This window comes from Alosa alosa, chromosome 1 (assembly GCF_017589495.1).
Source record: "Alosa alosa isolate M-15738 ecotype Scorff River chromosome 1, AALO_Geno_1.1, whole genome shotgun sequence".
Lineage (NCBI taxonomy): Eukaryota > Metazoa > Chordata > Actinopteri > Clupeiformes > Clupeidae > Alosa > Alosa alosa.
In genome coordinates, this window is record NC_063189.1 from 29135889 (window position 1) to 29268388 (window position 132500).

At 43.9% G+C, this 132500-nt stretch overlaps 7 protein-coding genes and 1 non-coding gene across 13 annotated transcripts in view; 6 read left to right on the forward strand and 2 right to left on the reverse strand.

The window, feature by feature from the left end:
• Positions 1-6492, forward strand: part of mau2 (MAU2 sister chromatid cohesion factor) — a 12902-nt gene extending 6410 nt beyond the window's left edge. For both annotated transcript variants that reach the window (XM_048258569.1, XM_048258579.1), the window contains exons 16-19: positions 6-117; positions 554-644; positions 2405-2532; positions 3815-6492. In XM_048258569.1, coding sequence (XP_048114526.1) covers positions 6-117; positions 554-644; positions 2405-2532; positions 3815-3889 — 406 coding nt within the window. In that variant the 3' untranslated portion in view covers positions 3890-6492. The remainder of the gene's footprint in view (positions 1-5; positions 118-553; positions 645-2404; positions 2533-3814) is intronic.
• A 5240-nt stretch (positions 6493-11732) lies between these two features.
• Positions 11733-51458, forward strand: LOC125291278 (transcriptional repressor p66 alpha-like). 2 transcript variants are annotated; one of them, XM_048237961.1, is made up of 13 exons: positions 11733-11983; positions 32751-33102; positions 37797-37935; positions 38240-38368; positions 38691-38768; positions 39622-39746; positions 41261-41300; positions 41836-42045; positions 43681-43972; positions 44283-44617; positions 44996-45103; positions 45369-45609; positions 48531-51458. In XM_048237961.1, exons 2-13 carry the CDS (start codon positions 32756-32758, stop codon positions 48665-48667), a joined length of 2181 nt encoding a protein of 726 aa, XP_048093918.1. In that variant the 5' UTR covers positions 11733-11983; positions 32751-32755; the 3' UTR covers positions 48668-51458. The 2 variants fall into 2 exon arrangements, with proteins under 2 accessions (XP_048093918.1, XP_048093924.1); XM_048237967.1 differs by having other exon boundaries at positions 11736-11983; positions 41261-41321; positions 41857-42045; positions 43696-43972.
• On the forward strand, positions 38012-38093 carry LOC125308798. The gene has a single exon (XR_007195977.1). It is a non-coding gene; the product is annotated as a small nucleolar RNA SNORD60 (small nucleolar RNA).
• A 2128-nt stretch (positions 51459-53586) lies between the features above and the next one.
• On the forward strand, positions 53587-59947 carry ndufa13 (NADH:ubiquinone oxidoreductase subunit A13). The gene is made up of 5 exons (XM_048245670.1): positions 53587-53717; positions 54171-54249; positions 56806-56877; positions 57130-57199; positions 59643-59947. Exons 1-5 carry the CDS (start codon positions 53624-53626, stop codon positions 59760-59762), a joined length of 435 nt encoding a protein of 144 aa, XP_048101627.1. The 5' UTR covers positions 53587-53623; the 3' UTR covers positions 59763-59947.
• A 681-nt stretch (positions 59948-60628) lies between these two features.
• On the forward strand, positions 60629-61142 carry LOC125296085 (histone H2B 1/2-like). Its single transcript, XM_048245795.1, has one exon. The coding sequence runs from the start codon at positions 60674-60676 to the stop codon at positions 61049-61051; it is 378 nt and encodes a 125-aa protein (XP_048101752.1). The 5' UTR covers positions 60629-60673; the 3' UTR covers positions 61052-61142.
• A 1476-nt stretch (positions 61143-62618) lies between these two features.
• On the forward strand, positions 62619-77576 carry LOC125296159 (yjeF N-terminal domain-containing 3-like). The gene is made up of 7 exons (XM_048245918.1): positions 62619-63295; positions 63400-63663; positions 68651-68759; positions 70121-70231; positions 70394-70507; positions 72337-72487; positions 77082-77576. The coding sequence occupies exons 2-7, from the start codon at positions 63602-63604 to the stop codon at positions 77291-77293; spliced, it is 759 nt and encodes a 252-aa protein (XP_048101875.1). The 5' UTR covers positions 62619-63295; positions 63400-63601; the 3' UTR covers positions 77294-77576.
• On the reverse strand, positions 77403-90922 carry cirbpa (cold inducible RNA binding protein a). Of its 4 annotated transcripts, XR_007193731.1 has the most exons (8): positions 90817-90922; positions 90108-90222; positions 89893-89999; positions 89429-89570; positions 88621-88798; positions 88072-88136; positions 81679-81775; positions 77403-78037 (listed from the first exon to the last, which is right to left on the reverse strand). XR_007193731.1 is itself a non-coding variant. In XM_048246246.1 (7 exons), exons 2-7 carry the CDS (start codon positions 90205-90207, stop codon positions 87007-87009), a joined length of 582 nt encoding a protein of 193 aa, XP_048102203.1. In that variant the 5' UTR covers positions 90208-90222; positions 90817-90922; the 3' UTR covers positions 85628-87006. The 4 variants fall into 4 exon arrangements, 3 of the variants coding, with proteins under 3 accessions (XP_048102203.1, XP_048102126.1, XP_048102001.1); XM_048246246.1 differs by lacking the exons at positions 77403-78037; positions 81679-81775 and adding an exon at positions 85628-87020 and having other exon boundaries at positions 89453-89570; XM_048246169.1 differs by lacking the exons at positions 77403-78037; positions 81679-81775 and adding an exon at positions 85628-87020 and having other exon boundaries at positions 89441-89570.
• A 7134-nt stretch (positions 90923-98056) lies between these two features.
• On the reverse strand, positions 98057-128937 carry LOC125303144 (von Willebrand factor A domain-containing protein 7-like). The gene is made up of 17 exons (XM_048256688.1): positions 128847-128937; positions 126133-126324; positions 124286-124564; positions 121497-121590; positions 120053-120181; positions 119453-119639; positions 112289-112458; positions 108981-109093; positions 108554-108670; positions 108259-108447; positions 107721-107853; positions 105777-105929; positions 105512-105604; positions 105092-105360; positions 100018-100151; positions 99359-99518; positions 98057-99152 (listed from the first exon to the last, which is right to left on the reverse strand). The coding sequence occupies exons 2-17, from the start codon at positions 126322-126324 to the stop codon at positions 98547-98549; spliced, it is 3018 nt and encodes a 1005-aa protein (XP_048112645.1). The 5' UTR covers positions 128847-128937; the 3' UTR covers positions 98057-98546.
• Between the last annotated feature and the right edge of the window lie 3563 nt (positions 128938-132500).

Genomic DNA, 132500 nt, shown 5'->3' on the forward strand with positions numbered 1-132500 from the left:
GTTAGGCGGTTCCTGAGGGAGACACTGAAGATGTCCAACGCTGAGGATCTGAACCGTCTGACGGCCTGCTCCCTGGTGCTGCTTGGACACATCTTCTACGTGCTGGGGAACCACAGGGTAATACACACACACACACACACACACACACACACACAAAATGTGCTGGGAAACCACAGGGTAAGACCGAGACAAACACACACACACACTAATTGAAACACTATGAACACACTTACACACATCATAAACGAACGGTACACATAAGGATAGAGTTATGTTAAGAGGCACTGCATATCAAATAATATTGTAACAGATTTTTAAATAAGCATATGACAATAAATTGCATATGCTATGAAATCTGTGTTTTGAAGTTTGTTAGATTATTGTGTGTGTGTGTATCCTTCTGCTGTAATGCTGCTTTGTTATTGTCAACATTGAATCACATGACTGAACCTTGTCTGAGCAATTATTTGTTTAATTGTCTGAGCACCTGTCAAATTTGTGTCCTTGTGTGTGTGTGTGTGTGTGTGTGTGTGTGTGTGTGTGTGTGTCCCAGGAGAGCAATAACATGGTGGTGCCGGCCATGCAACTGGCCAGCAAGATCCCTGACATGTCTGTCCAGCTGTGGTCCTCTGCATTGCTGAAGGGTAAGAAGTGTGTTTGCGTGTGTGGACGGGGGGACTTCTGCCAGATATGGTTCATCTAATTGTTGTGCGTCTTTATGCGTGTTTGTATGTATGTTTGTATTGCTGTGTCTGTGTACCTGCATGCTGGTCTTGTTTGCTTGTCTTTGTTCCACATATATGTGTGTGTGTGTGAGTGAGAGGGAGAGAGATGGAGATAAATGCTCTATTCCATTTCAAGGGGATTAACTGTTTGGTGAATAATCACTGTGGATTTGCAAATGAGATAAGCTTAGCAATGGCTTTTTATAAGTCCATCCCCACACATCTCACTCTGTCTCCAACTAACACATCTCTATCGCATACTAACCGCCTCACACTAACCCGTCTCTATCTCCTACTAACCGCCTCACACTAACCCGTCTCTATCTCATACTAACCGCCTCACACTAACCCATCTCTATCTATCGCATACTAACCGCCTCACACTAACCCATCTCTATCTATCGCATACTAACCGCCTCATACAAACCCGTCTCTATCTTACATTACATTACATTACATTACATTTGGCTGACGCTTTTTTAGCCAAAGCGACTAACAACATGGTAAACAGTTTAAGTTTTAGAGCAATTCTCGACAATTTAAAAACATTAGAGTACAGTAAGGATAAGTGCATCAGTGAGTGCTGTTTTTAACAGTTACTTGTCAGTTTAAGACGGCTGGTGAGTGCTAGGATCAGTAAGACTTGTTGTAGGTGTTGCTATGAGAGGAGATGTTCTCTAAAGAGCTGGGTCTTCAGGAGTTTTTTGAAAATGGAGAAGGATGTCCCTGCCCTTGTAGGAACTGGCAGTGTGTTCCACCAACGAGGAACAACAGATGAGAAAAGTTTGGATTGGCTTGAGCGTGCGGTGGTAGAGCTAGGCGTCGTTAGATCTGAGGGCGCCAGCGGTCTGGAGGTAAGCGTATGTCTGTATGAGGGCATTCAAAGTAGGTGGGAGCAGAACCGGAGACTACTTTGTAGGCAAGCGTTAGAGCCTTGAATTTGATGCGGGCCGCCATAGGTAGCCAGTGTAGCTGGATGAGCAGCGGGGTAACATGTGCCCTTTTGGGTTGGTTGTAGACCAGGCGCGCTAGACCACTCTATCTCATACTAACCGCCTCACACTAACCCGTCTCTATCTCATACTAACCGCCTCACACTAACCCATCTCTATCTATCTCATACTAACCGCCTCACACTAACCCGTTTCTATCTCATATTACCGCCTCACACTAACCCGTTTCTATCGCATACTAACCGCCTCACACTAACCCGTCTCTATCGCATACTAACACTAACCCGTCTCTATCTCATACTAACCGCCTCACACTAACCCGTCTCTATCTCATACTAACCGCCTCACACTAACCCGTCTCTTTCGCATACTAACCGCCTCACACGTCTCTATCTCCTACTAACCCATCTATCTCTTTCTCATACAAACCCATACTACCCCATCTCTCTCTAAATTACCACTGGACTCAATCTTTACAAGTTCATTGCATTCGAATGACACACACAGACACACACACACACACACACACACACGTACACGACTATGTTGCTCCCTCATTCATGTATTCAAGTATTCTCCTACTCCTTTATATGTTCTGTGCATTCATTTCAAGATTTCACTGCTGGCCCATACACCAGGTCTCTTGGGAAATACAATGTACGGATAAGATAATTGGTAAGATGTGCTAAACGATGATTGACGTGTGTGTGTGTGTGTGTTTTACAGACCTAAACAAGGCGTGTGGGAACACCATTGATGCCCATGAAGCAGCACAAATGCATCAGAACTTCTCTCAGCAGCTGCTGCAGGACCACATAGCTGCCTGCAGCCTGCCTGAACACAATTTAATAAGTGTGAGTACACCATAGACAGTAAAAGAGAGTACACCCACACACTAGGGGTGGGCGATATTGTCTGTGATGATATCGTGATTGTTGTTTTAACATGTGCAAATTGACATTATGGAGTATTTAAATTACTTATGAGGGAAAAACACTCATATCACGCATTGAAACCCCATGCATTCACTAAATCCAGGAGGTGTATGCGGGAGAAGCCCCTGGCTGCAGCAGAGCAAGTGTCACATGATCTCTAGTGGGTCCACGTTGTCACACGCACGCCTAATGTTTATTTTGTGCAGCGAGATGTAGCCTACTTGGGATTTTGTGCAGCTACAATGCTACTTGTCTCAAGTAGCATTGATGAGAGTCACGTTATTTCCTATATGGAGAGAAAACATTCGCCTTTGAGTATTTTAATAAATAAATGGACTGAAGTACGTTTATCGATTATGCTAACCGTTAGCATCTCTATGGAATTTCTCATAAACATTAGCCATAAGCTAACGCATTAGTTTCTATTCTGTAACTTGGAATGCTAGCCTACACGATTGCTCTTAAACAAAACAGCGAAGGAAATAACTGAAGTACTCTGTTGGTCTGCTTAGTTTTACAGTAAATCCTAAGTAAAGGTTTGAAAGGAACTTCAGCTTCAGACTCTCACACACACACACACAGACACGATCTGCAGGACCATATAGCTGCCTAATAAGTGGGTACACCCACACACTCTCTCACACATCATATCTTTGTACAGTCTGCTCAGGCACAACTTAATACGTATACTTAATAAATAAGTAAAGACAATAGACATAGTGCGTGTGTGTGTTTTCTTGCTGTAGGACCCCATAGCTGCACTCAGTCTGCCCAAACATGGACACACACACACACACACACAATCCTGCAAGAATATTAGACTCAAATGTTTTGTACCTCTTACAGTTACAAATCCTGATACACACACACACACACACACACAATACAAATGAGACGCTTCTTATCCCTAAGGTGGTGCAAAAGTCTGTGCACCTGCAGAAAAGATTTGTAACTGTAGGACAACTTTTTGTACGTAGAATATTGATTTGTAATTTGTAGCTGTAAAACCGATCCGTACCTGTAGAATCGATTTGTAAGTGTAGGGCATATCAGATCACAGATCATTTTTACAGTTACAAATAATTTCTATATTTTCAAAATGTGATACACAGGTACAAAACATTTAAGTCTAATATTCTTCCATACAGGACCACATAAACCTGAGGGGTTAACCTGGTTTGTTTGTTTGTTTGTTTGTCAGTGGACAGATGGGCCTCCTCCAGTGCAGATCCAAGCTCAGAATGGACCAACAACCAGCCTGGCCAGTCTTCTCTGAGACTTTAATGCACACGTGCACACACTTGCATACACTCACATGAACTACTCTTGCCCAGATGCACACTCACACTCACACGCACACGCACGCACACACGCATGCACACGTGCACACACACAGACACACACATAATCATGTTGGCCTCTGCTGAATTTTTCTTTTAAGAATTTCAGATTTTTTGTCATTTTAAATTTTGCTCCTTCACTACGTTGCACCATGTGCCAATTCCTACGGTAGCCATTGATCTGGGCTATTGCACACGCTCAGGCTGACTCTGATGGGCTGCTGGGTAGATTTGGTGCCTCAGCTGATAGGATTAGAGACCACAGGCTTTCCATCTGCCCTCTGATTGGCTGCCTGGCCTGATTGAGCTCCGAATGTGCCCTTTTGCCATTTCTGTGAGGTTTTGTTCTGTCCCTGTTGACTCCTACCCGTGAGCACCCCCTGCAGGTGAAGGCTGCTGTGTAAAGCACGGCCTCCTCACGTCTCCGTCGCAGCCTGGAAGGAAAAAACGCTCGTTTTCATTTTATAGACGCCTATTTTTTTAAATTTTGTACATTATATTCCTCTCTGGGGACACTTATTTACCTGTTTTGTGTTGCATTCATCATGCATATGAAATATTAGAGGTTATATGTAGTGATTCACTATTTTTGTGAGAGATGTTATAAAAGTTTTTTTCAAAGTTTTTTTTTTTTAAAAGGAGCATTCCGGCATAATATTGTCTGATATGTTATTTGTTTATTTTTTACAGTGTACTGCTACTGCTGCTGAAATGGCTTGTTTTCATTACATATACACACCAACTATTACAGTAAACTGAAAAGTGATCAAAAAAAGGCACAGGAAATACATCACAGGGAATAGTTTCTCTGTTCTGATCTCATTTCCTGCTCGTACAGATTTTGAAGGCTCTTTTACCAAAGATCCTTGAATACTAATTGCTCTGCTTCAACCCTCTCTGCATTTACTGAGTAGCGTAACAGCACAGAATCCCAGTGCAGGTCTAGTATACGGAACATGCAAAGTATGTGTTTGTGTGTATGTATGCAGTGTCTGTCTTTCTTTAACACGTGTTGACAGTCCTCACACACACACACACACACACCAACATAACTGTATTTGTAGACAGCTCAGTGGTCGCTGCCCTTTGCCATATGTGCTGCTGTCCGTTTGGTTCCTTCCTGTCTGCCTCTTCACCTCTCTGGGTCTCACGGTGTCTCCTCAGTGCGGCTCCACTGTGTAATACGGGCGGTTGCCATGCAACCTCAAAACAAAATGGAGGTCATTTTACATTTTACAAATCAGTTGCTGTTGTTGTTTTAGCCAGAAGACCAGCTAGTCTGTGATGTTTCTCTCTGATGTTGGCAGACTCTCTAATGTGGCTACCAAGATCCAAGTGACTCTCCTCTGAACTGTTAAACATTACCAATCACCTTGAGACAAGGCCATGTGAAGAGAGCTTCCCCACTTACACAATGACCCAGTCCCAGTATTAGGTTTGTGATTTAGGGAGCCGTTTATCGTCCACTACTAGTCATGTTTAACTCCGATGATGTGGTGTTTGGGCCGGAATGCTCCTTTGAAAAGCTTGTTATAAGGAAGAGAACAAACAAACCAACAAACAACAATCGCATTGAGTTACATATATGTGCTGCTTCGTCAGAGCTGACAGACATGAAATCTCAAGACGAGGGTTTCCAACCGACCATGGTGTTGATTTAAAACCATTTCATCCCTATGACCTCCTCTTGATGATTGTGGAGAGCTTTCACATCCCGTGTTAGTTATTAAAAGCGCTGTTGGAAATGTGCTGTTAGACGCTGCTGCTGGGCTGGGCTTGCATGTTTGAACACTTGAGGGTGTCAGCCAGTAGAGGGCACCAGTGGGCCAAGTTTGGCTTGCAGATAGCGACAGGCCTGTCTGCTCCTAATGCCTTTTGTAGTAGCCTACTCGTCAGACAATATTTGCAGTACTTTTTAAAGTGTACACATTGTCACATTTGTTGGAAAGGGTGAAAAATCTTTTCAGACTGCCACAATTTTATTGTATTTTTGTCTGTATTTTCTTCATTGTCAGAAGATGTTATTTTTTTTGTTACCGCATTTTTTTTGTGCTGATCATGGTAGAGCAGTAGCCTACTAGTTCCTTTTAAAGATATTTATCTCTAGTTCTCTGTTGTTTAACACAGACCCATTTGTTAAATTTTCTACAATTTGAATATTTATACACTACTCTCAACAATATCTTCAATTGCCATTATTTTCTTGTGTGACCGCTGTATTTCTCCAGAATATTTAGTATGTATAAATATTGCGAGAAAATAATTGCATCAGGTTCTTTCCAGACTTGTATGTGTTAACGTTTATGACGGTGAAGCCACAGTGAGATACAGGAAGAGCCACACCAGGCCTATGGGCTCCGACCGTGCCAGGCCTCAGTTCGGATCTGACCCGATTCAACTGGGAAGCAGAATTTTCTGCTCTCCATGTTTCTCTGTTTCTTCCTCGCTCTCTCTTTCTCCCTTTCATGAAGCTGTTCTCTCTCTTTCTTCCTTTCTCTTGTAAAGCCTTTATCTTTCTCTCTCATGAAGCTGTAATCTTTTTCTTTCTCCCTCATGAGGTTCTTCATCTTTCTCTCACTCTGTCTCTCTCTCTCTCTCATGCACTCTCTCTCCCTCTCTTTAGATCTCTCTTTCCATCTCTCCCTCTTTCCATCTCTGTGTAATGACTTGCACAGTGTAGCATTAGGGTTATTGAATAGAATAGAATTGAAAAAACATTTGTTTTTTTACACCACCAGAGAGTCACTGTCTTTTCAACGTTAACATTGTAGGTTTTTGTTTTTTTGTTTTACTTTTCCTAAATCATCAGCGAAAATAAAATTTCAGGAGGACAAAGCTTGTTGAATGAGAGTCATTGAAAGTATGACACTCTGTGTCACTGTGATACACAAAAACAATCAAAAACAATTCCCAGTTTATAAACAAATCCACCTGCCCGCTGATCCAGCTCTATGCTGTGTACCCCATTCACACCACAGGCATGTGTAGATCATCATGAATGAATCAGTGTGTGTCTGTCCACCAGCCTCTTTGTTTGTTGTGTGTCTGTGCAAGAGGTACGTTTTGTGGGAGAGAGGTGGGGAGAATAGGTGTAGAAAATAGTTTATATGACACGTTGAATGGTTGGAAATCTGGTCCAGCCTTAACACACCTGAATATGCTAAACACACTGGAAACAGTCGTCCTGCTTGAGCAGCGCATGGTGCTTAAGGTGTGTGTATAGGGTGTGTTTACATGTCTGGGTCTGCCCAAGGCCAGCCTTATGTGTATGTGTGTGTGAATATATGAATGAGTGTGTCCACATATCGGTCAGGTGTACATTTATTTTGTGTGTGTTGGTTTGTGTGTGGGCTGCTTGATTATGGCAAAAATCATATTCACAATTATTTTGGTCAAAATTGTAATTTCGATTAACGATTATTCATGAGGGTCTCCCCTGGGTCTTTAAAAAATATGTTTCATAATCCATTGGGACTGAAGGAGCAAACAATCAGTGTTAATGATCTAACGGCAGCGTTCACATTTCCCTAATGTTATCCCTGCACTAGTAGAAGCTAATAGACAAGCTGTACCATGCTGATTTAAAAAAACAGACGTGTTCTAACGTTAGATTAGCCAACTTGCCATAAGTTTTTTGTTTGAGTAATTTGGTCACCTCGATTGACAGTGATAACAAACTTAGCAGAGAATGCGCTAGTTACAATTTTGGCGTGGTTCATGATGCTACCGACTGCAGGAGCACACACACACGCAACCCAAAACTGCTTGAGTGGCCTGTGCACAGAGGAGAGGGGTGTATGGAGTGCAGGGCTTAAAGAAGCAGCGTGAATCAGTGTGCTTATGAGTTGAAATTGTTTCTATTTCCAAAAACCCTATTTCTAAACGGAATGTGCCAAAATAATAGTTTTTTTCCCGATTATACTATTTTTGTGATTGTTTGGAGCCAAAATTGAGATTGAAATTTGATTAATTTCACAGCCCTGTGTGTGTGTGTCTTCACACATTATGTAAGTGTTGTGTGTGTGTGTTGTGTGTAAAGTGTCCTGTGTGCTTCCACTTCTGTGTGAGTCAGTGTATGTGTATGTGTGTGTGCTGAGCTGCTTGAGGGAGTCCTGCCAACAGCAGAGTGAGCCACGGGCCCTCCAGCGAAGCTGCAGCTTGGTCACATGATCGATCTTTAGTTTTAATCTCCTGCGCAGCGACGCTGGCATTCCTGTGATAAGACATTAACTCAATGAGCCCTGCGTGCACACACACACACACAATGCTCAGAACTGAAACACTTCCCTAAACATGGTCAAACAGTGCCTTGAGCTTTTCTGTGCATGTAGAGTCAAAATGTGAGCTTTACCAAAGCCAAATGGGCCAGCCCTACTCAACATTTAAATGTTTTTGCAGGTACTGAGAACAAGGGGGTGATGCTAACTAGTGGATGCTTATTAGGTGTCAGTCAGAGCTCAGCCGAGTGCTCACTTCCTGCCAAATAGTGAGCCAGGCCGATCGTGACAGAAAGGCCCACTTCCTGTGCAGTTACTGTACTTTAACAGGGATTAAGTTGAGGCCGTCATGTTGGCACTGGTTAGCGGCTGGGCGGCCAGCCGCCATTGCCTCGTCCTACTGGAAGGAGTAGGGAGAGGGGGTGGTGTGTGTGTGACTGCGTCTCTGCGCAGGAACTTAGCAGCAGTCCTCCTGACACAGAGTAAACACACACACACACATGTACTTTGGCAGTACCTTGAGTGGGATATACATTTAGAGTCATAGCAACAGACCCATGATGACTCCACCAAGTCTAACTTAAGGCTGTTTCCTTTCCAGCCTAACCGTGGTTCAGATCAGGGTGGTTGAAACCCGGCACATTCTGTCAGATTGAGGGGGAAACACTTAGCCTCTATTGGACTGATGACTGGTAACATGACATGGAGTAAAACTGCTGGACTCATAGAACTTCCTGAGATTACCATTACATTACATTTGTTCATTTAGCTGATGCTTTTATCCAAAGCAGCTTAGAAATGGACTGACTGACAGTGCGAAAGGAGTGCAGGAAAACCAGAGAATGACAGTGCAGATGTTTAAGTAACAACCGGGGAGGTAATGGAGATATATCGTATGGGTGAGAGGAAGTGCACGGGAAATGCGAGTTAGGCATGTCAGGTTCGTTAGAGAGTTCGTAGAGGAGGATTAACTGCTATGATCACTGCTGAACATGTCGACAGGGGTCGGCCTGAACAGCTGACCTGACACCTGTTGGGACGACTCAGTCACAGCATACAATGAGAACAATCTGTGATGACCTGATGTCAGGACAGCGGTAACCGTCTCTGGCGGTAGTAACAGAGAGCAACGTCAGAACTGGCCCTTTAAGGGCTCTACAAGTGCACCTCAACAAGCTTGATAAAATATTTTGGACATTTTAATTGTCAAAATGAGACATTATGATGATTATGATCAGTCAAAAATGAAATATTATGATTAATGATTCATTACAATTATGCTGATTCCATTCTTTACAAACTGAATCACTGATGTGAAACAGGAGTGCGTGCTGACATTGGAAAAGGGTTATTGTTGAGGCTGATGGCTGAGAAGTTTCTTTCTTTCTTCTAGCTATTACGGTGCTATTTCTCTTTCCTTTTCATCCTCAGAAGGTAAACTACTGGAGGTTTCATTATGAGTCACAGCCGACTATACCCTTTAACACGAGAAAGGAGGAGACCACAGAAATAGACAAAGAATCTGTCATCAAACAGTTCTGCCTGATTATTATGCACTTTCATACATTCTTATCCAAACACCCATTCTACCAATATTTGATGTGATGTTTTTGGTTAAACAACCAGCTCAATCACAGACTTACACGCACACGCAAATAAACATCTGATTTCCCAGCAGCACGCGAAGAGCGCAAGTGGCACTTCCTGTAAACGCTGTGGCTGTAAGTCAGGATGTGTGTCATTTCCCCCTCCCGACTCCCTGCTCCCTAAAGTGTGTGTGTGTGTGTGTGTGTGTGTGTGTGTGTGTGTGTGTGTGTGTGTGTGTGTGGAGGACTCTACAAGTGCACCTCCAAGAGATACGTAGATAAAATCATTTTTACTTTTGGATTGTGTTTTGGACAGACTTCCCTTCCCATCATAAACATGAGACAGAAGCAGGCATGGTGCTTTATTGGGCATCGTTTATACACGTGACTCTGACAGTCATGGATTAAGACTGTCCGCAGGTTCTGAAATTACTTTGCCTACATATGCCAGCATGTTTTGGAAGTAATCCCAATTGACTTTCACAGGTAGAGATTCCTACAAGACGATAGCCCCAGCAAGGTTACTGTTTGAGTGCATCATCTAGCTTAGTGCTCTTCACAGATTGATGTGGTTGGACCATGAGTCTGTGCTGGAACAAGCACACAGTTATAGTCTGTGGAGTTCAGCACCCCCTGAGACCCTCATGGTTGGAGTTCCAAAAACACCCCTCAAGCCCCTCAACTGTTGTGACGTCTTGGGGCCAGCCAATCACAGGGCTTCCTTCAGTGACCCTCAGCCTGACGTCGGGGGGCCAGCCAATCACAGTGCTTCCTTCCGTGACCCCTCAGCCTGACATCTGGGGGCCAGCCAACCAGCTTCCTTCCGTGACCCCTCAGCCTGACATCTGAGGGCCAACCAATCAGCTTCCTTCACTGACCCCCTCACAAGGCCACAACCTGGCACATATGCCAAGAACAAGTTCTGTGCTTGAAGTTATATCAGAGACTTTATATAGTTCATAAGTATGTGTGTAATCTATTTTCAAACCTTAAAGGGTCTGAACCACGCCTGAATTCAGACACTGTGCCTGAGAACTGTGAGCCCTGAGGTGGGGTGTGGTAGGCCCAGAGGCACGGTGAAGGACACAGCTGAGGAGATGAGCTTGCTGGGTCAAGGCAGGCCATCGGGGGCTCTAGGTGGTGGAAATGAGATGTCGCAGGTGATGCTGAAAAGTCAGGAAGAGTATCGGTTGAGACCGTTACATCAACACATTTCACAGGAACTTTCTTGGGCTGGTTCAGTCTAAGGATGCGTGTCACCACCTTTCACTGCACTACAAATGGCACTTAGCAGGGAGGGGGGGGGTAGGGTGTAGATGCGTGTGTGTGAGTGTTAGTGTGTTGCGGTGCAACCATTCTAGTCTTCCATTATTGCTGATGAAAAGAAGTTCTGCGCGTTTGTGTGTGTGAGGTATGGCACTTGGGCGTGTGTGTGTGGTTATGACTCCTAAAGGTACTTGAGTGTGCCGGGGTTTTGAGGGGTGGACTGGTATAGACTGGTGCGCCTGATTTCTATTGTCTCTTGTTTTCATCATCATATCGGATGAAAAGGTGTACAAAGCAAACCATACATGATCCTTTTGGAGCCTCTTTTTTCTTCACAACCTCAATAACAGGCCTGACAGACACCATAAGTGTCTACAGCTGAGGTAAAGTCTATGCACCCATGACCTACAAACTGGTTGAAATATCAATGCTGAAGACAGGTGCATCCTGCTGTCAGTCTTGCTGACTTACAGTGATGGTTCCTCTGTGTCACTAGGCTATCACACAGCTCATGAGCTCAGTGACATGGTGGCCTATGTAAACACAGAAAGTGAAAGTGGATATGCCATTCATGTTCTCCTTTGGATGCTGTCCCTGTCCAGTGAACCAGTGTCCTGAACGAAGAAGAGGATTGGCAAAGTAGCCTAGTGTCCCGGCAGTGCGTGGGTGGTGGGGGCCACGGTAGGCTACCCCATACCCCTCCGATTTGGTGGTGGTCAGTGGTTGTATGGAGTGTACTTGATCCCCCTGGTGCGCTCAACCGCGCATGCCCAGTGCGACGACGCCGCGGCTCCATGTGTATGTGAGGCGCATTATTTGGCAACCGAGGCGGCAGCAGGGGAGGGCTGTGGAGAGACAGGGTATCCCCGGGATTTTTTCTAAATCGAATTATCGGACTTAATTGTCATCCAGAATTGCACGTAAGGTCTTCGGAGGAGAGGATCGGTGTCACATCGACTCAGTAAGTCAACAAAGATGCCGCCGAAGTTTGGTGGGAGGGCGATTGAAAGAATCCATTTTTATTCGGGACTTATCGAAAGCCAGCGCTTCCTCCACCTATCTGCGTCTGCGACGGCGGAGTAATGGGTTGTTTGAAAGTAGCCAATGCACTTTTCCGCAGAGCAAAAAACAATCTTCGAGGAAGAGGACAGGGTAGTTGAGAGTCAGCACGATTCATTGGATGCTCGATTAAATGGAAGTTGCTCCATCAATTATGTGTGGTGGGGAGGATTTAGGAAGTCTCTCAAAGGAATACTTTGATGTTTTGTGTCACGCTACCTACATAATCAGAACTAGCTCCGATGACTGAACCCTAGTGTCTGGGTGGATAACATGACGATACGAGTGTCCGTGGGAGTTGGAATTCTTTAGAGACAGCACACACTTACCCCTTTGTCAATTTTGGAATTCAATAACCACGCATCCCCACGAACACCACCATTCAACTGGAATTTAATAAGTAATTGTGTATATGTGGTCGATGTATTTTTTTTTTCTTCGGTCGATGTTCAAAGTTTAAATTTTCCGCTGATTCCCCCCCTCTTCGAACGCGAGGTAACGCTAGCAAGTTAGCTTGCTAACGTTTCAGCCTATGATTGGCTTGACCCGAGGTGCGGGAGCCAGGTCGCTGTTGTTATTTCAAAACGGAGGAAAGTTCATAACTTAGACGGAATGTTTTATTATTTGAGGCCGCGGTAGTTTAACCGTTTCACATGTAAATGTATGCGTTGTGTCAAGGATCATAGGTGATCACCGTTACCCATTTCGCAGCTAACGTTAGTTTGTCAGGTAGCGTTGCTAGCTAATGATAAATGGTCATTATGATGGCTTGCTGAAATGTCTTACGAGCTAGTGGTAATATGTTTTATTATTGTTGTTAATAGACCTGTCTTTCAACTTATTGGAGATGGCGGGATGTGTTGTAGGTGGATCGTTAAAAGCCGGTTTTTATCATGTATACTTTGAAGACATGGTCGCATGTTTGGATTTTTTTTATGTTTTAGTGGGGGTCAATCGGTGTGTAATAATGGTGGACGTTGTGCCTTGGTTTGAGCCCCCAGTCGTGGCATTTAACCCGACAGGCTGCCAATTTCCTACTATATCACAGTAAAAGTCCTAGTAATCTTCCTTATTTGCGAGGCTACCATCCTCTTCCTCATCTTAAAGCCGTACACACTGAATACACGACATGCTTCACAGCTGCATTTCCAGTGGATGCTTGTTGGTTCTGAGGGCGAGTTTGAAGTATGCAGGGGCATCATCAGATATCAGCAGCAGAAAATGCGTAGCCTACTGAATAGTTTTACATACTGAGTGATGTTTGCAGATTAAGTTATGTCTTGGTTCAGTGTAATCTACCAGCAAGTTTGCACTGTGAAGCAGTCAAAAAGGCCTTTTAATAGCATATATTCTACAACAAGTAGTTTTTAGATACAAGTTTATTTTACAAAAGGTTGTCATTTTCTTTTCGAAGAAAAGGTTTCATTTTCTTGTCGAATTTTGAATTAGAATGACCACTTGTATGTACCAAAGCATAGCACTGCAAAGCAACCATACTGTCTGGACCTAAAGAAATGCATTCTTGCATGAACTAGCAGTCTTCAGCATTATCACTTTGAGATTAGCTATGTGGGTACCTGTGACATTCGCTGACTCAGGAAAACTATTAGAAGTGATCTTTTACAGGTAATTCAGACTGGCTTCAACGTCACATGTCCTGTGGTTATTACGAGACTTCTCTCTGTTGGCCCTCTGAGTGGAGGATGCCCGAGTACTGCAAATAAGTGTACTGGCTTGACCTCGGGGCTACTAAGTCCATTAGTAGATCTAAAGTCCACTGTTCCTGGGATGGTCCGGAGAAAGAACAGGTCACCAGGTACTAGGCTAAATATGGCTGAGCAGGCTCTTGCTAAACTGGGTTGAATGGCCGTTAAGAACTCAGTTGGCTAAGAGAGCTTTAAGTATAAGTATATATACTCTTTTGATCCCGTGAGGGAAATTTGGTCTCTGCATTTATCCCAATCTGTGAATTAGTGAAACACGGTGAACACCCAGTGAGGTGAAGCACACACTAATCCCGGCGCAGTGAGCTGTCTGCAACAACAGCGGCGCTCGGGGAGCAGTGAAGGGTTAGGTGCCTTGCTCAAGGGCACTTCAGCCGTGCCTACTGGTCGGGGTTCGAACTGGCATCCCTCCGGTTACAAGTCCGAAGCGCTAACCAGTAGGCCATGGCTGCCCCAATAATGTTTGTTTTAGTTTCTTGTTTGGTTATTTTGTGTAGCCGTACTCACCCTGGTGCAAGTGTGATGCATTCTTATTCTTAATTCTTAAATCTTAATTCTTAAATCCATAGCAGTTTTTTGGGAGGAAGATGTAATCAATGTTTGTGCTATCTTGGAGTAGTACCCATTGTTTTAGAGGATTGAGTCTCTTGTTGCACAAGCTGAAGTACTGGATCAGTTTGGATGAGGGCGGACATTAACTGAAATGAGAACCAAATACCATCTGCATTGAAACTCCCCATTCTGGAGCTGACTTGCGGGCATTCTAGAATGGATGACCGATTGTTGCCCTGAACAATGGGCCAGGGGCTTCTTTGTAGGGTCTTGTCATGGTGGCTTTGATGAAGCCATCATAGAGAGCTGAGTAATGCTGTTAGGAACCCACTGGCCTCTACAAAATGCCTGACTGGGAGAGGGAGTGGGAAGGGCCAAATCCTTACCTCGGAACTGGTTCAACAGCTGTGAGTGACGGGGCCCCTGTAGCTCTATGCTAATTTAGCCAGTACCTCCCCTCACGTGTGTGTGTGTGTGTGTGTGAGGGCCAGCTATATCTGCTGTAACCTGCGTGGGCTGGGGCCACAACTTAACACTATTATAGAGGTGCAGTGTGTCACTGTCGAATTGGGAGAGCTTTGACCTTATTGTGTCTAAACCTGCCGTGTGTGTATTGGGTGTGACCATTTGTGCTGTGTCATCAGGCTCCATGTTCCTCCCAAGTGGCTGATGGGAAAATTAATCAGGGTGGTGCAGTGTTTCCCCTTGCAGGGCTTCCTGTCGGACACACATCTTCTCAGCCGTGTGTGTGTGTGTGTGTTTTTCAGGGTTTTGCTCTTTATACAGGTCTCGAGTGTGAGTGAAATCCCTTGTCATAATGGACTCTTGGCTGTGATATGGCCCTGATTTGGCCCAGATCTGACTCTAATATGGCCCTGTTCTTCTGTGGCTTGGGAAGATTACTGTAAGGATTGGAGCTTTCTAGGAGTGTGGTTGAGGTGGGTGTTTTGGGAGGGGGTTGGTGTTTGTGTGTTCGTGGGGGTTACATTGTATTATTGGTGTGTGCTTCGAGGGGTGGACAGACTGGTCTATTTGTTAATAGATGGACCCATGGAACACTTGGCCTAATTACACTGTAAAGCGGCGCACACAGGCCCTCCTCCTCTGGCTCTGCTATCTGAATGGGACTCCTCTTGGTCTCGACGGTCAGGTGACAGACAGTTATGTTTTTCTCAAGCTTCACATATGCTAACCTACTGTAACACGTAATGAAACCCATGCCCTCAGTTTCTCAGTTTGCCTCTCATACCCCTGATTGGAGGCAGTGTTAAGGAGGAGGACATGGCCTATGCTTGCTGGACTCCGTGGTGGTGGAGGAGGAGGAGGAGTGGTCTTTCTCTCAAAACCCTGTTAATTGAATAATGTTAGCTAGCACACAGAAAATGTAGGCCTAAGTGATAAGGTATATGCTACAACAACAGTCCATCATAATCATCGTCATTTGTTTGTTTGATTGTTTTGTGTGGGCTAGGTGTAGCTGAGGGTGTAGCTGTAGTTGGGGGCTGTGGTTGACCTTCCTCAGGCCAGTGTAGTCATCAGGGTTTGATTGGCTTTTCTGTAGAACCTTTTCTCTCCTAGCTCGCTCCCCATAGGTCCAAGTTGCCCACGACCTTTGACCTGGCCTAGGCACAGTAAGCTCCTTCGAGAGCCTCTCCAGATGGGTGCTTAGTGCTTACTAACAAAGGCTGTCAGCAGATTAGCCTCACTGGCAGGTAGGCACACACCTGATAATGTTAGGTGCCCCTTAGGGCTGGGCGATATGGACCAAAACTGATATCCCAATATTTTGGGGCTGATTGGCAGTATGTGAAGTGTTTTTCGTATTCACTCAACATGACACTTATGACAACACAACCAGCTTTAATTAGACTGATTTCAGAATGCTCTAACACAGCTGTGCAAAAAAGTGTAAACAATAACATATAGGCCTACCAATACCAACAGGCATAGGCTACAGCTGCTCTGATAAAGCTGTGCAAATAACAAAAGACCAATAGGTCGACCCTGACTGACAACACATACCTACGTTGGTTGTACTGCACAAAGTAGCCTACTGCAAAAAAGTTTTCCTGTCACACAATGCAGTTTTTTTCCCCGTAAGGGTTTGATGGGGCCTAGATGACAAGCAAATTTATGATGGCCTAGACATGTGTGACTTGCTATCGATAACAATTAAATAGTTTTAAACAATTAGGCTACTTAAACACTGTAACTGAGTCACTCACCAAGATTGTGGTAGACACTACCATCATTTTGTATACGTTCATTAGCATTTTTGCATGTTCCGGTTCGTAAGAAAAAATCCCTATGCACGAATGAATAGGCTTTCGGGAATCATAAAAAATGATGCCTAACTGCTCACGAGTCCCTGTGTGCATAACCTTTTAATAAAATCAGCGTGTAGGTTGTCTCCCTGACTGAGGACTTAAGATCTGCTATATCGCTAAAGAAACGCAAGCACCAACCCGGAAGTGTATTTAAATTAGCTATGTACCAAAAATTATATTTTACTGTGACTCGAAGAGCTGTAAACATTGTTGTAACTTAAGGCTGCGTGTACAAAACCACTTGGAGCTTCAGTGGATTTTTGATTTCAACGGTCTAACCGTTGATGTGCCGACGGAAATAGGGCCAGCCCAGCACCAACCTCCGATCACGGTAAACAATATCTAACTCCATGTCCGTCATGTTTGAAAGTTTGTAGTCCTGTGAGGGAGAACCTGCACACGCAAGGGGCGCAGTTGAGCAGAGCTGCGGTTGTCTGAATGGTGAATCTCAGCTTCATGTCTTGTGTGAGGTGTTCCACCTTGGGTGCGCTCTGGACAAGCAGATAGTGACCCCTTCTCAGCCCCTTTAATGGCCTCTGCTTGGTAATGATTTGCAGACTTGCGTCAGTCTTTCATCTTCGAGACGTGTTGGTGTGTCGGTATGGTGGGCCGGGCCCTCTCCTCTTCCAGCCACTGACGGGCAGATTCTTCAGCCACTCCGTCGTAAATGATTATGATTTGTCTGAGGTTTATGAGCCACTTATATTTTACCAGCATGTGGCTGGTGCTAATTTTGGTCCCTGACGGTGGGACGATTGGCCTTCTCCACTGTGTCTTGAAGTGGGAGTTGTGGTGGTTAGGAAGTGCCTTCTCAGTTGTTCAGGTTCTGTGATCAGGGCTGGGTGAGTGTGCTGCGTGGATCAAAGGCCTGACCAGAGAGGCCTGACTAGAAAGGCCTGACTGTTTGCCATGGTTTCTGCTTAACCGTAACATGGAGACAGCAGATAAATGTCGACCACGTCCACAACACTTACTGACCAATGAAAGGCACTCCTCAGAGGTTCTCCTGGAAGGGCATGGCGTCCCATTGGCTGTGGCTCGCCAGCTGGGAGGAGTTTGGCGTGAACTGTGCTTGAGTGGTGGTGGTGTTTCACTGTGTGGGTGAGAGAGTTCATCCTCATCTAGCCAGTCTTGCTCTCCTTTGCTGACACACACACACACACACACACACACACGTTATGCACATGCATGTAGGCCATACGCCGCTATTCTGTAGTTAGAGAATGGGTGCTGTCGTGCTGAACACAGCCTCCGTTGTGTTGCCTTTGTGTAACACTTCAATTCTGAGAACCTTGGTTCATAATCTGTGTGTGTGTGTGCGCGTTTGTGTGCGCGCACATGTTGGTGTTTGTGAGTGGATGTGGGGGAGGGGTAAAGGCAGTGTTCCCTATATCCGTGCATGCAAAGACACACTCAGGCATGCACTTATACATACATACACACACACACACACACACACAGAGAGAGAGAGTGCCAAGTTAAACCCCTGTAGGGTAGGTCATTACATCAGCTTCTATAAATAATCTGTGTGGAAACGCTTCCGCTGGCCACATACATGCACGTTGCACGCACACGGGCACATACATACATACATACATGCATCACCACTAGGCATCTTTATTTATCTTTATTCTCATGGTCGTACATAAGAACACATGCGTACAAATAGACACCACTACATCTTGTTGCATCTTTATCCTCATCATCGTACACAAGAACACGTATGGAACACACTTGGAACACTGAGTGCACACAGCCACACATATGCAACACCAAACTGTAACTTCAGAACTTAACAGCTAGACACACACCACCTCATCGTGTTTCAAGACGCACCTCAGGGCAGTGAATCATCCTTCCCATCTTCCTCTCCTCTCCTTCCTCCCATCTCCTCCTGTTATCCTCTCCCTCTCCTCTCCTCTCCTCTCCTCTCGATTGCCCTAGGTAGACTGGCAGGGCAGGGAAGCCTGAGAGCTTTGCCATGTGTGCTGACTCCTGTCCTGTTGCTGCTTCTCTATGGCTCCCAGGTCGTAACACACACACACACACACACACACACACACACACACACACACACACACACATGCGTGCCCTCTGAGGGTGGCAGGGGGATGGCAGCGGGTGTGTCCACTGCTGCGGGAGCTGGATTGAGTATAGTGGACTGAGCAGGAGATCTCGGTGGGAATGAGGTTGCTTCACTGTTGGACACCCTGAGACTGTCCTTGGAGCTGCTGGTCCTAGTGCTGCTCAAATAAAATCACTGGAGCCTACAGCCTCTTGGGGCTCAGTGCTTAGTGCCTACTGATTTCTAAATATCTGTCCTCTGTGATGAAGTGTCAGACCCAGGGATGGCCAGAAGTGGAGGTGACCGGCTTGCTTGCTTCTGTGTGTGAGGGAGAGAGAGATTCTCCTGACATTGAATTCATGTCCACAATCACATTTTCGACCTACCAGTTTGGCCCAGAGGAGAACCTGGTTCATTAATAAGTGTGAATTTAAAATGCCAGCATGTTGTCACTTTTCAGGCAGAGATCGGCCAAGTTTGAAGCTACTAGATCAGTAGAGTTTGAGATGGTTCTAAAGAATCTTTGGTAGGGTCAGAGTCGTAGATCTCTATTAGGTGTTGCCACCTGACGTCGTAAAGTGGGTGGCAGCCATGTTGGAAGTATGCAAAAGAGAACGTAATGTAAACCCTATTAGAAAATCAGTTTCTGGATTAGTATAACTTCTATTACTATTAAATACTTTCTTTGATCAAAAATGGTATGTTACTGTTATATAGCCCTCCACAGTTGCCATAATAGTCCAGACAAAATAAAGATATGCAGTTTAACAGATTATTCATTATCAAGGAGAGCAAACTTTTAAACTGACTGAGGAGCGGAGCAGTCAGTTAGACAGACATTGATGTCCGTGGCAAAATCGAGCCTAGAATGAACCAGTTAGTTTTAGCTTTTCCTTGAATAGGCTAATTAGGCTATTATTCTATCCAATTTGAGTCATATATTCCCTCGCACTAGTTAAAATAGTACACGGTTACCCTAATCGTCCAGACAGGGATAGGCTACGCATGTTAAATTGCCAGTCAAGGAGAGCAAACAAACAGAGTGTGCCTATCCAAAACATTTGTGGCTTGATCAATAGAGTTCTGTTGCCATAGTGGCAGTCTGAAACATACCTCAGGTCAGTCTGTCTCTCTTTTCTTTCTTTTGTTTGGGTTCTGTCTTTTCTTTCTTTTGTTTGTTTGGGTTCTGTTGGTATGGGATCATCATATGCAGTTAGGCATATGCATGTAGCATGTTACCTGTCCATACAGAATCCGTTAAATATGCCCTTGTGTCATGTGTCTTATTCAATTTAGTAGAACAACATGAGTGACGGAGAGAACATAGAAACAGGGCATCCAGCAGAAGTCCTGCTCAATACACTGCGCCGCACCACAGTGTACAGCACTGCTTGGCTTGGGTCCAGTTAGGGCATTCTGATTGAAGACAAAGTCATCAAACTGATTTTGTCGCTGATGCTCTCATGTCGCATGCAGTTAACACGTCTGAGATCAGTGGAGAGCTGAGCTGGTGTCATTAGGTTCTTAGGCTAAAACTGATCTGAGGTCAGAAGAGAGGAGAGAGTGAGTGCTGCGTTGGGTAAAAAAAACAGCAGCAGATTGATAGATGAACCAGTGTTTCCAACAGAATTGGATTCAATTTGTGGCGGTAGCTGACTTGGACAACGGGGGATCGTCTTGGTAGTGTATAGGTCTAATTGAGTGCCTGTCACTTGAGGGAACCCTTGCAAATTGCCATTGTAACACAGTTTGTTGTGTGGATGCAATTCATAACGTTTTCTACATAGGTAAAATAAAGGTTCGTACTTCTCCTTGGGACAAGCACTTTTGAGTTTTGGAAAACACTTTTCCATTTACATCGGGATTTTGCAAACATTCAGTGTCGGAGTCAATAAAATGAGACCTTCAACGAAATTGACAAGCAGCTGTAAGTAGGCTAAGCATGCTAAATTCGGCATCCAAACAGTATTCTAACGTTAGCTTTGAGATACTGCTTGATTGCATAACTTCGTTTAGTCTCTTCAATGTAGCCTACTATGTTGTGATAAGATCTTAGCAGAGTTAACTTCAATGCAGCAGTTTTGAACAAATTTGTGCAGCATGGTCACGATGCTAAGCGGATTTAATAGCAATTTAGCCAGACGTCTTCTATGCAATGCTTCTATGTGGCAACAACAATCCTTCAACAATCGTGAATATTTTGTTAAATGCACATGCAGAGGAGGGGCAGCAGGCTACGAGAGAGAGCGGGGCGGGGCAAGGAAAGGCTGCGTGCATAAAAAGCGCAGCTAAATGGCAATGCAAGGATTTTATCTTATTTTATCTTAAACATAGAATATTTATGTGTGGCGGCCGATTTTGATTTTGTGGCGCCCCGCCACAGATTAGTCAATGTATGGGAAACACTGTGAACTGATCTGAGGTCAGTTTGGGATCAAGTAATGTCTCACTGCCAGTGCTTTTGGTTGGGATCAAAGACTGTATATATACAGTCTATGGTTGGGATCCTCTTCTGGCTGTGTATAGTGTGTGGGTGATTGACAAGTTCAGAGTGGCTGAACTTTGTCATCTCTCTTGTGTGGTGACCCTCTGTGTTGAAGCACCTCTCGAAGATGGGGTCAAGCACTAGGTACCGCCAGGTTTTCACACACTCTGCCCAGAAGGCTGCTAAGGACCAGGGCTGGGTTTGAGCTCTCTGCACTCCACAGCTGAGCACAAAAGAAGTCATTACGGAATCAAATTGTACAATTAGGGGCACTGATGGCATTAGTCTCGGCTTATCAGTGCGGTCAAGCCAAGACCTCAACCGACCCAGTATGTGAAGTAGGGTTGCAAAGGGGTGGAAAATTTCCGGTAAATTTCCGGAAACTTACCATGGGAAGTTAGGCTGTGGAATTTTGGAAATATTCCAAACTGGAAACTTTAATGGAATTAAAGGAAATTATGGGAATTAATGGGAATTTATGGGAATTAACTGGGAATTTTGGGTAATTCATACAAACTGTTTCATATACAAACATTAACATTTTGTTTCGTAATAAGCAATATGATTTGTATGTTCCTATTTTAAACAGCTTAGCATACAAAGCTAGCTAGCATCCTTCTTGGGAATCCCATTCTCTGTCTATTGTTAACTAGCGTGCTAAACTAGCAACACTGAACTGCCCAAGATACACCACACCACTCAACAACAAAATCCTATTGGTTGGAACATTTTTTTCCCATGCACATGAACGCATGTGAGACATAAGATTCCTTTATGTCTAGCCTATGCTAAATTGCTGTGTGCATGTGACTGACTGATGTGCAGGGTAGAAATTCGACTGAAATTGCATTAAATCAGGTTGTTTTAACTAATATGCTGCAAGATGGGGTTTTGTCCACTACATTTAAGTTCCCTGTTATAGACTAACTTGCCATATTAAAAATTCCCAGTTTATTCCCATTAATTCCCGTTTATTCCTGTTAATTCCCATATTTTACCGTTAATTCCCATGGAAAGTTTCCAACTTTGAAAATTTCTGGAATTTTGCAACCCTAATGTGAAGTAGCCTTTTACGTTATGGAGTATGGAGTTTAAGTATGTGTGAGAGGCCTACAGTATTGCAGTGGATTTTATGGCCAGTGCAGTATGGAGTTTAACGACTCCTACACACAGTTGCGTGTGTTGCAGTGCTGGAGACTCATCTCGTTCACTTTACATGGGCTTACTTCATCCGTTGCGTCGCGTTGCTCCCGTCGCTCGCGTTGAGAAGTTCATCTTTGGCTGCACCGACGGACGGCACCAGCCAATCAAATTATGAACAAGCGACATTAGACTGCACCAGCCAATCAAATTACGGTTATACCTTAAGTCATTTGCATAGCTACAGTCGGGAACACCCACTGGCATGCGTTGATGGAACGCAACTGTGTGTGGAAGCCGTAACAGTGCGTACACACAGTTGCGTTGTCACCGCATACCAGTGGGTGATCCTGACAGACGGGGGGTGTGTAGCCTTGAAGTATAACCGTAATTTGATTGGCTGGTGCCTTCCGTTGCTGTCCATCTGTTAAGTGAAAGTTTAACTTTTTTCAACTTTTCGATGGAGGTGACACAACGGACCCACAATTCAGTTCGGTAATGGATCACATAAGCCCATGTAAAATGAACAAGATGCGTCTCCAGCACTGCACGCAACGCAACTGTGTGTAGGCACCGTCAGTATGTGAAATAGGCCTGCAGTATTGCAGTGGATTATGTGGCCAGTGCAGTAAGGTATGGGTTAGAAGTGAGGTATGTGTAGTATTCCATGCGACTCCAGTGTGTGTACTGAGACAGCCCTCCTCTGTGGTACTAGTGTGTGCCTCTGGGTCTGATCCTGGGCCTGTGAGCAGATGAGGGCTGCTGCAGTGTGGCTACTGGCTTCTCTGTCCATCTTCCAGCAGAGGGCTCAGCCAGTCCAGCCTTGTGCTCAGTCCAGCTGTGTGCTCAGTCCGAGCACTCGGGACACGTCCCTGACCTGAGAGCTTCACTCATACCTGGCTGGCTTCTACCTTGGGTTTCCCTTCTTTTTGTTGACGTGACTGCACTCTTCACTTCACTTTACTCTCTCTCTTTTTTTTTTCTCTCTCTCTCTCTCTCCATCTTTCTCTTTCTCTCACCCTTTCTCTCTCTCTCTCCATCTCTCTCTCTCTCTCTCTCTCCATCTTTCTCTTTCTCTCACCCTTTCTCTCTTTCTCTATCTCTCTCTCTCTCTCTGTCTCTCTCCCCCTCTTCATAGCTCTCTCTCACCCTTCTCTCTTTCTCTGTCTATCTGTCTTTTTTTCTCTCTTTCTCTCTGTCTTGTTTCTCCCCCTCTCTATCTCTCACCATTCTCTTTTTCTCTCTCTCTATGTGCCCCTTTTTCTCCTTCCCTCTCTTTTTCCCTTGGGGATCTCTATCTATCTATCTATCTATCTATCTATCTATCTATCTATCTATCTATTTTCTCTAGTGTGTAGGCTGAGGTCTGTTAAGAGGTTGCCATATCATCAGGGTTATTACACAGAAGGGGATCCAAAATCCTACTGCTAGACAAACTCACTTGCATGAGCCAACACATAAAACATTACAGTTTATCTTTACTGTAGGATAAATCTTTTTTCTGCACACACACACACACACACACACACACACACACACACACACACACACACACACTCAAACAAAAGGGAAAACCTAAAACGGCATAAATAAATTCAATAACCAAGCCAATTATCAGGATAATGAATCCATTTATTTATGTGTAGTCTATTTGACAAAGCAAAGACTAAGATTTGAGCCACTTCTCCTATATATACCCTAGGGTCAAACTAGTAACACACACACACACACACCTGAGGCATCTGTTGGGGATTGCACACACACACACACCCCTGAGGTATCTGTTGGGCATGAGGGGTGGATCAGGTACAGTAACACATATAATGCTGCCATAGAGGGCCTCAGCCTCCACAAGTCTCAACACAGAGTTCACGGTTCAACACACACGCGCACAGACACACACACACACTCATGCACATTTACGCAGACAAAAAACATACACAAAGCCTCATTCCTTCACAGTGCAGAGTAGGGTGTGTGAGTGTGTGCAGCACGTGGCATTTAAGAGTGACACAGCTGAAACAGATGGCCCCTTCATATTTTGCCCTGGTGACGGACAGCACAGGCCGCCCTTGTTGGAGGGTCGCTCTCTTAGAGTGACGTGTGTGTGTGTGTGTGTGCCCATTTAACACGGCTGGCCTCTGCCCTGTATCGCCCTTTGAAGGCTGAGCTGGTGGTAGCGAAGGTGAGATTCAGGGAGCATGTGTGTCAGTGTCTTTCTGTGAATTTGTGTACATGCCTGTGTGTAAGCGTGTATGAGTCCTGGTATGTGTGTGTGTGTGGGCGTGCGCGTATGTGTTGGGGTGTGTGTGCGTGCGTCTTTGTGTGTGTGGGAGGGGGGTCATCGGCCTCCATATTAGCTGCTCCTCCTCCTGCTGCTGCTCTCTGCCCTGGCACAACCAGGCTCCTAAGATGGCCGCCTCACACACTGTCTCTCTCTCTCTCTCTCTCTCTCTCTCCGTACCCACTCCGCACTCGCCACCCCTCCCCCACCCTCTGTGTGTGTGCGCTTGAGTGTGTGTGTGTGTGTGTGTGTGTGTCAGCACACTCATTTCTCTGGGTGTGTGTGTTTCAGTGTTTGAGTGAGGGTGACCTCACTTTATCCGCTGTGTGTGTGTGTGTGTTTTAGTGTATTAAAGAAGACTTGTCACTTTGTGTGTGTGTGTGTGTGTGTGTGTGTGTGTTTTCGTGTATTAAAGAAGACTTGTCACCTTGTGTGTGTGTGTTCTTGTGTATTGAAGTTGAGTTTGTGTGTGTACATGTGCGTGTGTGTTTATTTGTGTTATTTATGTGTGTGTGCGTGTGTGTTTATTTGTGTTATTTATGTGTGTGTGGTGTGCTTTGGTGTATTAAATACGTTTTGTGTGTGTGTGTGCGTGAGTATCTGTGTTCTTGTGTATTAAAGAAGTGGCTGTGGGTGGGGGAGTGTGTACTCGGGCGTCTCACCAAACAGTAGATTGATCTCACCAGATCACAGCAGGTTATTATGCAAATGAGCGTCTCCATAGACACCCAAAGTCCCGCCCCACAGCAGACCTGCCTGGGCTCCAGGCCTCTGGGGTTTCCCATCGGGCCCTACAGGGGCTCCAGGCACGACGACTCTAACCCCTACACACTTACGCTCACACTCAGACAGTCAGTCACACAGTCACTCACCATGGGCTCATGGTTTTTGTTGTCCAACATACTGGCCTGCACAGTTGAGGCATGCACAGTTAGTGCCATTGTAGAGTATCAGCCGGCAGTGTGGTTACAAAAGATTGGAGGCCACACCATTTCAACACGAGGAGACGTTGAACAGAACCCAACTGGTTGGTGGGCAGCCCAGTAGTGGAAGCTTCTTTCATTTTTCAGAAACCCTTTTTTAATTCTCCCTTCCTGTAACGGGTGAAGGTCGTAGTTAACCTGCCTCGGCCCCTCTCTGAGGAACGCCGCGTGATGAGAAGGGTGGATGTTGGAAGGTACTAGGGTTAGGCGAGGGTTTTTGATGGCCCAAAAAGGCCATCAAGCGTATGAGCCCCTCATGGCGGGTCCACATGGTGGGCTGTGATGGTGGAGGATATCTGGTCTGGACCAGGGCTCTGCGTCTCCAACCTTTTTTTGCCTTCTCGGAGCTACTTTAGCTAAAGGACAGTGCCTGATGGCCACTCCTGTATTAGTGGTCATGTCTGGTGCTGAGACGTGTCCTTTTTTGGGGGAGGCTGGAGATGGACGCTCTCCCCTCTAGGCACGTGAAATCTGATCACAGGGAGCCATTCTGTGGACATACACACATGGTTGTGTATGGACAACATGCCAATCTGTGTACACAAGGAAACACACACACACACAATCTCCCCGTCTGTCTCTCTATTTTATGCTCTCTCTGTCTGTCTCAAATTGAATTTATTAGGTACGCTAATACATTAGTGTTGTAAAAAGCAACAAGTTTGACGTATGAGTAGCCTATAGTTCCAGTCTTACACTGTGTCTCTGAGGGCACATTGAGTCCGTACAGGCGTTGAGTCCGTGGGGGTTTGTGAGCGCGCATTGAGAATGTGTGTATAGTATACTCTTTTGATCCCGTGAGGGAAATTTGGTCTCTGCATTTATCCCAATCTGTGAATTAGTGAAAAACGCACAGTGAACACACAGTGAGGTAATTTCCCGACGCAGTGAGCTGCCTGCTACAGCAGCGCTTGGAGACCAGTGAGGGGTTAGGTGCCTTGCTTAAGGGCACTTCACCCGTTCCTACTGGTCAGGGTTCGAACCAGCAACCCTCCGGTTACAAGTCCGAAGCCCTAACCAGTAGGCCACTGCTGCCGGCTCGTGTCTGTGAGCGTGTTGACTATGTGTCTAGTATGTTGTGTGTGAGGGTGTTGAGTGTGTGTTTGTTTCCGTGAGGAAGTGGTGTGTGTGTGTGCGCGTGTGTGCCTGTGTGAGTAAGTGTTGACTATATGTGTCTGAGTATGTTGTGTGTGTCTGTGAGGGCGTGTTGAGTATGTGTGCCCATGAGCTGGTTGAGTATGTCTGTGAGTGAGTGTGTTTGTGTGTCCATAAGGGCGTAGTAGGGTGTGTGTGTGTGTGTGTCTGTCTGTCTGTCTGTCTCTGTCTCCATGAGGCCATTAGGGTTGGGTGGGACTCAGGTGATAAGACACACACTCTGGCTCACTCTCTGATCTGAATCTAGCCAAGTCGACTCGGACACATGACACAGCTGTCACCTCTTCAAATGCCAAATAGTGCACATGCTTCAGAACAAAACAGATATTTAGGAAAAAGTTGGCAGCAGTAGAGAGCAGTAAGAAAAAGAAAGAAAAGTCTCGAAGTCTCCAGCTGACGAGTCCGAATTAGGGATGTAACGATTACCGGTATAATGGTAAACCGCGATAAAAATGTTGACGATAACAATTACCGTTTTCATTTCAAATATCATAATTATCACAGTTGATTACCATGGTGTGGAAACCGTGTGTTTAATCCTTCCCAGCTTCATCCGAGCCTGCTTTTGACATACAGTAGGCCTGGTACAATGAAACAAAAATGGTACACTACTGATTCTGATGTCTAATTGATGGATTTAACTGAGATTCCGTTAGGCTATACCTGCTTTTAAAAGGCGGAACATTTTCACCGCAAAACGTACACTGCATCATGTAGCCACAAAGTTTGTTTCGGCAGTCAGGATGTATACTATGAATGTGAATGAAAATATGTCCTCCTCCAGTAACTAGAGATGCACCGATAGATCGGCTGGTGACCGGAATTGGCCGATTTTCACGTGATTGGCCATGACCGGCGATGCCCGTCAAATGCACTTGTGCGCCGCAATTGTAACAACACCCAGCTGAGTTTGCAAAGTTTGAAGAAGCTAGCAACCAGGCCAACACTCAGGGGTGGATGTAGTGCTACAAAGAAAGCGCTAAAAGGCTACTGAGTTTTCCTATGCAGCAAACGCTGTGCTTTGCCATAGGCCTACTGCGTGGAATTTACTAAGCCGTCACTTGATTAGGCTACGTAAACATCGCTCATCACCGCCCGTCACTGCCGCTAATTGCGTGCCCACAGCTGAACCACAAGTGCTGCTGAACGGAGATAACCGATTGCAACATTAAAAAAGAATCCAAGTTCAGCGATCATAGGCTACATGATAATAAGATGTCAACAAGCAGCGACATACAGTAGCCCTAGTAGTAGTAACTCCACTTTAAAAAAAATACTCTACTGCACGTAGACTAGGGCTATGCCTTAAAATACCCTAGCAGATTGAGAAGTGGATGTCGTGAAAATGAACAAACGATAGCCTATTAGAAAGGCAAACAAACGTTAAAGTTGCTTTTGACATAGTAGTAGGGTTGGGCACCGAAACAGGGTGTTCTAATATGGCACCGGTGCTGACGCAAGCGGTAGTAACTGCATCAAATAACAACGCAGATTTCGGTGCTTAAATTGCGTTTTTTTTATTTTATTTTTTATACGAGGCATCACTGCATGTCATGCGCCATCTCTAATGTCTTGCTCTGATAGCAACACATCCAGACACAGTTATCGATAGCTAACATAAACACTGGATGTATAAACCAGAGGGGTGCACCATATAGGCCAGTGGACAGTGTTTGACAGCTTGCGTGAGCCCAGGTAGCTTACTTTAAAGCGATATCGCGAGCTCCTGTCAAAATCTAGCAGTGGGCCTAACTACACACAAGCAAAAGGCTAAGCAACAACATCAACAGTAGCCTATATGTTACACAATATCCTTGCTAATGCGCTAACTGGCATTTATTTTAAATGTTGTCAGCAAAGTTGTAAGGTGAAAACTTTATTTCATGGTGTGTTCTAAACAACATAATGGCATTATATTAATCTTTCATGTGCATGAGGCCCATATAGCATCAAAATTAATATGAAGATCATGTTAAAAGTTAGCTAGCAAAAACATAAATATGTAGGTTACATACCTGATGTCACTGAGCTGTCAAAGAGGCTACGAAACCATCTCCGTACGTTATCGCTAATTAAACTCAGCTGACTGGTGTTAGCGCATAGCCATAGTTGCTGTTAAAATGCCTAGCCTACTAGGCTAGCGCTGGGAATCTAAACACTTCAACAGCCTAACATGTTCAAAACTATTGCGTGTTATGGATTAAGACATGAAATTTCTTGAAGTATTTGGGAACACACTGAATTAACTGTTAGTCCCTGTTCCCTGTTAGATTAGCTTGCTTGCAAATTGCGTTGTCCATAACCTGGCAGTTCTATGGCAAGCGGTTTTAACATACCTTATGGCAAACCGCCTACACTGGGTAAACGTGAAAGCAGAGCTTCGTAGGAGCAATGAGATATTGATAGTAAATTGAATATAACAGTTCAATTTCATGTTCAAATTTGTCTTATCAATTAAAAAAAAGCAATTCATGCTTCAGACCATTTTAATTTAAAACATTTTAATAACAAAGTACCGGTTCAGGCACCGTTTGGCACCGGCACCGTTTTAAAAGTATCGATTTAGCACCGGTATCGGATAAAACCCAAACGATACCCAACCCTACATCGTAGCCTACAATGAAGAAAACCGATGCTCTGAATACTGAATCAGCTGTCTCTGAAAGTTTCAATAGCCTAATTGATGCATTTAACCGGAATTTAGATTTAACTTTTTCACCGCAAAACAGACGTGCGCTGTTTTCATATATGGTGGAGCACTTAATCGCTATTAGCACTTCTCTTCCCCTGTGTTTGCGTAATGGCCTACTCCCACTTTTCCCTCGCCCTCCCATAAATTCATCAATGCAAATGAAAATATGTTCCATGGTAGCATGTTTAAATGTATCATGAAAATTGTTCTTATATCTTTAGTTAGATATTGGATGTGAGAAGAAAAAAAATGGGTCAATTTAACTTAATCCATAATTTGATACTGCAGCTGAAGTTAGACTTGAAGAAGAATCTGTCTGCTCACCGGTTCCATTTTTTTAACAACCATTTCATTATTGATAAGTTGATTACATTTTTATATGTAAAAATCGGCTAAAATCGGTATCGACAGGTCAAACTCTATGAAAAATCGGAAATCAGTATCGGCCCAGAAAATTGCAATCGGTGCATCTCTACCAGTAACAATAGGCCACCTTAAAATGCACCAGAATAAAGGGATCACATCTACTCAGTAACAACTATTAGCACCCCCAGGTGAAAATCAGTTCCAGCATTCCCGGTTAACTTTTGATAAGGTTTTGCCCATATTTTTTGTAACATAGTAAACACTGTCAAACTTTTTTAAACTATTTTAGCTTGTGTAGGCCTATCAGTGCTTTCTGAACATATTGAACACACTTTTAAAAATACTGTGACAATACCGAAAACTGTGATTTTGGTCACTATAACCGTGAAGTTAAAATTTCATACCGTTACATCCCTAGTCCGAATGCAGTCAGTGTAAGAGTCCATGCCTGGGTCATCAGGTCTCATGTCTGAGGTCTCGTCCTGCCCCCGGGTCTGACAAGCCTGGATGAAGGCAGGAGTTGATGACCTCTCGGTGGTGGTAGTGTGTTGCAGGGTGTGTGTGTGTGTGTGAAGATGGATGTACAGCTTTGTGTTCATGCAAAATTTGTGTGTGTGTGCGTGCGTGCAGCTGTACTCTGTGTGACCTGAGTGTAAGCCTACTGTAATCTGCCATCCAGATGCAATGCTCCAAAAATCTGACCCATCATCGCCATGGCGAATTGGTTGGTCCACATTTTCATCTCTGCTCTGTCTGTCTGTCTCTATCTCTGTCTCTGTCTCTCTCTCTTTGTCTGTCTGTCTGTCTGTCTCTTTCTTTCTTTCTCTCTCTCTCTCTCTCTCTCTCTCTCTCTCTCTCTCTCTCTCTCTCTCTCTCTCATATATCCATTCTGTCATTCTCATCCTCTCTTTCACCACCGTGGAGCTACAGTGTTTACACAACCCGTAAATATAGAAATAGGTGAAACAAAGACAGGTCTATGCAGCAGGAGAATATGAGGCCTGTGTGTGTGTGTATGCGCACACACTCACAAGACAGAAGTCTGACTGGACTGGGTTGTTGCTGATATGCCCCTTTCAATAGGTGAGATGACATGCCCTATGGACAAACACTCATGTATTTGTGAATGTGACTGTGTGTGTTTAGGCCTCGGTTCCCTCTCCCTCCAGTGTTCACTGGGTTTCAAGCATACTTCTGGCTCCTCTCTCTTGCATCTACGTGATCCACAGTTGTGGCACATGAAGGGTTAAAGCATGTTCTTAGTCTCTCTGTTCCCCTCTCTCTCGCACGCACGCTCTCACTCTCCCTCTCCCTCCCTCTCTCACTCCCTTTCTCACACTCTCACACACACACACACACACTCCCTCTCTCCCTCACTCTCTCGCTCGCGCACACACACACTCTCTCGCTCGCTCGCTCGTGTGCACCCTCTCTCTCTCTCTCTCTCTCTGCCCCTCTCTTTCCTCTCTTTCCTCTCTTTCCCTCACGCACACACTCTCTGTTTTACACACACACACACACACACACACACACACACACACACACACACACACACACATACTGTCTCTCTTTGGCAGACTGGCTCAAACCGGTTCTGGGGAAAGTGCTTTGTGTTTCCCAGTGCATCCTGGGTAGGGTCATGTGTGTGTGTGTGTGGCTCTGTGATGTCACTCTTATGGGAGAAGGGAGGGAGAAAGGAGAGAGAGGGAGAGAGAGAAAGTCCTTGAGTCAGCTATCTTTATCAGATGAGATGGCGGTGTGTGTGTGTGTGAGGAGAGAGAGAAAGAGAGTGAGTTTGTGTGTGTGTGCGTGTGTACAAGTGAGAGTAAGTTTGGGAGGCTTTGTAACACCAGGTACTGCGACAGTACAGTCTGTGTGGTAGGTACACACACACACACACACACACACACACACACACACACACACACACACACACACACACACACACACACACCACATTGACTGTCATACTCTAATGCTGCTTATCTCGTGAAGACATAGTGTGTACACACTCATAGGAAAGTATCAGTAATTACTTTCTCCTTCAACCCACCTGCATGGTAGTGGTGTCTGTATCAAGTGTGTGTGTGTGTGTGTGTGTGTGGTGTCCAGCACTGAAGAGGTTAAGGTAGTGTGTTTGTCTTTTGAATGACTCTTCCTGTCTGGCCATGCAGTTCTAAGCCCAGTCTGGGAGGCCGCAGGCCTCGGCTATTTCTGGGTGGCCTGGTCTGGGTGTGTATATGAACACACACACATGTGTGTGTGTGTGTGTGTGTGTGTGTGTTTGTATGGCCACACTTTGAATCTATCTACTCGTCATTTGTTTTGGTTCATGCTGAGCCATCTCTAACCATACTGAGTCTTACTGTGTTGTGTCTGTCTCTCTCTCTCTTTGTCTGTGTTGTGTCTGTCTGTTTGTCTTTGTGTTACTGTGTCTCTCCATGTGATGGTGTGTGTCACCCCGTCTCTCTCTTTACCAGTAGTAGTAAATGTGTTAGACACATAGAGCTGTAAGGCCATGAACACACATGTATGTTAGGTAGCCATGTGGAAGTGTGACTGATGGACTAAGGTGGGCTAGATAAAACTGGACAGTTGTTTTTGGACATTATTTCTGTGTGATGAAGAGTAGGCCATGCATTGAAGAGGTAGTCCAGGGTATTGTGATGTTTGGTATTTTGGTGTTTGTTTATCTCTTGTTTGTTTACCCTTCCTTATTGTCTTCTTTCTGTCTACGTCTGACTCTCCACTTTCACTCCTCACCTTTACTCTCTTTCTCTACAAGACTACCTTCTAATACTCAGGACAACATTTGCCGAATAACAATAACATTAGACTGGAGTCTGGACACAAATAAATCTCTCAAATAACTCTCTCTCTCTCTCAACTGGGGCAGCCGTCATGTCGGAGGACGCCGTGCGACAGACGCGCAGCCAGAAGAGGGCGCTAGAGAGGGACTCGCTCCCCCCCACCACCGTCACCCCCACCGTCAGTGATCTCCCTGAGGCCGAGGCCAAGCGGGCACGCCTGGAGGACGCGGGTGAGTCGACGGGCCGTGATGAGAGGTCAGAGAAGGTTTCCCGACCTAAGGTGGAACCCACCACTACCACTGGGAGGACCACCATCTCCTCTTCTTCTTCCTCCTCCTCCTCCTCCACCCTGCTGAGCGGAGCAGAGGTGAAGGCCACCATTAAAGTGGAGGTGCAGACAGGAGAGCAGCCCGTGGACATGAGCACCAGCACCAAGAGGTGAGGGGAACGGGTGTGTGGGTGGGTGGGCTGGTGTGTGGATGTGTGTGGGGGCGGGGTTGGGTGTGTGTGTGTGTTTGGGGGGGGAGGGGGGTTGTATGTGTGTGTGGGTGGGTGTCAGAGCTAGTGAGCGGAGCTGAGCGGTGCGAATATCCCGCTCCTCGCTCAGGTGGCTGTTCACTCGGCCGCTCCTCCGCTCAAATTCATGTCAGGCCACTCCGCTCAATTTCGCTCCCCGCTCCACTTCAAAATCCTCCTGCTTCAGTGAAATCGCTCCACCATGCTCGCTCCAATTTAAAAGAGGGAGAAATAATCTACAAGCCGAATTGTCACCTTAGAAAACTTAAATCCCAAAGAACTAAAAGAAACCGCAATGTCACTTACAGTATAGAACATGTATTGTAAGAGAGCCTAATGCAACACCGACAGTGCAACGACGAACAAGCTTGGCAACGTACACAAGCCTAAAACTAAAGGGATCAGTGGGATTAATTGCCTAAATAATACAGGTTTAGCAAGTTTTACTTCAGCCTTACTTAAAGCATAGGTGATTCAAATTGCTCACGTTTTCCTTTGCTCTCTGTAGCACACTCATGTTTCCTCAAAATGTGTCTTAAATTCCAAAATAAATCTCACTGGAACAGTGTCACCACATAGTTGTTCTTGCTCTACATTGTTTGTATCTAGTTGTAGGAATAGTACGCTTGTAAGCCCTATGACTTTCAGTTTCCTTTCTAAAATATTTAGCGACTTCATCCCCAACGAACTCACTGTAACGTCGGCACACTGGACTATGTGCTACGGACTCTGGCACAATGCATTCTGGGATATGGGGGAGAACTGGGGGTTGTCTGTGTGTGTTAATGCCTTTATTTACTGTTTTAATGTCCGTGTTTTAGTGTAGCGTGTTACCCTTTTAGGTCTTCCTCGTGTGTGATCCTTTTTGTGTGGGGGGCTGCGTCCACCCCTGTATGTGTATGTGTAGTGTGTGTGTGTGTGCGTTTGACCTGCCTAGTGTGTGCTATTTTTGTGGCCTGTGTCCCTGCCCCTGTTTCTGATTGCTAGCCACTGATAGCAGCTTCCTCACCTAGCTGCGGCTAAGCCTAATCGTTACATTACTATGGCAAGTGTCTTTGTTTTGAAATATAACGGTCTTTTGAAGACATGAGATCTGGGTGGATTTGGGCATGCCTCAGACTCGTGGTGTGAGCGGTGCCGGAGCGGAACAGAGCGGCCGCGCCGGTCTCTAAATTAAAAAGCGCTCCGCGTTGTCAATTTTACTCGGGCAGCCGTTGATATACCGGGGAGGCCGCCCACGTAAGGTCTGTATGTGGGAGACCCTCGGTCGGAGAGCACCTGAGAGTGGGGCAGTGGTTTGTTTTATTCATTAAAGGAGTCTCTGCTTTCCTGCTGTAGGCTGGTCCATGGTCATAAGTAACGTTACTTGTCAGTGGGAAAGGGAAGACTGACATACTGGTCAATGCTGGTTAGTACTCGTCAGTGGGAGAGCGAGTACTGGTCTTTGGCTGGTCTCTGGTTATAAGAAAGCTGCTCAGTGGTCACATTTGTGAACTGGTCAGTTCTCTGGTCTGTGGTCACTTGTATGCGCTGTTCTGTTGTGAAATGTAGCAATGTTTGCTGGTCTGTGGTCATGTGTGTAAACTGGTGCTGTGTCAGCCTTTTGGGGGATCCTTCACTTTTTTACACACACACACACACACACTATGATGACACAGGGAAAGTAGTTGTGGCACCATTTTCTGCATCACCTGAACCCTACTTCACTCCACAAAATGAAGGCCATGTGTCACAAACCGGTTCTAGCCGGCTGTTACCATGGTTTCCACTTTGGAAGGAACCGTGAGGGATGGGGGGGTGGGGGGTGTCACATGATGACTGTGTGGGGAAAAACACTTGGTCATGTGACCAGCTTCTGTAGACTGATTAATACACAGGAAGTCTCTGTCTCCAACACTCGCACGTACACACACACACACACACACACACACACACATACAAACGCATGCCCACAGTCAGACACACATGAGATGAGAATATATAAGCATACACAATGGAGCATTCACTCATGTGCGCTACGTAATCACCTGTCCAAATGAACTCACTGAAGCTCCACTAGGCCTTTACACATTCGGCCCAGAGAAAACAAGGAGAGCTACACCCACCCACACCCTTTCACTCACAGTCCCTATTGACATCCCAACTTTCATAGAAGAGGATGAGCTCCACCCTACTCTGCACATATGCACACTTGTTCAGTGAGACGCATTGAAGTGGGAGTATTTGGCAGTATGTGAGGCAGGTGTGTTGCCATGACTCCCTTCCTTTATGACTTACAGTTTATTGCAACTTTTTGTCCAATCAAGCGTATTCACGGGAGAAGACAATTGAAGTACCGAGTGCGGTATCTCTCCACCGTACAAAACACACACACACACACACACCTCTTCGAAACTAACAAATCCCTGGGAACTTTATAGGAGGCCAGAGTGCTGTAGTTTTCGTCTCTGTGGTGGACCACACTCCAACCCCCACCCCCACCCCGGTCAGCATTGGGTTCGAGCAGCAGGCTGCGTGAGTGAACGCAGCCACAGCGATCTCCTGAAGCACAGCTTCAGCCAGCTTCCTCCCTTCACCTCGCCTCGCTTCACTGTCACTTCCTGTCTTGCCGCTGAGGGTAGCAGGGCTTGCGCTCCCATGCTCCGTGTGTCTGCTGTGCCATGGCGGAAGTGGTGAGAGTGTGAGAACGGTGTGTGTGTGTTAGTGTGTGTCACATACAGTAAATGGTTGTGAAGCATGCCCCTGTAAGAGGTAGTGCAGTGTTGTTAATGGTCTTTTCTGAGGTCATTAATGTGGCTGGCTTCATTCAGCTCTATTTTGGCAGTAGAAGAAATGAACCTGTGTACACACACACACACACACACGCACACACACACGCATACACATGGAGATGTGGGTTGATGGCACACAAACACAATTAACAGTTTATTTACAGATCTACACTGGATTCTGATTTCGCTCGGTGCAGCTACCAGAAGAGTTACACATTTCAGACAGGTTGCTCACATCCCCGTTACGTTGTGGCCATGTGTAATGTCCGCCAAAAAATCAATTCATACTCCACATTCCATAAAAGATGGGGGCAGTACACCTCCAGAAAGTGAGTTGGTCTACCCTAGAGTAACAACCGAGACACGTGTATTGCAGTTTGGCTGGCGGTTATGTTGTCCGCATACCGCCTCCCATGGCCGAAACTGGTATTATGACACCTGTCGGGCTGTGGCTAGTAATTTAGCATGCTAATTCAGGTTGATGTCTCTGCAGCACTTATTTCTTCTCATTCTTTTGATGTGTGTAGCTCATTTTTTTGGATATTTTTACCTCAATTCTTACACATGGCACCTTTAACATCAAGAACATGAACCAGAAAGGAGGTTCTGTGTTCTGAGGTTCGGTGGTGGATAAGGCCTATCATAGCCCTTTTCCTCCGACAGAGACCTGCTGGTTCTGTTCCCGTTCGAGAAGTAACATTTGAACTGTTTGGAGCATTTCAACCAAACAAAAACTGGTTCAGAATGTGACACCTTGGTTCGGAGCTGGAACCAAAAAATGGTTTTGTTAATGTTTCTCCTGCAAACCTGAGTGGCTGTGTCCTTTTTACCAGATCGCTGTCATATTATCCTTCTGTGTATGCATTTCATTTACCGGTACTTCTGTTTATGCAGGCTCGTTCGCCACATAGCACCAAGGTTTCAAAACATTCTGAACCGAACTGGTTCAAGAATTCGTTATCTGTTGGTCGGAAAACGCCCTCAGTTAACCGTTCTGCGGTTCTAAGCACACAGTCATATCATGTCACTTGAAGTACAGTCTATTTGTGCCCTGCCCTGGGATCACGTCTCATCCTGTGTATATGACCCAAGTCCAGGAGGAACTCGAGTCAGACTTAACACTGGTGGCAAAAAGTCGAACTTAACATAAGAATCTTAATTTATGCACGCACGTGCGCACACACACACACACACACACACACACACACACACACACACACACACACACACACACACACACACACTCACACACACAATAACTATAAAGAAGTCGCCCAATAAACACACACACACACACACACACACACACACACACACAGCCACAGCTGTAAAGAAGCCTAATCTATCCAGTTTATGTTTTTTCCACAATCTAAGCACTGCTTTCACCACCATCTTTACTTAGTCCACGATTAGTCTAGAACCCTAAAAGTGCATCTACACGATTTCCTCAGCATGGCAGTTGTTTTGTATGACTGACGGGCCCGTGGGCCAATGGGAGTGTGGTTGTGTGTAGGGGCGGGTGCCCGACTAGTCATGTGACTCCATGGTGGCCGAGCTGGGACTGTGTGATGGCGGGACAGATGGGGTTTATCGGTGCGCGGTGTTACACACTGCTTTTGTGCAGTCAAGCACACAGTGAATGATCATGCTGCTTAGGGTGACCTCTGGTGGACACGTGGTGTACTGCATGAGGTGGGATCAACTGAGGTGAAGGGACCTGAATCATTGCTCATGATTTTAAAGCTCCTCTAGCAGTTCATTGTGTATTATATAGTGTGTAACATCTGTTTATGAGGGTTTGTTTGTGCTTTTGTGTTTGTTGATGTGTGTTTTTTCTTCCTCCAGTGAGATCAAAAAAGAGAATAGCCCACCCACACCTGAAGATGATGATGATGATGATGATGTCATTGTCCTGTCAGACAACGACTCCCCCAGCCCACAAATGAATGGCCACTTCAAAGAGTTGGACACAGACCTGCTGATGGTACACACACACACCAGCTGAGGACACACACACACACACACACACAGCCTGCTCTAAAACCGCTCCCATTCCCTTGTGCCATTGATGACTCTCTTTCTTTCTGACACCTCGTATGAGCTGCTGAGCAGCATTTGATTACGACTGTACGTCTGAGGCGCACTCACACATACACATTTTCATACCTGTTCAAATAGACACAATGTATTATTGGGTGTAGGCCTTACTCTGACTGACTGTGTGTGTGGTGTGTGCGTGGTTGCGCGTGTGCGTGCGCGTGTGCGTGTGTGTGCGTGTGTGTGTGCAGAAGAGCAGCCCAGAGGAGAGGGAGCGCATTATTAAGCAGCTGAAGCAGGAGCTGCGACTGGAGGAGGCCAAACTAGTGCTGCTCAAGAGACTCCGGCAGAGTCAGATGCAGAAGGACAGCCAGCCCAAGGTACACACACACACACACACACACACACACACACACACACACACCGCAAGAAGAAAAGCTTGCCCAAGGTACACACACACACACACACACACACACACACACACACACACACGAGAAGAACAGCTTGCCCAAGGTACACACACACACACACACACAACATGAGAAGAAGAACAGCTTGCCCGAAGTACACACCTGGCAAGAGACTGAAAGTGTGTAGTCCTACACATTAAGACAGACAGAAGTAAAGGGTGAATGTAACCGTTCAAGAGGTGGAGAGTGCAAATATACAATCTCTCTCTCTCTCTCTCTCGCTCTCGCGCAGGCGGTGGGCTCTGGTGCTGTGGCTAACCCTCCACCGCTGGTGAGGGGCTCCTTCACTGCAGCCAAGGGCTCCCAGCAGGTGAGGCACATACTGATCCTGCCCACACACACTGATCCTGCCCACACATACTGATCCTGCCCACACACACTGATCCTGCCCACACACACACACACACTGATCCTGCCCACACACACACACTGGTCCTGCCCACACACACACACTGGGCCTGTCCACACACACACACTAGGGCCTGCCCACACACACACACTGGTCCTGCCCACACACACACACTGTAGTAGAAGTAGTCACGTAAGTGTGCATACTTGAAACTGACCTACAGTATTTGTATGTGTGCTACAAATAAACACATTTATCTGTTTTCAACGTTATGTAGCAGAATTACTTGGCTATGGAACACCACACACACACACACACCGCAAGAAGAAAAGCTTGCCCAAGGTACACACACACACACACACACACACACACACATATGCAGGCACACACACACACACACACACACACACACACACACACACACACACACGAGAAGAACAGCTTGCCCAAGGTACACACAAACATGCAGGCTCGCAACATGAGAAGAACAGCTTGCCCAAGGTACACACACACACACATACAACATGAGAAGAAGAACAGCTTGCCCGAAGTACACACCTGGCAAGAGACTGAAAGTGTGTAGTCCTACACATTAAGACAGACAGAAGTAAAGGGTGAATGTAACCTTTCAAGAGGTGGAGAGTGCAAATATACAATTTCTTTCTTTCTTTCTTTCTTTCTTTCTTTCTTTCTCTCTCTCTCCTAACCCTATTCACCACCTCATCATCATCATCACCACCTGACCCTATTCACCTCCACACCACATGTTTTCACTGCTGTTACTGTTGTTGTTTAGTAATGTTGTTGTTTACAGGTGTTGTCAGGGCGCAGCTCTGGCACAGTGATTCCGCCGCCCCTGGTCAGAGGAGGCCAGCAGGTGTCCAAACATGGCTCCCAGAACTCCCAGATCATCATGCCCCCTTTAGTGAGAGGAGCACCACACACACACACACACACACACACACACACACAAACTGTACACAAATGATCCAGATCCATAATGGTGAAGTGAAGTTTTGTGTTCTGTTCATTTCAACTGTGGCACGATTGAGTATGTTGGGCAAAGTAAAACCACACAACACACACTGTACAAAGTAAACCACACAACACACACTGTACAGAGTAAACCACACAACACACATTGTACAGAGTAAACCACACAACACACATTGAAAGATGAAAACACTCAAAGGGCCTTAACCTGCGGACCTTATACGGACCTATGTGTGAACGACATACACGCACATTACAGAATCTCTGTGTGGTTGTCGAGTGAGGGGTGGGTGCTTGTAGAGTTCACAAGAGGCGAGATATGATGCACAATATTTGCGGCCACTGTCACAGCTGCTGTTTGTTTACAAAGTGTATGCATTATGTAGGCTAAAGAAGAAAAATCTATTGTGCGTAGGCTAATACTTGAAGTAGTCACGTAAGTGTGCATACTTGAAACTGACCTACAGTATTTGTATGTGTGCTACAAATAAACACATTTATCTGTTTTCAACGTTATGTAGCAGAATTACTTGGCTATGGAACCCCAAATCAGGTTTGTGTTGGAGAGGGCATGCACAAACTTTATGGTAGGCTACCAGCCAATTCAGTAGGCTAACTCAAGACTTCAAGGCCATCACATACAACGTTTTTAAACAACAAACAAAATAATAACATAACAGTGAAGTGGTTCGTTTTTTCATGGTTTATTTTTCCAAAAGCATCCTCTCCCCATGTGTCTATTGCATTGCATTTGGAACAAAATTGGGTTTTCTTTGTTTTCATTTTCTCTAGGCATATTTATGCTCAACAAATATCAGGCTCAGCAGTGAGGTCATGAGAAGGCTATCAATGAACAGAAAACCGACCGTGTTGGCTAACAATTTAATAAATACTCCTGTTATTGTCATCAACAATGTCACTGTAGGCTACTGCCATTTCAGCGCCTTCTGCTTATGATGATTTGGTCTTGAATTCCTTTGGCCTTGCGATGCAGTTGTAGGCTACATCAACGTGTCTCTTGCCGTTCCCTTCATGTGTTCTATCACAATGCTGTCTGCCCTCATGGACAGTAGCTCCGTGATGTCTGCATCTTTCCAGGTCGGAGATTTTCTGGACAGCACTATGCCACTCCATTATGACACTGGCATTTAAGTCAGATTTAACAACATGGACGCACGAAAGAAATGTCACCGACACGCTCTCACTAGGTGTGAATTTTAACCGCATGTTCCACGCTTCGTTCAGACACAGCACATTTACATAATGTCTGGAGGAAATACTAGGGGGGGGAGCAGTAGAACAACCGGCTAAGTTCAGACTTCCATATGACCGTTTATGTCGTTCAGATATACGGCCCCACCGTTTAACATCTGCAGAACCTCTGGTCTTACACGTACAGTATGTCTGAAAGCCCTATCAGCCACTTGTTGTGATTTCTGTTTTAAATCTTAACCCCTCCAGCCCATCTCGGTGTCGCCCCAGCAGCTGCAGTCTCTGCGTCAGCACCATCAGCACCACCACCATGGGCGCCGCCCCTCATGCTGGCCCCGCGGCCTCCGGTGCCCTCAGGGGCCCCAGAGCCACAAGCTGCTGCAGTCCGGCCCGGCCTCATCCGGCGTGCGTAAGCGTGCCCACCACCCAGCCTGCTCGTCCAGCATCTCACAGTTACGGCACACACACAAAACGCGGGCACTCACACACACAGGCACACTCACAGAAGCACACACTGAGGGTGGGTGTTATGGACAAAAATATCAACATTTTTGGTGATTTTTTGATCAGCACCACCACCATCAGCACCAGCACCATCAGCACCACCACCATCAGCACCAGCACCATCAGCACCACCACCATCAGCACCAGCACCATCAGCACCAGCACCATCAGCACCAGCACCATCAGCACCAGCACCATCAGCACCAGCACCATCAGCACCAGCACCATCAGCACCAGCACCATCAGCACCAGCACCATCAGCACCAGCACCATCAGCACCAGCACCATCAGCACCAGCACCATCAGCACCACCACCATCCAGCACCATCAGCACCACCACCATCAGCACCAGCACCATCAGCACCAGCAGCACTCGGGCTCCGTGTCGAGCTCTGGGCCGCCGCCCCTCATGCTGGCGCCACGCGCCTCCGTGCCCTCAGGGGCCCAGAGCCACAAGCTGCTGCAGTCCGGCGGCCTCATCCGCGTCGCCAACGTGCCCACCACCAGCCTGCTCGTCAACATCTCACAGGTCGGCACACACACAAACACGGGCACTCACACACACACAGGCACACTCACAAACACACACTAGGGGTGGGTGTTATGGACAAAAATATCAACATTTTTGGTGATTTTTGATGATTTCAACCAAATCAACCAATGCATTGTCACTCATTTCCAATTCTGCCCCCCCCACTTGTGTGTGTATTGTAATTATATGGTCTACTCTAGTAGTCTAAAGCCAGCTACATTAGCTAAGAAGATAAGTTTCCCAATGGAAAGTCTGAAGCTGAAGTTCCTTTCAAACCTTTACTTAATATTCACTGTAAAACTAAGCAGACCAACAGAGTACATCTCAGTTAGTTCCTTCAGTGTTTCAGAGCAATCATGTAGGCTAATGTTACAGGTTACAGAATAGAGATGCATTAGCTTATGGCGAATGTATATAATGTAAAGTATAAAGGATATATACTCTTTTGATCCTGTGAGGGGAAATTTGGTCTCTGCATTTATCCCAATCCGTGAATTAGTGAAAGACACTCAGCACACAGTGAACACACAGTGAGGTGAAGCACACACTAATCCGGCCGCAGTGAGCTGCCTGCAACAGCGGGCGCCGGGGAGCAGTGAGGGGTTAGGTGCCTTGCTCAAGGGCACTTCAGCCGCTTTCTACTGGTCGGGGTTCGAACCGGCAACCCTCCGGTCACAAGTCCGAAGCGCTAACCAGTAGGCCACGGCTGCCCCAGAAATCCTATAAAGATGCTAATGGTTAGCATATTCAATTAAAGTAGATATTTAGAGCGAACTTCAGTCCATTATCAAAGGTTCACATAAGAAAAGTTCTTTGTTTACAACTGATGACTAAAATACTGAAAGACAAATGTTTTCTCTCCATAAAATACCGTGTAGGAAAAAATGTAACTATTTAGCTAATCAATGCCACTTGAACTAAGTAGTTGCATGAAATAAACATTAGGCTACTATTGCCTACGTGTGTCTGATCATGTGACTTGCTCTGCTGCAGCCAGCGGCTTCTCCCGCGTCTGCTGCATGCACCTCCTGATTTAGTGATTGGCGGTTTAAACATGTGCAGATTGGCATTATTGAGTATTTAAATTACTTTGGTAAAAAAAACCTCAATCACGCATTGAAGCCTCATACAACCACAATATTATCGTAGACGTTATATATCGCCCACCCCTAACACACACGCACAAACATGCACGCTGACACACATTTACACTCTCACACACACGTATACACACACACACAGACACACGCTCGTACCCACACACACAAGCATGCTCACACATATTCACACACACACATATTCACACACTCGCACACACACGTACACATGGGCACTCACACACGGGGACTTACACAGGCACACTCACACATATTCACACACACACGTACACACATGGACAGTACATACACACACACATGAGTACCGCACACGGCAAACAAACACGGCACTCACACGCGCATGCTCACACATATTCAAACATGCTCACACACGGGTACTCACCCACACACATACACACATGTATACACACGCAAGTTTATATTCAGTAGCTCCCTTTAAATGGTGATGTGTGTCTTTCCATGAAAATAACAAAGAGTAACAAAAAGTAACAAAACATTGTCTCTTCGTGTGTTGTTATGGAAACCCCAGTCCAGCCCAACCAACATGAAATCGTCGATGACCTCGCAATCGGCGGGGGTCGGCGTGGGTGGCATCGCCGGGGGCAACCAGGCAGACTCTCCGGCGAGTCGGCAGGCGGCGGCTAAGCTAGCGCTGCGTAAGCAGCTGGAGAAGACACTGCTGGAGATCCCGCCTCCCAAACCGCCTGCTCCTGAGCTCAACTTCCTGCCCTCGGCCGCCAACAACGAGTTCATCTACCTGGTGGGCCTGGAGGAGGTGGTGCAGAACCTGCTGGACTTGGGAAGAGGTACAGGCACGCACGCAAACACATACAAACACACCTGGGAAGAGGTGTGTGTATATACACACACCACACCGGGACCTGGGGCAACACACACACACACACACACACACACACACACACACACACACAGGCAGACAGTTAAGTGGGGTTAGCAAAGACAAAAAAAAATCATGAAGTGTAAAAAGGGATTAAAATTATTATATTTAGATGTCTCAATCTGTTTAAAGTGAATGCATGAAGATATGTGTGCAAGAGAGTGAATGAATGAATAAATGAATAATTGTTTTGTGCCTTCTTATTGGTCTCCTCACAGCCAAGCAGGGGCTGCCGGTCGCCTCGGCAACCCAGTCGACGCACGAGCCATTCACCTGCGTCCAGTGCCAAACCGACTTCACCTGCCGCTGGCGCCGAGACAAGGGAGTGGTCCTGTGCGAGCAGTGTATGTCGTCAAATCAGAAGAAGGTGCTGAAGGCGGAGCACACCAGCCGTCTGAAGGCGGCGTTCGTCAAGGCCCTGCAGCAGGAGCAGGAGATGGAGCAGCGCATCCTGCAGCAGACGGCCGCCGCCGCCTCTTCATCACCACAGACCTCCTCCTCATCCTCCTCATCCACCTCCAGCGCCATGCACGTGGTCAAGGCAGAGCATCTGGTAAGACTGAAACATGCTGTAAGAGCAATCTGTGCACATGTTGCATTTATATTCAAAAAAAGATTGAAAGGAGATCAGTAGATAACACACATTTTATTCATATAGATTTATTTGATTGCATGCACAGACCTGGTTCAGTCCAGGTGTCTAACGGCCCACGCTCACAATGCTCCGTTGTATGTTAAGACTTTTCTCATTCACTTTCTATGGGATAACGTCATGTGTGTGAGTGTGTTAAAGGCCTGGTCGAGTGTGTGTGTGTGCTGGAGGTCTGGTGGAGTGTGAGTGTGTGCTAGAGGACCAGTTGTGTTGTGAGTGTGTTGGAGGTCTGTCTCACTGGTGTCCTGTCTCTCTGGTGTCCTGTCCCTCTGCCCTCAGGTGGCCCAGCAGCTGAAGCAGCGCTCGTCTCTTCAGCAACACCACCACATCAGCAGGGCCAGCCCCAACATCGCCCGTCACCATGGCAACATCAAACAGGTGAGACAGGTGAGAGAGAGAGTGTGTGTGTGTGTGTGTGTGTTTGTGAGAAACTAGGTAAGTCTTTTATTTATATAACACATTTTTATGCTCAGAGTGCAACCCAAAGCACTCACTGACAAGCATTTAGAGCAGGAAGCCGTGTGCGTGTGTGTGTGTTGTTGTGCCAGACAGGAAATGAATCAAAGAGCTAACTGGAAGTGTTATTAATCTCTCTCCCTCCATCTCTCTCTTTTCTCTCTCTATCTCTCGCTCTCCCCTTCCCCTCTTATAGTCTCCAGGCTCTGGCCAGCTGTCCCGTGGCAGTGTGCAGTCGTCGGGCGTGGGGGTGCGCGGCCTGAGCCACTCCTTCTCGTCCTCATCTCAGCTGCAGAGCGCGGTGGCCGCCGCCGCCCTGGTGGCCCGGCCAGGTAAGAGCGCCGCCTCCGCCGGGGGGCGCAGGCACAGTAGCCACGGCAACAACGCCGCTGCCGCCGCCGCCGCTGTGTGGAGGAAGCCCAGCAGCGTCAGCTCAGGTAGACCATGGCCCTGCCCACTCGCCCACCACCACTACCCAGAAGCCCCTCTTACCCACCCCCCAAAAATGACCACTGAATGATTGACGGGCAGTGAGGGCCCCTCCCTCTGAATGTGTGTCCTGCTGTACGCTCCTCTCCAGCTGTCCTGGCCTCCCCTCTCCTCACCTTCTCTATGCAGTCTCTGCTAGCGCCCCCTTCAGTTCTGCCCTTCCTCTGCCTCAGTCATTTTCTACACATTCAGTTTTGTCACTGTAATCTTCATCGCTGGTCCTCTTTTGTGTTTTCCTTTTTTTGTTTTTCCTGCTTGTTCTTCATGTCTTTTAAATTCACATTTTTCATGCCCCGATCCTCTGCCTTTTAATCTTTCATATTTCAGTTTTGTTTGTTTGTTTGTTTGTTTGTTTGTTTGTTTGTTTGTTTTGGTCAGTGAAGTATGTTTCTCTCTTGCCCTCTACTGACGGACTGGAGAGGGTTGTTTTGTGGTCCGTGTAGCAGAAGAGCATGTGGCTCTGATCACGGTCCCCTGAGGACCCTCCACCTCCTCATCTCTAGCGCCCTCTAGTGGCAATTCACCTCTACAGCCAGTGCTTTTAATCTCCAGGTTTGCCCTTCACTGAACAGAGGGGCCTTGGGGCTGTTATAATCTCAGCTGTCTGGCTTTGGGCTCTCTCTCTCTCTTTCTTTGATGCCCCGGCCTGGTGGTTATGGAGGTGGGTTCGCCTCTCTGATTGGCCCCTGTGTGGAGGCCGGTGGGCCTCTCTGATTGGCCCCTGTGTGGAGGCGGCCCTATAGGCTCCGCTCTGTCTGTTTCAGTCTCTGAAGTGGTGGTGGGCTTCCGGTGTACTACAGGCCACAAGAGCTGTATGTCCCCTATCAACTCCCCGCAAATGATCCAGGCAGAGATCTAACACACTCACACAGACTCACACTCACACAGACACACACACACACACACACTCACAGACCCAAATATGCTCACCCTGCCCTCACCTTCAGCCAATGCGCAAGATTGAGAATGGTATAAAACCTGATTTGTCAAAATGGCGTGAATCAAAGTCAGAAGAATCCAAATCGAGGGCTGGAAAAATCAAAGCCTGGGAGTCACAATCATTCACGTGACTGGGTCAATGCTTTCCCTTCCTCCGACTAGTGCTGGGCTCGTTCATGCTGCTGCCCCTTCCTCCCTCCTGGGGAGCGGCCCGCTCGAATGGACAGGTCCGATTCCACCACAGTCCAGATCCGGTTCCACCATGGGCCAGATCCGGTTCCATTGCGGGCCAGATCCGACCCTGAGCTGGCTGCTCCTCATCCTCCTCTTGCATGAGAAACGGTGTCTCTCTGGAATGCTGCTGAAACATGCGGCTGAAATTGGTGCAGTCTCTGCTGTGTGTGTGTGTGTGTGTGTGTGTGTGTATGTGTGTCGGTCTATCTGTGTGTTTGTCTGTCTGTCTCTGTGTCAGGGTTTCCGTTGTCCGGGAAAAAAAGATAATTGTCCGACAAAATTAAATCTCTCCGGTCAAATTGTCCGATTGAAATTGGCTAATAATCCCGTCCCCCTAACGCAATCTGAATTTGAGAATAAGCCTTAAAATGTAAGCCTATATTAAAGCAATACGTCCTCTGGCTATGTTTTAAATGTACCGTTTGAAAGCTATTAAACAACACACATAGCCTATGCTGCATTTCAAATAGGAAGCGCACGCTTAAAACGTCCATGTTAAACAACGAACAAATGAATGAGGCGGTTCAAACATGGCCAGGCCCAGGCAGACTAGCCTTAAAAGTTTTTTCAGAGGCCAGACGCGATGGACTATGATAAATTGGTAACGTCTGAAGCCTCAGATGTCCGGTCAACTCCACCACCACCAGATAAAAAGCAGAAGTGTCGGGCGTGTCTGTCGGAATCATGACGTGTACGTTGGAAGTGGAGTTGCGGGGTTGCGGCCGCTCCAAAACAGTCATTCTCCGTGTACACTGGACATGCAACTGTGTTCTGTACCCAAAGCATACAGTAGGCCTATGCTTTCTCTGTCTATGATATGCAGGGTTAGGGCCTCGACGAGGAGATTGCTGGTCCGCGGATAATTTTCGGCACAATTAAACGGCATCATTGAACCGCGGACCAAAAGAAACTAAACATTTCCCAGAATAGGAAACATTTCTTAATTTATCGTTATCAAATAAAGAGGCATAGCCTTAGGGGGTAGTGGTGTGAGCGCTCATTCTTGTGTGTGCGCGCATCTGTGCAAGTTAAACAGTGGAACCACTGGAGATAATGTGGGTAGCAGCAACGTAGCCTTTTTAAAACAATGAACGAAGCGGACTCTTGCTGTCCATGAAAACATATATACTGGCTAGATCTTGTTAGGCATGTTTACGTAAGTTAGGCTAATGAACATGTTGCATTCTATTCAGCCTGATTATGTCATTCTTTAAGCTACATAGCCTGTCTCCAGTTTTCCTCAACTTGACTAATTAAGAAGCAATAATAGGATATTTGACCGGCACATCATCAAAATGTCCGGAAAACGAAACCATTTTTTTCTAGCGGAAACTCTGCTCTGTGTGTGTGAGTATCTCTGTATGTCTCTGTGTGTTGGAGCATGCATGCATGGTTTTGATTGATTTAGGCCATAGATGTTTCTAAAATGCATTGTGTGCACTGCTTTAATCCTCAGGATTAGACTGTTGTAACTGAATGTAACTGTGCCTGAATGACTGGATGTGATCATTCAGACAAATTTACTGACTGACCTCACAGGGTCAGAGGTCGTGTTAGGAATATACCTGTGTGCTGTGTTGAGTGGCATCCCATAATGAAACAGCTGGATTAAATCGCTCCTTCCAAATATCAATGACCTTGTTTTGTGTGTGTGTGCTTGTGTGTTTTTTGCATGCGTGTGTGTGTGTGTGTTCAGGTGTTACCATGGCCTACGTGAACCCCAGCCTGTCGGTCCACAAGACCTCGTCGTCGTCCGTGGAGCGGCAGAGAGAGTACCTGCTGGACATGCTCCCGTCCAGATCGCTGTCTCAGACCGCCAACACCTGGAAATAATCATCATCATCTTCATCCCCCCCCCCCCCCCCCCGCGCTGCACACACCCCCTCCAGCTCCACTTGCCACACCGCACCTGAAAATGATGTCATGGTTTGGTCTCCTCAAGCAGAGTATTTTTACTGAGCAGTCCTCCACCGCTATCCCACAAGCCCTAGCCCTTGCCCTTGCAGATGTTGGAGGCAGCTCTGAGCCAGAGTTGGTGATTGGATGCGGAGGCTCCAGCTTTATTTGTTGGCCCCGGCTTTTTGCACTTGCTTTCAGACTCCGCTTGTGTAACCCAGTAGTGGGAGGAGCTACATGGTGAAGGGGCAGGGCATTGCTGCAGTTCCACCCACATTGTCTGTTGTCTTGTTTTTACTATTTTAGAGCCGCAGTTTTCATTGGTTATTATGGTCCTTCCCTCACCTTGGGGTGGTATTAATATTATTATTGTTATGTTTTTTTTTTCTACTGGAATAAAATGAAATAATGGTAAAAAAAAATACAATTACAAAAAGATCAAGGAAAAGTATGAAAAAAGGAGTTAAAATGGGGAAAAAATATTAAATAAAAACATACAAATAAGTGATTAAATAAAAGACTGTGTAAAGGGCTTCCACAACACCTGGTCACATATGACCTTCAGTGAGAGAGCGTGTGTGTGTGGGTCGATCCTGCTATGATCCTTGTTTTTGTTGCCCATACATAACAAACTGAATTATGACAATAGCCCGTTGTGGACTTTTTGGAATTTTATAAAACCCCACCCCCGCCCCTACTTACTGGCTTGGACACCTATCAGTCATGATGACGGGACTGCCCTCTCCAATCTCTCTGTCGGATTGTGGCTTCCCACCTAAAACAAATGGAACATGAGGACAACAGAAAAAGGGATATGGAGATGGGCGTACGTCTTCCACCGGCCGCGTAGCAACTGGTGGGCGTGACCAGAGCACTGCTGGTGGGAGGGGCTTCAGCACTGCTGGTGATTGCATCTGTGACCGTAACTTGCTTTGCTTTGTGGTCAACATTTTTTTTCCGATCACTGGACTGTTCATAAAGAAAAAAAAAGTCTTAAGAGTTTTTAAGATGCTGATATAAGACGCTTGAGCAACTGTTAGACCCTTGTCACGTCATGAGACCCCTACAAGCCTGTTGTGCTTCTTGGTTTTTTATTTTTCATGTGTGTTTCTGTTTGTCCCCCAACCCTTTTTAGACTCTGGTGGGCAACACTGTCTCCGTTGAGAGGTTCTGTGCTCACCGGAGTCCACTGGACTCAGACTGGTCCCGCTCTCCACACATTAGACGGACAGCAGCTGGTCAGTCGTACCACGTGGATCTGTACGTCACGCAAGGATCAACAAGGTGTCAAAGTGCACCAGAACTGACTCTCAGTCCACCCTGTAGATACCCCATACCCCATACCCCAGCTTAAAGAGTGGGGGGGGGGGAGCTATGTTTATATTGTTATACTTATTTGAGTTATTGCTTAGGATTATTTTGTTTTTGTTTGTTTGAGTTAAGGGCCATCTCTGCCATATTTATTTTGGAGTTCTAATTTGTGATGTGAAGATATTGGGCAAATATATATATTTTTTTTTTTCTGTCATTGCTTTCCTTTTGTCAGCTGCCAGGACAAGAAGTGGAGGGGAGGGGTTCTGATCTCCTCTGAAGTCTGAGAATATCTCCATAACACGCCACCCCACCTCACCTCGCCCCACACCACACAACCCCAACTCACCTTTCCCCGCACCACCCAACCCCGCCCCACACCACCCAACCCCACCCAACCCCACCCCACCTTACCCCGCACCACCCAACCCCACCTCGACTGGCTGCAGGCCAGGCTGTGTTCTGGTCTGTCTCTGGCCCCTAGCAGTGGTGGTGGTCCTCGGATCTTTTCTGCGGTTTTGGAGCTGTTCTCTGTGGAGGTGTTTGTGACTGGAGAAGGGGTCTCTGTTCCACCTCGACTAACTGTTGGTGTTGGTGATAAACTGTTGATCATGTTCTCTGTAGTCGCAGAGATTAAGTGTTGAGATTGAGGATATCTCGCTTGTGATCACCGGGTTGTCTGATTGGCTGTACTGGGAGCACATGTCCACTGTGAGCTTTCTGATTGGCTGGACAGGGACCACATGTCCACGTTTACCACCCAGTCAGTCAGAAACATTGGCTCCTCAGCTGACACAACTCTCTAACTTTGCCCTTACCCTTAATACACACACACACACACCAATCCCTACTGCACAAAACAGTGTTGCAAGGTTATTCATGTTTAAATCTGTTGTTCTGTCTAATCATGTCTCGTTGTACATTTGGCTATCTATCTAAATCCCTTTTGTGGCTTTCCTACAGCCATGTTGTGTCTGACATAGACCTCTTAAGTTTGCCTATAAAAAGGACCCAAAGCTACCATCTTTGCCCAGATACCTGGTACCCGGATCCCCTTATATTGGCAAAGATGGCAGATTTTGGGTCCTTTTGTGGGTGAACTTCAGAGGTCTATTGAGGAATTCAAGTCTCCACAACGAATCATAGCGCCTTTATGACAGGCTTCAGCCAATCAGAGAGCGAGGAATACACTGTCCTGGCTGCTGCTGTCCAAAGATGTCACACCATTCCGTCGCCCTGGGTTACAGGCGCTGTTTTCTAAGTAGCATAACCGAAAGGCACCCTGGCCTTCTTTTCTGCTGATGTAATAAATCAATGTTTCAATTTGTTTCTCTTTTTTTTGGTTTGTTGGTTTTTTTTTTCTTTCTCTCTGGTTCTATTAAAAAAGTGATAATAAAAAATAATTTTAACCCTTTCATTTTGTGTCTCTGGTCTGTCTTGCTTCAGACTATATGCCACTTGTTTTCTGAATACAATTGTTTCCCCTCAATACTCCTGTCCCTCATGAAAATATGAAGTATGAATCTTGACCAAGATTTTGTTCACTAACGAATGGGTCAGTCATGCTTGATAGGAGTCTGGTAGAAGCAGAGACTTTCTAATGAGACACAGCACTCAAAAAATCCTGCATAGAAATGCATGGGGTTAGTTTGTCAATACATCAATCAACCTAAACATGGCAGTTGTCTACATATCCCGACCCTTCCGCGGCAAAAATGTTGACATGTGAATACATTGTGCCAATCATGTGGTTTGTTGTGAATACATCGTGCCACTCATGTGTTGTGATCTCACTGCTGGAGCAAGGTGGGTGTCGCGAAGCCTTGCGCACGCGCATTTTTGCCTTAATAGATGCCCGATAAGTGCCCAAAAACAATATGGCCACTGAGTAGAGGAACTTGCCTAAAAAGACTGGTAGAAATGACTGGTTGCCTCATATTAATGTTTCAAGATCTACATCTAGTCATTTAGTCATAATATCAGTTATTAAAGTCCCTAGACATATCCAGCTACTTACTGCTGCCCAGTAAGTATTCTGATCTGTTTAGAGCCTCCATGAAATGTCTGTGTACCTTGGAGTAGTTTGTTTATGGTATTTGGCACTAGTATAGCTTCAGATAAAGTTGAAAAGCCTACATTGAGTATAATAATAATAGTAAAGTATATGGGGTGTGGGTGTGTGTGTGATTTGAATCCTGCCCTGCCCCTGGCTCTCCAGACTCCACTACTCAACTGGCTTTGTTCCCCTCTCCCTGCTCCCAACCCTGGGGTTCTGGCTTCTGGCCCTTGGTCCTTGGCTGTTCATCTTTATGTTATGCTCCAGCCACCCCCAGATTAAGCTGAGTGGAACTGCTTGTACAACAGCGACGGGGCGCCCTTTGGGGACCCAGGCCTTGGGGTGTATGTGTGTGTTGTCTTCAGGATCTCCTCCAAACACACATCCTCTACATACTTACAGCACACTGCCCCCACCTACCCACACACACACTACACACACACACACACACACAGCCACTGCTCCACTTCCCTCCCGCCCACACACACATCTTCACTGTCATCACTCACATACATCATACATACAGTACTCTGCTTGCAATAGTAAGTCCCTTCACCATACTTGCAGTACACTGCCCCCCCCCTCTCCCCTACATACACAGCACATTATTTCATCAGGAAGCTTCTCCAACACACATCCCCAACATACTTACAGCACACTACCCCAAAATACACAGCAGCACATTGTCTCATGAGGAAGCTTCTCCAACACACATATTGCACACGGCCCTCTCCCCACATACACAGCACACTATCCCATCTACCTTGTCATCCCCCCAACACACACACCAAGACCCCTGGCATTTCTTACTTCCAGTAACTATATGCATGTGACAATAAACTTCCTTGTCTCCTTGTATATGGGTGTGTGTTTTGTGACTGGTACCTCAACGGCTCTCGGCTCCTCACTTGTGAAGTCCTCTCTGAGCGCGTGAGAGTGAGCGAGAGCGCCTGATTAGAGGCATGTTTGAGGCCCTCTCGTCATTAGCACACACTGGCCACATACTGCTCACTGGAGGGGTGAACACGGGGGCTGGGGGCTGACCATGGGCAGGGGAGGCCACTACACACTGCGTTATGCTCATCATGGATATTCATGATGGTAGGCTAACCTAAAGCTGGGTCGTTGTTCTGGGCTTTTCGTTTGAAACATGTCTGGAGATTGTTTTTCCCCAGGCTCCCACAGCAGACTATTTTGATCAGGGAACTGGGGACAATGCATAAGCGACCTCAGCAGCCTTGCATTTATCCACATTCCATATCATGAGCAAATTAGAAATGTAGAACAATATAGACCAAACTTTCCAAAGCTGTTGGATGCTTTGATTCTTTACCTCGAAATACACATTCGTGTATTTATATTTTAATATTATTTTAATTTCCTTCATTTTCTCCTCGGCAAACCTCACTGAGAAGCCTCTTGACCTGTCTTGTTTCTCCGACTCAGCAGGGGGCGCTAAAGTCTTCGAATTGTTTAAATGAATGCCAATGTAAACGCCGACTGTTGACTCTTTAGCAGGGAGGAAGATGGCGTCGTCCAAGGTGAAGCAGGACATGCCTCCTCCGGGAGGTTATGGACCTATTCAATATAAGAGAAATCTGCCCAGTCGGGGTCTCTCTGGTTAGTAATATAATGATATTATCGTTGAGGCATCAAGAGAATTGTAATCTGACGATGAAAGCATGAAAGACGCCTGACAGTGAAGGGTCAACAAAGCTTGATGAACGTTAGCTCCTGTTAGCTAGCTATCGATAACTTCAGAAGCATTTTTGTTAACATATTATGCTATTGATAGCTTCTATTCAATTAAACATTTGTATCTTCAGTCCATTCGTGATGTGTACAAATATGTAAGTTGAACAGGCCAGTAGTGTCGGCGTTAGTCATCTAACGTTAGCAGCTACGCTAATGTTGCTGTCAAGGCAATGTTAGCTGAAAGATATGGTAAGCCTATCATCTAGGTCCAGCATGACATTATTCAGTGCAGTTACCTCTAACACTGCATATTGAGTGTTCTATATCACATAATCTCTTCAATGTGTAAAAGTAACCGACTGTGCTGGGGACTTGTAGGTTATTCCATGTTTGGCATCGGCATTGGGATTATGCTGTTTGGATACTGGCGGATCATAAAGTGGAACCGAGAGAGGAGGTGAGTTTGTGAACAAACAAACAGCCAAGAGCTGACCAGAGGATGCCAAATTCAGGGAGAGTAATCTGAGTCTTTGATAGCGTTTGACATATAATCACTGGCAACAGGTGTCTTCAGTATAGAGGGAGAGCAGATAGCTAACAAACGTTCAGAAAAAGTTCTGTTGGCAAATTTGAGGAAAAGTCGGTAAAGGGGCTATTTCACACAATTTGAGAGTGCTGAATTCAAATATTTTGTTTACCAAGTTCAATTTTGAGTTTTAAGCTGGCTAATTAGCATAATTCACATACTTTTTGGTTTTGCCATCAGATATCATAGGAATTGCAAAAAATAAGGCATTAATAAACTCTATGTATCAGATATGTTGTAGGACAGGACAGGAATTACCCCAATGACCCTCAAGTAGCAAATGAAAATAAGCTAAAATATAAATTGAAATAGCGAAAATTCAGTATGACGTTTAGAAACAAAATAGATTCCTTGATAATAAATTGATAGAATTGTATGTGACTGCTCATTTTTCTGTAGAAAGCACTTTGTCACTAACTATTATGAATAGTTGTCACTCTTTACAGAGGATTTACACTGTATTTTTTTTTTACTGTAAAGGCGACAGTGCTTGCCTAGTTAAAACTTCTCACTGGTGCTCTTTCCTATCATTCAAATTCCAGCCATGCAAAACAATGGAAAAGTGTGCATGTTTGAGGAGTGCTGAAGAGTGCTATGGAGATTGCATTATTTGCAAAAAATGTAGACAAGATTTCCTTTATAGTGCAACAAAAATAAATACTCTCCAGTGCATCATTACTGCATATGATGCTGAAAGGGAAGTGGACTTGGGACAAATCCTCAGCTATGAACTGATTAATGTCCCTGTACTGTAGCTATTGCAGATAGCAATGGTTATTTGTGAAGTGGAAATAAGTCTATCCTCACTCAAGTGCTGTCTAGCAATGTGGAATGTCCAGTAGTGATCACTGCAAAAACGGCTCATTCAACACTGGTAATAGATGCCCAAGATCTAGTTATGTCTTTAGGACACCCATCTGACTGCAGCACATTTAAGAAGTATGCAGGAAAGTTTGTAAGAAACGTTTGTATTGTTATTTGGTATTTGTTATGTGGTAGCAAATAATGTTAACTATCAAAGAAATAGACCTAATGTATGTAGGAATGCACACAGATATTGCAACAGATAATGGTGTAGGCCTATCTGATTAAGACCCGAGTGGTTGAAACATACATGTTCTTATTAAATTACACTGGGAGCAAAGAAGACTATCTTCACTTTTTTCCCTTTGCAACTGTCAAAGAAATCCCATAAACACGGGAAGGCCTAGGGTAGCCTACATCAGATGGCCTAAAGATTAGGCTCTTCTGCATAGCAATAAGTGATTTGCATGCAGTAATTTGAACACTGACCTTGATCTAGCCTACTTAGGCTATTTAATGGTAATTTATTGCCAAAACACCACACAATATAAATGAGCTATAACAAACAATAAAGGACTTAATCACACACAAACTACTATTTTACTGACTACAAAAATAATAATTATGTAGGAAGTATAGAAGTTCAAAACCCAGAATTGACCAAAAGTGCACCAAATTCAACACAAATGACTCAATACACTTGGAGGAGGCCTGCGTTCTTTCTTTTCCAGATATTTTAGGATTTGGATATCGTTTCAGTATCGAGTACCAGGATATTTATGGCAGGTATTGTATCAAAGTCATAATTTTGGTATCGTGACAACACTAAGCCAGAGCCACTCTGTTTTCTAGATGTCGAGGATCAGAGGCTCTACCACCAACAAGTGATGCTGCTCAATGGCATATTAGAAAAGCACATTATCAAGCTCTAGTATAGAGGCAAGCACACATACCAAATCCAGTGTTACTAGAAGTTAAATGTTTTTACTTGTCGGTTGTGGCTGGCGGTAGATGCAGTTCTGCATTAGGCTTATTCCCGCTATCTAAGTTCATATGTACTGTAGGATATATTCTGAGTTGAAGGTTATCTGTGCAACTTGTTATTGTGATGAAATGCATTAAACACAACATGAGTGACTCACTATGTTAGCAATAAAAATATGGTTGTGCTTTGATTAGAATTTCCGAGTTTATTACATGTTAACTGTAATCATGTTCCCATTAAATACATTAATAAACTATAGTATGGCTTCTTTAATGCTCAAACATGTATTTAGAGAACACTTTTATTTGGTTTTAGTGATTACATTTAAAATCAACCCAATTTAGGGAAAAATAAGCCAAAAAAATCGCTATTTTATGTTAAAATGCTGATTATGCGGCTTAGAACTCAGAATTGAGCTTCGTAAACAAAATATTCAGAATCAGCACCCTCAAATTAGGTAAGAAGGGTGGTATACCAACTTTTCCTCAAATTTGCCGTCAGAAGTTCTCTTCTGTGAAGCTGCTCCCCCTCTAGTACCAGTGTCTGAACTCCTGCCGGTGCTTCAAAGCTGTGACCTCACATGCCTCTCACAGTGTTTGTTCTTGTTCTTTCTCTTTGTGCGTGTGTGTGTTTGGCAGGAGAATGCACATTGAGGACCTGGAGGCTCGTATTGCCCTCTTGCCACTCTTGCAGGCGGAATCCGATCGCAGGTGAATTCAATCTCTACAAGCTTTAGTGTACTTGTTTTTCTTCAATTTTGCTAAACATTGCTGTTCACACCAAAGTGAAAATTATTATTAGTCACTTAGTCTGTGTTACTGTGTCACTATGTCTATATTACTGTCTTTTTCTGACTGGTCAAAATATGATGTACTACATCACTACATTTTTTTATTCTACCCCTTGCTCTGTCTCTCTCCCTTCCTGTTTGTGCTCACTCTCTCTGTCTCTCTCTCAATCAGGACACTGCGAATGATGCGGGAGAATCTGGAGGAGGAGGCGGCCATCATGAAGGAGGTTCCTGGCTGGAAGGTTAGAGATGATACCATGTTCCCAAATCACGCCTCACCTTAACTATTCACTGGCTCTCCTCTCCTATTAGAGGAATAAGAGCTTTGAGAAATGGCTCATGTCTAAGTTTCTGTTTGTGTGCGGATGTATGGTAGAGGTGTGCTGCATTGAGCTCTGTTGTACCGCATCCCACTTCTAAGTCCTTTTTGAAAAGGTTCAGAAACATCACTGGCACTCTGAAGTTGCAGACCCTGTCTCACACTCTACCACCACTAAGGAGTGATTGTGACTCAGGTCCTTGGTCTCTGCTGTCGCACAGTATGGGGTTGGTTCTGGTCAGTCTTGTAATGGAACATTTACTGTGAGAAATGTAGGACTTCTCCAGGCTCTGTGTCAGTTTTGTAGCTATTGGGTGGTGTTGCCCAGAAGATGACTTGTAAATGCCCTTGAATGGTGGATGAGAACAATCAGTGTTGTGTGTTCAAAACTTTCTATACCAATCTGAAATATTGTGAAAGCAGAGCTCAAGGATACAGTGATTCTCCTAACTGCAGGAAAGCTGAAGTGTGTGTTGTTTTTGCCAAGTTGATGGTGTCAGGCTTTTCCCAAGATACAACACTAAAGCCAAAAGAGTTTGAATGGGTAATCTGTTTACCAGGTATGGGAACCCTGGTATATATCATAAATGGCTTATTGTCAGTGCAACAAGATCATACATTTAAGGAAGTCACAGAACCACTTGTGTATTCTACCTCTATCTCTATTATGAGTTCAGTGTACCTCTCTGATGGTCAGCTATGGCACTGACATCACTTTTTGTAGGATACTGGCCAGGCTGTCGCAAGGGGCAGAGGTGTGTGGGGGGGGGTCATCGCCCAGGGCCTTGTGTCTGATGGGACCTCGCACCTGGCCAAAGATGACATTAAGCGTTTATTCTTTATTAATTGTATTATGTATTATGGCGGAATCCGATCGCAGGTGAATTCAACCTCTACAACCTCAGTGATGAGCCTTTAGTGTACTTGTTTTTCTTAAATTTTCTTCAATTTGCATTATTGTGTTACATGCTCCAAATGTAAAGCACTTTGAGCTGCATTCCATGTATGAAAGGTGCTATACAAATAAAGTTTATTATTATTATTATTATTATTATTATTGCCTATTGTAAACAAAAAGCTGAATGTGGCTTAATGTCCTAAAACAACGATCAGTGATGACACCAAATGTCTTTCATATTGTTCCTCCTAATCACTAAGAACCTTCAACTCCCTCACTCACTGACGCCTTGGAAAAGGCTTAACGGGCTCCCAAAACAACGATCAGTGATCAGCAAATTTCTCTCATATTGCTCCTCATAACCCCTGAAAACTATCAAAAAATCTAGCCCAACTTTTTTTTTTTTCATTTTTGAGCACGTCCGAATCCCAGACAGACCAGTTTCCGTGTAGGCCTAGTGCATCTTATCAATAGTCTGAATGTCTTGTGTGTTTCTGTTCATTGACAAATAGCGTTCAGTGCAATGATTCATGCCCAATTAATGTCCCGTTAAAGTGTTTGCCTTTGTCTACACAAGTTTGGTTTCCATTTGTATGCGATTCTGTGAAGTAGCCTATGAAATGGCTTATGGGCCCCCCCTTGCGACGGCCCTGGATACTGGTGCTTGTGAACATCAGATCTGGATAGTCAGCTGATTATCACTACAATAAAAGTGACCCTGTGCAAATAAAATGTGTTGTCATAGCATTGGCTGTAGATATCCTTGACAATGGGCATCGTGGCAATATATATGCTTTACCAACAGTTGTGTGTGTAAAGTGTATTACATGTGAGAACTTACTGCGTTTATCAAGTTTCCTGTGAACACTTGTTTTCTTTCTTCTACAAACCAGTGGTCAATGTGCATGATGCTAAATGAAGATGTTGTGTCGTTGGTGTCTGTAGGCCCTACCTGTGGTCTATGCGTTGTTGGTACCGAGATGGAGCCTGTTTGCGTGACTGTAGGCCCTAACGGTCCTTTGACTGTGACCAGCTGGTTCTATTTCTCATGTTCTGCCTTTTCTCTTCCACACTCTTCTCTTTTTTTTTTTTTTTTTTGTGTATTTGTTATTAATCAGGATGGGTCATTGTTTTGTATAGATCAGTCTTTTATTTGTGCATTTGAATCATCATTAATCATTCTATGTCTGTCCATAACCAAACAATTTGTTTCCGCCTCTATTAATGGATCCTTTCGTTTTTCTCTTCTACTGTATGTAAGGAGTTTTAAGGTCCTTTTCTGTTATGTTGCATTATAGCTTGCATGTTCCTCACTTTACTGTTCTTTGTATTAAAGCATCAGCTGTGAATAAATGAAGTGCAATTGTTATGGTTAAAGTATTTGGCAGATGTATGAATCACAGACATGGGACAGAAGAATGCAAATCTATGGCTGTTTGGGCTGAAGTCTCTGTGTTTGTGTCTGTAGGTTGGAGAGAGCATGTTCCACACTGAGCGTTGGGTAAGTCCCACCACAGAGGAGCTGTACAACCTGCGGCCGCGCGAGGAGCTCATACAGAAGAAGTTTGGCTTCCTCAAGTACATGTAGTCCCACCAACCCCCACTGCCATCTCCGTAACCTCTGCTGCCCCATGTGGGCTGAGAGCAGCACCCCACCACCATCTTAGAGATCGATCAATCGGCCGCCAGCTGTCTGATCCAGGATGGCAGACGAGCTGTCTGTACTAACTGTAAATGTTCAAAATCAAATATTAAATAACTTTTTTTTCTGTATCTCCCTTATATGATGGTGATTATTGTGAGTGTTGTTACCGGATTGGATTTAGCAGTTCATTTGTACAGTAATAATTAGGAAGGTATCCAAATGCCGTTAGCTGCCCGTGGGACTGAATGAATAGGATCTCTGCACTCTTATAATGTCAAAAGGGAATGCTACCAGAGGCGTTAAATATTGTAGACTATTGTGAAGCAAATGTGTGTCAAATGAAAATTAAATGTGTCGTAGAGGCCATTCCAGGGGGGTTACTGAACAGTAAATGGTCATAATTGAGGTGGTATGTTGTGTTATTTATAGCTGAGAGAAAAGACAAGGAACGGTTTACTGCATGATTTGCAGGGAGTTTCCGAGCAGGCTACAGTCTTTACTGGTGCATTTTTAAATACTCAAATTAATGTAGAAAATAAAATTAAAGTCATTTGTTCCTTTACTTTTCTGATTATATAATATTGTAGACCAATAATTCAAACGATAACTGCCATGATGTCAATTGCGGTTTAACAGAAAAGATTGGCGCCTTTTACTTAGCGCGCAATTTTGGCGCCTAGTACAGAAATTTGCTTTCAACCAGGTCCGCACCAGGTGGCGCCAATAATTCTGATGTTTTCACCGACGTCCGTGGTAGTTCTATATTAAATGGGTCGTTCCGCGCATTATGCCTCTCTAGTGTCAAGCATTTGAATCTCTCTGGTAAAGATAATTAATCAACTCAACTCTTTAATATGCCTGAAGTAGCCCCGAAGTCAGCGCCCAAGAAAGGCGCCAAGAAAGCCGTCCTGAAACCGGCCAACAAGAGTGGGAAGAAGCGCAGGAGGACCAGGAAGGAGAGTTATGGCATCTACATCTACAAGGTCCTGAAGCAGGTTCATCCTGACACCGGCATCTCCTCCAAGGGGATGGGCATCATGAATTCTTTCGTGAAAGACATCTTTGACCGCATCGCCGGAGAAGCTTCTCGTTTGGCTCACATCAGCAAGCGCCGTACCATCTCTTCCAGGGAGATTCAGACCGCTGTCCGCCTGTTGCTTCCCGGGGAGTTGGCAAAGCATGCCGTATCTGAGGGAACAAAGGCTGTCACCAAGTACACTAGTGCTAAGTAGACGGTCATCGTCTCCAAAACCAACGGCTCTTTTAAGAGCCACCCATTTGTTCTTTATAAAGCTATTCCAGGTGGCATTAGTGTCCTATGAATGAAGTTCCCATATATTTTTTCCATTACCTCAGTAAGTCATGACCAAGGGTATATCTAATAATTACGAATATCTTTCAATAGTGGGTGGGTGGTAATGTTAGAGTTGTCAGTTTATAGTCAGAGTTGAAGTAGAGGAACACTAGCAACTACCACAACTTTAATTTCAGGCGAATACTGATGCTCGCCAACGCCACCAGTTTTTAAAAGAAACCTAGATTTTCGGAGAAATATTCTCAAACCCAAACGACCATTGTGGCTTCATCTGTCTCGTTTAGCGTCAAATGTTTTTGCTGGGGGGAAAAACTGCGCCCTGTTTTTCTGAATTAACGGGTTAATTATTATTTCTGAAGACGTATTGGGCGAGTGTGGATTGCCTGACTCCATAGACTGTATATATATACAGTCTATGCCTGACTCCTTTAGCATCTTGCTTAGACCAAAGATTGTTAAGCATAGCTAGCTTCTAAGTGTGGCAGCTAGTAATTATTTCATGTTCTGATATGACATTCTTAACGTTTTGACTATGTTACAACTGATAAAAGCAAGACATATAAAGTAACCAAATCGCTTTGCAATATTTTAGTCCAGAAATACTTATGGGTGTTCATTTACCATAATGTTAATTACAGTAGCCTAACTTTACGACCTAACATTATCTCCCCTTGCTGTTACCACCAGTTTTAATAACTTTACATTTGCGATCATGACCCATTTCATCTAACAACACCACTGGCATCTGTCTTTGACTATCAGACCCCAAACAGCAATACATTGAACTACAAAGGTGTTACAGTAATGGTGTTCAGTTCATCATGACATAATGTAATTTGCCGTCCATCTCCTATCTTTTTGCCGTCCAGCATGGAGCCGTCACGTGACTTAAATCACGTGTCTGCAAGGGGTGAAAAGCCTATACACAGGTTTCCCGTTTACCCATCAAAACTAGATGCGCGCGCAGCCGTGAGGCAGAAGACGCTTGGTGGCCGTCCACAACGTTATAAACTTAACCTAAATAGTCGGCTGCTGTAAGCTACAATCGGATTTTTTTGTATACCCCTGTTGTCTCAATGATAATAACATCTCATTTCAGACTATATTTCAAAGTTTGATGTTCATTTGGATTATTAATATAACATCGTATTTTGTCATTTTTGGCAAAGACATGCATTTCGTTAGGGATATTGAACATATTTAACATTCTCTAACCATCGTGATTTCGAATTGGTGCCGTTTTCAGCACAAAAACTCATTTTATTCTTTTGCTCTTTTGCATTGCTCTATGCTGTTCTATGGTGCTTTCTGCCTCTTGTTTGCGCACGCATGTTTTCGTGACGTTCCATAGAAATCCATGTATACCTTAGATCAAAATAGCCTATTATATTTTGGGCTTGTTACCTTCAAATGGTAGCCTAGTCTGGTAAAAGCCAATGGTCTCAGGACTGCTCAAAAGTACTTACCCCTGAGCAGGGACTTATTTCACCCCTGTAAAAGTTCCTGAAAGTTATCGGGCAGGGGTGGTTCCTGAGGAGACACACAAAGGTGTGAAGCCCCTGTAACAGCCTACCCAAGTTCCTGCAGTGGAAATGGCCCAAAAGACTAATATGGATCAAAATCACGCTTTCCTTTTGGTCCTGTTCTCTTCTGTTTAATAGTATGTCACTCTCTCACAGACATAAAGAACGGCGCTGTCGGGTTTCTGAACCTGTTTAACTGAGCCTGGGTGTACGCTCCATTTAGTTCACCAAAACATGCCACCAGACACCGACTGCGGGTCCAGTTCTCCCTGGAACAAAAAGATTGTTTCTTGGTGGGTGACCTTCAAGGGAAATTATCAGTTGTTACACATATGAAGCACTAAACAAGCATACAGACACACAGGCACAGGCAGACAACACACACACACACATAGGTGCTGCCACACTGGGAAATATACGCCTCCAGTCATCTGATTGCTTCCAGCCCTGCTGTTTGAACTGCTTCATTAACTGGCAGCAGCAGTGTGACTTCTTACAGTCAGCGAGAGAGAGAGAAGCGCAGAACAGAGACCTGCAGACATTTGCAAAACACTTTAATTTTAGACACAGACTGAACGTCCCTACAGCGAGGGAAAGGCAAGGAGAGAAACGTGTGGAATATGTGAATGCACTAGAGGGTGAGTTATTAAACGCAAACACACCCACTACTCTCTCTCTCTCTCTCTCTCTCTTTCTCTCTCACACACACAGACTACTTTCTCTGTCTTTCTCTACCTCACAGACATACACACACACACAGAGGAAGCTGCAGGGGTACAGCTGATCCCACAGGAAGAGCGCACGTCAGACGCCCCCAGGACACACCGTGAGAACAGGCTCTTGGTCGCGACGTTCCTGAGTCTTTCGAGTCAGAGCTTCTCCGGCACCTTCTCTCGTCTTCCTCCTCCTCATCCTCTTCTGGCAATTCCGTTCCTCCTCTCCTGATGATGAGCTACGGCCCCAGTGATCCCCACGATGAGCCTACAGGAGCCCTGCGCTACATCAGGTATGGAGCCCTCAGGGGTGGGGGTCGCGAAGGGTGTGGAAGGGTGGGGTGCTGCTAAAAGACATCTCCAGCTTCAGACATAGAAGTCCTGCTATGTATGGGTTCTAGCTATGCAGAACCTGGTGGTTTTATGTGAGAGGAACCCAATAGCATACAAACCCATCATGTTTTAAAGGCTTAAAACACAAACTGTGCTGTTGTCATTTATGTTTTAGCTTTTAAGCAGATATACTTTTTGACTAAGCGTTTGTTCACATACGTTCTCATACACAACTGGCTGCGCTGTGAACTCAATCTTAATTTCAATATTCAATAGGTTTGAGTTTGAACTTTTTAACGACCTTAGCCCTCAGATGTGCGCTGTGGAGTTGGGGACAAGAGGAAATGGCCTGTGGGGACGAAAGAGTGACTGCGACTGAAGTCCAGTGGCAGCCACCCCTGTTAAAGCTAAAGATCTTCTGCATCTACAGGAGACAATTTAAACAAACAGACAGAAAGACAAAGAGTGAGAGGGAGGGAGAGAGACAGAGGGAGAGAGAGAGAGAAAGAGAGGGAGGGAAATGATCTTCTGACTCACTAGGGTTTAATAATGGGCTTGAGGTTGTCTTCAAGTATGGAGACAGTAATAAGGGATGATTGTGTGTGTGTGTGTGGGTGTGTGTGTGTGTGTGTGTGTAATCAACATCTCAAGCTATTCTGAGTCTGTGGGTGGTTCCCAGGATAATGAGACTGATAATAAGATCTGGGCCTTCAGACTCACAGTAGAGACACATTTTCTGACAGTTGTCTTGGCATTTGAAGAAGGCAGGCTGAAAACAGGTGGGTGTGTTCTTGAGGTGCTCCTCTGTCTGTCCGTACTGTGTATCCTCACACATGCCATGTCTCGGCTTCCTGTATCGTCTTAATCTCCATAATCTCCTTTTCTTTAAGCCTTCCACCCCCTCCCTTCCCCTCACCCCAACACACTCACATGCACACCAGTAAGGCTCACAGATGTGGCTTCTAATACTGCGTTCCAGTTGTCCATAAGTGCAACTAGTAATTGGGAATTATTTCACAACCGTGTAAAAACCGTGTGTTGGATAATTTCCAGTTGATAACGAGTAGTAAGAACAAAATGCTACTGTTTGTTGACAATTCGTAACTTGTGAAATGACGTCACTTCCTCGTGAAAAAGGCGTTCCAGTTTGCGTTTACGTTCATCAATCACCGGTATTCACCTCGATTAACATAGCGTTGTCTATAGCGTTTGTTTTTAGCACACTTTTACCAACACCAACGGATAAACAACACATTCCACAATATTCCACGAACAGCAAGACAACCTAACACATAGCCTTGAGGCATTGGAATGTGTACGAGTAATTGAAATGGACATTCACATTTGCTAACCAGTAAAAAGAAGAGTAAAATAGCACAGCTTCAACACAAACACAGGGCGCAGCCATCTTTGTTTTTCAGTCGTAAGAACTCTCCGCGGAACTTGGGGGTCCTCTGGCTCGTACGAGATCGCTTCTTGTCAGACGACTTGAAATGGGCTTGTCGTTGTGTAATTTTGCGTAACTTCCGTTTTTTCGGACAACTTATGTGTCTTTCCATTTGTCTCGTAATTTCCCCGCTCGAGTTGGAAAGTGTAAATTACCCAGCTTTCTTGCGGCATTTCACGGAGGCACGCCCCCTTTACCTCGGAGTTCTTGAGTGTACCTCGAGGTGGCCGTACGACCTTACGACAAACATGGCTGCGAGTTGAGATGAGATGACATGTATTTGTTGGTCATTTTAATGTTGACGCAATGCTCTTGCGCACTAGATTAACTTGCTGCTTCAATCAGGCCAATTCATGCATGTCTTGCTGTGCGTGCAATAGGCTACAATGTAACGGTTTGTTTTCCAGCCGGTTTGCTAATAAGGCTACATGTAGCACAAAACAATAACAATGACTAGCCTGCTAATGCCCCTCGTGGCTTGAGAGAAACGCGACAGTGAAATTGAAATAGGCGAAATTGAGTTACTAAAAAAAGTTTTAATTCACATTGACCATACCCAACAAGGGAGAATGAGGGACGTGTTCTCTTGTTCTAGACCAATAGAGTGTCCCAGTGACGCCACTTCCACTTGCCTCCATGGGACCTATCTTTCAAAACATTTTGAACGCCAGTCTATGGCGAAAAAGAAATTATTTTCTGGTCCCGGTTGACTTTTGCCTTGAATTACCCATTTGATGTTTGTCAATTTTAAAGACAATTTTTCATGTAAAGACATTTGCAGTTTGTTTTGTAACTATTGAATTACAACATTGTGAAAGATCGTAATTCCAACGACTACAAACCCATCAGTCGCGCTAGTGACGTTAGCTCATTTACAGCCACACTAGATTGTACAAGCATACCAGCAACAGGTCTTAATTGGGCTTTCCTTGCCAATGAAAATACTATGAGTCAGAGGATTAAACACATCAGGTAGTTGTATTCGTCCATAGACTGTACATTAGATACTGTTAAGTGACATAGCAGGCAGCAAGATGCAACCGTTAACTAGCATAACAGCTAGCTTCTAATCTTATCGCTTTCATTACGTTGGTGACGCATATCGCTCGAGACGAGAGATGTAGTCCACTGAGCTGGATTCATACAAAACCAACATAACTTTTGAAGTCTATCGAACAACAGTACTTTCTTGACGTGAAAAATTATCTTTAAATTCACACACATCATATGTGAAATTCCGCGGGCACAATTCAAACTGGACCAAAAAATAATTGTTATCTCTCCATTAACTCCCGTTCATATTTTTTTGAAAGATAGGTCCCTTGTAGCGGAAGTAAAACGGAAGTCACTGGGACACTATGTCCAGCACTAACGAGACAGCTGCTGCCCTGGTGGCATCCATGTTCTTCCCAAAAAGACTACAAACCCCAGCGTTCGTGCTAGCAACTCATTCGTACATGTCGTACGGGTGGGCATACGAGACTAATGGAAAGACCCATTACTACTGGTAAGAGGAGTACGATAGACAACAGGATCACAGGATAAATACCCCCAAGTACCCACCCTATGTACCTGATGTTCCTGCATGGCCAACTTTACACACGCACACATGCACACACACAAACTCCAACACCACTCCGCAATGGCGCATTCATTAGAAGCAATCAGCAATGGCTAACTGGAGTAGATCCTGCCCAGCTATGGAGGATCAAATCAACATACTATCTCACTGATGACAATGGTCGTAATAGCAGAATGGTCAAATAATGTGCAGACCTCTCTTTCTCCTCCTTGTTCTTTCAGAAATGGTCAACATTTCTTTTAGACATTTTTTAAAATGCATTTCTCTCCTTTCATGAGATGTATTACATACGCTAGGAGCTGCTCCTTTCTTGTGTGTCTGCTGCCCTACATTCCCATTGTCCCAGACCCCCTGCCTGCATTATGGGATTTGTAGTCTTGTCACATTTCATTAACTGCCAGGACCAGGAGCACTGAGCTCACTGAGTGTGGGGTAAGAACTGCTCCCTTGTGTAAGCCATCTGACACTCTTCTTATATGGGGACACTGCAGTGGACATGCACCAGTATCTGCCATAGCAGGCCATGATGTGCAGTTACAAACAGCTCTCTTTATCTTTTATTCATTGAATGCTTTCATCCAAACCAACTTACAGATGTCAATTAATTGCCAGGGCTGATTCAGTCCGGGTGTGTGACGTGAATGTCGAGTGTCTGTTGTGTGGTGGTTGCGTGGGGTTTTCTATGTCTTTGCACACCAGAGACGTGTCTGCGCTGCGGCGGCCTCTCTGCCTACTAAAACATCTCTTCATTTTTTTTCTTCACTGTTTTGAATGGAAACACTTCCAACACGCTTCTGTGTCCTCTTTCTAGCAGGCAGTGCAAGCCCTAACCTGTTAACATGGGAGCCCAAATAAAAATGGACATGCCTCGCAGCTGACATGCTCACGCCACACACCCAGTCTGAATCAGCCCTAAGGGTTAAGTGCCTTGCTAAAGGACACAATGCTGGCAGCCGGCAGCTCTCAACTTTTCACGCTACTGCATACAAATCTGGCTCCTTATCCACTACACTGCAAACCTGGCTCCTTATCCACTACACTGCAAACCTGGCTCCTTATCCACTACACTGCACACTGCAAACCTGACTCCTTATCCACTACACTGCAAACCTGACTCCTTATCCACTACACTGCAAACCTGACTCCCATACAACCTCCCATGGCAATCGTGGACGCAAGGAGATCAGATGGGTCAGATGCTATAGGGTCTGTCAATTACAAATAAGAAAAGTGTTGCACACTCTGGCTCCAAACATGCACAGCTGGCTGCAGCTAGAGTTAGAGCAGAGCAGGGCTGCGGGGGGGGTCAATGCCTGGAAGTAAACGCAGCGTGGAGGTGCTGGTCAGGTGGGGATCAGGTGAGGAGGACAGGAGGGCTGCTGCCTGAGTGCTGATCGATACTCTCAGTAGGACGGGGCAGGGGGGTTAGGGGGGGTCAGGGTTAAGCTCACCCCACTTAAGCTCACTGGTGCCTGGGTGACTGTGAGGACACCTGAGGTGGGATCATTTCACAAGGGAGAGCGCACACACACACACACACACACACACACACACACACAAAACACGCACATACAACACGCATGCACACAAACATGCGCGCGTGCACGCACACACACACACACACACACACACCAGGTACGCACGCACGCACACTCACACACACACACACACACACACACACACACACACACACACACACACACACACACACTTAACACACAAACACATGCACACACACACAAACCACATCAGGCACGCACACTAACACATGGCCCTCAGCTCAGCTCCCATAGTCTCCCATTATTTCATATCATGTCCTTGTCTGGTTTGCTATTATACAACTATAACTCACCCCTCACTTTACAGTACTTACTTCTTTTTCTCTCCTAACATCTTCCCAACGCCCTCCCCAAACCAGTAAAGAGGAAGCAATTGCCATGGAAACTGAGTTGCTGACGGACTACCGCTTTGGGCAGCAGCAACTGACGGAGGTCTTGGGGCACGCCTGCGCTATCGGCGTTGCCAAGGTCCGGTTACCCCTCACCCACTCACAGTTACACTGTTCCAGCCATATCAGAGATGTGTTTTATGAGAATTTGCACTAGTTGAATGGCTGGTTATTTCATATATATTAAATACCCATTCAGTATAATGCATAGAGTATATATGTATTTATACTTTATGCATTATTACAGTATGCAGCAGTAAATATAATGATAATACCGTTTAGGCCAATCTGTCAGTATGTGAATATGTGTGTGAGTGTGTGTATATGTGAATATGTGTGTGTGTATATATATGTGAATATATGTGTGAGTGTGTATATATGTGAATATGTCATACCTGTCAACACTCCCGTTTTTCCCGGGTTCTCCCGTATTTCAAGGGCATCTCCCGGCACCCTCCTGTTTTGTTATTTCTCCCGGAAAACTCCCGTAATTTGCATGGCCATCAAACTTCATTTTAAAATCATTGATCTATGCATTTTTTAGTCTATTAGTCTGACATCTCCCAGGTTGCCAGATTGTGTATGAAATACACCCTACACATACACGATCACTTTCAATTTCAACCGTTTTAGGCTAAAATCTGGCAACCCAAAACCCAAATAAGTAAGTGGGTGCCGACTGCAGCCTGAGTCTCGTCGTAAGCAAGCGGGCTGGTTGAATGGCTGTCTAGAACTAGCTGTTGTGAAATTGTTGGGAATTTAGTTGATTAACACATCACATAAACTGTTATTGAGTGTTGTTGATACACTGAAATTGTGTTCTCGGAACCAAATCTGACAGCAAGCAGCTTTGGAGTTTTGGAAGTAGGCTGCAGGCAGGCAGCTGGTGGATACATAACTGGCATGCGTAAGGTAATGGTAAGGTAAAAGCAACGACCGAAATGCAGTGTTGAAACACGTGTATGAAACGTATTTAATATGCAAACACTGAAACGGTATAAACACTGCCCCAAAAAAAAAAAATCTCCCGTTTTTGGAAAGCTAAATGTTGACAGGTATGGAATATGTGTGTGAGTGTGTATATGTGAATATGTGTGTGAGTGTGTGTATTTGTGAATATGTGTGTGAGTGTGTGTGTGAATATGTGTGTGAGTGTGTATATATGTGAATATGTGTGTGTGTGTGAGTGTGTATATATGTAAATATGTGTGTGTGTGTATTTGTGAATATGTGTGTGAGTGTGTATATATGTGAATATGTGTGTGAGTGTGTATATGTAAATATGTGTGTGAGTGTGTGTATTTGTGAATATGTGTGTGAGTGTGTGTATTTGTGAATATGTGTATAAGCTCGCAGAGAGGTTGATGTTATTTAATAGACTCAGAGGATGTTGTGGAGTGTGATTGAACTTCTGAACTTTGGCTGACCTTTGACCCCCAGGCCTTTCCACTGGGCTCTTTGGAGAAGCGGCAGCCTACAGTACTAGTCATCTGTGGCCCGGAGCACAACGGCTGCGTGGGGCTGTCCTGCGCCAGATACCTGCGCCTGTTTGTGAGTATAGTTTATGAGTATAGAGTCTGTTTGTGAGTATAGAGTCTGTTTGTGAGTGTGAGTATAGACTGTAAGTGCACATTCTGTAAGCACACGTGTGTGTGTGTGTGTGTGTAATGGCTGACCCCTGACCTCTCTGTGTTGCGTCATCCTCGGTGGCAGGACTACCTCCCGACGGTATTCTACCCGAAGCGTTCCCAGCAGGCTGTGCAGCAGGCCTTCACAGTGCAGTGTGAGAAGATGGACATCCCCTTCCTGTCCTACCTGCCCGCCGAGGTGAGCCCCTCCCTTAATTGGCTTGTGTGTGTGGCGTGTGTTGTGAGTCTGTGTGTGTGTGTGTGTGTGTGTGTGTGTGTGTGTGTGTGTGTGTGTGTGTGTGTGTGTAAGAGATAGTCCCTTCCTGTCCTACCTACCCACTAAGATTAGCCATACTCAGATCTGGTCCAACTGGTAAACTGCAAACAAGGTGGGTGGTGTAGTGAGCAGACCAAATTCAAGACATTTAAAAAAGAAAACACATTAATCCAGGTGCATGTGTGTCACATCGCCCAGTGTCATTTGATTAATGACTGTACAATTTACATTTCATATGACAGCTGGCCCCCTTTCAATGTTAGCAGAAGAAAGCACTGACAACTTGGCATAAGTTTGATTGATTGACTCCACAAGCAGGTCAAGGCAGTTAGGTGTCCGGGGAGATGAGGGCGTCGTCCGCAGTCTGTTCCTGTCAATGCTGCCGCTACAGGTTGCACTTCTCAAAATAACATGGACAAGGGGTCACAGTCCACATGTGCATTTCATTTCTTTATTTAGGGCAAAATGTCATCTCCATTAAAGACAACATTCAGATAGCGCCACAGTTCCTAGAACTATTTCATTCTATGTCCCAAACAGCCCTATCCTTAGCCTGACGAGCCAGACCCACATTAAAATGTAGGGTCTGGACACTCACCGTTCGCAGTGCTCAGTCCGAGGGGCGGGATAATCAGTTGTCTTTCAAATTCCCTCTGCACGCAATAGGACAGCGGCAGCGCTATGAGTCCCATGCGTTTCCCACCAGCGGAGCTAGTTGGCTAGTTCAAACGTTTGCCTACTTAATAAAAGCTTAACTCGTGTCACACTGTTTGCCAGCAGCAACATCCATCTTATTTGTTTTCAAGTAGCAGGGAATTCAAGCCAAACCGTTGCAACTCTGCCATCAATCATTATGTTAAGCCCACCTAATCCACTCTATACACCATTTCATTGGCCTGATTAAGTTTCGATTTCTGGAGCTCACAAGCCAACGGAGAGTTGCTAGACTAGCCCTGGCAGCAAATGTAATTTGCAGCCGCTAGGGGCGCGTCTAGATTTCTAGGCTACCCTATCCTGGTTGTGTCCCTCAGGTGGATCCAACCCCGAGTCTTATGCCATCCATACCCCAGAAGACTTTGCAAAGATTTAGAAAAGACCCTCTCACATCTAAAGACAAGTCATCGAATTTTTAAGTCACAGACAATGACTTTGCAATGACTAGGGATCTTGCAGAGTCAATATTTAAAAGACTATATTCCTATTCATAACACTAGATTCCTTTAAATTATTTCTCATCGTGCACTAAATATCAAAAGGAACTCAAACGATAGCCTACTCATATCAAAGTCATATCTTCGTGTTTCTGCAGCATTGTTTCATGTGTGACATCCCTAACCGATCTGGAGTTATTCTGTCACGTGGAATAGCCGATTAAGAATTTGATATGAAACAAAATAACAAATAATCATATAGGCTACAGCTGTCGCCTACTTTGCCCCTTCCTGTTTGGTGTTGGAGAGAGGTCACTATATTGGTTTTTATATTGTTCACATCACTATTTGCATGAGCCAAGACTAAAAGACTTGTGATAATATCAAACAAGTTTGATATTGTCGTAACGCCAAGACTAGAAAAAGACCGACTCAGACTGACTTAAAACTACTAAGATTGGCACCTTACACTAAACAATAAAACAATAAGACTCCCATGATTTCATTCCGAATTTAGAAATTTAGTCACGACTGAAATCGCTGGAAAATCGTATGTTGTAAGGCTGGCATTAAGTGCCCTGTCCTGGCTGTGTCCCTCAGGTGCAGCTGATCAATGACGCCTACAACCTGGTGGTGGACGCAGTGGTGGGGACGCAAACGGAACCCGCGAGTCTGGCGGATCCTTTCACCAGTATTCTGGTGACGCTCCGAAACCTCAGCGTCCCCATTGTAAGCCTGGACATCCCCTCAGGTAACACACACACACATTCACACACACTTCTGCTTTAAGTAACACGCATACACACTTTTGCCTCAAGTACCACACCTACACACTTTCCATGATCACTGATATTCCTCCTAATTCTTCAGGCAAGACCATGAGAGAACTTTCAGATCAGAGATCTCTCCATTACTGTAAAATCAGAGGAGAAATTTGGTGCATGTAGAAATGAGTTTGAAAGACTAGTTAATGTACACATAGCCATATAAGGCATAGCACAGGCATAGCACTTAAACAACTCACATGCAATCACATTACAATTGTAATTATTGCAACAAAACCAAACACACATGCCCCGTTTGAATACTCTTTCAAATCAACAGCAACACACTGATGTGTTTATAAAACACTGCAGTCTTTGAATTGTGTTTCTGTTTTTATTGTCATTTTCTCCGACAGTCTTCTGTGAAACTCAAAAAATAGAATTTCTGCAGTAATCAACTACTTTTTTGCATCAAAAAACAAACATTCTTACAGAAATAAATAAAAACAGAATCAGTTATAAATGCATTACTGTTAGTGAACGTACTCTAAACAAATCAAAAATGTAGGAACAACAAAAAAAAGTAAAACGGAAAAAAATGAATTACTGGAGAAGCATTTTTCCCTGTATGTGTGTGTGTGGGGAGGGGTTATGGATCCTGCCTTCTTTTCAGATCTGGCCAAAAGTCCTCGTCGACATCGCAGGCAATGTCCTCTCAGGCTAGTCAACGGGGAAAATATCACCTTGTGCGCCATATCCACCCTTGAACTAACCCCACCTCAATGTCTCTGCATGCCCCTTCCATTGCTTGCAAAAGTGGCGTGCAGGTATGTGGTTGGTGGTCATATACTTTTCATTGGCCCACTGAAAGTAATTCTCCGGTTTTAGAAATGGGGAGTGAACCCCTAGCAGCTGCCATCCGTCAGAACCCCCTCATCAAAGGTGTCCAGACTCCATATATGCATCACAAAATCAGCCTTTATGCTGACGACATTCTTCTCTTTCTTCAAGACCCCACAACATCAGTAGAAGAAACCATCAAACTCATTGACACATTCTCTAAAATTTCTGAATACTCAATCAATTGGAATAAATCTGCAGTTCTCCCATTACATCCCAACAGCTGGGATGTGACAGCCAACTCTTCACCTATCCCACTCTGCACTAACTATATCACTTACTTAGGGATAAAAAAGTCTCCCCCAGGCTGTCAGACTTATTTAGCCTAAATTATTCCCTCTACTCACTTCAATAGATGATGACCTTCAACGCTGGAAGAACCTCCCATTATCCATCATGGGCAGAATCTCAGTAATCAAAATGACAATACTGCCCAAAATAAACTATCTATTCTCTATGATTCCAACCCAGCCCACCACCCTCTGGTTTAAGTCTCTCGATTCATTAATCACTAAATTCTACTGGAAAGATAAGACCCCAAGGATCAAACTCGCCACTCTCCAAAACCAAAAGCAATGGGAGGACTAGAGGCCCCACACTTCCAGCACTATGCCCTGGCCAACCAGCTCCACTTCATCCACAAATGGCTACACCCCACCCCTCAGACAACACCTGGTTAGACCTAGAACAAACAATCTGTAAAGAAATTAAAATCTCAGATCTCCCTTTCTGCAGTCAGTCGGTCAAAAAACATCCATCCTTCAAAGCCCCAACAATTTCAGCTACTCTGACAGCCTGGTGGAGATTCTACCACATCACTGATTCACCTATAGCACCATCAATTCGCACTCGATTTGGAATAACCCAGATTTCACCCGTCAAAAAAAAAACACTTAACTTTCACACATGGATGGGAAAGGGCATCACTCACCTTCAACACATTCTTCAAGACAATAATCTGGCCTCATTTTCCTGTTTGGTCCAGAAGCACGGCATCGAGAGTAAACACTTCTTACAATACCTGCAAATTAAATCATCTATCCTAGGAAAATTAACATCCAGACAGCTAACCTTGACATTCCCCACCAATCTCAGAGCTGCTTAATATTCCCTCTCCCAAAAAAAAATACTCTCCCAAATTTACAAAATTATATCTTGTTCAGAAAAACAATTGGCCTGCCATATCACAAATGGGAATCAGACTTATCAATTACTCCCGGTGCCGACTTCTGGACCAAAATGTGCAAAAAACATCTACCTCATGACAAAGAATAGTAATCTACAACTAATACAATACAAGGTTCTTCACAGATTCCACTTCACTGCACATAAATTGCAAAAAATGGGGTTTGGCTCGGATCTTTGCACTCACTGCACACAAAATAACCCAGATACATACATTCATGCGGTTTGGCATTGCACTCCAATCAACCACTTCTGGGTGAGTGTCACAAAATCTCTCTTCCATCTTTGGCTGTCACATCCCAGCATCCCTTCCTTATGCATACTTGGTGATACATCCACAGTCAATTTAAGCAACTCCGCAATAAAACACTACTGGTAGCTGACTATCGCCAAGAAAACAATCCTCATGAACTGGAAATCTAAGAAAAAAGCTCACATCACTCATTGGAAAAACTTGTTAACAGACTATATATCATTAGAAAACCTATCAACTACAAACTTAATCAATACTCAGGATACAACCTCTCCTTGGTACCCCTTTATCACCTACTTACAGTCCTGACCCTCTTTGCCTGAGTTCCATCTCCACACGATCATAACACACTTCATCAACAGATACACATATCATCGAACACTAGGCAGGGGAGGGTAGCTGGAACTATTATTGTTATTATTATTATTATTATTATTATTATTATTAGTAGTAGTAGTAATATAAATAGCATCCCCTTCTTTCCCTCCCCCTTTTATTTACATTCTCTGATAACTTTACTAATTTCACTCTTTCTCTCTGCCTCTCCCATCGTTATTCTGCCGGGGCCCCATTGGATGGCTTGGGAGACTTCGGTCCATGGTCGCTGTGTGGTTTTGGCATTGGTTGGGTCCTGTGGGTTATCTATTGGCCCTGGGCCCCCGTGTGCACCCTCCTCATCACGCTCATGCACACGCCTTGTCCTGGAAGCACACAGCACGCTTTTACTCTCTTTTAATCAAGACTACATGTTAGGTGACATACATAAACAAAAAAACTACAAAACAGGCTAGGGTAAGAGTGGAGTGCAGGTAGATGCCTCATCAGGTGTCTATCTGCATGCCTCACTTATTTTAATGCACACATTGAGGAGGCATACATCTTACACAGGGTAAGTGTGGTGTGCATGGGGAAATCCTGACAGATATTCACCATGCATGCCCACTTCTTTTAATGCTACATTCTAGATAGACCCCCTCAACCTAGCCATTCACATACTGTACATATTTAGGTCAAGAGTGGCTGTTGGGTGAAGGTCTGGGGCCAGGTGTGGTTGGTCGTGGGTAGTGGGGGATGTGTGCATATGCTGGGGGCCTGAGGCGCATGGGTGGCACGCAGGTCCTCCCCTCTGTCAGCCGTCCGCAGTATAACTGCAGGGGCTGGGTGGAACTGTGGCCATTAATGGGTGCCCAGGTTGGCAATCAGTCAGGCAATCAACCAGGCAATCAGTTATTCCTATTATTATACTTATCATTAATAGAATAATTACAACTCCTCTCCTGAAACCCTCCCTCTCTCCCTCTCTATGTTCCAGCTTCTCTCCTCCTGGCCCAACAGCAAACCAGCCTTATACATATGCGCACACACACACACACACACACACACACACATACATCCTCACATACTCACTACCCCTCACCCCCCATCCCCACCCCCATCCCAACACCACCTCATTCACACTCTTAGAGCTACCATCCAGACCCCCATCCCCCTTCTTTTCATTCCGGTCATCAATTTCATCCCTGATAATCATATCTGTAATCATCCTGGACTAAATCATCCTTAGCCTTTCTGTTATTAATGTTATGTTGTGTTATGTTTGTGGAAGCCAAGTCAATGTGATGTCTTGTTAAGTTACAGTATGTGTTTATGTAATGTACGCCTGTTTGTCGTATGTAGTATTCATGTGCATGTCGAGTGTTGCATTTTCTGTAATGTCAATGATGTTTGCAAATAAAAAAAAAAAAAAAAAAAAAAATAAAGAAATGGGGAGTAAAGGGGCAAATACAGTTCTGTACACGGGTACTCAATCTAAAAGTGCACACTTGAACAGGTACACAATAACTTACCTGAAGTCTAGTTTTAGTGCTAAGCTTTAGAGTGATTGGTGTTCATTGGGTATTACCAATTACCAGATGTGCTTGCATTTTGAATGGAAGTGTTTTCCCAATGATAACAGATTTCATTTTTGAACAAAGTGTCTAAAGTAAGAAACCGTGTGTAGTGTTTTGCAATAAGTGTTGCAGAATTGCAAACAATGTGCAAAGCAGAAAATGTGTTTAAGCAATGATTACAGTGTTTAAGGTATGCTACAAGAAGTTTAGGTATTGAGGCCTTGGTCTAAGCATTCGTTTTTAGTGTGTAAGCAATGGGTAAAAGCTGTATGTCGTAGGCCATATGAAACACCTTTCAGGACAAGTTACATGTGTTGTAATGAAACATGTACCGTGTCTACTGCCCCCTAGGATGGGACGACAGCAGCTCAGACACAGACCGGATCAACCCAGCTGTGCTCATCTCACTCATGGCACCAAAGGCATGCAGCCTCGGTTTCCAGGGGACCCATTTCCTGGCCGGACGCTTCTTGCCCTACGACCTCCAGAAGAAATACGAGCTCTGTTTACCAGAGTACCCGGGCACTGACTGCATCGTCCAGCTTACCGACACTCCCACTTAGGATACTCTTACATCAAGTTTTGCAAACATGTTGACGTGTGGTTATGGTCATATGATTTAGCAGATGCTTCTGTCCAAAGCGTATAAAGAACAGGCACCAAGGCAGTGAATTATTTTCATTGGATTTTATTTCGGAGTAAATAGTCAAAATGATCAGTGAAAAGTTGTGAAATGTGTTAAGTTTGTAATGTAAAAAACAACTGTAACTTGAGAAACGGCATCTTTTGACATTTTTTAGAGTCCTGTTTTCCCCTTCATGTTGAGATTAAACTATGCCAATATCAGATGTTGATCTAGTGGTCTTCTTGTAGAGCATTTCCAGCTCATTCTCTGTAAACAGCAGCCAGTCAAAGGCGCGCCTCAGTAACACGTTACAGCAAACCTCTACTTCTGCCCCCCTCTGCAGTCCAGGGAAGGCAGTTCTGGAACACCCAACACAACTACAGATCTGGCCAGAATGTGGCTCTGTTCTGGCCTAGCTGTGCACCATGTGTCGCCATGGAGACGTGTCCTGTTGTGTGAGTGAGTGTTCCATTGACAGCGTCAGCTGAGTCTGACCCTCCACTGCCCCTAACCTCTGAAGAATGTGACCCCGCAACAACTGTGCAACCTTCTCGCTCGACTGGTTAGTGTGGGCATGATAGGTGGGTTCATCTGAACCCTTCTTCTGCTTTCTGTCTAGCGATAGCGGTTCAGTCTACAGACAGCGGCACCGCCAAACCATCTGCTCCTCGGTCCACTCAACCTGCAGAACAAATAGAACACAGACAGATTGTACTCAATATCCCATGTCAAGGTGTTCAGCTCACTGTGCTAAGGCCTCGGATATAAAATAGGATGCATCAGTCGATGCAAGCCACATTAAGTAAACAAGTTTTAAAGCAAGGGAAACGTCTCAGCATCATCTGAAACTTTCAATGTACTTATATTTAATTAGCTATTTTAAAATCAGCCTGGCCAATATCTGAATTCAGGCACAGTGCCTAATAACTTTGAGCCAAACTGAGTAGACCAAACCAGAAAGGCCCTGCTCATGTTACCTCCCCTTGCACTCACACTAAGGCACTGGTTAGAATGTGTCAGAGGTTAAAAATGGTATCTACTCCAAATAAACCAGCTACACTACACTCTCTGTGAGCTCTCTACAGCAACCCAAGGGCTAGCTGTGGTGAGCAAAGCAAATCAAGTGTGTGTGTGTGTGATAGGTTAAGTGAGACACCAGTTACTCAGGAATTATAGGCTGAACATTCTGAGGCTATTTTAGCATTTGGACTTTTAGAACGACATGATTAATTAATGAAGAGTATAAAAATAAGCTCAACCATAAACAGATTTGGTGTTCATGGGGCCCTCGCCAAAACACCCATGACGACGCTAATATGTAGCTGCAGTTGAATGATGAGCAGGGTTTCCCGCAGCACTTTGCAGTCAAGGCGGCCGCCTTGGCAAAACAAAGCCTGCCTTTAACTACGTCAAAAAAAAAAAAAAAAACATGTTACTTTGTCCTGTTTTCTCCCTTTCATTCCAAACCGTGACCAACGCCAATCTCCCTTCTCCGCAGAACACATTAAAAAATAAGAAGAAACGTGTCATGAATTGAAAAATAATCAGATTTTATAATCTTTACATATGTGATAGGCAGTGTTGGGCAAGTTACTTCAAAAGCGTAATGCATTATTTATTACTTGTTACTGTCATCTCAAAGTAATTTGTTACATTACAATATTACTGTCTTTGAATTGTAAGGCATTACACTATGTTTCCATTACTTTCACCAAAATAACAGGAAATATGGATTTGGTGTTCTCAATAGATCTTCATGTGTTAAATTCTGCTCATTACACGGCAGGAGGTGATGTGGTATGGTATAATGACTGAGCTAAGCTTAAGGCTAACAAAAGAACAATATAATGGTTGCAGTTATGGCTCATGGGACAATGTAGGCCCCAAAGGCCAAAGGTCACTCACAACTTAATATAGTAAAATATAGCCACAGTGAAATTGTATGTTGACTTTAAATGGTTCTCATCATTGCTGGTTGCCTTTCCTTCCACTTACAGTGGTGTAGACTTAATGCAAATAGTTTGAGAATAATGGCTATGATCTTTGTCTGTAAAAGCAACATTTTAGTTATTCTCACTGCTTGAAATGAGAAGTATAGCCTAACCATGTTACATCTGTTGAATGAATGGCAGAGATAACTCAAATTCCCTTTCTACAGTCATCTAAACAAGGCAATCAAATTCCAGGACCAGCATAGATTACTTTTTTTAATTCTTGGATAATCTTCTCTGGTGCCAATTGTGCATTTCTCAATTTTGGATTAAAAAGTAACTTCAGTTACTGAGAATTGTTCCTGAGTAAAATATTACTGAAATTGTATTGGTAATGCCTTACATTACTGCATTACAGCAAAAAGCAATGCATTACTGTAATTACATTACTTTTTTAATGCATTACTCCCAACACTGGTGATATGCCTCCGAATCAGAGCTAGTGAGCGGAGCTGAGCGGTGCAAATATCTCGGTCCTCGTTCTCAAGAATCAGTCAAATCGCGAACAGCCACAGCTCCGTTTAATTGTCAGGTATGAAATGCGTTCATATTCCACTTTTTATGTCATAAACGTTGCAGGCCTTTGGAAAGGTTTAGTGGTAGGGTTGTCCGATGATCAAGTTGTTGCTTCAATTTGTGTTTTAATTTATGCGACGCACCGATGCTGGGTTCATCCGTTTGGCGCAAGTTTAAAATATTTAGGCTAGTCGACTGCGTGATTTTCGTTCTTTTGGCAATTAATCCCGACTGATCCCTTTAGTCAACGTTGCCAAGCTTGTTTGTTGTTGCAATATCAGTGTTGCAGTCTTTTAAAAGAAATGTTCTGAGTGAAATATATTGCCGTTGCTCTTAGTTCTTTGGGACCAGGGAGCTAAATTGACCTGGCGCAAATTTGACCGGAGAAGCGGCCGAGTAAACAGCCACCTGCTCTCAGCACAGTGTTGACTTGCGCAAGACTGACAATAGACAGGCCTAGGCCCGTCCAGGCCCATCCGTGCCTACGCGTATGCTTTCTAAATTATTTAGCTAACTCCATCCCCATCAACGAACAGGCAATATGGCCAATATCTTTGAAATTTAACGGTCTTGGTCAGGGCCGGAGTGGGGCCACTTTTCAGCCCGGGAGTTTCAGGCCCAAGACCGGCCCATGTTTTCCATAGTGGTGGAAATTGGATAAATGAAGCAACATTTCAGCTCCTTCTATCCTGTAGTTTTTATTAGTACCATGGTTCAACAAATGTGTAAAGGTTATAATTCACTTCAACTGAGAAGTTAACAAAAAATATTCCACTATTCCACAAGTTAACAAAAACAGAAAGAAAGAAAAAAGAAAGAAAGAAAGCCTTTGAAATGTAGCCTATCCCACGCTTCCACAAAGAGGCAACGGTGTCATGCACAGAATGCGGAACGTGTATAGCCTACATTAAGATAAGATAGACTAACGTGACAAATGTCAATATTTTTTTTCCTCGACCGGCCCAAAAGTGAAGCGGCCCATCGGGAATTCTCCCGATTACCCACCCCGGGCCTGGTCTTGGTTTTATTAGTGGGCATGCCTCAGACTCGTGGTGTGAGCGGTATGGGAGCGGAACAGAGCGGCCACTCCGGCCTCTAAATTAAAAAGCGCTCCGCGCTCAAATTCCATCCATATTACACAAAACTATAAAATGATCTAAAATTAATTCACTCTCGGTGTATAGATCAGGACAGACTTGCGGAACAGGCTGTAGGTCAACAGTCTGACAGCCTGCATGAAGATAAGCATTAATGGTCCAATAGTAAAACAGTGCAATTACCAAAGGGCCCTTGAAATGATCTTTTTAAAGCCAAGGATGGCTTGTAACAATGCTAGTTGTCAGCTCTGCCATAAGTAGTGACTGATCACATTTGCACATTTTGTTGTTTTGCATTTGTTCTATAGTTTGTAATAGTCTTTGTTAAATTTGCACAAATATTTTGAAATATTTGTATACTGTTGTATAGTTTGTTTGGTGTTGTTACTTTGTTCTTTGTTAACTGTTATTTTGAGAAGCTGGTTATTTATTTATAATGTAGTGTTTAATAAATAATTTAAATAGTCTGTAGTGTATCGCACAAACAAGACGCCAACACCCCCCCCCCCCGGCAACCGATACCAGACCCCCCCACCCCCCACGCTCAGATGACAACCGATACCAGCTAGTTTAGTCTTTGTAGGTCAAACTAGATAAGAGTGTCATCTAAATGCATAAATAAGTATATTGGTAAACATAAATAAGTATAAGACACCCCCAGTGTCTCCCATCTGTAGTGTAAAACATGATCTAATCAGTGGATGATCACAGAGACTCACCTGTTGGACAAGGGTTAGGTCGTTGGGCGTCCAGGTGACTCAGGACTGGCCTCTCTGCCTTACCACACACCTGCAGTGGACTGGAGACGCAGTCAGCCTGCAGGAAATGAAGCATACTTTATTCATGGATGGACAACTCCACACATCTGTATGGAATTAATCTGAGAGCATTTGAAGAGCATGCTTAGACTAAACTATTGCTCACATGTACATTTAAGGAAATAGATTTTAAGTTGCTGCTTTTTTGGTGGGTGGGTGGGAGTTGGACTGGGTCTGGACTTGTTGGTCAAAAAGAAACAAACAGGTCGCTGTAAAAGGGTTCTCAAAGGGCTGTACTACGAAGCGAGGTAACCGGCTAACCTGGGTGACTTCTAGAGGAACCGCTGCTCTCTCACTCACTGCACTGGACAGCTATTGTTTCTAGAGATCAGTGGTTACTCCTGAAGTTACCTGGGCAGGTCATTAACCTTGCTTCATGGTATACCCCTCATGGCTGTGCGCAGACTAATAACATTGTTCTGTTGGTTTAAAACGGGGCGAAATGGAGGAACCAGCCATCAGTACTCATAGAGATGCTAGTCCTGACACTGTGCACAAGCTGCACTGCGTCAATACAACCATCAGATGGATAGGGGGCAGTTAACGGATCATGCAGTTAAACCTGCCATGGGTTTCAGAAAAAAACAACAGATAAAAGAATGGGAAGTTTGGCAAGAGCTTAGAGGGGGAGAGGGCAGAGTGGGGAGAAAATTATCAAATCTGTTGACTTTGTAAGCGTGGGGGCAATAAGTGTGAGTGTTGGGGTCAGAGGCCTGAGATCACCAAGCCCAGACCAGAACTGGGCTGCTAGTCTGAGTGCTAAGGACACTAAGGCAACAAGAAAACAGTTTTTTTTTTCTTTTCTTTCTTTTTCTTTTGTTTTACCTCGCACCATGAACTTTAAGGAGTTCTTTGTCTCACAGAGGAGCAGCAGCAGCGGCAGTGGTAGTAGCAGCAGCAGCGGGTCTTGCTCACAGGAAACGTTGCACCCAGGCCAGACTTCACATAACAGCTCTCCCAACAGCAGCAGGCTGAGTGTGTGTGTGTGTGTCCCACCGTCACCCCCCTCTTCAATTTAGTAAATCGGATTCAATTGCTCCCCTCTTACGCTCATCCTACAGAGTGATGAGGCCTCCACATACAAATGTGACCATGCCACCACTGGGCTCTGAAACCCATTTCAATGGCTAACATTTTGCAGCTTGTCACTGCACTTTGCTCGAAGAGCTCACGTGTACAACCATGTTGAAAATGTCGCATTGTGTCGCATGTGAAAGCCCAAAGAGGCTACACCAACGACTCTACAAAGCAAGGACAGTCATGGACCCATCAGTCAGAATGGAAAACACCATAAGAAACTAAAAATGGCAGATAGATGGTCAATTCTGGGTGGACCTGGTTTCCTACATGTATTCTGACTCCAAACAGCAATTGCTGAGTACTCAATTTATTTCCCCCAATAATACAGACCAATTGTATTTCACAAATTGAAATGGTTAAATTCACATTTCGATTTCGGCTTCAAAACAATGAAGCATGCTGTCCATGTTTGTTATAGTCACTGGGCTACACCTACACATTTGGATATGCAAACTGAGGACATCACATTTTGCATACTTTGGAGCTAGCCATTCTCCCTACAGTGACCACAACACCCCTCTTTTTTCAATTAATTAGCAGCCCACCATTAGAACCCAAAAGTGACGCTCAATGAAAGCATGGACTGATGTTCACTTCGCACTCAACCCCTTATCATACCTGTACGGTATTCCAAGTACATGGTTTAGTGGCAAACCTGAAGATGTTAACTCCGAGTAAGCGGTAAAGCCACAATAGTACAGCTTCAATCTCCTAACGGGAAAAAAAAAATAAAAAAAATAATAATAATCCTATGGGGGCGCTGTGGTACCACTGATTACAGCGTCCATACCACCTTGAGTCAAGGTGCGCACGAGGACCCGGGTTCGAGTCCAGCCCGCGACATTTCCCGATCCCACCCCATCTCTCTTCCACTTGCTTCCGGCCACTCTTCACTGTCCTCTATGAATAAAAGACAAAAATTCCACAAATATACTACTACTACATACTCTATTAAGTTTATTACTTACTCTTAGTGGCAAAACCGGTTCAGTTAACTCAACCACATACCCGAAATACCATCCTACTTGGAACAGAACCCTGCTGAAATTACATTGTTTCAAACCTGTTTGGTGTACAGGAACAAAATGCAGAACAGTGATATTTCCCATTTTTTTTTTTTTTTTTTATTTAGCAACATCAAAAACTATAAATCACAGAATTTCAAATTACCACCACCAGCCACAATTTTAGTCTCCAGATCAAAGGTGGTTTTTATTTTTATATATTTTGGTTCCGTCAGGGTTCTCACTGAGTCACATGTGAAGTTCCCCGACTGATTAAGTAAAATGAATAACTAACTTTGTTCTCAGCAGATAACCACGAGCCATGGTATCTTAGGCCTTATTCACGCGTAGCCAGGTATTTCTAAAAGTGCAAAATAATTCCATCCATATGGATATGCAAAAACTGCCGTTGAAGGCAGTCAAGAAAATGACAAACAGATGGCAATATTCACCAATCGGAGACCCGACATCATTTTAAAGAAAAGGGATTGTGTCGCATCACAATCCAAAAACTCTTTTCTCTGACACGAAACCCCTTTTCGAAAATCTCCCCTTAGGCTAGTTTATAAAAATCTCTGTTTTTGCGTGGATGAAAAGGTCAAAACGCATAAAAATAAAATAAAAAAACGAACACCTAGCTACGCATGGACATGGTCTTAAACACACCAATTTGCAAGTCTTTTGCTTTAATTTGGCACTGCTTATAATTATGATTACATTCCTAATACACCCTTATACATCATGCCTGTGATTTGATGAGTAAGAGGGGGATAGTTTCAAGAAAATCATTTATGATAACAAATGTATACAAGATGTTTAAACTAATCCAGTACTGCATGGAAAATATTGCTTTTGACAAATGTCTTGATACATTTACAAGCTACTCAAAATTGATTGGTTGAATCCCTGACTTGCCCCCAAAAAAAAACAATCCCCCCTACTTTCCATGTCTTAAATAGACTTACAATTCCATGATATTCCATGGCCCGTGGGAACCCTGTTCAGTGCAATGCAGACCTCTGCAAAGGCCCTGCATCACCTTTTGTCTGGGGTTGACTTGACATCAAAGTGCATCAGTCCTCCCAGACATACCATCAGCCATCCAAATGCCCAACACGCAAGCAAACTGACACAGGCATCTTATATACATCCACAAACAGCAACTGCACAAGGAAAAAATAAGTTGCTTCACTTGAGCAGTTGCTAGATTCAACCAACACCCAACATAACCAATCCCTCCCAAAGGAGAAAACAAATGCCATGAATTCACTTGCCCCCAAAACACATGTTTACTTCAAAATCCCTTAAAGCAAAAATCACTTCAGCTTCACAGCTGATACAACCAGTGATAATGCCTGGAGATGGGATTGCTCCCAGATCAGATGCACGCCGGCCAGGGAAGGATCAGACCTTTCAAGCGAATACCAGATCAATCCAATTCAGCTTCAGAACACCACCAACAATTTTTCTCTTCAATGGAGACAAACTAATCACCCCTTGTTGTTTGTGTCTTTTTAACGGCCAGACAAGTCCCATCTCCCTCCCCATTTTCATCCTGCAAGTATGTTCTTTGAAATGAGGAATAAGCCCCATCTTTTTAACGTAAAGGCACTAGCGCTACAACCCTGTGTACAGTCTCCCTTTGTGTGGAGACAAACCTGATCACCCTGATAGGACCGGCTCCCTTCATCACATCCGCTTGATGACCGTAGCAGGCAAGGCTTTCTTTTTTTCCCCCCATGAGGCACAAGAAATGTTGCACAGCATTTTCAACAAATCCATCGTTTAATGGGCTCCATGAAGCCAAAAATGAACACACAAAAAAAAACCCAACAACAAAAGAACTGAGGAATATCAAATAGGAGTTGGTACAGAGAGAACAGAACACAGAGAGCACAGTAACGTTATCTCCCCTCTATGCTGAGTGAGGACAGTTGCACATATGAAGTGTTTTTTTTTTTTTTTTTTTTTTAAATCTCCCCCGACAGTGATTTATCAAGTTATCCATTTCCATTAAATCTTTTTTGTTTATTTGTTGTTGTGGTGGTTCTTTTTTGTTTCCTTTAAGAGTTTGTGTCAAGTCCATAGTTTACAGTAAATTTAAAAAAAAAGAAAGAGAGAAGCTGTTGGTTTGGAGGAGCAGGGGTCTCTGATACCTCAGACTGACTGGAGAGGGGTAATGAGCCGTGGAGGGCAGGGCTGAGTCTGGGCCTGTAGTGGGCCAGGGCTGGGCCAGAAGTGGGCAGGTTCTGGCCTCAGTAGTAGAAGCAGGGCACTTCACCAGTCTGAAAGGAAGCCATGCTTTGGAAACTGATCATGGGCAACCCCTCCCTAAACCCAACGTTACATCACCTCACACCAATACCTCTTTTCAGGGTTGACAAGCGCTTCATGAAAAACTGCATGGAACCTGGTGTGTTAAATATGGCGTCTTAGCCAAAAATAGACAGTGACAATTTAGTTTGGTCTATCGGATGCCTGTGTGGGAGATATGTCTCTGTTCTTTAAAAACATCACTTAAGAGCGGTGGGCCGGGCTATAAAAATGCCGATATTCCTATTGGAGAATCCTTCAAAACAAAGAAAAAAAGTGTCAAAGTGACTGCTTATGCGTAACTTTACTCTTCACATGGACGTAGAAAGTAGCCTTTACAATACATATAAAAAAGTTAGGTCATCTTAAGGAAATGGGACATTATGTTCAGATATCTCAGAGACCAAGAGAACTACAACGGAGCAAACTGTTAGGATTGGTTGGGTCCTAAAATAGCAGGACGTCACCTTTCACTATGACAAATCAAATATAAAAAAGGTCAATTCGTTTCTTTTGGTTCACAAACGAGGCTGCCTGATTTTACTGAATGAAGGACCAAGATTCTGCTGCAAATGAGTGTGATGCCAACGAGGCAGATTTGCTTTTAACTTGTTCTGACGGTCTTGTCAGAAACTTAACATCCCCCTTTTTTTTCGTGTTCCCCCCCCACAAAACAAAGATGCACGCAAGTAAGTAAAATTCAACATAGGAAAACGCGATTTGCAAATCGCCAAGAAAACAAGAAAGAGATAACTTGACCAATTTGGGTTTTCTTGCGGTGGGCATCTTTGTGAGGTGTTGATCTCAGGGCAAAGAGGGAGCAGGCTGATATTTAGTCGAACGAAGCTGAGGACGAGAGTCAAGCAAACAAACAAGAGATGAAGACACTGAAGGATAAAAAAAACAAACAAAACTCTTTTCTGTCTCTACGCTTCTGACAGCAACCATGAGTACAGCTGTCTTAAGTACGGAGAAAGAAAAGAACACTAAAAAAGAAACATAAAAAGGGGAGGTTTAGCTTCGAGGAAATTCTTGGCAGGACAGAGACAGACGGAGACAGACTCCGCAACGGATACCAGCCACGTCAGGCCTCACTAAACCCACTCCATGGAGTGCCACCATGTGGGCAATGACTGGACGCTGCTGCTGGCCATATGATGCAAACATTTTTGCAGGAGTAGCATTCTTAATTCTCTCCATTTTTAAAAGGAATACGAGTAGATTGAGTGAGCCTGAGCTAGGGAGTGTGAAACGATCGGTAACAGGGATCAGAGCTCATGAAAGCTATGCCGCACCCAGATAGCATGGGGACTGTGGTGCCCACTCAGGGGTTAGCCACGTTCTGGAGTCATCGGCCCCAGTGCAGAGCCAAAGGGGAAAGGAGGAGAGGACCAGGAGTAGAACGCGCCAACGCACGGTTCCAGGAATAGAATGCGACAATGCATGGTCATCAGTGTGAGTGCACAAGTGTGCGCTTAGAGAGAAAGTGGCTGATGTGCACAGACAGACAGGAGGATACAGAGTCCCACTTAGGGGTTTGGCTGGGGTTGTAACCAAGAAAAGAGGGGTCATTTTAGAATCAATGATTTGATGGTGTATTTTTTAAGGTGAGCAGAGAGGGAGAGAGGGAGGGGGTCTGCTCAAACAGATTAAGGAGTTAATGAAGATTTAAAGACAAAAATGCAAAGACAACCTTGATAATTCCCGCTAGAATGCACAAGAGGGAATTGAGGGTAGTAAAAACAGAAAACTCAAATTGAATCTATTTGGTCCCATAGGTCTCTGTGGATCGTTAGCCTACAGGCCTGAGTGCTGCCAGCGAGGGGGTCCATGGCTAAGATTGGTCATATGACGTGCTAGCACCAGGTCTCGGGCAGAAACGCCTAGTTATACATACCGTAGCGGTCATAGCCTTCTCGGTACGAGCCCCCAGACCTGTCACCATAGCCGCCAGACTGGTCCCTGTAAAACAAACATCCAGTATTAGTAAACGACTAAGCAAAAATCAGCTTACACTAAACAAAAAGTACAGCAGAGTCTATGAACACTCTTCAGAAAGGCAGAGTGCAATGTTAAGGCACTGCCTGATTGAATCTCAGTTCTTCTCAGTAGAACAATTCAAACAAGGATCTTTGTTTCCTGTTTCAATATAGCGTAATTGTTTGATTATTCCGACATGTACTGTGCAGTATTTCATGCATTTGTGTGAACACCCAGAGTGGGTGATGGATGGATACGCACATTTAACATTTCTAATAGTTTAGTGATTGTGTGCACTCTAACTTATCTATTTGTGTGAAGTAGTACCATAAGCACATATTCCCGTGTGTGTGTGTTAGATAGTCCATGTATAGGTCCACGTAGGCTTGCATATGATGTGTTGCAGACTTGTGTGTGTGTTTAAGATGGTGGTATAAGCCCGTGTGCGTGCGCAAGGCATTCTCACCTGTCCCGGCTGTAGCTACCACTTCCCCCTGAGGAGTAGCCCCCACTCCGGCTGGAGTAACCGCCGCTGCCACCACCTCTGCTGTAGCTACGGTCACCACCACCGCCGCCGCCACGATAACCACGGTCTCCACCGCCACCGTATCCACGGTCACCACCACCTCCGTATCCTCCGCCACCTGGTTTTAGGGTCAAGGGTTATAAAAAACGTCAGTGGCACTCTCCTAAAACTATGATTGGCTGTGTGTATTTCAAGCAATGCAGTTACTTTACACCTCCTTGCCCTCAGTCACATGAACCCTGAACAGAGGTAACAAGTGAGTATTAACAGATTTCCAAGCTACAGTGCACATTGTAATATCTTAACAATATTAAATATCTTAATTAATAAGCAACTTTTCAATCAATCACATGCCTCCTTACTTGCATATTTAATCATATTTGCGCAGATGGTCTGGAATCAGTTAACTCTGCTGCATGACAAAAACATCATTCTTGGCATGTAACTGAGACAACACAACACCTCTAGTGTTCTACAGGGTGGGCAGCTTTTCAGGGTCATCTGACAGTGAGGGTGAAATGGAGTCTATATACTATATTAGGAGGGTGACTGGACACAGCAGAGCACACTCCAAACACATGCAGGTGTGGTGTTAGGGGTTAAAAGGAGACCAAGGCGGGGCATGACATCCGACAAACAGGGGAGAAAACCACCTCCCCAGGTGGTAGCTGGTTCTGCCACCAGACAGGTCCAGGCACGGGGTCAGAACCAGCTGCCGCTTGGGGTTTCATCATCAGCCAGCCCTTACCTCGTGGCCCACCTCTGCCACGACCTCCACGGAAGAATCCACCGCCGCCTCCGCCACCACGGTAACCGCCGCCGCCACCGCCTGAGCGTCCACCACCGGGCTTCCCAGCTTCATCCACGCGGATCGTTCTGCCATCGACAGACTGAGGAGAGAACACATGGTTGGTCATGAATTTTGGGCTGTGTATGAACTTTTTACAGAGAATCTACTGTATGATACCGAATCCAGATGGGCAGAGAGGTGTGTGGAGTTTCAGAATGTTGACAGCATAGCCAGGCTCAGTGTGAACTCATTGTTAATGCATGCATTTAGCTTGTGAATTATGCAAACAGATAAAATAATAAGATAATAACCTTAATGAGTGGCACAAACATGTAATTTTTATATAATAAACATAGAATCATTGACCAACATTCTGCATTAAAATATATTTAAGATTCTTAAACTGAAAAGTAGTAGCTTACCTTTCCATTCATTCCCTCCAAGGCGTCTTTCGCATCATCCGGGTTCTCGAATGTGACGAAACCGAAACCACGCGATTTCTGGGTTTCCCGATTTCTGGCAACGTGAACTGTAGGGATAAAGGGGGAGGGGGAGACTTTGAGTATTGTCTTGATACACGGAGGTCTCTTTCCACACTAACCCGTCGAATTCCATCTGCACCGATAAATCAGCTTACCGTTTGAGATAACCCCGTACTTAGAGAAAGCCTCTTCAAGGGACTGCTCCGTTGTGTCGAAGCTAAGTCCACCGACAAACAGCTTCCCCTCGTCAGACATGGCGCTGGTCTACACCTAATGAAGACATAAGAGGGTGATGAAAATTACATTGAGAAAGAAAATGCATGTGCGCTGTGCCACAAATTCCGTACCTCTAGCAAGTGAGTGTGCAATAGTCGTTCTAAACCATGAATGGCGTCGATTGGAGCCATCGCTAAGAAGCTAGTAACATTAGGTTAGCTAAAGTAGGCCGACAATGCGGCGGCCGCATTGTTTGACCTACTTTCAATGGCTCTACTATATTTACCGTGGCGGATGCTAAACTCAAACACGTAGACAATGTTTTTATTGGATGTTGAGCAAAAGTATACAATTGCACTGTTTGGCATACCAAACTGAAATTATGTACAGACCAATGTTAAGAGTCTATTGATTTTGAGAATTGCATCTTCTGCACTTGCTGCGCCATTTTAGGTAACGCGCCTGAATTGTGCTAAGACGACCAGCTAGCTAACTAGCTGAATGGTTAGCCAGATTTCCACAAGACGGGAACGATGTTAAATTGTTTTACGACTATGCATGTTCTTACAGCAAATACTTATTATTTTACAATCGTATAGTGAAGCGCGAGTAAAGCGGGGGAAACTAAATTCCGTGAAGCAAGCTTACCTCGTTTGCTGAGAGCAAGGGATGTTCTTCGTGATGTCCGCCTGAATCCGGGGTTCGTGGTGAAATGAATGACGTCGAGGGCGCAGGCAGACAAGGCGGTTTTTGTGGAGGAGGAGGGATCTGCAAAAATGCTAATCCTTTTGCAAAGGGCAGGCACAGCCCGACTGGTGGTGCTGTTGCGATAACATGGAGCAGTAAAATTAGATTCGCTTTTGAAAACATTTTATATTAGGTCGTTACAACCAAAAAGTCATGCAAACACACAAACTAGCAGTTTCATAAATACCAAACTGGCTGGCTACAAACCCATCTTGGCGTATTGTGTTAAACATTTCATTTCAGTTAAAGAATGACGGTCGTCGACGGGTTGGCCACAGTTTACAAAGCCGTGGAGCGAAAAGGCAGTCATAGTCTTTCTAGGAGCGCGCTTTCTATGACACTACTACTAAAATATACAGTAGCGTTAAGACCGAGATGGGGAGAAGGCTACACGCGTTCAGAACAAGAAAAACAATAATTATGAAATTACAGCTGAAACCGTGGGACGGTCTATCCACCACAAGAATGTCTACCACGAATTAAACACGTATAGAGTGTAGGCTATGTCTGTTATCTGCATGCTATTTAGTGAAATTCTATGGTGTGTGGCGGTAGTGCAAATGGTGAACAATGCAAAGTAGTGTTGCGTACAAAATATGAAATGTAGGCCTACACACTTTGCAGACAACCATGGACTACTATCTCTACACACTATAAGTGAACTCAAAATATAAAACAATGCCATACACCACTGAGTATCATCAATGCACACCCCAGGTAGAGAACCTCCACAAACAATGGCTTAACTTCTAGGCTACCTCAGTTCCATCACAAAGGCCACCAAGGATGCAAATGGGTGGTCTTGGTGGCCAATGCTATCACTGGAGAGACAATGGGATAGTGTGGAATCTCTTTCGTCTGTCAGTTATGTTGGATTCTAAAGTGGTAAATGAGAAAATGGAGATTTGTAATGCTTTTAATGATCACTTTATCAAATGTGGTACTCTATTTGATCAATTGAATAATGTGTATATGGCACCAGAGACACAATTTCAGTGTCACTAGTCCCGAATGATGAGAGGTTTTTATTTTCAAATAGGCCTAATAACACTTCCTTCTCATTTAGACCAGTAAACCAATCTGAGGTTCTCTATGGACTGTGTAATTCCAAGTGTATGAAAAGCTCTGGGTGCAGATCAGTTAGACCCACATCTCTTAAAGATTGCAGCCCCCGTCATTGCTGAACCTTTAACTCACATTTTTAATTTAACATTCTGCTCTGGTTCTATTCCAGAAGTCTGGAAATCAGCCCTAGTGACCCCTTTACATAAAGGAGGAGACCCAAGTGATTTGAATAACTATAGGCCAATCTCCAAGCTTCCATGTTTAGCTAAGATGTTAGAATCCTTTGTAAATGAACAGCTTCGTTCCTTTTTGTCATCTTATTCTATATTAAGTCCTTATCAATCTGGGTTCAGAGCTATGGAGTGAGGATTGTCTCAAAATGATTTAAATATATATAAAAGGATATATATACATATACATACATTTATAAATATCCAAATACAAATATAAAAATGTGACATACAAATAAATAAACAAATTTATATAAATAAACGTATCTTTGTAAATATATTTTCGAGATTTGAAAATAAATATGCTTGACTTTGTATGTGGAATCTGCATTTGTGAATCTCCTTTTTGCTTTTATGTCGATGACGTAATTTTGAGACATTCCTACTGCACACCAAGATCCACAAATAAATACCACTAGGTTTGAATGCGAAGACACCCTCCACTGAACAACCAGCAGATGGCAGTGTTGTACAACATGTCTGTTATCAACTGATAGCAACTGAATCTTTCTGACGCTGTTTTTCCTAGTTCAGTTCAGTCAAGTGGTCTATGACTAGCAGGATTAACGACTATGTTCTAATTTTATATCTCTTCAAACTCCTCAAATTAAATCTGAATTTGGTAAATTAGCTTTTACATTTTTTGCATCTCATAAATGGAACAAATTGCAAGAGTTATTGAAATTAGGTTTGTGTCACTAGACCAATTCAAGGGTATAATTGATGATATGGCTGTTGGACAATGTTCTTGCTTTGACTGATATTTTAGACCTTTTATATCATCATTATTATTATTTATACATTCCCCTTCTTTTCTTTCTATTTATTTATTATTATTATTATTATTATTTTTATTTGATTTTTGTTATGACCGCCACTAAGCGGTCATATAATGATTGTCAAAGTTTTTTTTTTCCCCCAGTCATCTACTTCCTGAATTTTTGGTCAACGATACCCGGGACACCGAAACACCGGTGCACATGAAATTTGGTGGGTATGTAGCCCCTCTAGACTTTTACGGAAAAAATTTGTTTCATCCCCAGGGGCCACTCCACACACCCCCGAACCGCAAAAAAAGCAGTTTTTCCTAAATAACTACCTGAACCGTGGCACTGAGGATGAAGAATCTTTTATGGTATGTTGGGCTCAAGGGCCCACATCAACCTGACCCATAATCACTCATTTGTGATTTGCACCCCCCCCGGTAAAAAATGAAAATGCAATATTATTCTGCTTTAATCGCCCCTATCTGGAGTTAAGATGTTCAGAACTGCACCAAATTTTATGTTTGATTGACCTGCCATTCTCTGGGGGTATGCCAAGTTTCGTAGAATTTCATCCATGGGGGTCTAAAACAAATTAGGTTATGTGTACATTTAGTGACTGTACACTCATTGGCCTGTAGATGGCAGTGCACACATAGACACATGCACACACACAGAGGCACCCACATACTATCGGTATTAGAACGGCCGATACATAATTACAAATTCAGTAGGATTAAAAGAAAGCCGAAATAAATATTCATCATCATCATCATCATGGCTGCATTTCCAGTATTGGCGATAAGTAGTCGTTTGTCCACTAGATGGCGCATCGTTGCAGTGAGACGTAATTTTGTTGGAAGTTAAAAGTGGGTTGGAAAAACAATGGCCGCTTCCTACAAGTACTGTAGTTTACCGCAGAGAACGTCTAATAAGGATAGGAGGATATTCACATGAAATGTAATTCCCATTTCTTCTTGAAGGCGAAATAAATCTAAGGAAGTTTATCATGCTTGGACATGCTTGGTTTTTTTTACTGCAGGTACGTTAATCTTATAATATCAATAAGGACCTAGGTAATGTTACCGTTAGCATTGGTTGAGTGATGGAGTGATTGATTGATTGATTGCATTTGTAGAAAACTATAAATGCGGTTATACCAAGCAAATTGATAGCAGCACTGTAATTGTATCTTTCGACTGTCATTTGTTGCACGTGCTACAAAAATCATTCTGTGCAATGGAAGATTTACCAACGTTACACCGGTCTGATACAGTTTTGCCTATACATGCGTGAGACTGAGACACCTGTTTATTTGTTTTAAGTGCAGGGTGTGAGAGGGGAATCAATGTGCTTTGATTCCAGCTTGGTAGTTGTAGTCTGTGAAATTAAAAAGCATGTGTGTGTGAAGTATCCAAACAATGACACCTTCATTTCATTATGGCTGCTTTAGCAACACACCTTAGTGGGTCCCATTTAGAAGTGGCTACTTCATTCGCGCTTTCCTTGACTCATGGAGCTGCGTGAATTTTATTACAACTTTTCGCCACGATATGGCAATTTAAGTCCGCTTGATACTGTAAGGCGTAAGCCATTGTTCCAAAGGAGATTTTATTTGTGTCGCCAGCATAGCCTATTGACAATTTATGTTGTAAATAGGCCTACCTTATAAGCCTACCTGTAGCTTAGGGAAGCTAACAGCTTTCTATTAGGATCTAGTTTGTTAGTTACAGTTTTTTCATAACTCCCTGATGCATTTTTTGCATTTAGAATAGCCAGAGCGTGGATATCTCAATCGAAAATTAAACAAGATCGGTGCCTATGGACTAGGCTGGGTGAACCCAGCCTGATCTGCCCGCTATTTATTTTTTGATTTCTTAAAAGATTGAGCTTGGTCTGGTGAAAGCCAGACTAGCCATGGACCTCAGTTACACAATGCAAGGGAACATGAATCAGCCTATATTTGCACGAACAATAACGGACAACAGCTCTTCAACTTTGGCCCGTTAAAATGTGTATGAACAGTCTAGCGACGCATTTCATCAAGGCCCATTTGGACATGTCAGTTATTTGCACCACTGGTTAGATGTAAAACAGCATTTCGTTTCAGACTACTGTTACTTAATTTGTGCATTGACAATAAAGTATCACATGAACTAAAGATGACTAAAATCTTATGTAGAAGAAGAAACATTCACAAAAAATCCATCCATCCAAAAATGACCTTTATTTTTGATAGCTGTTGAAAACGGCATGGAACTGACAGATGTTTTTTGTTTATAAATAAATAAATAAAATTATGCTGATACCTTTTGCTTTTCCCAAATACAATGTAGCCTACAGGTGTAAGTGACCTTTCATCAATCCAGTTGCAATGGATGAACTGTGATGAACTGCCCTACTTGTGATTGTTTAGAGATTTTAAAGGTTTTATAACAATGCTACATCTTCTTTGGCTATTCTACAATCTATTCACCTTTTCAGCACCAGTAGGCTACTTTCTGTGCAGCCGCACTCACACTAAACAAGCATACACAAAAGTTTCAAGAGTGGGGGATGGAGTAAAAGATGGAGACAAATTGAAGTGTGATTTATTTTCGCGGAACGGATGTACAGGACTGAGCGGCGGTCATATTTTGTACCGCTATGCGGTACATCTAGTTATTATTATTATTATTTGCCTTTTGTATCTTTTATTGTTCTTGTTTTGTTGTTTTGATTATTGTTGTTGTTTTGTAACTCAGGGCATTGCTGTAAAAGAGCTTGATGCTCAGTCAGTTTCTCCCTGAATAAAAAACGGTTGATGATGAGTTAGCAAAAGTATTTTGAATAGCATACTTTGTGACATTCATACAATAACAATAGGAATACAATCTGTAGAATCATGCATCATTCCATTGTATGAATACATTCATGCCTAGGGTAATGGGGTGTGAGTAAACATCTAACGTTATTCAGGCCTATTCTATTAAAGTATTATGTAGGCTTAGACACTAGTCCGAATCAGTTTTAACACGGATTTTCGGAACAAATCCGATCCGCGTCCACAAACGCCGTATCAGTTTCATGGTATATATGATGTGCGTCCACATTTCTCCATTGATTTGTAAATCTCTAGGCCGTTCACCCTTTGCCAAGTCCTGCATCCTTATCAAAGATCCTTGATTACTAGCAGAGCCCGTTTACGGAGAGCCGGATCACTCCCTATTAACTCCATTGTACCGGCAATCTGTTGCAGTTCCGCTAGAGGCGATCACGAATAAGTGCAAAAACAATGGGGGTCTATGGAGCTAGACGGCTTTCACCTGGTTGAGGTTGAGAAATCAAAGATTTGATTGTGGTTTCTGCAAGCTCAATATGGATTATAGGCCAAAACTTGAATGAACGAGTAGTCACGTCATTTCGATTTCTTACAGATTGGGTCGTTGTTACCCACAACACACTAGCTTTCTGCTAATGAATGACGTCACTGACACATTTGAAAGGCTTTTTAGAACAAATAAGTGACTCAAAAAATATAATACTCAGCGGTTTGTATTTTTTCTGCCCCCTCTTTCGACTGCAACATTGAAATTTCTGGGCAAAAAATTATATCCCGAGAAAAGTGGATTTGAGGGGTACAGCTCCATAGACCTCCATTCATTCTGCACTTATTCGTGAGCGCCCTCGCGGAAATTGTCGAACGTTTGCGCCTCTCGTTCCGAACTTCTATACTCTTTGTTAACCCTCTCTGTCCTTATGTTACTGTTGCTAGGTCAGATAAACAATGGCCATGCAGTGTTAAAAACCTGCATTACAATTCTTAATTCTGATTCTTGAAAATCATGATAAATGTACAGTCAACAAGTATGGATACAAGGAGAGAAATAACCATCAGATAAAATCTGCAAAATGTTTGCCAAGTTTGGGTGCAATAGATTGCTCGCATGCGACTAACTTATAATTCCCATTATAATGCCAGCCAGGTCTTTGTCTGCTAAAATGAATGAACAAAATAGCCTACCACACAGTGCTTCTAATGATCAAGAGGGATTTATTTGTCACATACACAGTTACAGTATAAACATAACTGTATACAGCGTCTTTGAATGAAGTTGCATTATCCGTTGCCATTCACTGTAGGCTACTCGTCAAATTAATAAATTTAGTTTACTTCTTGAAAGGCATCATCACGTGAAACGAGCACAACGAACCAGGGAAGGGAACATGGGCTTGTACATCATCTCTTTTCAGATGGTTCCGCAACACACCGTCTACATTCGTCCGATACGGTTCCGGTGCAAAATGAGTTTGGAGTCTCCAGCAGATCCAAACTGCTCCTCTCCAGGGAATCGGATGCAACAGTCTAATGTGGACGGGAGTGCGAATCGTAACAAAGGTGTGTCGGATACAAATTAATCTGAGCTAGTGTGGACATGGTGGAAAACAGAGAGACACTCTAGTCTGGATGGCATGGTGTCCATAGCCCACTGAAGTTTGAGGGTGATGATCGGCTACAGGAAAAGAAGAACGTCCAACTCTGATGATTTGTGTGAAGTTTTTAAGCCCCCCTAAAGAATTTGTTTACCTTACAATAACTTTTCCAAAATAGTTTTGATGGCACATAAACTCTCAAAGGGGCACTACGCAGGATTTTCACCTTAATATAACCTTTACGAAGCCAATTTGATGGAAACGAACTTGTAATAGGGGAATCATTCACCGAGCATAGCATAGCCGTAGCGAGTCGCTAACAAGAGAACCAGCATGCAACTTCAAGAATAGTCAACCCGAAGACATCTCGTGAGAATCGTGAAACATTACCTTGTCAGTAGATATAGCTCTTTGGAGATAGTTTTTTTCCTGTTGCCTTCGCCTCCACAACAAAAGCATTTTCATTGTGTACAGGGCAAACAAGCCACAAGAAGTAGGCTATTTACAATGGCAGAGAAAAATATAAATATATCGGGGAGCCATAGACTGGTCAAAAATACCTGAAACTGCATAGTATACCTTTAATAGGGCGAACGGCACTACTGCCTCACTCTGAGCAGGGCTTATCACTTCTAAAATAGGCAAGCGATAAGCAGCAAGAGACTGCTCTTGGTGCATTCAATCTTTATTGTATTGTTGTTATGTTTATAGTTTGTTGCAATGACACACATTTAGTTAATTTATTAATGTGCTTCTCAACTAGGGGTACCCTAAGAGCTTCTTTAGTGCTGCTGTAAGTGGTGGCATTCATAACAGGGTGGCCAGGAGGGGGCAGTCTTATCCTGTGGTTCAGGTTTGTTTCAGCCAAATGATGTGCTACTACAGTATGTAATCAACCACAAATACCACCACTGGCATATTAAGCCATTTCATTTAAGCATGGTTTCAATCCGAAATAAGGCATTATACCCCTCACAGCAAGTAGGCCTATGTATTAAATGCAAAGTTCACAATTCCAATCCAACAACACTACAATTAGTATAGGCTTATGAATACTGTAGAATTGCAGTATGGTGTGCGTACAGAAACCAGATTACATGTTACAAGCACAACTTTGTTCTACTGGTTAGCAACTATATACATACATAGCATACATATCTTACAGCGAGACCGGGAGTAAATCTCGAACTATGGCAGTGGCAGACAATAGTAGGCAGAACCACAGAGGTGTTGCCAAACTGATGGAGGGTGGTCCGCCACTGGGTGTGGTAGTGGTCACTGCCGTAGTGGTCGCTGTCGTAGTGGTAGGTGGAACTGCCGTAGTGGTCGCTGTCGTAGTGGTTGGTGTCGTAGTGGTCGCTGTCGTAGTGGTCGCTGCCGTTGTGGTTGCTGTTGTAGTGGTTGGTGGAACTGCCATTGTGGTCGCTGCCGTAGTGGTTGGTGGAACTGGTGTAGTGGTCGGCAGCTTGATGGAGTGGGAGCAGGAGCCGACATTGCCCTCCTTGTCCGTGACGGACAGCTTGAGGTCTGGAGTGCAGCACGAGGTGCGGTACAACCGATGGATCACAGTCACGCCCGCACCTGGCCCTGTTGTGCTCTCACTGATCAGATCACTGTCCCCCTGCTGGACCCAGACCCTCTCCACGCCCGTGCCATTGCCGTCAGTGATGTCGACCGAGACGTCCCATGAGGCCGAGCTGCAGTCGTCTGCGCAGGTGTTGTTGACATTAACCACATTACACACAGGAGGGGTAAAATCGGTCACCTTTTGGGGAAGTGTACAGACAGAAAGTCAGAGTCAGTTATTTCATTATAAAGGCAATGTGTTCACAGCGTCTGGTACGGCACACATGCCCTTTTAAACTAGGCTTACATGCAATATACATCACTGGACTGCTTAACACTACACTTTGACTGTCAGAGGATGTCAAAATGTTTGTTTGTTTGATCATCATGTAACAAATCGATCACCTTCTTCATCACAGAGAGCCGCACTACGGCGTAGTTGGAGTCGTGGGTTCGTGAGGACTCTGCGTTGATGGTCAGGGTGACATCAGTGCCTGAGGCGATGCCGGATGGAGCAGTGATGGTTAGCGTCCCTTTAGCCTCCACGCTACTCCCACTGGTAATGCTGCCACCACAAGGAGACAGAAATACTATGGCCTTATTGAACGTATATGTGGAGTTTTTTAGGCTTTAAGTTGTCTTGAATGCAGCTACACAGCACTCTACCACTGACTTGCATTACATTTAATGCAAAGTGATATTACAAGAGAGTTCACTGCCACAAACTATAGAGTATTGGGCAAAAGCATGGGCGTTTTTGACATCATGTGAAAAGGGTTGTTCATTTACATTCTGTTGATATTTCTAGGTCATTTTTTAAATGCTTCAAACTAAAGAAAAACTCCACACTTCTTAAATAACACCTTTAAGAGTCATCTACAGATTAGTCTTAGATCTGTCCAAGATTTAACAATTTTAGTCCTAAAATGTTTGGGTTTTGGCAAAAACAGAGTGTGAATAGATATTGCTGGATAATCACCATGATTTATTACAATTATTGCATGCCTCTTGTCTTCTAAATTGTACTCATGTTTTTGTTTGCTTGCTGCTTGAGATGTGCTCACCTTGAAGGGTATTTCATGGCAAAGTTCTTGTCGTTTGTTGCCTGGATGTTGAACGTGGTCCCTGTCTCACTGCTGGTGATGCTGAAAGGTATGTTTATAGCCTTCCCTGGCTCCATACTGGTGTCAACTACAATCTGCAGCACAACCACACTTTTAGAAAACTATTTCAACAATACTTGGTGAGTTTCAACAGAAATGGTGCAAAATGATTTTGTGGCATTGTGGCGGGGAAGAGTGAACTTAGATAAACTTGTATCAGGCCACTGAGACAGGATAAAATATAAGTATAAGTATATAAGAATATATACTTTTTTGATCCCGTGAGGGAAATTTGGTCTCTGCATTTAACCCAATCGGTGAATTAGTGAAACACAAACAGCACACAATGAACACACAATGAGGTGAAGCACACACTAATCACGGCGCAGTGAGCTGCCTGCTACAATGGCGGCGCTCGGGGAGCAGTGAGGGGTTAGGTGCCTTGCTCAAGGGCACTTCAGCCGCGGCCCACTGGTCGGGGCTCGAACCGGCAACCCTCCGGTTACAAGTCCAGAGTGCTAACCAGTGGGCCACGGCTGCCCCAATTACTGTATGTTAGGTAGGCAGAACTGCAGCTTATGTAAAATAAAGATGTGTTTGTTTAAATTCAATGTGAGGACTGCTCAGCTACTACTGACTGTAGTGTAAAAATATACCCACCACACTGTTAGCCAGGCTTGTGCAAAATTCCAGAATTGAATTGAACCTGGGTCTTAAATTCCAATTCAATTATTGAATTTCACTAGCATTTCAATTGAGGTAGCAAACAGGAAGCAGAATTGCAACTCAAATTTTGCACAACCCTGCTGTTAGCACATGGTGTGAGGATATTTTTACACACAAAATAGCTTACCCATAAACAGTGTTGGGGTTGTTACTCAGAAAAAAAGTAATCCGTTACAAGTTACTCATTACTACTTTAAAGGAACACGCCACCCAAAATCAGTAGTAATATATGTTCTTACCTTAACTTTCACGAGTTGAGTCATACCTCTCCCGCGTCCTTATGTGCACTCAAACGCTCTGGCGCGCGGCGCGAATGTGTTAGCATGTTGCTATGCTAGCGGGCTCTGCCGTAGCCGTAGAGGGAGTAAGATGGCATTAATCAAACACATCCACGTTTTCCCTACTTAAATACAGTTGCACAAGTAGTTGATAAAAATGTGTAAGGTCACACAACATGAAACGTGACGATATTCCAATTGTAGCCTATCCCCAGAATATCAGCAGCAAACTCAGTCTCTGTCTCGCAAAACAGTCTCCAAATAAAACGCACATCGGCCTGTTACCTAGCCTATTATGTGTGCCAATATAGCCTATCGTCCAAAATGCTTGATTGCATTGCATTCTCCACATTTTTAGCTAAATTTTCATGTACCACATCAGCATTTTTGTTCCGTGAATCTTTTGTAAATTGCTTTACAATAGCGTCGGGCCCTTGTCGGCAACCTTTGGCTTGCCTCTTGCCACTATTCACTCCTTCGTCTTCCGATGTCATTTCTGAGTCATCTACAAGATGTTTACACACACATACACACACACACACATTCACCTCCGTAAATAGAACCAACTTGACGTTGACTTCAACCTGTGCTATATCCTAGATGAGACTGCCTGGGTTGTTTTGTTTTGATATCAAACACATAGTAATTGTAGCCTTCAGGGAATAGGCATTTAAAAGAGAGACAGAGAGTGATATGACTTGTATGACTTCTATAAGCTCAATAACATCCACAGCGGAAAAAAGAAGGTAAGAAAAAAAGTCGGAAAACTTAGAAGGCAAGCAAGCAAGTTTGGCGGTTGTTACTAAAAATGTGTACATGCACGTTGCACTGTTGTGCGGTGGACTTTCGGAATGAATGGAGTCAGCGTTTCTTTAATATCGAGGCGCTAGTTTGTCCGATCGGCCTGCTGGTAGGCTATAAAATGAATTGCGCTGTCTGTCTGAAAAAGACGCGCTCTCTTCCCATGCAGTCAAAATGAATGGGAGTCTTCAGAACAGGCTTGTCATCGGCTACGTTTATACGGTGACGATGAAAAGAGAAGACGCAGAAGTGGCGTCTCGTCTTCATTTTTTTATTCACGTTTAAACGAGCATTCCCAGGGGGAAATCTTTGTTTATATGAAGACGCAAGAGTATGTGATATTCGATTGGATATGCATTCCAGACCGCTGGGTGGTGGTGTGATAGAACCCGGTGCGCCACGGCGCAGACATTCTAATTTGACAGTTTAGCCAGAGAGGTAATCAAGGATCTTTGGTTTAGCCGTTTAGACGGAGACGCAACCCAGGTCGTCTTCAAAACTCTACACTCTGGAAGGAGTCTTCAGATTTTTGCGTATTCAAGCCCCGACAGTGGGGTCGCCGTGTAAACGAAAGGCACTTATGATAAAATATTTTGTCGTCTTCCTTTGCAATCGTCCTCGTATAAACGGCCCCATAGTGTCACCCTGACATGCCACTGCGTAGGCTAAAGTAAAATGTGAATGACTTGTTATTTTATCAAGGATTTCTTTCTTTTTGCAAAAAATAAAGTACAATAGGCATTAATTAGTAGGCCAGCAGCATGTTGAAATTATGTGCCAAATTGCGTTTTTTATTAGGTGATGATAAAATGATAAAATGATAAAATTGTAAAAGGACATGACCGAAGCTGAGGCAAGCCTGACAATAGGCCTATACAGTAGGCCCGACGGTAATTGTAAAGCAATTTACAAAAGATTCACTGAACAAAAATGCTGATGTGGTACATGAAAATTTAGCTAAAAATTGGAGAATGCAATGCAATCAAGCATTTTGGACAACGTGGAGAGACAAGCCGGCAGCAGATTAAATGCTCGAGAGAGAAAAAAAAGGACGTGCAGACTGTTTTAAAAGGACGTGCAGACCGAAGCTGCAGCAAGCAGGTGATATTTAGACATTTATTTCAGACAGTCTCTGTCTCGCAGAACAGAGTTTGCTGCTGATATTCTGGGGATAGGCTACAACATAGCCAATGTAGGACTTTAGCCTTTTAATATATTTGCTGCATTGGATCAGTCTTTCTAGAAAGAACAGGCAAGAGCTTTCTAGCCTCACGTCAGCAGCGCCGAATCACATATACATTAAAACACAGCGGATGCCGGGCGGGTGCGGTTTTGAAAATTGGTCAAAAAACTTTGCTGATGGATGGATTAAGTTTTGCTATGCAGTTATGGTTGAAATAAAAGCCCATCAGCATCTCTAGTGTGTGTGGCTCAGAGGGAGGGTGAGGCTGAAATTCGATCAAGCATGGATTCTAAACTCTGTGGTGGATAGGATCTACAATTAGGTGTTAATTAATATTACTACCTAGGTCGAAGTACTCCCAAGTGCTATTGCGCCAGACGTTGTAGTTCTCCTGTTTATTCGCTTGGAATATCGTCACGTTTCATGTTGTGTGACCTTACACATTTTTATCAACTACTTGTGCAACTGTATTTAAGTAGGGAAAACGTGGATGTGTTTGATTAATGCCATCTTACTCCCTCTACGGCTACGGCAGAGCCCGCTAGCATAGCAACATGCTAACACATTCGGCCGCCAGAAGCGTTTGAGTGCACATCTGGACGTGAGGGAGAGGTATGACTCAACTTCGTGAAAGTTAAGGTAAGAACATATATTACTACTGATTTTGGGTGGCGTGTTCCTTTAAATTGTAATGAAATTACTTTACTTGTTAGTCATTTTGGAAAGTAACGTGTTACTCGTTATCGTTTCTTTACTTGAGTTGGTCTCTAACTTAACCAGGGTGCAACATTCAAAGAGTTAGGCAACATTGTTATTTGCAATTTCAGATTCGGCATTGGTCAGCTAAAAGTAGCCTAGTAGGCTTATACTTTCACTAAAAATAGTCTATATTAATTTTGTCGCCATTGCTAAATTTACTTTGTGTTTACTTTTATTTTACCGTTATGTGTGTGTGCTTTAACATCAGTAAAGCTTTGGGCTTCATTCAGCGTTTTGTTCTTCCATTGGAAATTATTCTTCTACATTTGCTGCCTGCTGCATCCTTTCTGTTAAACGTTTGAGGTCTTGAGTTAATGCATTAGGTAAACATTGTTTGCTGGTAACCTGCCACATAGCCAACAGATTCTTGCGTGCGTACATTCTCATTCTCTCTCTAAAATGTGTCCGTTATAGGCTGGCTAAGTGCGTATTTCTTCTGCATAAAGTTGAACGAACACATTTGTTTATTGTACAGAAGTACTGTAGGGCAAATTAATTTACGAACCAAAACACGGCCCATAAGCCTCTATTGCTTGTAACCTTTTAAATACGTCCGCTAGATAGTTTAAATCGCCAACAAAATTGTTTTTTGCAGAAGCCTACCCTAGGCTACAGATTAGTTCTTAAAAGATATTTTTCCACTACTGTCTCATTTATCAAAAAGGTGCTTTCTCTTCGTTCTCCGCAAATTAAGTTACAGGTAGTTCCATAGAGAGACGTTAAAATAGTGTTTGCGATTGACAACATTGTGATAAGAAGGCTATAACACTAACTTTGCAAAGTTAACTTGAATGCATCAATTTTGAACAAAGTTCCAGCACCAGTTGTAGTCTGCAAGAACAGTTCTTGCACAAGCCACTGTTTTGATTTGCGTATAGGGGAGGTGCGGGCTGAAGCCAACCTGTTTGAGGGAGAGCGGTCCATGGAGAGAATGCGTGCTCTACCCTCCGCATATATACTACAATGACATAATGTGTCTAGGCTAATCTATATTTTCAATAAGCAATCACTGCATGCCAACAATAAGTCAATATATTAGAGATATTGTGAGTAACGCAGGAATGGACGTTACAGTTATTCAGTAACGTCTGTAACTATTACTGAAATTTGAATTGTAATGCGTTACCTTACTTCGTTACCCAATAAAATAACGAAATTACAGTACGCATTACCCCCAACACTGCCCATAAACTATAATTACCCCTGTTATCATAAACTGTAGTGAGACTTCTCCCAAGACTCATGGTTAGTACTGTAGACTATGTGGTGTAGTAATAATTCTACACACCTTTACTGAGACTGGAGTGAGAGACATCTGTGTGGTGGACTGCCTATGGAATTGGCTGGAGGTGGAAGTGTCCTCTCCCTTAAGCAGAACCACGAACTCGCCTGCAGGGGCGCTGTTCACGAACACCAGGAAGTTACCGCCGCCCATCTCCTGCACGGTTCCTCCAGCCAGGCCTGAGCCAGATACCTCCACCAGGGCAGCCTCCAGCACTTTCAGGGTCTCGGGACCGTGGGGGCCAGTGAGCGTCAGCAGCAGTTTGGTTGGCGAGCCTAACGGGAGAGAGATAGAGGGAGGAAGCGATGGGAGTGGAGAGAGAGAGAGAGAAATGAGGATGAGAAGAGCGATAACGAGTGAATTATGTTCCAAAAGCTGTCACAGTATGCCCCGGAAAAGACAGTAATAACTGTTGACTTGCCCTACCTGCCTGTGGGCGTCCATCAATGACTCCATACCCCGGGTGAGGCCCTTCGAATGTCTCCACAAAATTATAAACAAAAGTGATGGCACTCTGACCTGGAGATGACAGACACACACACACAGATGCTTGATGGATGCATACACAACACTTGTTGTGTATACAACACACAATCACAAAAACTCTTGTGGCTTTCCCCTTCCCCACAAAGCTACAGTTGGAACAGGTATATGAACTTCAAAAACCCAGCAGGATGAAAAGGAGACCCACCGGTTACTTTGACAGTGTAGGCTTCACGAGTCTTCATGTGGATTTCCCATAATCCTGTCTGTTCCGGGGTGTTGAGTCGGACACGTTTCAGATTGCCCACAGTCTGAATTGTTCCCAAGGGTCCAGCTGTCTGTGTGGAACTCTGAGACACACCTAGGATGAGACAGAACGATAAATTACATGAAAGGCACAGTCTACCACAACAGATTTTGTGCAATAGTTGATCAATTGTCCAAACTTTGTGCAGTGCAGCTGAATGTCATCCCAATGCAGTTAGAATTGCACCTAACTCAATGTCAATCGTGCTGACTATTTTTAATCAGTGAAATGAGTCAATGGTTTTTCATTTTGTTGCGGTATGCCATTTAAAATAAGTAACCTGTTGTGTTTTAAAGTATCTGTTTTGAATGTGAACGCCCACTATCATCAGCGAGTTAAAAGACTGAAACCCAGGAATGTCATATGGCAGTTGTATCCACTAAGCCTGAAAATAGTGACAAACAATGACTGGACCATTCATAAGGCATTCTGTATATCACAAATCTCCTATGCTCTATATTGGCATTTGTTTAGTGATGCTGCTGATTGCAGTAATTTATGTCACTCTAAAATGAAAGCAGCCTGACACCTAGAGTACAGTGCTGCCAAGATACACATGCAAAATGTGCACACACACAAGTGCATCACAACATAGCAGAACACATCCTCTCCATCTAGTCTTCACAGGTGAGTCTACAGATGCACCACAGGGGAGGGAGAGCAGGTGAGGAGAGAGAGGAGAATCCCTGAATGAAAGGGAAGTGTCATATGCCTAGGAAGAGACCTAGCAGCTACCAGTTGAACAGCAGGACACACCTGGCAGCTGAAAAAGGCCACCAACAGCCTGCTTGTGACCAGCTCATTATAGTTAGAGGTGTCTGTTGTGATGGCATTAAGTGCTAGCCTGATGTAGTCATACTCAATTCTAGTCAGAATATGAGTCTGATACTGCTCCATTGGGACATAATTATGGGGCGTGTTTCAACCGATACAGGGGGGGAATGCCTCTGCACTCAATTGGATAGACCTAACCAATCAGAGCAACGAAATAGCTTACCGTGAGGTGTAGGAAGAAAACACACGAACCATCCTTCTTCTCCACAAATGCCTTAACATTGTTTTCTGGTCTTTTGTAAAAGTTAGTGCCGTCAATAACTTCTAGCCTACAACACTCATTAGCGAAATTTAAGAGATACGTAGTAAGGTAGGCTATTAGGAAAAAACTGAAAGCCTATATCCCCTCCGTTTTTAAAAATAATTCTGTTGAACACTGATATGCTACAAACATGTTAAACAGCTGGGAAAGGCTGTCGCAAATCCCTCGAACAAGTGGTCAATCAGAGATTTCAAACAAACAAGGGAACATGTCGCAATGCAACAGCGCTGTTTTCCCTTGATGAAAGTGAAACCATGAGTTTTCCCACATCTCAACTTTGGCCAAAGTTTTCAGAAATAATCGTTTTCAGTGATAAAACCTAATTAAATAATATGCATTTTTCATATGGGGTCTTAAAAGCCATGTATCCTAGCCACAGCGTTTTTGTTTCAAACATAAGCCTAATCTAAGCGTGCTCAGATGACGTGATAGACCAGGCGCTGTTGCTCACCTGTCCATCATCGTAAAGGCCGATTTGATTGGTCCGCCCGATCTAGGGCGGGCATACTTGCTCCACAATAGAGTAACGCCAGACCGAACTTCCCGACCTCAAATGTTGTGGGCGGGACTAAGTTCGGAATGGCACCCAGGCTAATTAAGTGCATCGGGGAAAAGAATGGGAATTGCAAATGCCTCTTGGTGTCTGTGAATGCCTGAGCTCTGGCTGTCACATTAATGACATTTCCTAAAGAATATGTCACAACAATCTGCTACACGCTGACGTTGGTTCAGCAGACATACTGTCGTACCTGTGGGGTTTCGCAGAGTGAAAGCTGTTGAAGTCCCCGTGATGTACAGGGTCACATTAGAAACAGACTCATCCAGGAGGAAGGAAAAGGTCTCCACTGCACCAGGGTTTCTGGCTCTTTGTAGAATTGTCACCTGAAACATAAAACAATCAAACAAATGTAAAGATGGGCTTAAACATAAAGGGCTCTAATTTAAATGATGGGCAAAAGGCAAAAAATAAACCATAGCTAATTTAATTTAATAACATAAAAATATTTTTGCTAATTTGATACTGAACTGTTTTAGGCTCAGTACCATGTGGTTTAGTCCCCACTATAATGGATGTGATATATACAGTATCACTGTGGGTTTAGGGCCACAGAGTACATCCCTGCTGTGATATATACAGTATCACTCCTGCTGTGATACAGTGTCATGTAGTTCATGACTTCCTCACTTTGCAGGTTTTACATAATTTGCTCTGAGCAGTTAGAATGTTGATGTTGTGACCTCAGCATCACACAGGACAGGAGGGCGGGGCATATCTGCTCAGCTCACCAGGGCAGAGGTGGTGGAGTCCACTATGATCTCCGTGGCCTGGGGGAGGCTGGCCTTGGTCACCTCGATGGCCTGTCCACCTGAGGCCAGTGCCAGGTCATAGTACACTCGGAAATCAGCCCGGGGCAGGCGTGCAGGACCAAGGCTCCTACGTGTGACCTTACGATTCGCCGTCATGAAAATGTTCACCTGTGCATAAGAAAGAATTATAAGAGATGTATTAGTGTGTGTGTTCATTTGTGTGTGCCTTGTTTGTGTGTTTTGACAAAACGTCTCTTGAATCCCGAGCGTTTACTGTTGATTTGGTGCTGCGGATCAGGGCGATGATGGTCTTCTCCAGGCTCATGTCTTTGGCAGGAGCGTCGGTAAAAACGTAGATTTGGGAAGAGGGAGGTGCACCAGTCAGAGCCAGCTACACCAGACAGGGAAAGGAGTACGAAAAAGAAATGACAGTATTAAGGAAAGGACCAGACTGGAGAACTCATCAGAGATACTGGTATTAAAGAAGTGTCTGAATCTTTGTGTGCATAAATGTCTCTTGTGAGTGCATCAGTGGTCCTTATCTGTGTGTGAGAGTGTGTATCAGAGAGGCACATCCCTTGAGTCCCCACGCCCTAGGTGTGTGTGTGTCTGTTTACCTGAAGTCCCGAGACACGCTTTAGGTGTGTGTGTGTGTTTACCTGAAGTCCCGAGACACGCCCTAGGTGTGTGTGTGTGTTTACCTGAAGTCCCGAGAGGCACATCTCTGGCATGTCCCCACCACCATTAGCCGTAAGAGCGGAGATCTCTGCCTTCATCACCTCGGGGTCAGCAGTCCTGACCAGAGGACCAAATTCTAACACACACATACAGACACACACACACACACAAGGAGAGAGGCGGACAGACACAGACATGAAAGTGAGAAATTTTACAACCCCAAATCAGAAGAAGTTGGGACGTGTAAAATGCAAATAAAAACAGAATGTGAAAATCTACAAATGTCGAAAACCCATATTTAGCTGCAAAAAGGATGTAGACAGCATAAAATATTGAAAATTACACATTTGACTTTTTCATGGAAAATATGTTGAATTTGATGCCAGCAACATGTTTCAAAAAAAGTTGGGACGGGTATATTTACCCCTGTGCGGCTTCACCTCATTTAACAAAATTCTGTAAATGTTTAGGAACTGAGGAGACCAGTTGCTAGAGTTTTGAGAATTAAATGTTGTCTCATTCCTGCCCGATATAGGATTTCAGTTGCTCAACAGTATGGGGTATTCTTAATCATGTCGGTCATTCCATGATGTACCTAATTTGACAGGTCTGGACTGCAGACAGGCCATTTTAGCACCTGGACTCTTCCTCTATGGAGAAATACTGTTTAAACATGTGCAGGATTAATTTTGGCATTGTTTTCCTGAAATATGCAAGGTCTTACCTGGAAAACACATTACCAGGATGCCAGTATATGTTTCTCAAAACCTGTATACATCATTCAGAATTGATTGTGCCTTGCCAGATGTGCAAGATGCCCATGCAGTAGGCACCTGTACCTCCACACAGTCATAGATGTTGGGTTTATTTTTGAACTGAGCACTAAAACCAATTGAATGTCAAACTGTGCTCATACAGTGGTTGTCAGAAGTTTTCCTGAGCTCAATGATTTTCTGTAAACAGGTCTGGTTTTAATGCAATGCCAAATTCTCTGGATTCTCTGAATATTTTAATGATGTACTATAAATGATGAACTCCCCAAATACTTCATAATATTTTAATGATGTACTATAAATGATGAACTCCCCAAATACTTCATAATATTTTAATGATGTACTATAAATGATGAACTCCCCAAATACTTCATAATTTCATATTAAGAAGCATTACAATGAGGTCCTTACATACCCAATCATGTTGCCAGTTACCCAAATTAGTTGTGAAATATTTCTCCTTTTGTTTTCTTTATCATACACAATTTTTCCAGCATTGTGTTGCCCCTGTCCCAACTTGTTTTGAAACGTGTTGCTGGTATAAAATTCAAAATGAACATATATTTTCCATGAAATAGCAAAATTTGTCATTTTCAACATTGTATATGTTGTCTGTGTCCTTTTTGCAGCTAAATATGAGTTTACGAAATTTGCATATTATTACATTTTGTTTTTATTCACATTTTACACAACGTCCCATTTTTTTCTGATTTGGGGTTGTATATACATATTTCTCATACTGTATATTATGGATGTATTTGAATTGACATTGTTGAGCATGCTTCAATGTGCAGTATATCTGCAAAATAGCTGGGAGATGTTGAGATGGGTGTTTTTGGGAGGTGTTTGGGGAGATGTTGAGATGGATGTTTGGGGAGTTGTTGAGATGGGTGTTTTTGGGAGGTGTTTGGGGAGATGTTGAGATGGATGTTTGGGGAGATGTTGTGATGGGTGTTTTTGGGAGGTGTTGAGATGGGTGTTTGGGGAGATGTTGAGATGTGTGTTTGGGGAGGTGTTGAGATGGGTGTTTGGGGAGATGTTGAGATGGTGTTTTTGGGAGGTGTTTGGGGAGATGTTGAGATGGGTGTTTGGGGAGATGTTGAGATGGGTGTTTTTGGGAGGTGTTTGGGGAGATGTTGAGATGGGTGTTTTTGGGAGGTGTTGAGATGGGTGTTTGGGAAGATGTTGAGATGGGTGTTTGGTAGGGTTGGGTATCGTGGGTTTTATCCGATACCGGGGCTAAATCGATACTTTTAAAACGGTGCCGGTGCTGAAACGGCGCCTGAACCGGTACTTTGTTTTTAAAATGTTTTAAATTAAAATGGTCTAAAGCATGAATTGCTTTTTTTTTTTTTATTGATAAGACAAATTTGAACATGAAATTGAACTGTTATATTCAATTTACTATCAATATCTCATTGCTTCTACAAATAATACATTTAAATGTTAAAACAGCTTGCCATGCATGCACACACAAAGCTCTGCTTTCAAGTTTACCCAGTGTAGGCGGTTTGCCATAAGGTATGTTAAAACCGCTTGCCATAGAACATGGACAACTGCATTTGCAAGCAAGCTAATCTAACAGGGACTCCTTTCCAGGGACTACTTTCCAGTTAATTCAGTGTGTTCCCAAATGCTTCAAGAAATTTCATGTCTTAACCCATAACACGCAATAGTTTTGAACATATCAGGCAACATGTCGGTGTTGAAGTGTTTAGATTCCCAGCGCTAGCCTAGTCATTTTAACACCAACTATGGCTATGCGCTAACACCAGTCAGCTGAGTTTAACTAGCGATAACATAGGCTACGGAGATGGTTTCCTTTGACAGCTCAGTGACATCAGGTAGGCCTATGTAACCTACATATTTATGTTTTTGCCAGCTAACTTTTAACATGATCTTCATATTCATTCTGATGCTATATGGGCGTCATGTACATGAAAGATTAATATCATGCCATTATGTTGTTTAGAACACACCGTGAAATAAAGTTTTCACCTTACAACTTTGCTGATAACATTTCAAATAAATACCAGTTAGTGCATTAGCAGTGACATTGTGTAAGGTATTAGGCTGCTGTTAGGCTGCTGTTGATGTTGTTTCATAGCCTTTTGCTTGTGTGTAGTTAGGCCCACTGCTAGATTTTGACAGGAGCTCGCGATATCGCTTTAAAGTAAGCTACTTGGGCTCACGCAAGCTGTCAAACACTGTCCACTTGCCTATGTGGTGCACCCCTCTGGTTTATACATCCACTTATGTTAGCTAACTGTACCTGGATGTGTTGCTATCAGAGCAAGACGTTAGAGATGGCGCATGACATGCAGTGATGCCTCGTATAAAATAAATAAATAAATAAATAAAACACTATTTAAGCACCGAAATGAGGCACCGAAATCCAAGTTGTTATTCGATGCAGTTACTACCGTTTGTGTCGGCACCGGTGCCATATTAGAACCGTGTTTCGGTGCCCAACCCTAGTGTTTGGGGAGGTGTTGAGATGGGTGTTTTTGGGAGGTGTTGAGATGGGTGTTTGGGCAGATGTTGAGATGGGGTCTTACTGGGGTCGTTAAACTGGACAAGGACGTATTCCGAGGGCTCGTCTGCGGTGCCCTTCTTGCTGTCAATGATTTGAGTGGCAACACTCTGTGCCTCAGCGATGTCGTCAGCCATGCTCCCCGTGGTATCAATCACGAAACAGAGGACAGCAGAGCGGGCAATGCCCATCAGTCTGAATGAGACAGGAAGAGAGGAATAGAGAGGAGGAGAAGGATAGAGAGGAAGATAGGGATAGAGTGGAAGAGAAGGATAGAGAGGAGGAGATAGGCACAAAGAGTTAATGCAGGAACATATGTCTATTGAAACAAAAATGCTCTTAGATGTGGTGTGTTTTCATAAGAAGATTTGATTAACTCCGATTACAGTTTTTGCATATTGCTCAAACAGTTTTTGCAGAATTTAGTTCATTATGTCAAAACTCTACACACAGCCAAATAAGACATAGAAAGAAAGGAAAAATCCTTTAAAATTACTGTTTCAAATCAACAGCAACACACTGATGCGCTTTATATAAAACATTGCAGTCTTTGTGTTTCTATTTTTTATTGTCATTTTCTCAGACTCATTTCTGCAGTAATCAGCTGACATTTCTTACAGAAATAAAGAAAAATGGAATCACACGTCACAGGTATATGGAATACTGTGAATGTGAATGAATTGAATGAAACAAATAAAAAATGTAGCAACAAAACAAAAGTAAAAAGAAAAAACAATTACTGGAGAAATTGCTATTGAAAAAAAGCATTTTTTTGAATTTTGCAATTTTGGAATATTGCGTGTGTGGGGGGGGGGGGGGGGGGATTATGGATCCTGCCTTCTTTTCAGATCTGGCCACAAGTCGCAGGCGATGTCCTCTCAGGGCTAGGCAATGGGGAAAATATCACCTTGTGTGCCATATTGAACTGACCCCACCTCAGTCTCTGCATGCCCCTTCCATTGCTTGCAAAAGAGGCATGCAGGTATGTGGTTGGTGGTCATATACTTTTCACTGGCTAACTGAAAATAATTCTTTGATAGCTTTTAGAAATGGGGAGTATAGTGGCAAATACAGAACTGTACATGGGTACTTAATGTAAAAGTACACACTTGAACAGGTACACAATAACTTACCTGAAGATTGAGAATCACTTCAAGAACAACTCGGACCCCTGACGCATGTGGCAAGGCATCCAGGCCATCACAAAACTACTAACTCCTCCCCCCTGTCACCGACACCTCCTTGTCTGATGATCTGAACCACTTCTGAAAGTATATAAGTATAAGTATATATACTCTTTTGATCCCATAGGGAAATTTGGTCTCTGCATTTATCTCAATCCGTGAATTAGTGAAGCACACACTAATCCCGGCGCAGTGAGCTGCCTGCAACAACAGCGGCGCTCAGGGAGCAGTGAGGGGTTAGGTGCCTTGCTCAAGGGCACTTCAGCCGTGCCTACTGGTCGGGGTTCGAACCGGCAACCCTCTGGTAACAGGTCCGAAGCGCTACCCAGTAGGCCATGGCTGCCCCTAACTTTTCTATGACTGCTTTGATAGGGACAACAAGGAGGTGGCCATCAAGGCTGTGGTCTCTGCAGATCACCAGCCCCTCACACTGTCCACCACCGATGTGTGTGCGGCACTGAGCAGGACTAATGCACATAAGGCTGCTGGTCCTGATGGTATCCCCGGACGCGTATTCAGGGCCTGTGCTGTGCAGCTGGCTGAGGTTTGGGCTGACATATTTAATCTGTCTTTAGCCCAGGCAGCTGTGCCCGCGTGCTTTAAAACCACCTCCATCTTGCCGGTGTCAAAACACTCCACTGCAACAAGCCTTAATGACTTCCGTCCAGTTGCACTCACCCCCATCATCATGAAGTACTTGGAGAGGCTGGTCCTGGCCCATCTCAAGACCTGCTTACCACCTTCACTAGACCCCTTCCAATTCGCCTACCATCAGAACAGGAGCACAGAGGATGCCATCTCTACGACGAGCCCTCTTCTTTACTCCCTCTTCACCCACAACTGCACACCTGTACATGGCTCTAACACCATTGTCAAGTTTGCAGACGACAGTACGGTGATTGGTCTCATCAGCAACAACGATGAGACGGCCTACAGGGAGGAGGTCCAGCACCTAACATTGTGGTGTTCTGACAACAACCTGTCGCTCAACGCCAAGAAGACCAAAGAGCTCATTGTGGACTTAAGGAAGTCTAAAGCTAGCACACACACACCCATTTTCATCAACGGGACTGAAGTGGAGCGTGTCACCAGCTTCAAGTTTCTGGGTGTCCACATTTCTGAGGACCTCTCTTGGACCATCAACATCTCTACCCTGATCAAGAAGGATCACCAGCGTCTCTTCTTGCTGAGGAGAAGAAAGTCCACCTGTCTCCGCAGATCCTGGTGAACTTCTACCGCTGCACCATCGAGAGCATCCTCACCAACTGTGTCACTGTCAACTGTATGGCAACTGCTCTGCCTACGACCGAAAAGCACTGCAGAGGGTGGTGAAAACTGCCCAATGCATTATCGGCTCCTCACTCTCCTCCATCGAGGCCATCCAGGGCAATCGATGCTTTTGTAAGGCGCGCAGCATCATCAAAGACTGTTCTCACCCCAACCACAGACTGTTCACCCTACTCCCCTCTGGGAGGCATTACACGTCTCTCCGAAGCCGAACCAGCAGGTTCAGAGGAAGCTTCTTTCCTGCGGCTGTCACCCTACTGAACTCTAGCTCTGCACCTCGGTGACAACCAACCAACTAAGCCCCCCACCGCTCCTGCAGGATGCCTCCTTGCCTGTGCCTGTTGAGGTGTCTACGACCATGGCAACCTTGACAAGGACAACAAGTCAACCCCCCGGTCATTTGCACTACCCTATCCCATCTGTAGTGTTCTATCTATTTATTTACAAATGTACATACTGTAATTACACTTACATATAGCCATTTTCTACTGCTCTTCATACTATTCATCCAAGGATTAAAGTTTTCCGTCATACGACGGATTTCCGTCAATTTGATTTTAGAAATGTGATATTTGAGATCGATGCAGATCCGATGAGAAAGAAAAATAGGAAGGGGGGGGGACTATCACCTTTTCTTTTCCTTTTTTAAGGCAACTACAAATATTAGGTCGGATGAATTAATGTGTGTGATGGTAAATGTTTAAAGACCTAATAGTGTTCTTGAGAACTTTCTGTGTCTCAATCAGTGACCGCTCAAGAAGATAGCCTACGTCAGCCATGAGTTTCACTTTGTTTATGTTGTAGCTACATGCTTGTCTCATTGGCCTGGGGCGTTTGCTTAAAAAAAGAACACGTTTGGAGGACTAATAACGGTCCAAAAGTTGGATTATAGTGACAAAATCGATACAGCTGATGAGGTTGGCCAATCCTTTTAACTTTTTTGGATATTATATTGTGAGCTCTATGTGCGAATTCGGAAAAGAAGCGTAGGCTGTGTTCTTTCCGTGCATCAATGTAGACAATTTCTTACTATCGCGAACTCTTGTCAGGGGAGGTCATTCATTTTGGGTGTCACCTATGACTTGAACAGATAGCCTGCTATGCCACCCAATGTAGGCTACTATTATTGTTACAGTTTTTAATCAATGCAACTAATATTATGTACAGCGACGCAATATAAACCGTAGCCTATGCAATTTATTATCCCGTCTGTTATGACATGTACAACAATGTTTTTCACAATTTGCGACGGAAGGTTTTGACTGAGCGTGTTAACATAAAATAATAATAATATTGTCATCATCGCGAACTGTTTAGTAAGGGGTGTAGTAAGTCGTGTTTGTGACGCACAGACAGCCTTGCTATTTTGCTTAGGCCTCACTTTTAATGACAGTAGGTTGTGAGTGTATGTTGACAAAAAATAACCATGCAATTAAAATAGTCAACTTAAAACTTTGCTATAAAATATTATTAATTTATAGCACAAAACCATAACCAGTAGGCCTACCAGAACCTTGCATATTAGTGTCATGTGTGTGCGTCTATTTGGCAAGGCCACTAGCTGTCATGGATGCGTTGTTGCTATAGGAAGGCAGGTGTCAAAAGTTAAAAAATAAATGGAGATGGGCGGCTGTTGGAAATGGGGGATAACTAACAAGCCATGGTGTAAAGAAATTAAAGTGCCAGGGGTTTGCTTTTGTGCGTTTGCTGCAAGAAAATTGTTTATGGATGCAATAGGAAAACGTTTTAGTACGCCACCAATCAGAAGACCGCCATAAGATTAAAGTTCATGCATTTCAGGACCTCTTCCCCACCTGGTGCAACTAGCCACCACAACAGCTACAGTACGTTTATGACCGTTTTTACGTTTAGAAAGTAGGCTACGCATGTTCTTTCATAGCGCAACACGACCTGTCCCTCACCATATCGCAACCTCTTGTCAACCTTATACAATCTGTTGCTGAAGACAAAAGCGCCCTCTCCAGATTGTCATTATCAAATGTGCAGACCACCTGCATGAGCACACACAGTATTGCTGCTCATTGGAAAACTGAGTTGTCTGTAAAACTCAAAATTACCATGTTTTCATTAAATGCGGATGAGGCAACAAATGGAAATATGATCAATATCTAGAATGTTCGGATTCGTTACTTTGATGAGGAAATTGGAAGTCTTGCAAACTTGATTTTATAGATTTTACTTGTGTTGAATTGCATATTAACAAGAAAAAAATCTCCCCTTTAAACACTTTTGGCCTGAAGTAATTAAATAAGAGTGTAAGTTAAAGCCTTTCTACAATATTGCTGCAGTAGAAAAGAACAGCAATGGCCAGGGATGGTACTAAAATATATTTTTGTTCATCAGGAAAACTCAATCTCAATCAAGAACACTCTCAATTCGCCTTATTCACATGGTGGCCATTGGCGGCTAAAACGAGGCTACAGGGTACACAACCCATAGGATTGTTATGTTCTATGCATTCACCTGTAGGTGGCATTAATTATATAGTAAGTGTCCCCTGTAGCCTCGTTTTGGTTTAAACAATGGCCGCCGTGTGAATAAGGCGAATACTCCCTTTATTTTGCTGTTTGCGTGTTTTTGTACATTAAAAACCAATAGGTTGACATAAAAAGGGGTGCTATCTCTATAGGTAGATATGAACAATGTATGACTTATGGCCTGAAAAAAGTTCAGTCAAACGATTTTTTTTTCACTTTAATCCCTGTATTCATCCTGCACATACACTTATTCTTACTACTCTTATAATGTTACTGTTTCTGCACTACAATGGTACTGTTACCACACTGCACATAACTGTACATTCTGTACATATCTGTCTATATTTTTCATACTGAATATCCACATTTATTCTGTTTTCTTATTTTATATTCACTGCATATATCTATATTATTCTTACTACTATTATAATGTTACTGCTACTACATTGAACATATCTGTACATGTTGTTCATACATTGTTCACATTACATAGCCATATTTATTCTGCTCTTAAGGTAACTGCTTATACACTGCACATATTTATATTTAATTTATACTACTCTAAACCACCTTGAAGTTGAATCTAATCTAATGAAGTCTATTTATAGTGCTAAACTTTAGACTGATTGGTGTTCAGTTTTCTCTGTAAGTATTTTCAGGTATGTGTGTGGTTATTACCAATTACAAGATGTGCTTGCATTTTGAATCGAAGTGTTTTCCCAATGATAACAGGAGATTTAATTTTTGAACAAAGTGTCTAATGTAAGAAACCGTGTGTAGTGTTTCGCAATAAGTGTGTTGCAGAATTGCAAACAATGTGCAAAGCAGAAAATGTGTTTAAGCCATGGTTACACAGTGTTTAAGGTATGCTACAAGAAGTTTAGGTATTGAGGCCTTGGTCTAAGGCTAAGCATCCGTTTTTAGCAGGGTAGGAATTTCACAGCCCCTTGCGTTGGCCGTGAGGCCCCTTTGAAAATCAGAGGTTTACAGGCCACGGTGGCCTTGGTGCCCCCTTCTTTCAATGTTCTGCTTTGCGTCCTACTAATAGCGATTTTTATTTAGCCTGTGGCCTGTCAAAATAATCTTAGCATTCACAGCGCAAATTAATTTAGTCATTTACGCAGTGGAGAAAGTGGCAGCGCAGAAAAAAAGAAACTGCGTCCAAATTCACCCATTCTCAGTTGAACTACTCGCGAAGTAGCCTATTCATCACACAGACATCACACGTATCACATGAAAGATATTTTTCTCAGCTTTTAAACGATGTTAGCCGATAATTGCTGTGTTGAACGGTTCGCGAGAAAAGTAAATAATATAATTCAATTTAATCATACATTCTACTGAAGGTTTTGCGTCCCATGATCTCCATACCCATTCATCTCGGTGTAATACTTTACGAACCCTTCTTTTAATACATGACAACCCTTATATCAGAATAAACAGGAGACCTTACCGAACACAAAGGTGTAAAGCAGTCCCCTGTACAGTTAGCCGTTCCAGAGTAATCCAGTTTTGAATTTGCAGTAAAGTTCGACGTACATGGATGTCTCCAAATTTGGGCTTTAAGTTTTACAATGTGTTTAAATTGTTACACATGATTTCATAACGGGCCAAATACAAAATAAATGTTACAAATATCGCCTATATATTGATAAATCAGAGGACAGCTGACTAAGAGTTTGTAAAAGTAGCCTTAATTATCACAAAATGCTAAGCATGCATCTAGGCTATTTGAGTTTCTTAAAGCTGAGCTGTGCTTAAATTGTTCAATACATGATTTCATAACAGGCCAAATATAAAATAAATGTTATATATAGCCTAGATATCTGTAAATATTAGATAGTCAGATGATTTACAGTTCTATGTAATATGTCATGTTTTCATTTCATGTTTTTGTAATGTTTCATACAGTGATGCAGGTCTACTGCAGTGAATAGGCTAAATACAACTTTGATAATTTTTATAGCCTACTACTAATAGTTAACTTTGGCCTTGGTGCCCTGACATGTGGCCTTTGTGCCCCCCACCAAATATGCCCAACTGAAGGCCAAGTGGCCTTGCCCCCAGAATGGTGAAATTCCAAGCCTGGTTTTTAGTGTGTAAGCAATGGGCAAAAGCTGTAACTGGACCGATTCATGTCGTCCATCTAAGGCTACATATAATTCCTGTGCTGGGTACCTCCATGGTCATCTCCCCTTAACCACAGGAAGTCTCCCTTACCGCAGGAAGTCCTTGTTGCCCGTGGCGCCTCGAATGTCCTCCAGGAGCTCCATTGTGGCCTGTGTTGCCATGGTGACTGTGGCGTCATGCAGGGCTGCATTGTCTGGCCGGCGCTCATCCTTACTGATGCCTCCACGGGGCACCTGGGTGCTGGTCAGGTCGGATGCCCCTCCATGACTACACTTACCTGTCAACACAAACACACCATCACTATGACTACACTTACCTATCAACACAAACACTCCATCACCATGACTACACTTACCTATCAGTGAAAAGATCATCATCACCATGACTACACTTACCTATCAACACAAACACACCCTCAAAATCCTCTCAATTACCACTAAGCTATACTGGCATGAAGACCCCCGTCATCACACCAACCCTGGTAACCCTGGTAACCTTGTAACACAAGTCAGAAATTAGGTAAAAACTTAATGAACTAATTACATTATTGCAGAATGCAGCTTCAAAGCACTCAAAAATTCCATGTGGTCATTTTATTTACTTCAAACTGTGAAACCAATGGTTCCATAAAGTTGTATGTGTCTTGCCTATGTGTGCATGGATGTGTGTGTGTGTGTGTGTGTAATGTACCTTTAGGTTTGTCAGCAGACAGAAGGCCCATGTACCCAGAGGTCAGTTTCTTCTGAGCCAGAATGTCAGGCAAGAGAGGGTTTGGACATGTTCCACTGGCACAGTCGCTACATGTAGGAGTGTCAATATCTGTCAGACACACACACATTGTATTGACATTGTAAGATTCAGGCCTAGATGTACTAAGAATTAAGGCCAAATTACCACCTGTTTCTGATGCTTTTTGCACCTTAAAACATGGCATCGTATGTACAAAACATGTGGATCAAAGCGCTTTGTGTGCGACTGGATGCACAGGATCAAGCCAGCAAGCGCAGAGCTCAGATATGTTCTAGAACAGTGTTTCTCAAAGTGTGGTCCGCAAGCTAACCCAAGTGGTCTGTGAGCAGATGTGTAAAATATAATATAGATCAGTTGTTTGCAATATTGAACCAACTTGTATGTAAATCCAAACAGTTCTGCAACACTGCCTATGTAAGCTACGAATAGTTTAAATCATACATCATACATCATCTGACACAATAAGCAAGGTGCAAAGACAATAAGGTGGTTCAGTGAGTAGGCCTATTATGTAATATACTGTTGAAGTAGGTCTACTATATTGATTGTTTTTTTAGCTAGGTGGTCCATTTCAGGTATTTTGATTGGTGGAATATAGCAGCACGGTTGAATCTTTGCCCTTTGCGAGAGATAGTTAGGCTACAGTACGGGCTTCTTTCATCCATCCATTCATGCATTCATTCAGCCAGCTAGCTCTGACGAGTACGAGCAGTACAATGTCATTGGATAGGTGAACCAAAGGTGTTCTTGTAAGTGTTATTGTTTATTATCTATGTTATATATTATATAAATTTAACTGATTCAATCTATTTTTTGAAAACTTAATAGCCTCAAGATGTGATATAGCCTGTATAACATGTGTTTAGACATGTCCCACTCTCCTAATTATTTTGTAGCCCATGCATAATACATTGGATATGGGAAAATTTGAGTGTTTTATGAGTTTTGCCCTGTGTACTATGAAGGGAAAATTGATTCAACCTTCCGCACCACATATTTTCTGAGAACTTTTGACAAGATTTGGGAAAGATTTTTGAACGACTGTAGCCTTTTAACTAATGCCTCCCACGCATGGTGTAAGGAGGCCTTAATTTGGGTGAAGTGTCTGGCTGATACCTGTTTGTTACAGCTGATTTCCAAAGTTACAAATGTTCTTGATCTCAGCTACTTCATGATCAGAGAAGAAACATCTTTGTTAATCACTTCCCTTGCAATTTAGGAGAACTAGGGTAATATAAACTGATTTATGAATGGTAAGGGCAGTGTCCCCGTTTTAAGTTTACAAAGATAAAAACATTACATGTTTTGGAGGTATTTTTGCTTCTGAACTGAAATGTCCCCGGATTTTGTCTCAGAAATCTGGTCACCTTATGGTAAAGCTCACCTGCGATGTTGTCCATGGGCAGGTGTGGTTGGAGGAGGGGGGGGTAGGGATCTCTGTTTCCCAGCTCCACCCAGTTACTATGGCTGTAAAAGTCCTGCGAATGGACCCAGACAAGTCAGGGTTACTCATAGTCAGGATTACTGAGGAAACTGGGATTGTGGACAGATATCTAATCTTTACTCATGTGTCATCCATGTACAATAGGGGGTTTCATCTGATTATGACCTAAAGTCCACCATTTTGACTAAACTGCAACCAGAGGAGAACCAGTGGGATTCATGCGCCTTCATGCCACATTAGATATTCGGAAATTTGGACCTCCAATAGAGGAAAAATGACTTGAATGCAAAGACGGGTCAGATTTTTTGCAAGTCCAAGTCATTAAAAAAATATCCAAGTCCGAGTCCACTACTCATCCGAGTCAAGTCCGAGTCGAGTCACTATTGAATGCAAAACTGACAACCTTCGGGGCATTCATGTCTCCAGGCATTTGGCGCCGTTAAGTTAACGTCCGTTATTGTAGGAACATGGCGTGATGTGTGAAGTATGACATGAAGCAGTAACACTCCACTGCACTAACATTAATACTAAAAATAATTTAGATAATAGAATCCTATACCAAATAATATTCTAATGATATATTACAATTATAGCGTAATGACATTACAAAAAAAAAGTTGAGTCCTCGTCTCAATTTCCGAGTCTGCATGGGCTGAATGTACAAGTCCGAGTCCAAGTTCGAGTCATTCAGTGCTCAAGTCCAAGTCAAGTCACGAGTTTCTAAATTTAGCTCATGACTTAGACCTAGAATCACCTATAACTCAACAAGAACTGTTTGATGCCCTGAAACAGATGCCCGATAATAAAGCACCAGGTCCGGATGGCTTTCCTGCTGAGTTCTACAAACAATTTTGGACCATCTTAGCTCCACTTTTCATCAGAATGATTAATGAATCAAAACAGAAAGGACGTCTTCCAACTAGTTCCACCACAGCCTCAATTTCACTGCTCCTCAAGCCCAATTTCTCTCCTCAATGTGGACAATAAGATAATCGCAAAAATGCTAGCACACAGATTAGCAGAGGTCACCCCATCCATTATCCACCCAGACCAAACAGGCTTCATTAAAGGTAGAATTTCATCCACCAACACCCGCAGACTGTTAAATATAATGTATCACTCTACAAATTTTCAAGATAATACCATCATAGCAACTCTGGACGCAGAAAAAGCTTTTGATAGGGTGAACTGGAATTTCCTGTTTTCCACATTAGGGAGGTTTGGCTTCGGGGAGTCGTTCATTAACTGGATTAAACTTCTATATACCTCTCCTTCAGCCACAGTAATCACCAATGGACTAACATCACAAAGTTTCACTCTTCACCGGGGAACTAGACAGGGTGCCCACTCTCCCCTCACTATTTACAATCTTCATTGAACCCCTAGTAGCTGCCATCCGTCAGAACCCCTCATCAAAGGTGTCCAGACTCCATATATGCATCACAAAATCAGCCTTTATGCTGACGACATTCTTCTCTTTCTTCAAGACCCCACAACATCAGTAGAAGAAACCTGGGCCTGGGGTGATGGGTGGCACGCAGGTCCTCCCCTCTGTCAGCTCGTCGCAGTATAACTGCAGGGGCTGGGTGGAACTGTGGCCATTAATGGGTGCCCAGGTTGGCAATCAGTCAGGCAATCAACCAGGCAATCAGTTATTCCTATTATTATACTTATCATTAATAGAATAATTACAACTCCTCTCCTCTGAAACCCTCCCTCTCTATGTTCCAGCTTCTCTCCTCCTGGCCCAACAGCAAGCCAGCCTTATACATATGCGCACACACACACACACATACATCCTCACATACTCACTACCCCTCACCCCCCATCCCAACACCACCTCATTCACACTCTTAGAGCTACCATCCGCACCCCCATCCCCCTTCTTTTCATTCCGGTCATCAATTTCATCCCTGATAATCATATCTGTAATCATCCTGGGTATAAATCATCCTTAGCCTTTCTGTTATTAATGTTATGTTGTGTTATGTTTGTGGAAGCCAAGTCAATGTGATGTCTTGTTAAGTTACAGTATGTGTTTATGTAATGTACGTCTGTTTGTCGTATGTAGTATTCATGTGCATGTCGTAGTGTTGCATTTTCTGTAATGTCAATGATGTTTGCAAATAAAAAAAATAAAAAAATAAAAAATAATAAAAAAATAAATAAATAAATTTAGCTCATGACTTGGACTCGAGTCCTGGACTCGAGTGCTACAACACTGCTCCAAACACAGTGGTCTCCCTGGCAACAACACAAGTGGCGAATATCACTCACTGTTTATATTATTTTATAGGTATTTTATCACTAAATTAACACTACAGATAGAAACACACCCGAGACCCAATAACTTATTTATGCATTTCCTGTATTTGTTTTCCAAGCTGATCTCATGAACACACTTTTTTTGAAGGTCGGGAGTTTTAAAGTCAGGTCCTCTGAGTTGCATGAAGGCGGTAGCCTATCAAACCTGGTTGAAAACCTGTGATTTAGAACAGCTGTTTGTATTGTCTCCACTTTCACTTGTTTCAGTCTCATAGTCTCCTGCGCCCTGACGTCTCTCTATTCTCCTCTCCTCGACCCACATCTCTTCATCCATTTCTCTCTTCCTCTCTCTCTTCCTCTCATCTCTGATACCTGAGCGTTTTCTCTCTTCCTCTCATCTCTGATACCTAAGCGTTTTCTCTCTTCCTCTCGCTCTTTCTCTCTCTTCCTCTCGTCTCCGTTACCTGTAAGGTGTGGCAGGCTCGTCCCAGCATCTCTCTGGCTGCCTGGAAGTTCTCTGTGCGGACGTTGGCCTTGACACTGACCGTGCCCTCTGTGATGAGCGTGCGGGCCTGCACGAAGGCCTCATTGTTGGCGTGGTGGGCGGGACTGTTGGCCAGATCACGGTCCACTAGGCCGTTCTGCATGTAGATCTGGTTGAGGGCCGAGCGGAACTGAGCTGCCGACACATCTCCTGTGGCTGAGCCCAAACACGCCCGCAAGAGCTCCTCTGCCGACGAGCCCTGCAGAGACACCAGGAGTCAGTGGCCAACACATACACACGTACGCACACACAAACAAACACACACACACACACATGAACGCATGCACACAGAAACACACACACTGCCACGGCTCTCTGGGTCCTTTTCCCGTATGCACTGTTTTTTTTTTGATCTTTGTGTTTTCAATGAATGAAGTGCACACACATCTACAAAAAAATGAAACAGGTGGTGGGTATAAGGCTTAGCCGACATATGTAAAAATAAAAAGATACAGCGTTTCGACCAGAGGTCTTACCTGACAAAGACCTCTGGTCGAAATGTTGTAGCTTATTAAACCACTCTGGGAGCTTAAAGAACAGTGTGCGGGTATCTTTTTATTTTTTCATATGTCTTTGTGTTTTCACATGCAGATGTGCTGATGGGTGGAAGGAGGCCATGAGCTCCATAGGGAGCACTGGTGCGCAGGTCTGCCTGATGGCTTCAAATCGCTGCGGTTCCTCCTCACAGCAGAGCAGCAGCAAAAGGCTGTCTGAGTCGTGGGCCTTGTTGTCGCCTCTCAGTGCTGCTTATTCTGACTTGTATACAAGCCTTTTTCTGCTCACAGATTTGCTCCATAGTGATTTTTGGTTGAAACGTTGCTCTGCATTACCCCATTTTTTTAGCCTGACGTTGTCATACTCAAATTCTAGTCAGAATATGAGTCTGATACTGCTGCATTGGGACATAATTATGGGGCGTGTTTCAACCGACACAGGGGGGGAATGCCTCTGCACTCAATTGGATAGACCTAACCAATCTGAGCAACAAAATAGCTTACCGTGAGGTGTAGGAAGAAAACACACAAACCATCCATCTTCTCCTATATCCCCTCCGTTTTTTTAAAAATAATTCTGTTGAACAGTGAGATGCTACAAACATGTTAAACAGCTGGGAAAGGCTGTCGCAAATCCCTCGAACAAGTGGTCAATCAGAGATTTCAAACAAATGAGGGAACATGTCGCAATGCAACAGCGCTGTTTTCCCTTGATGAAAGTGAAACCACCAGTTTTCCCACATCTCAACTTTGGCCAAAGTTTTTAGAAATAATCGTTTTCAGTGATACAACCCCATTAAATAATATGAATTTTCCATATGGGGTCTTAAAAGCCATGTATCCTTCTAGCCACAGCGTTTTTGTTTCAAACATAAGCCTAATCTAAGCGTGCTCCGATGACGTGATAGACCAGGCGCTGTTGCTCACCTGTCCATCATCGTAAAGACTGATTTGATTGGTCCGCCCGATTTAGGGCGAGCATACTTCCACCACAATGGAGCAATGCCAGACCGAACTTCCCGTGGGGCGGGACTAAGTTCGGAATGGCACCCAGGCTACCATTTTTTATGTTGCTTATGTTACCACACAGACACACAAACACACACACACACACAGACACACACACACAAACAGATGAGGACCACTGATTCACTCACAAGAGACAGTCATGCACAAAAACAGACACAGACTCATACCAAACCTCTTAATACCAGTTCATACTGGAGTTCATACAGAGAGAGAGAGAGAGAGATGGAGAAAGAGAGCCTCTCACTGTAGGTTTGAACTCTCTGCCTTCAGATTCGGCTACAGCCTGGCACACCTCGGTGATCTTGCTGAGCACAGCGTTTCCCGTGATGGTGACGTGGGTAGAGGGACCCTCACCAACGGGCATGAAGGCCCGGGCAGTGCTACACAAGGTCAGCACCAGGAGAGCTGCACAGCATGCCCACAACATCAGTGCCATCTACAGGATCAGAGCAGGACAGGGTCATGACCTCCATGGAACAGCAATCAAGGGTGCCCTACTCTTGCAATCATTACGTCATCACCACCTACGGATGACAAAATCACCACTGCGGGATCTGAACTTCATATCCGTGACCTGAGTGGAACTGTTATCTGAAGGTGTCCTACAGTGATGGCCAAAAGTATTGGCACCCATGCTAAAGTTGACTGAAAAGAGGAATATAAAATCATCTTTTGGAAATTGATCTTAATGCCTTAAGTGAAAAATGAGGAAATATCTAACCTTTAAAGGTGCCATGTGTAAGAATTGAGGTAAAAATATCCAAAAGATGAGCTACACGCATCAAAAGAATGAGAAGAAATAAGGGCGATGATGTCATTAAAAAAATTACAAGGTATAGTGCTGCAGAGAAATCAACCTGAATTAGCATGCTGAATTACTAGCCACAGCCCGACAGGTGTCATAATACCAGTTTCGGCCATGGGAGGCAGTATGCAGACAACATAACCGCTAGCCAAACTGCAATATACGAGTCTCAGTTGTTACTCTAGGGTAAACCAGCTCACTTTCTGGAGGTATACTGCCCCCATCTTTTATGGAATGTGGAGTATGAATTGACATTACACATGGCACCTTTAAGGACACCAATTTTCTTAGTGAATGAATAATGTATCATAAATAAATAAATGTTCTTCCTTAAAATACAGGGGTCATAAGTATTCCCACCCCTATGTTAAATTCCCATAGAGACAGGCAGATTTTTTATTTTTAAAAAGGCCAGTTATTTCATGGATCCAGAATACTGTGCATCCTGATAAAGTTACCTTGGCCTTTGGAATTAAAATAGCCCCACATCATCATACCCTTCACCATACCTAGAGATTGGCATGGGTGTTATTTCAGTTAGCCTATTAGCTGGTTTGATGCTCATTGAGCTCAATGCAAATCAAACAAGCTAATAGGCTAACTGAAATAACACCCATATATCTCTAGGTATGGTGAAGGGTATGTGATGATGTGGGGCTATTTTAATTCCAAAGGCCAAGGTAACTTTATCAGGATGCACAGTATTCTGGATCCATCACTGTATGTTGCAATCATTGCAACTCATACAAAGGGATAATAACATAACAGTGCTTAATTACTTTATTACATCTGGAGCTAAAACACAACGTGGTGTCATTGGAATTTATGACTCTATTTAGAATAGATAGTGTTCCTTTTTTTGCTCTTATTTTCTCCTTTGCAGATACAACATGTATTTCACAACTTTCAAGTAAGTTGCTCACTGAGAGGATGTGCCATAAACAGTGTCTGTATAATGCAAAACCATAAATTCTTGTGAGGATGAAATTAAAGTTTGTGAAATCACACGCAGAGGATGGTGTAAAGGTAAAGGTAAATGCTTAGCTGAACATGAGAAAAGATTGGACAAGCGCATTTGACCAAAATCACTGAAAAATGCTTCATATAATTATCCCTTTCATGCATATGTAAGGATTTACATTATGCAATATGAAATAAAGTGCCTGGATATTTTAAAGACTAGTTTTCTTATTCAAAATGTACACAATTTTCCACCTAACACTTCTTCTGCTTCTCAGTACACTGACTTTGACGTCCCCTCCACCTCTCCTCCAGCCACCACTGCCAGCAGTCCACGTCCATCGGGCATGGCTTGCCTACCGCATCATCTTCCTTATTCCGCCACCATGGTCCCCGTCTCGTCGTGGGGGGTAGGCCCCCCCCCTGCATTCATCCATCGGCAGGAGACGAGATCCGCTCAACGCTGGACGGATCCGAGACGGGGCCTACGCCAAAGACTGTTACCTATTCAGGATTCTTTATCATGCTTGTATCCAAGCCGTTCCTTTACTAATTAATTGGTTAACTGATTCTATTCTGTCTACTCAGTCTTTCATGCACTTTAAGTGTTCATTTTAAATGTTTTGCCTTACATGTCTGTTTTATTCTCTATGGTAACTTTGTATTGTGAATAACACTAACAATAGCTATGAGAAAGAAACAAAAATATGAAATAAGGATTAATCATAAATTACTCAGATAAAAATGTGACACAATGTAGTTCTTTTACCTTAAAATAACGGTGGGGTGATGGGTTAGCACACAGTAGTAAAATGTTTTGGGTTCAATTCCCAGCTTCCACCGTTGTGCCCTTGAGCAAGACACTTAACCCCAAGTTGCTCTGGGGACAAAAACCCTTGTAATATAATTGCCTATGTTAGTCGCTTTAGATAGAAGAGTCTGCTAAATGTATAAATGTAAATGTAAAATGACGGCTTTAAGCTCATTTTGATGGCACACAGACAATAAAAGAATGGAGTCTCTGACATTGCCGATGTGCAGGGAACTCCTGGTATTGCGCTATATCCTTGTCCTGGGTAGGCGCTTTTCATTAGGTTTAGACTGGGTACCCTCTAAACGCTTAAGTGGGTATCTGTTGTTTGACCAAAAGAACTCCTCCATAGATTGTGTGACTTTAGTAAGAATTATCCTACCTTAGATTATGACTGCTGCCTCTCCTACTGCAGTGTCTCCAGGGTCTGTGCAGTCATTGCCAGTGATTGGTATTTATATAAATGCACCTCTGCATGGCCATATCTGATGTGTGTTTTATGGCTTGTGGGTGGTGCAGGCTACCGAGTTGACCCATCATTTTTGTCCCGGATTTCCTTTTTGGAAGGAACCGAAATCAGTTAATCTCCAGCATCCAAGAAACTCCTAAAAATGTGGTCAATGATTGACCCAACATACCTTTTTTATGGTGGGCTATAGCCATAGTCTGGGACATTACAATTGGAATATAAATGATTACAAGCTCCTCTAATGGGAAGGGTGTGGGCAGCACAAACAGTGAGATAATGGAGAAATGATTACATAAGATGAACTTATGGCGACGTGTCAGGCATGTACTGCCAACATACAGCATGGATAGCCTGGTTTATGATGATGACTGATGATATGCAGGACTGGGAAAACTAGTAAAACGCAGTTGTAGAGTTGAAACAATCAGGACGTTTTATTGAACAGGTGGTGACTCCAAACACAAAAGGGCAAATACAAGAGTAGGTCACATCTCGTTGAAACAAATAACTAAACACTCAGAAGATCCACAAGAGGCCGTCACAGCAGTCTTTTAACTTATTACAAAAAGTCACAAGGCAAACAAGTTCTTAGGGCAATTCTTATTCGTAGTCATGCAAGCAAAAGTTCATTAAAGGTAAGCCAGGTGTGTCAGAGGAAATCCATTAACAGAGTCAAGAGTAAGCAAGCCAAAGTTCACAAACCAGAGATCCAAGAGTCCAGGGTAAGTCAAGATGGTCCTTCTCGCAAAGTAAGTCCAGAGTTTCAAATCCAAGTCACAGTGATCCTTGAGAGCATGTGAGTTCATGACCGAGCGCTGTTGCAACTGCGCCTCTGCCTCTTATTGTGCTGACGAGCTTGACCCGGAAGTGTTGATTGCCTCGTTGACCTGATGTGAGAGCACGAACCAAGCAGACACTTCTTGACCAAAGTGACTTACATATGTCAGCTATATTACAAGGGATCACATTGTCTCCGGAGCAACTTGGGGTTAAGTGCCTAGGGCACAACGGTGGAAGCCGGGAATTGAACCGACAATACACATTTCCTACAATATTGTTGACACCTTGACCTTGTTGACACCTTGACCTTGACAATGACGTCTGTTGCTGTTTCCATCATAACATCTTTGAATTCAAATGGCTTCATCAGCGCTGTGATTATGACCTCCTGTGAACACCAGGAATGTAGATAAGGTTTTCCAAGGAGCACCCAAACATTTATTCTCTCCACCTTTAGTTACCTCTAAGATAAGGTGGAACCTAGCAACCATTTGGATGAATCATGCTGTGAAATTGGTTCTAGGTTATGGCTCTGGATTGGTGGATGGATGAACCAATCAGAGATCAGAACACTACAACCTGTGGAAAGTCTATACCAGAGAGGGTTGAAGTGGAGCAATCAGGATTGTTGTCTATACCCTACCCTCTGCTGGACTGTTGTTTCCCTGTTTGTGTGATCGAGTAACTGTGCTTGTGCACGCATGCATAATATCTGTGTGTGGGGGTTTGCTCTGGGTTTTTGATTAGTGTCAGGGAGGGAGTGGTTTGGGGGTTAGGATGGTCAGTCCTTGATAACTGATGCAGTTATGAGGGTTAGTTCTAAAGTATCTGATTGTGTAATTGTTGTCAGAACAGTATCAGCAGCAGAAGCAGTGGCAACAACAACAACAACAACAACAACAATAACAACAACAACAACAACAATAACAACAACAACAACAACAACAACAGCATTTTATAGGGTTATAAATTGGTGTCTTCCTTCGTCAGTGTTGCATTATGCTCACAACACGTCCAGAAGGCTCAACAGTGGTGTCTGGCGTCCCAGGCCCATCATCCTTCATGCTCTCAACAGGTCAGGACATTACGGGACGACTACAGACTCCGACACCTGGAGGCACACGTACACACGATTTCACTGGCAGAACAGAAGAGAATACAGGAGAACAAGAGAGTACGCGAGCTGGAGAGAGGGATGGATAGGATGATAAAACTGTAGGGAGTGAGGGAGAGAGATAGAGAAAGAGAGAGACAGCAAAGGAGGACGTTTTGTTCCAGACAAAGTGAGCCGGCTGCTCTCCACCCCCGCCAGTCCGCCACTGCAGCCCACGAGTCCGTCTCTGAGCTCTGAGCACACACACACACACACACACACACACACACACACACACACACCGGAGTCAGCCCACACTCACATGGATACACACACACACACAAACCAGCATCAGCCTACATTCACATGGACACACACACACACACACACACATGGTGTCAGCCTTCACTCACATGGACACACACACATACACACACTTACATGCTAATCTCTCACCCACACTCTCACACACAAGCAGTCCTTGCCAACAGCACAGTGTCAAGAACTCTCACAAGTACACACACACACACACACACACACACACGCACACACACACACACACTAGCACAAAGAGTCTGGGCTCTGATGAAACTTGTGGCAAGGTGCTTATACCTATGCAGAGCAGTTCTGCAATATTCCAGCCGTATGGAATCCCTTAAGCTCCATCAGTTATCTGGAAACTCTCGCTGAGGACATGAATCCAAAGACCTTAAAGGACCTTGGAACTCCAGCACTTTTTGGGGAGCTAAAGGTGCAGGGCTCTTTGGAGCAGGAGTTCTCAAACTTTTTGATTCCAAGGGTCCATTGCGTCACCGACAAAACTTTTGGCCACAACTGCATGCTTCTGCATAGGTTGCTAACACAGGTGGATGTGGGAGCACTGTTTACCCTCAATGTCTTATGCATGGAACACAATGTGTGTGTGCATGTGTTCTCAGCCCTACTGAGTGTGGCCCTGTCCAGTTCAGTGTGTCGGGTCTACATGTGGTTAAGATAGAACAATGGGACAACAGCCTTTCCAGAGTAGTTGATTATTACATGATGATGATTCACTGCTATTCATGGTGTTTTGTAGGTTGATTATTAGGACACGATGATTCACTGCTAGTCATGGTGTTTTGATTATTCGGACACGATGATGATTCACTACTATTCATGGTGTTTTGTGACTACAGCCACAGAGAGATTGGTGGAGGGGCAGCGTCATGTGTTGGGGGTTGAAACTGTGTCTGTGTGTGTGTTTGTGTGTCTGTTTTGTCTGTGTGTGTTGCGCAACAGGGCCTGTGTCACACTCAAAATGAGACAGCCTGGCTTGCACACACACACACACACACACACAGTCATTTCATACCAACTGAGATTTGGAGATCTCGGCCCACGTCTGTGAGCCAAAATTATTCAAAATATTCTTTAGAACTACTGTGCTCCCTGAGCTGTGTGTTAGAATGTGTGTGTGTGTGTGTGTGTGTGTACAGTATGTGTATGTGTGTGCATGTGTGTGTGTGTGCGTGTGTGTGTGCATGTATGTGTGCGCATGTGTGTGTGTGTGTGTGTGCATGTATGTGTGCGCATGTGTGTGTGTGTGTGTGTAGATGGACTGTGCTCGGTCAGCACTCCTCTCTGGCGGGAGAGTGGCATGCACACAGACAGGAAGAGGAAATGCTGGCAGCTGGACGCCTACTCTTTCCTCTCAC

Excerpts from the sequence above, each read along its gene's own strand:
- LOC125291278 (XM_048237961.1), top strand. The coding sequence starts at position 32,756 with ATGTCGGAGGACGCCGTGCGACAGACGCGCAGCCAGAAGAGGGCGCTA. Across the intron at positions 33,103-37,796 it reads ATGAGCACCAGCACCAAGAG|TGAGATCAAAAAAGAGAATA; the intron begins GTGAGGGGAACG and ends TTCTTCCTCCAG. Across the intron at positions 37,936-38,239 it reads TGGACACAGACCTGCTGATG|AAGAGCAGCCCAGAGGAGAG; the intron begins GTACACACACAC and ends GTGTGTGTGCAG.
- ndufa13 (XM_048245670.1), top strand. The coding sequence starts at position 53,624 with ATGGCGTCGTCCAAGGTGAAGCAGGACATGCCTCCTCCGGGAGGTTAT. Across the intron at positions 56,878-57,129 it reads CAGGCGGAATCCGATCGCAG|GACACTGCGAATGATGCGGG; the intron begins GTGAATTCAATC and ends TCTCTCAATCAG. Across the intron at positions 57,200-59,642 it reads AGGAGGTTCCTGGCTGGAAG|GTTGGAGAGAGCATGTTCCA; the intron begins GTTAGAGATGAT and ends TTGTGTCTGTAG.
- LOC125296085 (XM_048245795.1), top strand. The coding sequence starts at position 60,674 with ATGCCTGAAGTAGCCCCGAAGTCAGCGCCCAAGAAAGGCGCCAAGAAA.
- LOC125296159 (XM_048245918.1), top strand. The coding sequence starts at position 63,602 with ATGATGAGCTACGGCCCCAGTGATCCCCACGATGAGCCTACAGGAGCC. Across the intron at positions 63,664-68,650 it reads GGAGCCCTGCGCTACATCAG|TAAAGAGGAAGCAATTGCCA; the intron begins GTATGGAGCCCT and ends TCCCCAAACCAG. Across the intron at positions 70,508-72,336 it reads TGTCCTACCTGCCCGCCGAG|GTGCAGCTGATCAATGACGC; the intron begins GTGAGCCCCTCC and ends TGTGTCCCTCAG.
- cirbpa (XM_048246044.1), bottom strand. The coding sequence starts at position 90,207 with ATGTCTGACGAGGGGAAGCTGTTTGTCGGTGGACTTAGCTTCGACACA. Across the intron at positions 89,571-89,892 it reads TGGAGGGAATGAATGGAAAG|TCTGTCGATGGCAGAACGAT; the intron begins GTAAGCTACTAC and ends TTCTCTCCTCAG. Across the intron at positions 88,137-88,620 it reads GGTAGCTACAGCCGGGACAG|GGACCAGTCTGGCGGCTATG; the intron begins GTGAGAATGCCT and ends TTTGTTTTACAG.
- LOC125303144 (XM_048256688.1), bottom strand. The coding sequence starts at position 126,324 with ATGGCACTGATGTTGTGGGCATGCTGTGCAGCTCTCCTGGTGCTGACC. Across the intron at positions 99,519-100,017 it reads GCCATGAAATACCCTTCAAG|CATTACCAGTGGGAGTAGCG; the intron begins GTGAGCACATCT and ends TTGTGGTGGCAG. Across the intron at positions 99,153-99,358 it reads GGCTCTCTGTGATGAAGAAG|GTGACCGATTTTACCCCTCC; the intron begins GTGATCGATTTG and ends CTTCCCCAAAAG.